At 50.3% G+C, this 118,373-nt stretch overlaps 4 protein-coding genes and 1 long non-coding RNA gene across 9 annotated transcripts; 3 read left to right on the top strand and 2 right to left on the bottom strand.

The window, feature by feature from the left end:
* Window positions 1-12,480: 12,480 nt before the first annotated feature.
* On the bottom strand, window positions 12,481-46,297 carry LOC112544609 (interferon-induced very large GTPase 1-like). Its single transcript, XM_075928623.1, has 4 exons — window positions 46,167-46,297; window positions 27,785-28,098; window positions 25,845-25,916; window positions 12,481-17,945 (listed from the first exon to the last, which is right to left on the bottom strand). The coding sequence occupies exons 2-4, from the start codon at window positions 28,077-28,079 to the stop codon at window positions 13,219-13,221; spliced, it is 5,094 nt and encodes a 1,697-aa protein (XP_075784738.1). The 5' UTR covers window positions 28,080-28,098; window positions 46,167-46,297; the 3' UTR covers window positions 12,481-13,218.
* Window positions 46,298-63,942: 17,645 nt separating this feature from the next.
* LOC102462462 (interferon-induced very large GTPase 1-like) lies at window positions 63,943-77,393 on the top strand. 2 transcript variants are annotated; one of them, XR_012903742.1, is made up of 4 exons: window positions 63,943-64,225; window positions 67,091-67,222; window positions 69,302-75,746; window positions 75,779-77,393. XR_012903742.1 is itself a non-coding variant. In XM_014569917.3 (3 exons), exons 1-3 carry the CDS (start codon window positions 63,943-63,945, stop codon window positions 74,002-74,004), a joined length of 5,118 nt encoding a protein of 1,705 aa, XP_014425403.3. In that variant the 3' UTR covers window positions 74,005-77,393. The 2 variants fall into 2 exon arrangements, 1 of the variants encoding a protein (XP_014425403.3); XM_014569917.3 differs by having other exon boundaries at window positions 69,302-77,393.
* LOC142829383 (uncharacterized) lies at window positions 64,129-101,292 on the bottom strand. Of its 2 annotated transcripts, none has more exons than XR_012903768.1 (3): window positions 101,225-101,292; window positions 91,670-91,841; window positions 64,129-64,257 (listed from the first exon to the last, which is right to left on the bottom strand). It is a non-coding gene; the product is annotated as an uncharacterized LOC142829383 (long non-coding RNA). The 2 variants fall into 2 exon arrangements; XR_012903769.1 differs by lacking the exon at window positions 101,225-101,292 and adding an exon at window positions 97,041-99,694.
* Window positions 82,772-89,592, top strand: LOC102461973 (sulfotransferase 1C2-like). Its single transcript, XM_006110705.4, has 8 exons — window positions 82,772-82,928; window positions 83,648-83,864; window positions 86,054-86,179; window positions 86,249-86,346; window positions 86,582-86,708; window positions 87,300-87,394; window positions 87,797-87,977; window positions 88,339-89,592. The coding sequence occupies exons 2-8, from the start codon at window positions 83,675-83,677 to the stop codon at window positions 88,449-88,451; spliced, it is 930 nt and encodes a 309-aa protein (XP_006110767.2). The 5' UTR covers window positions 82,772-82,928; window positions 83,648-83,674; the 3' UTR covers window positions 88,452-89,592.
* On the top strand, window positions 100,860-113,187 carry FUS (FUS RNA binding protein). Of its 3 annotated transcripts, none has more exons than XM_075929005.1 (15): window positions 100,860-100,987; window positions 101,856-101,880; window positions 102,609-102,763; window positions 103,446-103,587; window positions 104,735-104,931; window positions 105,320-105,515; window positions 107,089-107,123; window positions 108,585-108,617; window positions 108,874-108,983; window positions 109,546-109,675; window positions 111,036-111,137; window positions 111,984-112,119; window positions 112,213-112,301; window positions 112,418-112,574; window positions 112,979-113,187. In XM_075929005.1, exons 1-15 carry the CDS (start codon window positions 100,975-100,977, stop codon window positions 113,016-113,018), a joined length of 1,560 nt encoding a protein of 519 aa, XP_075785120.1. In that variant the 5' UTR covers window positions 100,860-100,974; the 3' UTR covers window positions 113,019-113,187. The 3 variants fall into 3 exon arrangements, with proteins under 3 accessions (XP_075785120.1, XP_075785119.1, XP_075785118.1); XM_075929004.1 differs by having other exon boundaries at window positions 112,415-112,574; XM_075929003.1 differs by having other exon boundaries at window positions 112,412-112,574.
* The last annotated feature ends 5,186 nt before the right edge of the window (window positions 113,188-118,373 follow it).

The raw sequence follows: 118,373 nt of genomic DNA, 5'->3' as shown, positions 1-118,373 counted from the left end.
GTATCCCCTGAAGGAAACATTTCCCCGTTTGTCTTGTACTCCTTTGTACTCTCTGAGGTCCTGTCTACACTGCAGGGTTATTTCAAAATAACAGAGGGCGCATCTACACAGGCATTGTTTCAAAGTTATTGCAAAATAACAGGCTCCTTATTCTGACTTCTGTAACCCTCATATCAGGTACGTCTAGATTACAAGCCTCTTTTGAAAGACATCATCTAGTCAGTCACAAGGCAATCTGAATGCTCTCTTTCGAAAAAGCCCTGTTTGCATTCAAGAATGACTTTTTTCGAAAGAGCTCTTTCAAAAACAGGCATTTTTCCTCTTAAATTCAGGTTTACCGGTGTTGAAAAAATCACCACGTTCTTTTGATTTAATTTTGAAAGAACACAACAGCAGTCGATATGCAGGTGAAGTTATTTCAAAAAAAGGCCACTTTTTTGGAAAAAAAACCTCTGTAATCTAGATATAGCCTTCATGAGGAATATGGGATGTCAAAGGAAAAGTGTTCTTAATTCAACTTTAGCCTTGCTGTGTAGCTATGCCCTGGCTGATTAAAAAAAACAACAGATGATCTGGTAGCACTTTATAGACGAACAAAACATGTAGATGGGATCATGAGCTTTCGTGGGCACAGCCCACTTCTTCAGATGACTGGACTGATGTTATTGTGGAGGTTTAGCAACATCATAGCAGTGGTGGCTGGAGTCTATTCTGCACTCAAAGCAGGAGTTCAATATCTGGTTTATAGTATGCAAAAAGACCCTGTGTATCTGCCCCAAATTTTCAGCACATTGGATCTGATTTTTAAAGGTATTTAGGCAGCTAGGATGGGAATCACGAAGATACCTCCGCTCCTCTGTGCCAATCTGCAGAACTCCCGCCTGGCTGCTTCCTAACCCTGAAGGCACCTAAACTTCTTGGCAACTAAACTTTCAGCAGAAAAGTTCCCTCAGTGCCTGTGTTTCTGCCCCAGGGTATGTGTGCTGCTGCATCTGTCTAGGCCAGTGGTTCTCGGCCCAGGGTACACAAAGGTGTTCCAGGAGATCCATCTCTTCTTCTAGATCAGTGGTTCCCAAACTTTTCAGCATCACGCCCCCCTTTCTGATTTTTGAAAAACCCTCATATACCCCCCCCAAAAAACTTGTTGAGCAAAAACAAGAAAAGGAACTGAGCAGGACTGCAACTTAATGGGAGGGAATTTCTTCACGCCCACCCCCAGGGGGGCATGCCCCCCAGTTTGGGAACCTATGTTCTAGATAGTTACTCATTTTACAACAGGCTACATAAAAAGCACTGTCAACGTCAAACCACACCAAACTGTCATATAGCAGTGGGAGCCCCGGGCCCTTTTAATTTACCAGGCCCCAGGGCAGGTAGTCCCTTTGCCCCCCATCAGCAGGACTGTCCCTCCACCCTCCCCCAGTTCGCCTTCCCTTCCTCTGCAGGGATCCTCTCTAGGACTGTGAAATATGGTAACCCTACCCCCATTGCACCTGAAACACATGCAGTGTAAGGGATTGAGCTACATGGAAGCTAGGAGGGGCTGATGCTGAACTTCCCTGTGTTCAGGTGGCTATGATGTGTCATTTCCCATAAGTATAAGAAAGGCTCAGGGCTGGGATCCCTTGAAGGCATTTTACTTTCCTTTCTCAATGTGCTATTTATAGAGCACGACAGACACTCCTCTGCTCGCTGTGGATTCTGCAAGGGAACAGGAGGTCGGTGGCTTTTCTTTTCCTGTAAAAAACACAAACGTTTCTTGGAACAAGGATCTCTGGCCAGTCCTGGAGAGTCTCTCCAGGAGACTGCCTTGGGGGTCAGTGGAGTAAACCACCCTCTCTCTCTTTCTGTAAATCCCTCCCATGTGGAATGCCCAGCAACTCTCTGCCTCATCAAGCCTTCCACTGTTTTAAGACCTTATCTGAAAGATCTAATTTCTCCCCATTTGTAACCTTTTTGATATCTATCGTCTCCTGTTTCTTTGCATTAGCTCCCTAGCTTTAATCCAGTATGCAAGCCAGTAATGCATTTGGGATATTCTTCCAAAAAAATACAAAATGGAGTAGTTACTTGTTGATAACAGAGTGGGATTAGCTACAGAATATAGTTATGCTGAGGCCTGTTGGCTTTTAAACCGAAAGCAGTTTGGATGTTGTAATATAAGACTTGAACACTAGATAGAGCAACCAGAACTGTTCAAAACACAGATGTTTGAAATGATCATGCTGCAGGATGGGAGAACATCATAAGGTTTTACCATTATCATTTTTTCATGAACCTTTTAGTTTTGCTTTATTCTACTTAATTTTTTTTTAAATGAAGAAACATAGGACAAAAGTGGAAGAAAAGTATAAGTTTATTTCCCCATGATTTCAAATAACCCATGAACAATCTCTGGAGAACCTAAAGGAAGCATTTACTTATTAAAAAAACACACAGGTAGTCTGCTTAAATGGGATACAGATGTGATCAGATAGGAAAATGAAAATTCCTGTCATTTAAAAATAAATGTAAAAAAAATTCAACTTCTAGCAAATATGTAATTTTGTCTGTGAAGCTACCAGGTACCTTTTGTAACTTCAGAATAAGAATCTATTTTTTTATATGTGATAGAATTCAGTTTTTGGTTTGTGAGTGCTAAAACTACAGTTGGGTGAGTAATTGCGGGGCAATGGTGACAGCCAATACCCAATTTATTCACTTCCAAAACAGGTCAACTCTCCAACTAATTCAAATACGAATGCCCTGATCCAAGCAGCTAATCTCAAAGTGCCACATACACAATTTCATGTTAGAGTGTTTCACCCAACAAAATCTGCGTTATTAGAGAACCTGGGCAGTGTCATTCCAGAGAAAGGATTATCTGCCTTTCTGGCCCAGTTATAACTGGGACAGCGCCCCATGATCATAAATCAGCAAATCCCATGCCACTGATGGTGCACTTATAGTGCTCCCTCTCCCCTTTACCTGTGCTGACTCCGCCCTTCACCTGCCGTCAGACTCCTCACCTCTGCTCGATTTTGCTTGTGCCAATTACTCATTTCTCCCACTCTGCCCTCCCTCCGCAGTCAGTCTACTCAACGCTGCTTCGCTTGGCTTTGGCCATCTACTCATTTCCCCCCATTACCATAGTCCCGATGACGAGGCACTTCTCAGTAGCGGGTGGATCACGCCATCTAGACAGTAACTGGTAGAGCAGCTGCGGGTTCCAATAATCTGGGGAGAGGAAGGAGGGTTCGAAAAGACGTCTAACAGGATGGGGCTCCCGGCACAGAGCAGCACCTCAGTCTCTCGCCCTTAGCTAACGGGAAATAGAGGGTCTTGATGGCTACAGACTAGGACAGGTGGGTTCTGTTCCTAGTTCTGAGATGGGAGTGGGGGTTAGGGGGCCAGATGTGCAGGAAATGTGATTCCTGGGCTCCATTTCTAGCTCTGCCACTGACCTGCTGTGTTACATTGGGTAATTTCTCTTAACCTCCTTATGCCTCAGTGCATCATGTGTTAAATAGGGGATAATGACTCTCACCCACCTCCCAGTAGATTATACTGCCTAGTTCAATAATATTCATAAAAAATAATGCTCAGACATGCTCTGATGGAGAATGTTCAAGAAGGACAAGCTATTGTGTTTATTCATTTGGTGAGAAGTGTGTAGGGGCAGGGCAGAAATGTGGCAAGCTGGTTACTACAAATATGAAGGGTTTTATTCTTCTTGTAACGCATTCCGGTTGATTAATCCAGGGGCCAGAGTGCTCTGAATACAGTAAGAAGCAGTTACTAATCTGATAGCTTTCTTTGATAGGATAACGAGCCTTGTGGATAAGGGAGAAGCGGTGGATGTCATATACCTAGACTTTAGTAAGGCATTCGATATGGTCTCGCATGATATTCTTATTGATAAACTACGCAAATATAACTTAGATAGGGCCACGATAAGGTGGGTGCATAATTGGCTGGATAACCGTAGTCAGAGAGTTGTTGTTAACGGTTCTAAATCCTGCTGGAAAGGGATAACAAGTGGAGTTCCTCAAGGGTCTGTTTTGGGACCCGTACTGTTCAATATCTTCATCAATGATGTAGATATTGGGATAGAGAGTACGCTTATTAAGTTTGCAGATGATACCAAACTGGGTGGGGTTGCAACTTCTTTGGAGGATAGGGACATAATTCAAAATGACCTTAGCAAGTTAGAGAAATGGTCAGAGGTAAACAGGATGAGGTTTAATAAAGAGAAATGCAAAGTGCTCCACTTAGGAAGGAACAATCAGTTCCATACATACAAGATGGGAAGCGACTGTCTAGGAAGGAGCATGGCGGAAAGGGATCTAGGGGTCATAGTGGACCACAAGTTGAATATGAGTCAACAGTGTGATGCTGTTGCAAAAAAAGCAAATATGATTCTAGGTTGTATCAACAGGTGTGTTGTAAGCAAAACTCGTGAAGTCATTCTGCCGCTCTACTCTGCACTAGTTAGGCCTCAGCTGGAGTACTGTGTCCAGTTCTGGGGGCCACATTTCAAGAAAGATGTGGAGAAATTGGAAAGGGTACAGAGAAGAGCGACAAGAATGATTAAAGGGTTAGAGAACATGACCTATGAAGCCAGGCTTCATGAACTGGGCTTGTTTAGTTTGGAAAAAAGAAGATTAAGGGGGGACATGATAGCGGTTTTCAAATATCTAAAAGGGTGTCACAAGGAGGAAGAAGAAAATTTGTTCCTCTTGGTTTCTGAGGACAGGACAAGGAGTAATGGGCTTAAAGTGCAGCAGGGGAGGTTTAGATTGGACATTAGGAAAAAATTCCTAACTGTCAGAGTGGTCAAATATTGGAATAAATTGCCAAGGGAGGTGGTGGAATCTCCCTCTCTGGAGATATTTAAGAACAGGTTAGATAGACATCTGTCAGGGATGGTGTAGACGGAGCTTGGTCCTGCCTTGAGAGCGGGGGGCTGGACTCGATGACCTCTTGAGGTCCCTTCCAGTCCTATTATTCTATGATTCTAATTTCTACTAGCAAATTAGCTTTGCATACTTCTTTAATGCTGTTGAAAATTCATCATTGCATAAGGGCAAAAAATACAAAAATCAAACTAAAATTAATGCAATTCTTTATTGTCAATGGAGGTTGATTCAATAAAAATATTCATTTGTGACTTTTTGCAGCAAAATTTTCCCAGGAGGAACAGTTCTTGCAGGTGGGGAAGAAGTTAAAGTGAAACAAGTGGATACAACTGTTAGTATAATGCAATCTTATTTCCCCCACCAAGAAGATGTTGACTCTTCATCTTTATTTAGCAAGTATTCAATCACTCACCTAATTCTATGTTCCTGATAATAGCTTACTAACCTGCTTCCTTCTTTGCTCTCCCAACAGCATTATAGCGGTTCAGTCCAGCTCATTAATTTTACTTGAGCCCCACACTGATCACTGCAATGTACTGTGAGGAAAGTTTTGTTTACCCCACCCCAACTTCACAAGGCAGAAGGCACTCAGATACCACAGAGGAGAGAGAACTATCAATGAGATCCCAAGAGCAGGGGAACGGACGTGTCTATACTCTGCAGTGCAGGGCCACAAGTATTTCTGATTCTTCTAAACTGTAACCATAAACCTGATTTTCCAACAGATGCACCAGGTTAGTGGGGCAATTTTTCCTCTAGTGATAGTACCCACAATTTGCACCTGCAATAGAATCACGAGGAAGCTTTGGTGGAAAAAATTGTGGGCCCAATTTATCGTGAATGCAAAATTTTACCTGTGAAACTGGAGGCTCAGTTTGAAAATCAACCCTATTGGACTACAAAATATTGTATTAAAAATCATGTAAATTCATTATTAATTCTCACAGTCCATACAGCAACATCCTATATTAAAAAGCATGTAAAATGCCATACAAGATTCACCATGGCCCAGTGTTTCCTAAACTTCTGAAAGCAGAGGCCCTGTTCAGAAAATGAAACCAAAGGCTGCCTCTCCCCACTCACCAATACTGCCATCTAGTGTTAAAAGTGATTTTCATAATACACATCCTCTTTTGTCTCACACGCATTGAGCAGCAATGCCGGTCCCAGCGCTGACTTTTCAAACACCATCTCTGGCATTTGAGTCAGTGCCCATTGGAATGAAGGGGACAGCTCCCACCTCTCCGACCTGTCACGTCAGGTCTCTGCAGACTCCGACACAGCACGGCATCAATTATCAGCAAGTCCATTTCGATGTGTTTCTCTGCAACCGTTAACAGCGAAACTCACTTTGCAAAAAATGAAAGTTAACACCAGGGAACAGCTGGATCTCTGCATGTGCCCCCAGGAGCAAAATTCATGTTCTGGGGCAGCACCACACAGCTGCCTCTTCTATGAGCATCTGGATGCCATCCCAGGAGGGGGGCTGGTGACCTCCCCCTCCATTACCATTTACTCTGACCAGGTTGCACCCAGCGTCAGCCTCCGTAAGTCAGGGGTTGTGGAAGAAGATGAGGAGCAGAAGGAGGAGCAGGCTAGCTAGGACACCATGGCCACCAGCCAGGAGATGATCCTCAGCCTGGAGCTGTTCCCGCCCCTCCCCCGTTTCCCAGGATGGTTCCCAGGGCTGGGACAATCCCAGGAGAGGCACTTAGGTAAGCTCCATCACTTTCCCTACACATACAGGGCAGGTGACGGGCAGCAAGGGGCTGTGAGCTCCTCACTTGGCCCTCTCAGCCTGGGGATCACACAACAAAGAGCCTGTGCACATGGGTGTACATGGGGCGCCAGTCCAGAGCACTCAGCTCCATGTTGCTCTCACACAGGAAACCCTCACTCCTCCTCATAAGGTTCCTGCACAGGCCTTACTCCCAACTCCATGGGGGGACACCTTCTACAACAAGCCACCACTGAGCAGCATGGGGTCATGGAACCACACAGCAGAGCAACATATGGCCCAGGCTCATGCCTGCACTCAGGCAGCATCCGCTCCTGGTCAAGTGCTGTGATGCAGAGGAGACGAGGGGACCCCAGTAGCATTCTCTCTTGAAAGCAACCTCTACCCCTAACACACACATTTCCCTCCAACATCCTCCCCACTCCTTCACTGGACCAGGATAGAAGTTATGGGACATCGCCACTGCTGGACCCAGTGTATGCGGGACCAGTTCCATGGTGTGCCGCCCAGGTATGGGGCATACTTTAGACCTCCCAGGCCTGGTCCCAAAGTAGAATGCCCTTGTCGTAGGGGACATACGGCCCACTGGCCCAGTCTGAAAGTACAATGCTCCTATCTTAGGGGAAATATGGCCCACTGGCCTAGTCTTTTCTACATAGGCTCTGCAGCCTAGTCCTTTAAATGATCCCCCTCTCGATGGGGGTCTGGGAAGAAGGAGTAGGGGGCCCCGGGCCCTCCTTCTCCAACCCGGGGCCCTATCAGCGGCGGGTGGCTCCCACCACTGGCTTGGCGGGGAGTTCTTCCCAAAACACTTCGAGCCCACCGGGGCTTTTCCAGCTCCCCGCCCTGGGTCACTTCGTACCCCCTGCCCCCGTCTTGCAGTGATCCCACCTGTAGGTGTGAGTCGGGCAGCAGTAGAGGTGTTTCCCAACCCGACATCTGGGGTAGCAGCAGCAGGTGCAGCGACTGTGTCCCGGGAGGCTGTACCATAGCTCTGGCGTTGGGGTCGAGTCCAGCCTGGGCCTGGCAGCAGTGGGGTCAGCCGGCCCGGCGCCTCTCTCTCTAGCTGCGGTGGCTGTGGCTCTGGAGGTTGTGCCCTAGCTCCTTCTCCTCCTGAGGTCAGCCCCAGCTGAGCAGTTTTGCAGCCCGTTATGCCTGGGCTGCACTAGAAGCATGCCCAGCAGGGCTGTGGGGGTGGGGCCATCTCAGCCACTTGGGCCAGGTGAATCCCCTGGGCTTGAGTGCGGGGCAGTGCCACCCTGTCACAGGGACACAGTAGGAAGCCAGCCTGCCCCATCCCTCCCTTCTGCCCACAGGATCCTGACCTGGCAGGCAGCTTCCCATGCCTGCTTGTTCCTGGGACATGAGGGTAGCGAGGCTCCCCTGGAACATCCGGGCCCCTGTAGGAAAGTGCCCACTGTCTAGGCAACACAAGGCCTCGCTAGAAGCACATTCCCATCGTCTGAACCGAGACCTTCAGTGTCAGCTCAGAGATCAGAGCTAGGCTTCATGCACAGGGTCTCTTGGGATGACTGCCCTTGTCACTCTTCTTCACTCTTCTTCACAGCCAGATCAGCTGGGAGTGTGGCACACCCACCACCAACTTCTTGACTCCACGAGATCAGCCAGAGGAAGCCCACCAGAGACCTGCTGTGGGACCTGCTGGCCTGCCTCCACTCCCTCATCTGGGGCTTTGATAAGGATCACCTGGAGCGGGCCACCGACTGCAAGATGTGCCGGGCTGACTGGGAGCAGAGGAAGGCCACGTGGAACCAGCAGTCACACCAGCTTAAGGCCATGTGCTCCTCAATAACATCAGTCATGGTGGTGTGGAGTGGACCACCAGCCACCTCCCCACCCCTGCCCCCGAACTCCCAACCCATCTCCCCACTCCTGCCCCCCAACTTCCTCCACTCACCCCTGCACCTACCCCCACTCTCTTGGCTTCTCCTTCTAGCCCCCCCTCCCCCGGGGCCACCAGGGGCCCCAAAAATATGGCAGTGGGATCTCCTAAGCAACTGAAGCCATTTGGGGTGCCCAAGTCAGGTGCCAGTCCCAGCCCCATTCCTCAGCCCCTTCCTCCCCTTTCCTCCATTCCAGGATCTTTCCCTCCCCTGTTGTACATCCCCCAAATACAAAATCATAGTTGTGTGTTCAAACAGAAAGGCTTCTTTCTTTGGTCTACAGGGGAGGTGTGAAGGGAGGGCAAGGGAAGGAGGGGTGGGAGAAGAAAGACTCACAGAGGCAATGCCTTTTTTGTGGAGACGTCCGGGGGAGACTTTCTTAGGTGGCTGTGGCTGAAACTCTCCCTCAAGGCCTGCCGATGTGCTCGTCAAATGGCACTGGTGTCTGGAGGCTCATAAGCCCTGTTCAGCCGATCAGCCTCAACCCCCACTCTGGCAGGCAAGTCTCCCCCTTGCTCTCACAGAGGTTGTGGAGCACACAACAGGCCACCACCACGTAGGGGATGTTTCAATCACTGTGGTCCAGGCTGGTGTCAAGTTCCATGCACAAGTTCCATGCACAGACGCCTCTTGCCACAGTGTAGCCTCCATTTATATTAGCAAAGTCTTGACCATCGCTGGCTAGGCCCCTGATACATGGGCTTGTGTTCCAGGCCCTCCTCTTACTACAGTGGGTGTGTATCATGTTTGTAGATCAAGTTAGGAACATTGAACTATATATCTATCATTGCAGATTTGCTGCTTTGGGGCAACGATGGTCCATTTGCAAGAGACAATGGAGTTTAACCTGATGTGTGGGTCAGACCATGAAGTACGGAGATAGAGGCCTTGAAGAGACATGTGACCATGTCACCTGCTACTGGAATCCATCTTGGCTGCTGTATTTTTCCACAAGAGCAGAGGGAAAGTTGGGATTGAACACAAAGGATTCCTGCCTTGTGCAAATCCGATTCAGGGGGAGATAATCCACATGGTCTGTTCTTCTCAAAAGTTCCACCCAGGATAATTGCTGGAAACATCCGAGAACTGAAAGGCCTGAACCCAGACTGGAAATCTGTTGAGTGTCTGAAAACATGATTGGAGCAACTTTCAGGGTGAGGTATTACATAGAATTATAGAATACTAAGACTGGAAGGGACCTCGAGAGGTCATCGAGTCCAGTCCCCTGCCCTCATGGCAGGACCAAATACTGTCTAGACCATCCCTGATAGACATTTATCTAACCTGCTCTTAAATATCTCCAGAGATGGAGATTCCACAACCTCCCTGGGCAATTTATTCCAGTGTTTGACCACCCTGACAGTTAGGAAGTTTTTCCTAATGTCCAACCTAAACCTCCCTTGCTGCAGTTTAAGCCCATTGCTTCTTGTCCTGTCCTCAGAGGCCAGGAAGAACAAGTTTTCTCCCTCCTCCTTGTGACACCCTTTAGATACTTGAAAACCTCTATCATGTCCCCTCTCAATCTTCTCTCTTCCAAACTAAAAAAGCTCAGTTCTTTCAGTCTTCCTTCATAGGTCATGTTCTCTAGACCTTTAATCATTCTTGTGGCTCTTCTCTTGACCTTCTCCAATTTCTCCACATCTTTCTTGAAATGTGGTGCCCATAACTAGACACAATACTCCAACTGAGGCTTAATCAGTGCAGAGTAGAGCAGAAGAATGATTTCTCATGTCTTGCTTACAACACACCTGTTAATGCATCTGTGACGGGGCTCTGCAGCCCCACACTGTAGCCCCCACCGCGAGCATCCTGCTGGCGGCGCAGGGGGCAAAGTACCGGCATTGCAACAGGTGTTCACAGGCCACTGAAAGCCTCCCGGGCCCCGGCATGGCAGCCATGACATGGCCTGTACGATGTGGTCAGGACGACATCATGTCAGGTGCTGAAGCAGCTGGGAGATTTAAACGCTGCTCGACACCACAGGGAGGGGGAAGGCGTGTGTGTGTGTGTGTGCTAGTGAGAGTGGGTGTGCAGAGGGGCAGGCGGGTGTCTGTGGGGTCCCCATTGAGCAACAGGAACCCAAGCCAAGGAAAAAGAGAAGCATCTGAGCTGCTGGAAGTGCAGGTAGGCCCCAGCTAGGGGTGACAGGGCAGCTGGGGAGAGAGGCAGCAGCCCAGGGCAGGGCATTATTGAAGCCCGTGGGCTGACGGGTTTCAGAGGAGACCCCCATCATCTAGATAGGACCCCAGGAGGTCCGCATTTTTAGGGCCCAGGGCTGGGGCCCGTGTGTGAGGGCGGGCCCGGGCCCCCCCTCTCCTCCCTCACCCTCAAAGGAGAGTGTACCCGACGATCCCGGATGGGAATAGTGCGCTACCCACTCTCTCCTTGCAGCGGAGAGAGCATGGTGCAGCCGAAGACATAAACAGGCTCGTTAGAAAAGCCATTCCAAAACCCAGCTAAGCGGGAGGTGGTGGGACATTTGGTACGTTCCGACAGGTCAAGTCAAAGCTAACGATAGTATGGAGACCGGACCTGGTCTGGTCACAGCATCCTAGAATCATATTTGCTTTTTTTGCAACAGCATCACACTGTAGACTCATATTTAGCTTGTGGTCCACTATGACCCCTAGATCCCTTTCTGCAGTACTCCTTCCTAGACAGTCGCTTCCCATTCTGTATGTGTGAAACTTATTATTTCCTCCTAACTGGAACACTTTGAATTTCTCATTATTAAACTTCATCCTGTTTACCTCAGACCATTTCTCCAATTTGTCCAGATCATTTTGAATGATGACCCTCTCCTCCAAAGCACTCGCAACCCCTCCCAGCTTGGTATCATCTGCACACTTAATAAGCGTACTCTGTATGCCAATATCTAAATCATTGATGAAGATATTGAACAGAACCGGTCCCAAAACAGACCCCTGAGGAACCCCACTTGTTACTCCTTTCCAGCAGGATTGTGAACCATTGATAACTACTCTCTGGAACTGTTATCCAGCCAGTTATGCACCCACCTTATAGTAGCCTCATCTAAGTTGTGTTTGCCTAGTTTATTAATAAGAAGGTCATGCCAGACCGTATCAAACGCTTTACTAAAGTCTAGGTATACCACATCCACCGCTTCTCCCTTATCCACAAGACGTGTTATCCTATCAAAGAAAGCGATCAGATTGGTTTGACATGATTTGTTCTTTACAAATCCATGTTGGCTGTTCCCTATCACCTTATAACTAGTTTCTTTAGTGTATTAAGCTTAGATTGTGTATTCTGGTTTATTTTGCTTGAAATCCTTTTCATACTTAATACAATCACTTTTGTTTATTAAGAAACCCAGTGTAAATAACTGTTACCTGCAGGGTGGAGGGCAAAGAGTCTGTGTATAGCTCTCTGCATCGAGAAAGAGGACCAATCTCACTGGTATGGAGATCTATACTATGTAAGGGGGGTTTATCTAGGGTGCATGGGGCTGGGTAGCTACGTGCAGGAGACAGGTATCTTGCTGTGTTGTTTTCAGTTAAGGTCTGCAGGTTCCGGGGTATGGCCCAGACCTTGATCTGTGTTGCAGGAGGCTAGTCTCTCTGGCTCAGTGATGTCTCAACACATTGGGTAACAGTCCCAAGCTGGTTTTGACCATCACACCCAGTGCAATGAATGTGTTTGGGGAAAAGAGAAGGTGATCCTGCCGTTAAAGGTTGATCATAAAGGCCCATGCACAAAGGAGCAAATCAAGACTAAGTGAATAAATAGGGAGCAGTAACTGGATACTAGGTGTCACTTTTGCTTCAGCAAAATACATGGATGAGGCCGCAAATAGGTAAATAGTATAAAAATTAGTTCATTAAAATAAAATTTCATAAACAGTTTGAGTGTTGCATGTGTTTCTAATTGTACCAAAAGAACATGTTGTGAAAAATGCCACAAATATACTGTTTTCGCATATTATTTTTTTATTTGCAGGAAATAAACATTTATTTGCTTCATCAAAATTCCCAGCTAAGTGAGCATTTATGCAAAGTCTGAAACTCCAGTACATGCAAACTCAGACTGTCAGTTATACTTGTCAAAACCATGACGTCCTAATCCCTTTAGCTCTGTGAGAAGGTGGATTTGTAATGAAAACTCAAAATGACACAGAGTCGCACACTGCAGGCTAATCACACATGGCAATGACTGCTCACACAGAAAGTAGATATGGAATGAGCAGTACTTTGGAGCGAGAGATAGGAGCAGCTAGACATAGTTGAGTGAACATTCCTCATCAGTAAATATGGAGAGCTTTAAATGTCCACTAGAAATAAGATTATTTATTGGTCAAATGCTCTGAATTACAACCAGTTACCATATTAAAGCCTGGGGATGTTTATATTTACAACCCTTGTACAAAGTGGCATAGGCATTGGAAAGGAAGACAGTTGCATCCAGAGATGTGTAAATGCTACACACTGTTTGCTAAAGGGTGGGTAAGTGTCAACTCAGAGTTACGTAGATCTCTGGTAATTTTTCTATTGGGAAGTTGATCTCGCAGAGAACCAATTACTGTATTAGGGTCTGTGTCTTTTTTGGAGGTTTGTCTTGTTTTCAATACACTTGGGGATTGTGCTCTGTCCTAGCGATATGTTAGTGAATCTCAAGCACTCAGACTTGCACCCCACTTAAACAGACTCTCACAAGCTCTTTATTTCATGTTAAAAACTTGCTTGATGCTCTCCAGTGCCTCCTCCTTAGTTATGGTGCCCCAGTCCTCTGGGAGATCGGCTGGTTTTGCGTTATACTGTTTAGCAAACTGGTGATTGAACTTGTGAAAAACAAACTTCCAGTAACTGGAAGCTTCTATGCTGGGATCTGGCTGAATGTTCCAGTCTGGGTAATAGTCACGGTACTCTTTGTAGGGATGGTATTTCCCTTCTGTGTCTGAATTCTGGAATGCACGATTGCCGACCACATCAGACGAGCATATGTCATAGTCAAGCTTTTTGGTATGTAAACTCCTGTATTCCCCTAATCCTTGAGGCCGATGCACTGATGCGAAGTGCTCCTTGTGACTCGGGGCGCCTGCCTCACAGGGGACCTTACAGAAGGGACACTGCTTCCCACAGCCGAACACTCGCTTGAACATTTCAGCCTCAGGCTTCACAGACAGATGGGAGAGTTTTGATTCAACGTCTGTACTTTTCAGCTCAGCTAAGATTTGTTCTTCCAAATCTCGAAGAAAAGGCTGTATACAATCAGAAAACTGCTCAGCACTGGCTGTATTTAAAAGTTGCATCCCCACTATATTATCCCTGGAAATCACTAGATCTTTCTGCAACCCTTTGCACACAGTGTCTACCAAGTCAGAGACTCTGGTGTTCTTTGCAACACGGATGCATTTAATAGCCTCCCTGACTTTCCCTATGATTAAGGACAGAATCTTCTTCTCCATGTCTCCCAAGGCTGCCGTCTTGCTGTAGCGCTCTAAAAGTTGTGTCCTTATCCAGGTTTTGACAAACTCTTCATATGTCCTAATGTATTCCACGTAGCTGTCAAAGTTCTCCTTCTCCAACAACTCCTTCAGCAGCTCAAACTGAAAAAAGCTGCGGCTGCTGTACGTAATGGATTGCTCGCTGCTGAGGACATCATCTACTATTTGCACCCCAAGCATCTTGTTCAAATAGTCTTCCAGGGCAGGTTTGAGACACTGATCACAGAAATCCCAGGCCATTGTTTGGCTCCCATCCTTTTCCAAGAAAATAGTTTTAAAAGTCTTGAAATACTGAGGTTTCAGCTTCTCCAGGCGTTGCACAGGTTCATTTTCTTTGATGAAATCTTCATGCATCTTCTGAAATGCATGAGCCGCTTCCCCCAAAATGTGAAGCTTTAGGTCAACTTCAAAACTAAGGGTAGTGTGAAGTTTCTGAACATCCTCCTGTTTTAACCTCTTATTAACCATACGCAGCAGCTCTCCACAGTAGGTTTCATCGTAATCTGTTTTGGATTTAACTTTTTCTTCAATGTACTTCTTGCATTCCTTCATTAAAGATACAGCAACCTCTTCAGTTTCCCTGTGATTACCCTGTGAGAAATATTCTACACATATTTGGAGAAATTTCAGGTCGAAGTATTCATTTTTAATTCTGAAAGATTCCATTTCATAAAACAGCAGGTCTTGTGCATGTCTTAACATCTGCTTGACAGCACTCCCTCGGTTCTCCAGATCCGTTCTCAGCTGGGCAGCCATATCTTGGACAACTGGACGTCTCTGTAAACGACTGGGCTTTAACTCAGACAAGGTTTCTTTCCACATCTTTTCAAATTCTGTTTTCAGTTTCTCATCATTTAGTTTGTGGTTTTGGTTCCGGCATTCAGCCAAGAGCCTGTCAACTTTTCCTTCAATTGTCTCTTTGTATCCAGACTGGATAACGCCTATCTTGTGCTGTCCCCTTCGGATTCGAATGGCTTCCTCACATTTACTGATTGAATAATGTTCAAGTTCTCTTTTGTGGCTATTTGCACCCTTTTTGAAATCTTCTCTGTACTTTTCTATTAGGTTCAAATTTGCAGCTTCACCTTTAAAATAGTTTTCTAAATTATCCAACAGCTGCTGTTCTTCCTGCTGTAGTTTCTCCTCTACCTCAATGGATAAGCTCTCTAAAAGATCACTTTCTAGTTTGTCTGGCTGCTGATTCTGGATGAAAGTTTCTTTTGCAGATATCCAGAGATGCATCTGCTTACGGAACCCCCATTCCCACTCAGAATACTTCATAGCCAGCTGGTTGTAGGCTTCAGCTACAAGGCTGTTTCTAAAGCTGAAGATGAAGTTTTCATGTTTCACTGAGTTCCACAGGCTCCTCACCCATTCAATAAAATCAGGAATACTCTTGGCAGCACTTTTAGGTGAATGGTTCTCTATGAATTCAAACAGGTATTTCTTTAGCTCACACACACTCTCACTGTATCCAGCGTTCACTGGGGCCATGGGCGGGACTCCATGCCATAGCCCAGGGATGTACCAGTTGTGTTTTTCTGGGTCGTACTCCATGATATCAGAAAACGTCATTTCCCTGCTTTGCTTTTCCATCCTGGCTGCAGCTTTGGTCATTTCATTCAGCTGCTCCAGGAGGTGTTTCCGGTCCCTCATGTTCTGCTCATGCGCAGACACATCACTGACGTTCTGATGCACAAACTGGCAATTTGGCTTTTGTCCGATTTCCTCCATCCTGAGGAAGGCATGGACCGCGATTTGCAGAACGTCCTTCATTTCGGTGGCGTTCTCCATGGCCATGTTAATGATGGTGATGTCGCTCAGTCCAATCACCAGAGTGGCCAGCTCATTGTCGTGTTGGTAACTGTCCTCCAAAGCTGTTAGTTCAGGGGCCTTCAGACCTTCGGTGTCGATCACCAGGATGAAATCGCAGCCACTTAGCTCCTGAACAGCTTCTGTAACTTTAATGAGCGTCATGAAGGCTCCTCGTGTACATCGGCCGCTGCTCACTGCAAACTGCAGGCCGAACATGGTGTTGAGGAGGGTGGATTTCCCCGTGCTCTGCACTCCCAGCACTGTTAGAACCAGCATTTTGGTTTTTCCGCCCAGTCTGCTATTGAGATGAGTCAGAACATCTCTTACCCAGTTCATGGGGATATTGGAAGCATCCCCATCAATCAGCTCCATAGGAAACCCTTCCAGCATCAGCTCAGCCATGATGCCTGGGAGGTGGATGAATTGTCTTTGGCTTTCTGCCTTTTTCCCTTCTTTTACCATGGAGCATTCTGCCTCATAGAACTGCCCCAGCTCACGCATGAAATGCTCCACCCCGAGGGAGCTTTCAGATATTAATTGATCTAATTCTTCCAGCTGTTTTCGGTCCCCGCCTGGAGTTTCACATTTCTTTTTATACTCCGCCCGCATCTTAGAAAGACTTTCCCTAGCAGTGTTATCCAGGCTAAATTTCATCCACTTCAGGAAGTAATGTTTCTCCACTGGAGACAACTGTCCTACTGCATTGAGAAACTTGATCAAACCACTTGTAAGGTCACACTGATTCTGCTGTCTGCGGATCTCTAGCCATTTCTGTTTCAGCTCAGATTTATAGTCTTCAGTGGCCTTGTCCCCTTGTCCTTGCATTCGGCACTGCTCTTTCTCCACTTTAGCCAAGTTTCTCCACGGGTCCCCTTGGAGTCTCAGCATTTCCCTTTTGTATTTTGCCACGTCTCTTATTTCTGCAGTGATTTCTCCAACATATTTCTTTGCACACTGACATTCCCGAGAGTCCTCATCCACCTGCATTCCTAGTTCACGAGCCATCACGGCCATGGCTTCCAAACTCACTGTATTGGGAGAGGATTTCACTAGGCTTCCTATGATGGACTGAACCTTTTTCACAAATCCTGCGCTATTAATGCTGCTGTCTCTCACCAGTAGTTGTGATTTGCTCAGCTTCAGCACAGGGGCCAGCTTATTAAGGAATCCAAGGGTTTCTCTGGGTTTTTCACTCTTGCAGTTGAGGATGAAGTAATATTTAGCAGTTGACTCTTTCAGAGATGATAACAAGGCGTATTCTCTCTCACTGATGCTCTCGGTAACTATGAACACTACTGAGGAGACCTTTGTTAAAAACCTGAACTGCTGCTTCTGCATCTCTATGTTTCCATGGAGGTTTGTAACCGCAATGGGTTCTGGGAAAAGATCTGAATTCTTCTTTCCAGCAGGGAAATACCAGGCAATCTCGACCAGTCCATCAGCAATTTCCCGCGGGATGTTCCCAGACTCCATGTCCCAGTGGACAAAAAAATTGTGGTGCTGCTGGGCGGGGCTGAGAACCTCGTTGAGGAGCTGGGACTTGGAGAAGCTACAGCTGCCCAGCCGCACAAAGGAGACGGTTGGCATTTGGGTGAGCACCAGGCTCTCCTCCTTGAACCCTCGGCTCTGTGCCAGGGAGTGCGGCCGCCAGCTCCTCACAATGTCCCGCATGGCCCACAGCAGCAAGGTGCACCCAGGGGAGTTAATAGTGGGAAGCAGCAGAGGCAGGGCAAACTGGCACATGGACATTTTGGACAGGATCTCCTGCTGTAGGAAACTGTCTGAGCAAAGCAACACAGCGCAGAGAACATCCAGGGGGTTCATAGAGATGTTAGTGTCAGTGTCACTAACAAAGAAAATTTGTTCACCAATACCTTGTTCCTCTTTATCCACCTTAGATCCTTGACCATCTGTTGCCCCACACCTAAGGCTTGTGTTTCTGGCTGTCACATTCAAAGCCATGACCTTTCTGAGGAAATGCCAGGGCAAATCTCTTAAAGTCTCAGGAGTCCAGTTTGTTAAACTTTCTGAGTTGATTTCCAGGACATCATTCAGCCTGAGCTTTCTGCTTCCGTACTTCTGTAACTCTAACTTGGCGAGAACTTCACTGACTGCTTTTCTTCTCTCTGTAGAAAGGTATTAAAATGTGAAAACATATTTCAGAGCAGAAAATATAAGGCCAGATTGTCTTATCTGCAAAGGCTAGTTGTGCTGCTTATGTGGTGGAAAATGGCCTTAGAATTAGTATGGAAACTCTCCATTGGTGGAAAGGAAACTCTCCATTGGAGGAAAGGAGACAAAGGCATTTCTGCTGCCTATTCCACCAGCTGACCATCCATTTCCTGGCATAGGGAGAGGTAAGTGACATAGGCTACATCTATACTGCATCCCTCTTGCACAAAAGCCTATGCAAATGAAGCATGGATTAGCATATTGCCACACTTCATTTGCATAATTAATTAGTGTCCGTTTTTGCACAAGAGGCTTTTGCGCAAAAAGGAGCTGTCTACACAGCTCCTTTTCATGCAAAAAGCCCCTCTTCTGCAAGAGACATTCTTCCTGAAAAAGTGAGGAAGAACATCTCTTTCGCGAAAACCTCTTGCACAAAAACAGCTCCTAATTAATTATGCAAATGAAGTGTGGCAATATGCTAATCTGCACTTCATTTGCATAGGCTTTTGCGGACAAGGGAAGCTGTGAAGATGTAGCCATAGTGGCGTGGAGTTGTATTACACTTGATCCTTTAGAAACCTTAGGTCTGCTGCAGACCTAATACTAGAGCTAGAAGCTAGAGTAAACCCCACTTGTTGTACCTTTCCAGCAGGATTGTGAACCGTTAATAACTACTCTCTGAAAACAGTTATCCATCCAGTTATGCACCCACCTTATAGTAGCCCCATCTAAGTTGTATTTTCCTAGTTTATTGATAAGAATATCATGCGAGACGGTATCAAAAGCCTTACTAAAGTCTAGGTATACCACATCCACCGCTTCTCCCTTATCCACAAGACTTGTTATCCTATCAAAGAAAGCTATCAAACTGATTTGACATGATTTGTTCTTTACAAATCCATTTTGGCTGTTCCCTATTGCCTTATTATCTTCCAGATACTTGCAGATGATTTCCTTAATTACTTTCTCCAGTATCTTTCCTGGCACAGAAGTTAAACTGACTGGTCTGTAGTTTCCTGGGTTGTTCTTATTTCCCTCTTTATAGATGGGAAGTTAAGCATTAGTATATATCAGTGGTCTCAAACCTTTTTAACCACAAGATCACGTTTTCAATGTAAGTGCAATGTAAGATCTACCTCAAATCCAACTACCTTTATCCCACTTCCTTCTCGCCCCTTCCTTGAGGTCCTACCCATCCTCCACCCCTTCTCCAAGGCCTCATCCTGCTCACTCCATCCCCCTTCATCCTCCATCCTCACTCATTTGCACCAGGCTAGAGTAGGGGGTTGGGGTGCAGGCTCTGGTCTTCAGCCAAGGAGTTTGGAGTGTGGGAGGGGCTCCAGGTTTAGACCAGGGTGGGGGTTTGGGGTCCAGGAGGGGTTTCAAGGTGCAAGCTCTAGGAAGGAGTTTGGGTGCAGGGGGACTCACATCTGGGGCAGGCGGTTGAGAGTAGGAGGAGGCTCAGGGCTGGGACGGGGTTCAGGATGCAGGCTCTGGCTGGGCACCGCTTAACTGAGATGGCTTCTGGGTGGTGGGGCAGTGGGTTTAAGGCAGCTTGCTCCTGCCCTGGCCCTACACCCCTCCTGAAAGCAGCTGGCATGTACAGCAATGGCTCCATGTGCTGCCCCTCATCTACAGGCCCTGAGCCCACATTCTACTGGCCACAGTTCCCCATCACTGATCAATGGGAGCTGCAGGAGCAGTGTCTGCAGGCAATGGCAGCATGTGAATACCCCCTGCTCTGCCTTTCTCAAGGGCTGCAGGGACATGCCAGCCACTTCCAGGAGCAGCAATTACCACTGAGATAATTACTCCAGCCACGACAGGTTAGACATTTGAGAACTCACTCCTCAAAGAATTACATTTAAGCGTAAGAGAGAAATAAAAATGATGAAATGCCCGGACCAGTCAAAAACCAAAAATAACCCACGTTGCAAGCAGTAAAATAAGTAACAACAACCCACGTATGTATTGGGTCAGGAGATGAGAGTAAAGGACAATGTGTGTTTGTGAGAGTGATAGATTTGCATTACCAAGCTCCCTCCATCCCCATCTCTCTGTGTGGAGATGGGGTACAGAAGTGGGAGGAGGGACACCCTGACATCAGCATCCCCCCTTCTCCCTCCCACACCCTGCACAGCAAGCAGGAAGTTTCTAGGGTTGCAGCTCCAAGGCAGAGGTCGGGAGCAGCATGACAGTGAGTGGATGGGTAACTGAAGTGACAGCGCTTGATAGCTTCCTGGCCAAACCAGTCAGGATCCCCTGTCAGAGGCGCCAAGGGCTACCAGTAGATCCCAATCTACTGGTTGGTGACCACTAGTATATATCTTATCTTTATTTTAATAACCATTTCTAACTTGCATGCCTGATTAATTGTACGTCTTAAAATCTCTCACTTTACAGTTAATATACTTCTTTTATTGCTGTATCTAATCCAGAGTGTTTAAGTTAAAGTATCTGAATAACTATTTGGGATAATATAATGGCAGGGTATTACCTTCAAGGAATAATGTATTTAAAATATTTGTACTGTCTAGGGTTTTGTCTTCACTGCCATTTGTTTTGGCAGAAGATATGCAAATCGTGCTCTCATTTGCATATCTTCTGCTGATCCTTTTTGAGGAAGAGTTTTGCCACTAAAAAGCTCTGTGTAGACAGGGCTATTTGTTGGAAAAAACCTTTTTCTCAAGATCCTGTAAACCTCATTTTTTTAGGAATAAGGGAGCTTGTGAAAAAGGGTTTTTCCCCGACAAATGCTTCTGATGTACAGCAGACTATTCAGAACCTGTCGTTTGATGGTCGTGTGTTTTTTCCAGGTAATGCTGATGAAACCTTGCACTTGTTTAATTATTTAATAGCTAACCTATGCTCTCTGGCAGTGTGGAGACACCATTTTGACAACTTGGAGCAGCATCAGCAGTACTTCTTGTAACATTCTTTGGGCAGCCTTTCTCTCTCCAAAGGCAGCAGGACTACCCTAGAAAGGATCATAGATCCAAGCAGCATAGACCCGTTTTTCCTGGGTTTGGCTTGTGGACTCATCCTGCCTCGGAGTCTATCAGGCACTCCTTTTCATTTGTTTGCCCTAGGAAGTGATCCATTTCAGACCTCTATATCCCTGGACTTACCCTTTTGGGGATAGGCTGTCTTATTTTCAAAATATCTGGAAGTGAACTGCCATATACTGCTAGGTCCTAAGCACCATCATGTTGGTCTGACGCAGTATGGCCATTCTGATGTTCTTATGGTACAGTTTGCCTGGTTGCCTCTTTTTCCCTCTCCAAGGGTGTGTCTAGACTACAGGGTTTTGTCGACAGAAGTTTTGTCGACCGATACTGTCGACAAAGCTTCTGTCGACAAAGAGCGTCTAGACGACATCCAGTTCTGTTGACAAAGCAAGCCGCTTTGTCGACATAAAGTGTGGACGCAAAGGACAGTGTAGATGCAATAATGCCTTCTATCGACAGAACTCTGTCGATAAAAGGTGTTATTCCTCGTAGAATAAGGTTTACATATGTTGACAAAACTGCTGAGTTTTGTTGACGTTATGTCAACATAACTCAAAGGCAGTGTGGACGCACGTATCGTTTTGTCGACAAAAGTCCACTTTTGTCGACAAAACCCTGTAGTCTAGACACACCCCAAATGTGGCCAAGGAGAGTTTATCATCCAACTACTAGAGGGGTAGCCGTGTTAGTCTGAATCTGCAAAAGCGACGAGGAGTCCTGTGGCACCTTATAGACTAACTGAAGTGTAGGAGCATAAGCTTTCGTGGGCAAAGACCCACTTCCAACAGAACACCACTGGCCATCACCTATAGTCCCCAGCTAAAACCTCTCCAACGCATCATTAGTGATCTTCAGCCCATCCTGGACAATGATCCCTCGCTCTCACAGGCCTTGGGAGGTAGGCCGGTCCTTGCCCACAGACAACCCGCCAACCTGAAGCATATTCTCACCAGCAACTACACACCGCACCATAATAACTCGAACTCGAACTAAGGAACCAATCCTTGCAACAAACCTCGGTGCCAACTCTGCCCACATATATACACCAGCAACACCATCACAGGACCTAACCAGATCAGCCATACTGTCACTGGTACATTCTCCTGTACATCCACCAACGTAATATATGCCATCATGTGCCAACAATGCCCCACTGCTATATACATCGGCCAAACAGGACAGTCCCTACGTAAAAGAATCAATGGACACAAATCTGATATTAGGAATGGCAACATACAAAAACCTGTAGGGGAACACTTCAATCTGCCTGGACACACAATTGCAGATCTAAAAGTAGCCATCCTGCAGCAAAAAAACTTCAGGACCAGACTTCAAAGAGAAACTGCTGAGCTACAGTTCATCTTTAAGTTCGACACAATCAACTCTGGATTAAACAAAGACTGTGAATGGCTTGCTAACTACAAAAGCAGCTTCTATTCTCTTGGAATTCACACCTCCAGATCAGCTGCTAGAAGTGGGCCTCATCCTCCTTGATTGGATCCACCTGGTCATCTCCAGCCTGATCCTGGCCTGCATATTTATTCCTGCCTCTGGAAATTTCCACTACATGCATCTGACGAAGTGGGTCTTTGCCCACGAAAGCTTATGCTCCTACACTTCAGTTAGTCTATAAGGTGCCACAGGACTCCTCGTCGCTTTCATCCAACTACTGTTTCAAAATATTGGCACAGTTCCTTATGCTATTTCTGGACTCCATATAGTGGTGGATAGTCCAGGGTAAAGTATGCTAAGGTGTTCTCTTCTCTTGCTCCTAACCAACCAGGACTATTGACAACAATGCTTCCTTGATAGGCTAAGGAGCACATCTGGGATTGCTGAGAGTTCAGGGTCTGTGGTCAGAACAGGGAACTTCACCTCATATCAATTTTCTGGAGTTTCTGGCCATTTATAACACACGTGATGCCTTTCCAGATTGCACCTGGAGCTCAGTGGTTCACATTCTTATGGACAATACCATTGCAATGTATTATGCAAACAAACAGGGAGAAGAACATTTGAGGTTGCTGAGTCCAGAAGAAATCAGGCTTTGGTGGTTTTGTATTGGATAGAACATTATTCCAGTGGCCAATCATTTACCCGGGGACATGAATTAACTCATGGATCACCTCAGCAGGAATTTTTCCCTGACTCACGAGTGGTTTCGGAAGCTCAAGGTCCTGAGATTCATCTCTGAAATTTGGGGCATTCCTATAATCAATCTGTTTGCTCTGCAAGACGTGCTGTCTGTTTTGCTCTTGAGGAGGCCTTGTGACCAATGCCTTTTACTTAGGCATGGAACTGGCACTCCTGTATGCTTTTCCAGTCATCCCACAAGTCATCCTCATTGGACCATACCACAGTCATCCTCATTGCTCCAGCATGGTTGAGGCAATGTTGGTTCTCTGACTGTCAAGGCATTATCAGTGGCGAGGAGTCCTGTGGCACCTTATAGACTAACTGAAGTGTAGGAGCATGCATCTGATGAAGTGGGTCTTTGCCCACGAAAGCTTATGCTCCTACACTTCAGTTAGTCTATAAGGTGCCACAGGACTCCTCGCCGCTTTTGCAGATTCAGACTAACATGGCTACCCCTCTGATACAAGGCATTATCAGTGTGGCTTCCAGATCTCTACATCTTCATTCCAACCTCACCAAGCCTCACGACCAGACCTTGCATCCCACATTCAACTTTACACTTCACTGCACCGCTGCTCCATGGTTAAATGCAGAGGAGAAGCAATGTTCAGATCCTGACGGGTTTGACTTAATAGTAGGAAATCTTTTCCCAAATTGACCTATTTGGGCAAATAGAAACACATTTTGGTGTGATCATTGACTTGTGGGGTTCAACCAACGTTGACTGAGATTCTGAGCCTCTTAAAATACTTGGTGGACCTCCAGGGTTCATATCTTGCATTTTGTTGCTTAAAGGTCTATCTGGCTGCAACCTGGGCCCTTTATCCACCCATTCAGGAGGGGACGGTATTTTCAAACACCATTATAACAAGGTTCTTGAAAGGAGCCCGTTTCGCCCTTGCCAGTAAGAGAACTAGTTCTTTGGTAGGATCTCAATATGGTTTTGGCATCTTCTTTCCCTCAGCTGTATGAAGCTGCTTTCCTGATGGCTACAATATCTGAGAGAACAGTGTGAGTTGCAATCTTTGTTGGCAAAGCCTCCTTGTACACAATTCCCTAAAGACAAAGAGACGTTTTAGCTAGACCCTAAATGTTTTATCTAAAGTGGGATCTCAATTTCATCTGAACCAGGCAGTGAATCTATCTGTATTCTGTCCTAAGCTGCATTCAACATTGGAGGAGAAGCAAGATGTCAGGCACTGCTTCACATTTTACCTGAACAGAACTAAACCCCTTTATATTTCACCTCATCTGTGCCATATGCAGACCCGATGAAGGGACAAACAGTCTCTTCACAAGTCATCTCCAGATGGATAACTTTTTGCATCAAGACTGCATATGAAGTAACATGAGCAACACCATCTCAAGCTTACTCTACAAGGGGGCAGAATACCTCAATAGTGCTTTTAAGTCACATTTCAGTATTGGATATATGCAGGACTACCACTTAGTCACCTGTGCATACACTTACCAATCCTTATACTACTACCATAGCATCAAGGGTGGATGTGAACTTGGTGTAACTTGTTTACATAGTACATCTAGAATACGTTATATTTTCGAAAGAGGATATGCAAATTCTGTGGGAATTTGCATATCTTCTTCCGATCGCTTTTTTGAAAGCAGGTCTTTCGAAAGTGAAAGTAGTCTGGACGTGGGTTTTTCGTGGGGAAAAAACCCTTTTTCAAAAAAATGCTCTTCCTTAAAAAAGGAGATTTATGTGGTTTTTCAAAAAAGGGGAGCGGGTTTCCAAAAAAAACCCCATCTCCAGACTACTTTCACTTTCCAAAGACTTACTTTCCAAAAAGCAATTGGAAGAAGATATGCAAATTCCCATGGGAATTTGCATATTCTCTTTCGAAAATAAAACAAAGTCTAGACATGCCCATAGACTCTGGGACCCACCTCCTGTGAGTACTACTTGTGAGTTATCTAAGTGGAATGCAGGGATGCATACACTCGAAGAAGAAACCACCCTCTTTCCCTTCTGCATCAGACACTTGACATTTGGTTTGAAGGAACGAAGATGTGTTGGAAAGGCACCATCTCATATATTGCCAGTGACAGATCTGTGACCATAAGGTATGAGCACTTGTCCACTGTGGTTACTGCTAGACAAAATTCTCTCCCTCTGCTATGCTGGGTGCACACATACCTACGTAGAACACACATCTGCCTCACATTTGGAAGAACCATAGTTATACTTAGCAACCATTAATTTGTTGCTGTTGTGAGCCAATAGAGTAGGAGGATCTTTTTAATCTTGCCCAAGTTTCCAACCTTTCTTCATTCTTCTCCCACAGAAATGGCTTATAGGAGCATACAGACAACTGCAGGCACAAATCCATGTCTGCCATGATATAATACCACTGACAAATCAGGCCCTTTCACAGTTTACTGTGGTATGCAACTGCCTTTGTGCCTTCTAATCTGACAATATGTACAGCGGGTTACTAACATACCTATCCTATCTAAGCATTTGTAAAGTACCCAGCTCAGTGGTATTTGAGGATTCACAGATCTGCTACATCATTCATTCTGGGTTTTTCAAGTGAAATTTTCTAAACTACCGAGGATTAATGTTTAGTGTGTTTGTATTGTGTTATGTTAGCTAAAGCATTCAAAGCTGTCATTAATCTAATAGCATTTGGAATGTATGTGATTCAATATTAACTACATGTGCATATAGAAAATATTTATGAGGGCTACCTTGCAGAAGGCCAATTTGCTCTGATTCTGAGACTTGCTCAATATCAACTTCTGGGTCCTGAAGTAAAAAACCTAGAAAGAAACCCAAAGGAAAAGATATTAACAACTTTTAGTTATTAAGTCTCTATAAAACACAGCTGAGAGCCCTGAGTGGAGTGGTTGTCAGTGTATCAAGGATAAGAAAATGAAATAAGAAATTTCAACAACTATCTAATACTGTACAAGGAAGTAATCTTATACTTATCAAACCTTCCTTAAGGGAAATATGGAAAGGATATCTGGGAACTCCTTCTTTTGTCAGACTTTTTGTTCATTTTTCATTTTACTTAAGTAATTTAGAAATGAGGTTGAAAGAAGCCTTTTCAAACTCTTCATTTTAATCTAACCATGTAGAATTTTTTGCTTTGATTGGATCCTGAGAATATAACTCCAAAATTTGGACTTAAAGATTTAGTGGATATAAGATCTATATCTAGCAGCAGTTCAAATAGCCTTTTCTAACACTGACCTAATACTTTTACATTCAATAGTACAGAAGCTGAAACATTGGAAACAGTCTTGTAGAATGTATAAAGAATTCTTGACTTAAAATCTGAACATATTGTGACAAAAGCATGCTGAGGGAAAAAAAGATGGAAATCTACTAACTTCTAAAAATTCTTATGTTACTTCTAGAAAAAAAGTATGATCTTAACAAACATTTTACTCATGCTATGATCCAATGAAATATGCAACCATTAGTTGGTATTGTTAGGATAATGCCCTTAGATTCTCTGTAAAGTATGATCCTGAACTGATAGAATCATAGCATTACAGTACTGCTAATAATTTCCTTTTGAGTCACTACTCGCTTGCAGTGCAAATGACCATTGAGAATTTAAAAGCTCCTGAGGTGTTTTCACTTTTTGAGGGGAACTATTGACCCTCCTTTTCCCCAAATTTAATATTGTGCTCTGGTAAGGCAAGAATGTCACAATTTAAAAACCCTACTATCTCTGAAAATTCTTCTACTTCTGCAGTGGCTGACAGCTTTCCACTAAGTAAATCAGATTAAAAAAACAGTATCACATAAAATCCTATTCAGATTCTTGAAGACTCTCAATATTCCTGTTTTCCTTCCCTTCAAAATACTGCCAGGCTGTTTGAAGACTACAGGGCTGTGTCTAGACTGGCAAGTTTTTCCTCATTTTGCAGAAAAACTTGCCAGCTGTCTACACTGGCCGCTTGAATTTCCGCAAAAGCACTGACGATCTCATGTAAGATCGTCAATGCTTTTCCGGAAATACTATGCTGCTCCTGTTTGGGCAAAAGTCTTTTTCCGAAATATTTTTGCGCAAAAGGGCCAGTTTAGACAGCACAGTAGTGTTTTCCGCAAAAAAGCCCCAATTGCGAAAATGGCGATTAGGGCTTTTTTGCAGAAAACTGCATCTAGATTGGCCATGGACGCTTTTCCACAAAAAGTGCTTTTGCGGAAAAGCATTCTGCCAATCTAGACGTGCTTTTCCGAAAATGCTTTTAACAGAAAAGTTTTCCGTTAAAAGCATTTTCAGAAAATCATGCCAGTGTAGACGTAGCCCAGAGGTTCAACCTGTAGGATTTATTAAAGCATTTAAAACATCTTATTTAACCTTAGTCATCTGGACTCTAAATCAAATTCTGCCTAGTCTACAGGTGAAAATGAATCTTACAATGGAGCAGTATGGATCAGATTACTAGAGGTTAGACAAACATATAGTAGGTGAATGATGGGTATGAAAGACAGTTTGGAAGATGACTTTCTCTTTTAAATTATACAGGATAGTTCAAAAAGCCTATAGAAAGATTTTTGTTCTGTATTAAATTCTAGAATATTTTTCCTTAAGAGGAGGTTCTTTCTTTAGAGATAATCTGAAATATTTTTTGATCTGAAAAATATATGCTAAAGAGAAAAGTTTACTCACCATCTTCTAAATACTCAGAAATTGGTTGTAAGCCTGGAAATGTGTGTTGCAGGTTTTCCATACAATCTAGAAATTGCTCATGGGCCAATTCTCCCTTTTGAAGCACTGTTTCAATCAGTGTCACAATTAGCTTCCGTGGATCATTTATTTGACTCAGTGCAAAGTATTCCCTTTGTGTAATGAGGAGATGGGAATCTAAAGCACTCAAGACGGCCTCTGGATCTCTTTGAAGAACAGCTGTTAGTTTTCTTTGGGCCTTTTGTATAATCTCTGAGGGCTTCTCCTTGGCAGCCATTACTTCCCCGTCACAAGAACTGGAATGAAACAACAATAACTACAAAAGTTAACTACAGAAGGAGCATTCTAAGACAGATCACATTCAGAAGTCAACCTTTACAACCATAAAGGGTAGAAAAATACTTTTTTAAATGGAAGCTTTCATTCTGAAGAGATTGTAAATAGCACAGAGCCATGGTTCTGAAGGTTTAGGTTTAATTTGCACTGGTGACTGTGGTGTGGTGTGGAACAACAACCCACTTAGAATGTGAATTCCTCTGGATGTCAGACCTCGGCATGAGCTTTACATTAGGCCTAGTTTACACTTAACATTTTGGTTGATATAGCTACGCTGCTCAGGGGTGTGAAAAATTTGCAAATTCACACCCCTAGGGTATGTCTACACTACCGCGTTATTTCAAAATAACTAATTTCAAAATAGTTATTTCAGAATATCTTATTTTAAAATAACACGTCTACACACAAAATGCATTTCGAAATAGCTTTTTGCTATTTCAAAATAGCACGTCCACACTGATTGGACGCTGAATCGCATTTAAGGCCAGCTGAAACTGGTTCCAGCAGGGCATCAGGTCAGAAGTTACCTTGTGGCCAGGGCAGCCAGCAGGACACCCTGGGAAGGGCTGGAGGCCCCCTATTTCGAAATAAGAGTCTACACAGCGCTTATTTCGAAATAGCAATTTCGAAATTGGCGCTATTCCGCATGGAATGAGGTTTACCAATTTCAAAATAAACCCTCCGCTATTTTGAATTAATTTTGAAATAGCAGTTGGCTTGTGTAGACACTAGGAAAGTTATTTCGAAATAATGGCTGTTATTTTGAAATAACTTTGCTGTGTAGACATACCCTAAGTAACTTAGCTCTTCTGACTAACCCATGGTATAGATAGAAGTGGGTGGAATAATGCTTCTATTGACCATGGCTCTAGGAGGTGGAAATCCAACAGCAAAGGAAAAATCCTTTCTATCTCTGTAGGCTGTCTCTACACTGTGGGGTTACTGCAGTATAGCTGTGATACCTACGCTATGCCTTTTTAGTCTCTGTAGTGTAGACATGGCCTACCATGGAGGAGTTGTATGTAAAATACCATCTAAGCACACTGTCTCTCACAACTGGCTTCAGTAATGCTAAGATTCTGTTAAGAGCTAATAGTTCATTACACTCAAAAAAGAGAGTGCTGAAAGTGCCAGATATGATTTTAGTTCATGAATTTTATTTCCGTGTGCATGTGGCCATGGGTCCATTATTCTAAGATGAACAAAACAGAGCCCGTGGATTCAAGTTTGTGTTCTGAAATAGGTGTCAGTAGGTATGAGAGAGCCTTGTGTGTAAGTGGTGCCAATGATTACAATAGGTATTTCCATTTCTCCCATTCTTATTTTCCTATCTGGGAATTAAGCGCCTTTGTGCATCTTTCTGAAGAGGCAAGAATTCCTAAAGATGTGCATATCATGCGTCTTTCCCAACCATCTCCCGTTGATGTCGGTGAAATAGCTCTTGTGATCCACCAGTGCCTGCAGCACCATGGAGAAGTACTGCTTGTGGTTGATGTACTCTGAGGCAAAGTGGTCAGGGACCAAGATGGGGAGGGAACCCCATCACAGCGAAGTCATCCACTATGGTATCCACGTTTCTCAGAATCAAAACCCTCCGTAGCAGAATGGTATTGATCGCCTTGGCTCCTTGTTTGAGAATAGTTCCCAGTGTAGATTTCCCCAGTCTGAACTGATTCCCCATTAACTGGTAGCTGTCTGAAATTGCAAGCTTCCATAGGGCAGTTGGGTCTACAGAGTGGGTCTCATTCGGGTATTCTGGTGCCTCAGTGCGGGGAAAAGCCATTCGCAATGTTTCAAGCATATGGCCTTGCGCATTCAGAAGTTCTGCAGCCATTGCTGATTGTCCCATCTCTGCATCACAATGCGGTCCCACCAGTCTGAGCTTGTCTCATGGCGCCAGAACTGGTATTGCACTGTGTCCATATAATTGACTGGTGGCTGTGCAAGGATCAACACCAAGCCATGCATGAACTGCTCGCCCATACCACACCACGCTTCATCCTCTTCCTGGCAGGGTGACATGCATGCATTCTCCAAGTACTGCGCCATTAGGTGCACCATGACACACATGAAGGTGACAATGGTTTCCTGCAAAACAGGCTCCATGCTCATGCTGCTCTGGCATCTGCACAGGTGACAAGGACCTCAAAAGGTGCGAACATACTGCCTCCCCTTTAACTCACATAAGGGGGAGGGACTAAATGAGTGCATTGTGGGATGCTGGGGACATGAGCCCCTAACCACACAGCTTGGGTCTCAGTGGCCACCAGGAGCATATCCCAGACTGCAATCTACCCATGGTGCCTCACTCTGAATCTATAGTAGGTTCCTTAAAGGTGACACTCTATTGTGGACAACATTTGATTCTTCCCCGTAGTGAGGGCATGGACCTTCAACTTCTCCAATTCAGGTGCCCCAAAATTGACCATATTAGAGTTGATCTTACCTTGTAATGTAGACGTGCCTGAATGTTTTTGTAGACAGAGACAGAGGCAGGACTGAGAATGCCTGTTCTACTCTCCTAACCCTGCTCTGCAGATATTTCCCACTTCGCTCACAAGTTGCACTATGTTTACATAACTTAAAGTAGTTGGCTGATCCAAAGGTAAGCGAAGTGAGTGGGAGTTCTCCATTCATAGCAGTCAGCTGTGGTTCAGGCCCTAAATCACAAATATCTCCTTTCAAATCGATGTAGCCACACTGGTGAAAAATCATTGTAAGAGCAAGATCAGGCCACCTGTCTCAAGTGTGGTAACTGGGACTTAGGGCTTTGGTTCAGTGGAAAAAGGTCTGTTCAACCACAGATAAGAATGATCCAGTGCTGGAGATTTCCATGGAAATAGCATCTAAATCTCGAGTCATGAAGAATAACAGGTAGACACGGTGGGCAAGGTGACACCTTTTATATCTACTGTGCATCCAGTGAAAGATATTACTTCACCCACCTTGCTTCTCCAAAATCCCGGGACTAGCACAGCTACAGCTACACTGCATACAATGACAGGTAGTTATTACCCATCACCACTGTTGCAAGCTGGTCCAGTCCTGCTCTCCGACTGGACATCAGTGTGTTGTGATGGGCTCCCACATGCTGCTAAGGTCTTTTGGTTTGGCGAGTGATTGATTGCTGTTCCTCCCCAGGTGCAGAACCTGTGCCTGACAGCCCTCTTGACAATGGGTCCCTACAGTCTGAATGTCTACACCCCAACACTAATGCCACAGCCCTCCCAAGCTCCCCAGTTTGCTTAGACACATTTCCTCCTCAGTCCCACTGGCTGTGTGAGCTCTGGTTTCCTAGCTGGACCCTTCAAAGGAAAATCAAATATATATATATAGGCTCAGCAAAGGAATTTCTGAAACACATACATTTGACCCATAAAATGGACAAAAGAGTTACATCTATGAAAAACAATAAACTCTTGGATGTAAGCCCTCTTCCTCCCACCAGCCAGACTGGTCTCACCACATCTGATGAAGTGGGTCTTTGCCCACGAAAGCTTATGCTCCTACACTTCAGTTAGTCTATAAGGTGCCACAGGACTCCTCGTCGCTTTTGCAGATTCAGACTAACACGGCTACCCCTCTGATACTTGTCACCTTCTTTTGTGAGTCTCAGGGTTTAGCCCAAGGTTTTAGCCAAGGGCCTCATGTCTCTTCCATCCCTCCTTTTAAGGCTAACGCTTCAACTCTTCACCTGGTCATTCCAGACCTTCCCAATACCCTCACTATGGAAGTACATGGAAAGTAGTGAAATCACTGTTAGGAAGGAACTGTATTATCAGCAGGGGCATTTCTGAATATTGCAAAAGATCACCTTTCTAGATTAAAATCTCTATTGATATTTTTTCGTATCCTATTGGGTTATAGAGATTTATCATAAGGGGACAAATTCTGAGTGCCTTTCTCAGTTTATACTCCATCTTCACTCAGGGAATCTCTCAGTTTCTAAATCAAGATTGGATGTTTTCCTAAAAGATATGCTCCAATTCAAACAGTTGCATAAATTATTGCAGGAAAATTTTATGGACTGTGCTATACTGGTCTAACTAGTGATCACAATGGTCCCCTTTGGTCTTACATTATTCGAATATCTGAATTAAATCAGTTAGGTAAAATCTGAAAAAGGATTTCAGGTTTTAGCCCACTTTATTTTGGTTAGAATAAATAAAACAAAGTTCCTACCTTCCACGCAGCCTTCGAATCAAGAGAGAAGTAAGGCGTCTGCTGCAAGTGAAGTTTCTGATTTGTTTTCTTTATGCCAAGAGAGGGAAGGTGGAGGAAACAAAACTGAAAGTAAATTCCTTTGAAAGCAGCCATGTGGACACCTTCCTGAAATTCTTGCCAGGTGACAAGAAAAGAATGTCCAACAAAAATAGACATGAAAATGTCAAAATGATCCTCCTCACAAATGAGACTGAAACCTGGTTTTCAATAGGACAGTACCTGTAAGAAATGTAAATTCCTTTCCCCCCCTCCCCTTGTGTACACTACAAAGATACCAACCTGCATCATAAAATATATCGGAGGGGATAATCTAGCACTAATAACCATAAGTGTTATTTACCAAACATCAAGAGGTTTGTAATGAAGTTGTGTGAGCATTTTTACTTTTAAAGCTTCAGCTTTAGGGGTCATGGGATTACAGGAGAATCTCATCTTTCAGTTTGTTTAAAAATACATTTCTAGCTCTCAGGTTTGTACAGAAAAGCACGAGAACTTCTGAAAGAAAGAAAGAAAGAAAGAAAGAAAGAAAGAAAGAAAGAAAGAAAGAAAGAAAGAAAGAAAGAAAGAAAGAAAGAAAGAAAGAAAGAAAGAAAGAAAGAAAGAAAGAAAGAAAGAAAGAAAGAAAGAAAGAAAGAAAGAAAGAAAGAAAGAAAAGCTCACATCAGATCAAATAGCAGAAGGAAATTAATATTATTTTAATTTTATAAATCACAGATTATTATTCCAATTTAATGATTTTGAGGGTCCGGGTTCATGTTCTGTAAGAGTTGGCTTTGGTAAGACTGTGGCAAGTTCCTCACCCAGAGCTGGGTTCAATATCTAGGGCCGTGTCCAGACTCAGGGGTTCTTTCGAAAAAAGTAGCCTTTTTTCGAAAGAACTTCCCCTGCGTCCAGACTCAAGCCGCGTTTTCGAAATTATTTCGAAAGAACGCAGCTTTTCTTTCGATGGCGGTAAACCTCATTTCACGAGGAAGAACGCCTTCTTTCGAAAGTTCCTCTTTCGAAAGAAGGCGTTCTTCAATGTAAATAGGGCTTCCTCGAAAGAGAGCATCCAGACTCGCTGGGTGCTCTCTTTCGAAAAAGCGGCTTGCTCTTTCGAAAGATCCGCCTGCAGTCTAGACGCGATCTTTCGAAAGAGGCTCTTTCGAAAGATGCTTTCGAAAGAGCCTCTTTCGAAAGAAGCCTGCAGTCTAGACATAGCCTAGGAGTACCTTTTCATCCATCCAACACAGCACTGGCTCAAGCCCCTACCCAGTAACCTGGGAAATTCACACAACACCCTTGGGTGCCTCTGAGTCAATGCTTCCCCATTCACAAGCACAGAGTCTGAGCATGGAAAAGAAACTTTTAATAAAAGGGGAGGGAAGTAACTTGGTATTAACTTGGGAAAACACCACAACCAAAGTTCATAACAAAACCACAAGTAAACGTCCCAGCTCAAGCAGGTTGGGTGGTGTCCTTTTCCTCTCAGGCTCTCATGACCAGCAATGTAAATGTCCCCAACTCCTGTCTGCACGCCACTTGGTCACTGCCCTTGTTCAGGGCAGACCAGAGTTCAGAGGTGCATCTGCAGCGTGCACCTCCCAATCTGAGTGGGGGGAGAGGAAAGGCAGGACGCACCTTATCGGAGCACTTGCCATCCACCCACTCGCTGCTGCCTGGCACCACTCTGCTGGGCATTCATCACCCCTTGCTGCTGCTGCTCTACTGACTGCTCCTCACGCCTGTCCATCAGCCACCCCTCACTGCCGCTGTTCTGCTACTCACGCCCCTCCCTCACCACCCTGCCTGCTCTCAGCCCAAAGCACAGTCCAGCCATAAGAGAGTCCAGCAGCCACTGGGGTTATTTATATACATAAGAGACTCCTTATGGAGCCTTTCTTTAGCTCTGTCATTGGGACCGTGGGGAGAAACGAGTTGAACCAGTCTTATGGCTCATGCCTGGAGGGCATGCAGCCTGCTGACTCACCTTCCTCCCCAGCTCAATCACAGGGCTCTGGAAGGCAAGTCTCTGGCCAACCAACTGACAGTTTCTCTCGTTTGAACTGAGTTAAACACAGACTGACTTTTCTTCATTCCCAATAACTGCAAGCAATGGTGGTCATATCTTACAATTCCTGCATTTAATGGTAATGTAGTTTGTGACCCCACAACAGCCCAACTGGTTACAATGGGCAAAACACCATTGTAACAGTTGAATATCTAGCAGGCCTAAACAAACTGAGTGAACTAATCACATGCAAGATTCCTTTCCCATTTGATCGGGCTATAATGGAAGCATTGATTCAGACCCTGCTTACATACTTTTTTAGCCATTACAACTGACTTTTAATTTGGAGGGATGTTGAACATTGTGGTTAACAAAGAATTGCCTGGTTTGATTCCAAAAGGAAAAATGCACCAACATTTGAAAATGAAGTGGCCACCTCACCATGCCGGGGCTAGTGCCTCAGCCAGGAGTGAAGAAGATAGCACCTCTCAGAGGAGTAAAAGAAAATGGAGGGAGCTATGTTTCCTCTGTTTAGGGACATCATACTGACAGGAATGGTGTCTTTAATCAAATGCAGAGTAAAAGCTTAGTAAGAGGGGACATGCTGTCTGGACTTGTCCCAGTACATGGCACACTGAAAGATTCACTGAAAGGAAGGTGTCAGTGTCTACAAGTAGGAGCCATCAAGGCAGTTCTGTGATTGTGGAGGAGTTGAGCTCAGAAGCAGATCGTCCCCAGATGAAAGGATGCAGGAGATGGTCCATTTCATGTGTTGTGGAAGTGAACAGACATATCGTCACCCTCATTCACAGAGGTTCTTAAACCTCATTGAACCATGACCCGCTTCTGACAACCAAAATTGCTTCACAACCCCAAGCCAGGGGACCGAAGTCTGAGCCAGCCTGAGACCTACCGCCTCAGATGGAGAAAGTCAAAGCATGAGCCCCCTCCCCCCCAGCTGTTTCAGAAGAGGTGTTATTCCTCTTGCAGTAAGGTTTACAGAATTCAGAATAAGCCGTCGGTTATTTTGAATGTATGTAGAAATAACAGAATTGCTGTGTAGCCTCTCACACTGTTAGTTCGGAATAACGCTTGTTATTCCAAAATAGCACCGCTGTGTAGACACACCCCAAGATATCATTTCCATTTGAAAGGCCACTTCTTTAACAGGAGTGTTGTGTGCAAGACCCGAGAAGTCATTCTTCCGCTCTATTCTGAGCTGGTTAGGCCTCAGTTGGAGTATTGTGTCCAGTTTTGGGCACCGCAGTTCAAGAAAGATGTGGAGAAATTGGAGAGGGTCCAGAGAAGAGCAACAAGAATGATTAAAGGTCTAGAGACCATGACCTATGAAGGAAGACTGAAGGAATTGGGTTTGTTTAGTTTAGAAAAGAGAAGATTGAGGGGTGACATGATAGCCGTTTTCAGGTATCTAAAAGGGTGTCATATGGAGGAGGGAGAAAACTTGTTCATCTTGGACTCTGAGGATAGAACAAGAAGCAATGGGCTTAAACTGCAGCAAGGGAGGTTTAGGTTGGACATTAGGAAAAAGTTCCTAACTGTCAGGGTGGTCAAACACTGGAATAAATTGCCCAGGGAGGTTGTGGAATCCCCATCTCTGGAGATATTTAAGAGCAGGTTAGATAAATGTCTATCAGGGATGGTCTAGACAGTACTTGGTCCTGCCATGGGGGCAGGGGACAGGACTCGATGACCTCTCGAGGTCCCTTCCAGTCCTAGCATTCTATGATTCTATGATTGCTCCTTTTGAAGTGCCAACTGCTTTCCCCTTCCTCTCTCAGAACAGCTTTTGTTTTGCCTCCCCAGTGACCCTGCTTCTTGTGCTTTCTTGTGTTTAATCGTAGTATCTCTTTTTTTTCTCTCGTTTTCCCATGCTAAAGTGCGTGCCCAGCCCCCCCATAGTACTATCACTGCATGTTTGTGTTTGCAAGTATTTTATGTCATGTCGAAGATACTGTAACCACAATGCATGCATGGGAAAAACCACCTGAAAAAAATAGCACAAGTGCTGAATCAATGTTCTGGCCAAGATGACTCCGACATGACTGTGTATATGATGTTGATCTAAAGTGTGTAGTGTATCTGTGTAACCTGCCGAGGAGTCAGCTGTGTTATTGGTTCTCTTTGCCAAGCTGCAGGGCCCCAGGAAGTTTCTGTGGCAGGTATGGCCCATGTTATTTATTAACAAATAAAATGTGCAGAATTTTGCAGAATGTTCAAGTATTGTGCATGGAATTGTAAATTTGATGCAGAATTCCCTCAGGAACATGGGAGTAGGAGGGGGGTGCTGGACAGTGAGGGGTGGTCTGAGGGCGGGGGGTGCTATGCAGTTGTGGTGGAAGGTCAGTGGAGGGGTCTCTAGGCAGCGGGTGCCGGGCATAGCAGGTATGGGGGAGTTGGATAGGGTCAGCGGAAAGTCTCAACGAGGGGATGCTGGGCATAAGGATCTGTGGGCGAGGGGGTGCTGAGCATAAGGGCAGGGCACTGGGAAGGGGTGCAGGTCACTCCCCAGGTTCAAGGGGCATGCTGGCAGCACAGGTCCAGGCAGGTCAGTGTGCAGCTGGCAGTTGCGTGTTTATAAACAGCACCCTTGTGCTGGCTGAGCGGTGCCACATCCGCTACTATGTGCCTCATTGCCCCCAGTGGACCTCTCTCACTGAGGACCACCTCCCCTGCCATGCCCTATTCCCTCAAAAGGGGCATTCAGACATGTTTGGTGCCAGGCCCACAAGAAGTTAAACCGGCCCTGCTATAATTTGTCAACGTGATCTTCTTTCACTATGAAAGAATTCATTTCATTGTTAGACAAGCTTTAAACTTCCGGAAGCTTTTAGTTGACCGAGCTCCTTTGTTTGCTCATAGCTTTTATTAGCTCATAGTGAATATCATAATTCATAGAATGTTTTCTCCCACAGTTCTTCAAACTTTTTCATGTTCCTTGTGGTCTAGTCTTTGGTTTCTATTTCTGCGTTCTTCCAAGAGTCTGTCAGCTTTCTTTTCTATTGTTTTCATGTCATCAGCCTTAATAAAGAAATTAAGGTTTCCTTTGTGATTTTAATTTGGCCTATGATGATACAGTTTTAAATGATGACACATACTATATTTTTCAAGGACCCCTACCTCACTGAGTGCACAGCATGGATTATGTGCATTGAACGGTTATCATTTGAACATAGTTTTTGTTCTTCTCATTCAGTAATTGACTTAATGCCTTGTTCACTGTACACTATCCAAATGGAGAACTGAATACAGAAATAATTTACTCCTGCTCTTTTTGATGGAGTCCATCAAAATATTGAGTGCTTCATAAAAAACATTAGTGATCATCCCTCTGAGGCGGGGAATTCATCTATACCCACATTTTACATCTGAGAGAAGAAGCACAATGCGTAAGGACAAAATGAGCAATTCTCCATTAATCTGGGGGGGGCCTAATTTGAGATTTCTATTACTATTAATTATTTGCATTACGTTTGCACTTAGAAACAAAAAGATGGTAACAATAGAGGTGGAGACCTGCTAGACACAATCCAGAAAGGTCACCTCTGGCTTGAGGACTTTACCTGAAATAAGAGCTAGGATGAAAAATAGGATTTGCAATAACTTTGTTTGGTATATTAGGCTTAGCTGTCGTGAACTTATTCATAAATGATCTGGAGAAAGAGGTAAGCAAAGAGGTGGTAAAGTTTGCAGATGATACCAAACTGTTTAGGATAGTCAAGACAGAAGCAGACGGTGAGGGACTCCAAGAAGATCTCACTAAACTGAGTGATAGGGCAACAAAATGGCAAATGAAATTTAATGTGGATAAGTGTAAAGTAATGCACATCGGGAAAAATAACCCCAACTATATGTATAGTATGATGGGGGCTAATTTGGCTACGACAAATCAGGAAAGAGATCTTGGAGTTATCATGGATAGTTCTCTGAAAACTTCCATGCAGTGTGCAGCAGAGGTCAAAAAGGCAAATAGGATGCTAGGAATTATTAGGAAAGGGATAGAAAATAAGACCCAGAATATCTTACTGCCCCTGTATAAAACTATGGTACGCCCACATCTTGAATACTGTGTACAGATGTGGTCTCCTCACCTCAAAAAAGATATTTTGGCCTTGGAAAGGGTTCAGAAAAGGGCAACTAAAATGATTAGGGGTTTGGAACGGGTCCCATATGAGGAGAGGTTAAAGCGACTGGGACTTTTCAGTTTAGAAAAGAGGAGACTGAGGGGGGATATGATAGAGGTCTATAAAATCATGAGTGGTGTGGAGAGGGCAGATAAAGAAAAGTTATTTATTAGTTCTCATAACAGAAGAACTAGAGGACACCAAATGAAATTAATGGGTAGCAGGTTTAAAACAAATAAAAGTTCTTCTTCACACTGCGTGTAGCCAACCTGTGGAACTCCTTGCCAGAGGAGGCTGTGAAGGCAAGGACTATAAGAGAGTTTAAAGAGAAGCTAGAAAGCCTTTTATGGACCTAACCTCCATGAAATTATTAGCCAGGGGGATAGAATTGGTTTGTCAGAGGCTGGAGAGAGATGGCAGGAGACAAATCGCTTGATCGTTGTCTTCGGTCCACCACCTCTGGGGTACCTGGTGCTGGCCACTGTCGGCAGACAGGCTACTGGGCTGGATGGACCTTTGGTCTGACCCAGTACGGCCGTTCTTATGTTCTTATGTTTTGTTTTATTAATAACTTACTTTGATCTATCAGCGATTGCTTGCAACCAATTAAGTCCTGCTTTTAATACTTAATAAAATCACTTTTGTTTATTAATAAAACCAGTGTAAATAATTGTTACCAGTGGGGAGAGCAAAGCTGTGCAAATCTCTATTTCATTGATAAAGGGAACAAACACATGATGATTTTGCTCTGTACAAATGTTATACAGAGCGAGATGGATTTATCTGGGGTGCTGCTCCTGGAAGCTGACAAGTCCCTATAGCTGACCCCTCCCAGACCTGAGCTGGTTCAGTGTCTGTGTTACTCAGTTGTGGACTGTCACCCAAATTTGTGCCTTTGCTGAGGCAGACGAGAGGTTCTGACCCAGTGGGACTGGGTGGTGGGGCACCCACAGGGCAGGTAGGCAGGCTCAGTGTTATGATCAGCCCAGGAGGTGACAGTCTCCAGGGGAACCCTGTGACCCAACTTGTCAGAGTGGCATCCTTAGAACGCCTGAGTGACCGGCGGCACCAGAGCGGAGCCAGCGGCTCGGGATCTTTCTGAAGAGAGCCCACCCCCAGAGCAGCTACAAAACAACCCGAGTCCGTGTTGGGAAAAGCTGTTTGGAAACACCCCAGCGAAGCAGCCCACAGAAGAACTGCTATAGAAGAAGAAGTGTCGGAGCTGAAGCTTTGCCACCCTGCCTGTTGTTATCAATATACAAATGGGAGGGATTTCTGGTTTATGATCCAATGAACTCTTTATGACAGATGGATAGTTGCAGTGTACTTCCATTCATGGCAGAACCCAGCACTCGAGTTCCCCAGGCTCCCACCGACACCACATGAAATTCAAATGGGTGCTGGGAAGGGAAAAGAAAACTTCAAGAAGCATCTGAACTTACTGCCAGACACTTGCACATTGCTGCAAAGATGGGCTGCGTACGAAAATCTGAGTTGAGGTAACCACAGGGGAACCGAACAAATGTATTTTTTGCCTCGTGGTCAGATAATCAATATGTTCTTTTATTTGCTTTGTCAAGATTTTTCCACCTGTGCAGGGCACAGCTAAGGATCCAGAAACCTGAGGAGCTGGGGAACTCTCATGCACCAGGGTGAGGAGGAAGTGAGTGGAAATAAAAGAGACACTAGTTAAAGCTAGCTTGTACCTGCACACTACTTTGTCCTGCAGCCCATGTGCCCTTTGGACATTTCTGAGACTGGGACCTTTATAACACAAGCAGCCAAATGTAGCCTGTGCAGTTTCCCTCCAGTTCATCGCAGTCCTTGCGCACAAGATGTGCAGAAGGACCAAGGAGAACAGAGGGACAGAGGACATTCAGAACCAGTGACCCAGGGCTAACAAAACTGCTTTGGGGGAAATGGACAGAGTTCAAGTACTTTGCATTGTTGTCTGTTTCATTTCTTCACATGGAACTGTGTAGACAAGCCATACAAGAGCTCTTGTACGCAGAAAATGTGACCTTAAATTCCTGCCTCCCATCTGACACAGCACACAAGGAAAGGATTTCCTATTAGTTATGCCTTTATCTCTGTGTAAATCTACACTGAAAGTCCTGTGTCCCTTCTCATCTTTTAACACCTGGCAATTAATACCTCACGCTGCTCTGAGAGTAAAGTTCAAAAGCTTTGGGGAATATTTAGAGCTTAATTCCTGTAAATCATTCAGACTGCAATTTCACTCCTCCCCCCGCCCCCCATTGTAAAGTGAAGGTTAGAATTTCCTTTGGGGTACGTCTCTCCTCCAGCCCGATACTGAGAGGACTTTGTCCACAGACCATGGGATCAAACCTCTCACATTAAACAACGCATGAAAAACATGTAAGAAAATCATTTCAGTGACTAAACAGCAGAAACATGGGAGATTTTCTCCCCTAGGATATGTCTAGACTGCATCCCTCTGTTGGCACAAACACACGTCATAGGTCGCATGCGGCCCATGGGCCACGTGTTGAATAGCCTTATGTTAGGACATCACTCAGCATTTGCTTCTTGTGTCTGTGCTGCTCCATCTCTAGATTGGACAGGTCTCTCCCAACTATTCTTATAAACTAGCAAAGTGCCCAGGAAACCACCTACATTCTGTGTTGTGAGGGGGTTGTAGGGAGGCCACTCTTGCTGCATCGCACTAGTGTGAGCCTGTCCCAGCCGGGGGAAGGGAAATGGCAATATGTGGAGTCATGCAGCTGATCTGTGCTCTCTCAGTCTCAGCCATGGCTGCCCTCCCTGCTCCCCCCATTTCAATTCCTGCGAAAACACTGGTCCCTGATCAGGGGAACTGCTGCCCTGTTGCCCTTAGTCCAAGGGGGGACCCCTGAGCATCCCAAGGGAGGCCAGAGCATTCCGGTGCCAGCCCCACAACCGCGGACGGGGGAGGGGGAAGAGCCCTGCACTGGAACCATAAGAGGCAGAGCCCATGTGCGAGATCTGAGGATTGGTTGGGGAGAGGTGGGAGGCCTGAAGGAGCAAGGTTAGGGCTGGTGTTGTTCAGTGCATCTACTACTGACTTGGGATGATGGAGGAAGAAATGAGAGGGGACCATGTGCTGATGCCTTTGAATGCTTTGCTTGGGGCGATCGTGAGGGACTCCAGAAAGGGCCTGAGAAGTTCTTGGGCAACACAACGGCAGGTGACATTCATTGTAAACTGCAATGTGCTGCATAGGGGAAAGGATGATGGAGCAATGGGTGACATGGGGAGATCGGCTACGTAGCTGCACTGACAAGGTTCGGCACCGGAGTGGCTTATCGCAATGAAGAGGAGAGATTCCCCCTGCGGGAACCTAGAAGGATCCATTGACCCATCCAGTCGTGCGCTCCGTCCCCCTGGAAAGAAAGGGCTCAGGGAGGGAGCGTTACAGGCTGGGGGCACTGCAGAGAATTTGTGCAGCAGATGCCATTAGGGGGGATTTCTGCCCCTGCGTATTTCAGTGTGTGGGCGAGTTTCCACTGTAACTGCGGCAAATTCCTATCTTGGGTTCAGGTTTTGCTGCTTCACTTAGGGTTGCTGCAGAAACTCCAGTCCTGCCCCTGCCTCTCCCTCCCCAGGGATACAGATTTGTGTCCTATTGGGTCTGCACGCCCCACCCCCACCCCCAGTGACAGCCCGTATGGCTCAGGGATCCATGAAATCTCATTGCGCCAGGCCCAGACCTGCTCTGAAACTAATTGGGACAGGACATCCCTCTGGAGTAGCTTTCTGGGAACAGCCCATCCCAAATCACTGACTTTGTTCTACCAGCTGCTCCATTAAACTGGGAGGAGAGTGCCCTGGCTCTGGGTGTTACAGTAGATTTGCAGGGATCTGGTTCACAGAGGGTACGTATTTCCCCCATCATTTCACACTGGTTCCTCCAAAGTCCTAGATCAGCAGGTGCAGGGCACTGCCGTGGAGAGGGGATTCGACCGCAGCAGGTAGGGATAACACTGTTTTATTGTGTGTGGCCAAAGGAAGGTTAGAAACTCTGGCATAGCTGCTGGTGGCCCCAACAAACTTCCCATTTAACTTTCCCCTCTCAGCAGACCAGGGGAAGTTGCTTATTGGGGAGGATGGGTGGTGAGCAGCTTTATTAGACAGGAGGGGTGCACTGGATGGCAGAGGCAACAGGATGCCCTATCCAGTTCCCAAAAGGTATTCCAGTGCCCTTGTACTGATCCAGCATAAGTCTTTCAGGAACTGACCTACCCTAAACCTATTTAGTTTCCTCTGGAACCCAAAATGAGTGTCCACACAAAGGAGTTGAATTGACAATAAAATCAGTTCCAAAACAGATTTAACTGGTACAATTTGCTGATGTAGACGAGCCCTTTGGGTCATTTTTCATGTGTTCAATGAGCTTGTTGGCATTTTTTAAAAAGCATTTGAATTGGCAACAGTCATGTGGGTCTGCAAAAGGGAAATCCAGGTCTGTCAGCCATTTGAGGACAAGTGGGTATTGCAGAGATTGGAGACTCACCACAGCATGGGCAGAGTGAAGGCAAGACTATCCTCTTTAAAATGTGCTGATGAACAAAGTAGGAAAAGTTTCATTTAGTTCTAACCTGTGATTGTCTGTACAGCACCTCGCGCAATGGGTCCCAGCCGGGCTGTGGCCATAAGGGTGTGTCTAGACTACATCTCTCTATCGACAGGGAGATGTAGATTAGGTACGTCGAAATTGCTAATGAAGCGGGGATTTAAACATCCCATGCTTCATTAGCATAAACACGGCTGTCTCTTTTTTTTAAGAACGGAGCTATTTAAAAAAAAGCAGCAGTCTAGAGGGGGATCTTTCGAAAAAGAAAGCCTTTTTCGAAAGATCCTTATGAAGGATAAGGGATCTTTCAAAACGATCCCCCTCTAGACTGCCACTTTTTTTCGAAAAAGCTCTGTTCCAAAAAAACCCAGTGCCATGTTTATGATAATGAAGCACAGGATATCTGAAATTGCTAATGAAGAGGGGATTTAATGTGACTAATCTACATCTCTCTGTCAGTAGAGAGATGTAGTCTAGACACACCCTTAGTCTCTATTGCAATACACTTGTTAAAAAATATCAACCAGCAAATGAAACCCATTAGTCATGAGTTTAGTCATTCTTATGGGTTGTAGAATAGCGCCAGGCCTCTTGGAAGGAGCCGACTCCCATGTTACATATCCCTGTATCAATCCAAGGCCAGATTCAGGCCCAAGTACTCTCTGTATTTTAAATGCTTAAACTGAATCTTTCCTGCCAGACCAGAATCATCTGAAGACAATTAAACTGCTGAATTCGGGTCATGCCGGTCAGTTTCTCTTAATTGTGCTATTAAGAGATTTGTATTCTTGCTTTGTGATCATGCGTAAGCAAAACATCTTTCTCATTTCAACAAAATAAAAATCTCAAATGGCTTCCTTGTTGGTGGCTTATTTCTGTTGGCATGTTTCCTTGGACCTTTTTATTTTATTTAACCCTGGGAGGTAGAATGGTGGGTGAGGTCATGATAACACTTTAGATAATTGCATCTCCTAAACTCCGAACCCATGATCCCAGGATGACAAAGCATTGGTGGGCAACCTGTGGCCCTTGGATCACACCTGGCCCATAGGTTCTGTGTGTGGCCCACAAGACACTTTGTTTACCGTTGCCCATGCAACAGTTGCCAGATTCTGCTGTTTTTTTCTGATATGGTTCTGTAGGTTTTTTCCCTACTGGTGTTACTAAAGTATCATGCATGTAAAACCAGCGCACGTGAGGTAAGCAAGTGCTGATTGCATAAAACACTGACTGAGAGAGCCATGTGCTCCCTTTGCATCCAATCAGAGCACAGCTATGGTTCATTTGGCACAACCCACATTTTCTAGGGATATAAGCACAGTTAGCAAAACTACCTGTCCTGGAAGACTATCTTGGTTATGACAATCTTGCAGTCCACCGAGATGAAATGGGGCCCCTTACACCACCCACTCACTAGCCTAGGCTGCCTGTTGCTGTGATACAGGGACATGTAACATGGGAGTCGGCTCCTTCCAAGAGGCCTGGCGTTATTCTACAACCCATAAGAATGACTAAACTCATGACTAATGGGTTTCATTTGCTGGTTGATATTTTTAACAAGTGTATTGCAATAGAGACTAAGGGTGTGTCTAGACTACATCTCTCTACGGATGGAGATGTAGATTAGGCACATTGAAATTGCTAATGAAGTGGGGATTTAAATATCCCGCGCTTCATTAGCAAAAACATGGCACCGGTTTTTTTTTTTTTGGAACAGAGCTTTTTTGAAAAAGAAGTGGCAGTCTAGAGGGGGATCTTTCGAAAAATGAAGCCTTTTTTGAAAGATCCCTTATTCCTCATAAGGATCTTTCGAAAAAGGCTTTCTTTTTCGAAAGATCCCCCTCTAGACAGCTGCTTTTTTTTTAAATAGCTCTGTTCTAAAAAAAAGCGGCAGCCATGTTTATGCTAATGAAGCATGGGATATTTAAATCCCCGCTTCATTAGCAATTTTGAAGTACCTAATCTACATCTCTCTGTCGACAGAGAGATGTAGTGTAGACACACCCTTAAGACCATATCCTGGCTGGGACCCATTGCACAAGGTGCTGTACAGACAATCACAAGTTAGAACTAAACGAAACTTTCCCTACTTTGTTCATCAGCACATTTTAAAGAGGATAGTCTTGCCTTCACTCTGCCCATGCCTCAGTAAGTCTCCAAACTCTGCAATACCCACTTGTCCTCAAATGGCTGACACACCTGGATTTCCCTTTTGCAGACCTATATGACTGGTGCCAATTCAAATGCTTTTTAAAAAATGCCAACAAGCTCATTGAACACATGAAAAATGACCCATTTTGACAATTCAGAAAGACTTGGTGACCCAAGGCAATTCAAAAATGGGGGAAGGTGAAGGGCAGAGCCACCTGGGGAAACACTTGGCCACCCTTATGAAATGTAATGGTGACCCATATTTGCTTTGAGACTCATAGGTTGGGAAACTCTGGCCTAGAGTGATTACGCAGGAAATGTGACAGCAGCAGAAACTCAGTGCTGCTGTAAGGCCCGTTGTGTAGACATAGCCTTGGTTTAACAAAGAAATTGTCTCAGAGGGGTAGCCGTGTTAGTCTGTGTCGGGGGGCTCGCCCCTGTCTTGGGGTTGCCACCCCCATCCGGGGCCTAACTCGGCCCGTCTGTGCCTAGCCCTCAAAGTACACTGCCCCTCTCGTAGGGGAAATACGGCCCACCGGCCTAGTCCCAAAGTACAATGCCCCTGTGCTAAGGGAAATACGGCCTCCCGGCCTAGTCCTCAGTTTGCAGGCCCGGAGGCCTAGTTCACAGTTTGCAGGCCCGGAGGCCTAGGCCACAGTTTGCAGGCCCGGAGGCCTAGGCCACAGTTTGCAGGCCCGGAGGCCTAGGCCACAGTTTGCAGTTTGTATCCCTGCTCCCACGTGTCAGGGTCTCCGGCAGCAGGGGTAGGGGGGTCCGAGCCCTCCCTCTCCACCGGACCCCGACCCAGGGCCCTAGTAGTTTCGGGTGGTTCCCACCACCGGCTCGGCGGGGGCTCCTCCCTGCAACGCCCCGAGCCCTCAGGGGCCTCTCTAGCTCCCTGCCCTGGGCCGCTTCCTACCCCTTGCTCGCAGCCTGCCGCGGTCCCACCTGTCGGCGCCGGTCGATGGGCTGTAGTGGTCCTCCCCCTGGCAGCTGCAGAGTTGGCGGGGTCCGTTCCAGCACTCGGGTCGCGGGTGGTCGGTCGGCGGCTCCGGCGTTGGGGCCGAGCCCGGCAGAGGCCCGGCAGCAGCACGCTCAGCTCCCCTGGCGACTCCCTCTCTGGCCAGTGGTCGCTAGCTCCTGCTCGGGTCGCAGTCTGCCCTTTCTGAGCAGGCCAGCAGCCTTTTATACCTTGGCTCCCTTTGGAGCATGCCCAGTAGGGCTGTGTGGGTGGGGCCCTCTCCGCCCCAGGCCCCAGGTGGTTTCCCTGGGCTTGAGTGCGGGGCGGGGCCGCCCCGTCACACACCCCCCCCCTTAAGTGGGTACCTATCCTCTCGCCCGTTCCCGTCTCTTCTTCCCCCCCTCTGGAAAGGAAATCAGCATTCGTGTGCGCCTTCCCTGGGCGATGGGTTATACTGAAATTGTACGGCTGTAAAGATAGATACCACCGCATTAAACGGGGGTTCGTCTCTTTCATGCTATTTAACCATTTCAGGGGGGCATGGTCTGTCACCACCTGAAACGTGTTGCCCAATAAATAATATCTTAGGGCGTCTACAGCCCACTTTATTGCCAGTGCCTCCTTTTCTATGGTAGCGTAGTTCTGTTCTCGTGGGAAGAGCTTGCGGCTCAAATATACTATCGGGTGCTCCCCTCCCTCTGCCTGTTGGGACAGCACTGCCCCCAAGCCTCTTTCTGATGCATCCGTTTGCAGTAGGAAGGGCTTTGAAAAATCTGGGTGGAACAGGACCGGGGCTTTAGTAAGCTGGTCCTTCAGTGTCCTGAAAGCCACCTCACAGTCCGCTGACCATTGTACCTTGTTCGGCTGGGTACTTTTCGTGAGGTCAGATAGAGGGGCTGCAATGTCCGCAAAACCGGGGATAAACCGGCGGTAGTACCCCGCAAGCCCCAAGAACTGGCGTACCTGCTTTTTGGTTGCGGGTGTCTTGCACTCCTGCACGGCTTTCACTTTGTCCACCAGCGGTCGTACTGTCCCTTGCCCGACCGTGTACCCCAAGTAGGTTACTTCCCGGCGTCCCAGCTGGCATTTTCGCGGGTTGGCTGTGAGGCCGGCCTCCTTCAGGGACTTCAATACGGCTTCTAAATGCTGCAGATGGGCCGTCCACGTTGGGCTATAGATCACCACGTCATCTATATATGCGGCTGCGTAGGCGTGATGGGGCTGTAACAATCGGTCCATTAATCGTTGGAACGTGGCCACTGCCCCATGCAGTCCGAATGGCATGGTCACGAATTGAAACAGGCCCCATGGTGTAGGGAAGGCCGTCTTCTCCTTAGAGGCTGGTGTCAGTGGGATCTGCCAATACCCTTTCGTCATGTCCAGGATGGAGAAGTATTCCGCTTGGCCGAGCCGTTCCAAGAGCTCCTCGGTTCGGGGCATCGGGTAGGCATCGAACCGCGAGATGGCATTCACTTTTCGAAAATCGATGCAAAATCGCGTCGTGCCGTCTGGCTTCGGGACTAGAACTATGGGACTCTTCCACTCACTATGAGATTCCTCCACCACTCCCATCTCTAGCATGGTCTGGAGTTCCCGCTGGACTGTTCCCCACATCTTCCTAGGGAGGGGCCTGTGTTGGTCTCGCACCTTATGGCCTGGCCGGGTAGCGATGTGGTGATGTGTGGTGCGGACGCGGCCGGGTCGAGTGGAGAAAAACGGCTCGAACCTCTGGGCCACTCGCTGTAATTCTCCCCGCTGTACTGGACTCAACTCGGGGCCCATCGTTACCTGAGCCTCCCCCTGGAGGTCCCCTACGGCTGGCCCGAGCTCTGGATCCGGGGGATATGGGGTGACCAGTAGTCCTTCGGCTGTCTTCCACTCCTTCAAGAGGTTGATGTGGTATAATCGTACCTCTCTCCTCCTCCCCGGCAGCCTCACTTCGTAGTCCACTGTCCCTATTCGCCGGACCACCTCGAACGGGCCTTGCCATCGGGCCAATAGCTTGGACTCTCGAGAGGGCAGCAGGACGAGGACGTGGTCCCCCGGTTCAAAGGAGCGGAGTTTGGCCCCTCGGTTGTAATAGCGGGCTTGGACCTCCTGCGCCTGTAGGAGGTTAGCCCTGGCAAATTCCCCTACCTTCCGCAGGCGTTCCCGCAGCTGTAAGATATAGGGTACTGTCCCTTGGACACGCGATTCTTGTTCTTCCCAACTTTCTCGTAAAAGGTCGAGTATTCCCCTCGGCTGTCGCCCATATAGGAGCTCGAATGGGGAGAAACCCGTTGGCGCCTGGGGGACCTCCCGAATGGCAAATAGCAAGGCTGGTAGGAGCTTGTCCCAGTGTCGAGGGTCCTCAGCCACGAACTTACGCAGCATCGTCTTTAGCGTTTGGTTAAAACGCTCCACCAGGCCGTCTGTCTGGGGATGGTAAACCGTCGTCCTCAGAGGGTGGATGTTCAGTAGCCGCGATAGTTCTGCCATCAGCCGGGACGACACATTGGTCCCCTGGTCGGTCAGGATCTCCTTCGGTATCCCTACTCGAGCAAACAGTTTAAAAAGTTCTTCGGCAAGAGTGCGGGCGGTGGTATTACGTAGGGGAACCGCTTCTGGGTAACGGGTGGCATAGTCCACCACCACCATGATGTATTGACAGCCTGAGCTGGCCTTTTCTAGGGGTCCCACCAGGTCCAACCCGATCCTTTCAAAGGGGACCCCTATCACGGGCAGGGCCATCAGGGGGGCTTTCGGCACCCCCTTTCTACTGGTGAGTTGGCACTCGGGGCAGGATTCACAGAAGGCCCTCACGGCGTGGTGTATGCCCGGCCAAAAAAACCTCATCCCTATCCGTTGCAGGGTCTTTTCTCGCCCGAGGTGGCCAGCCCAAGGCAGCCGGTGCGCCAGCCGGAGTACGGCGTTCCTAAACCTGTGGGGGACCAGGAGCTGCCAGATGTCTTCCCCCGTCTGGGGTTCCCGGACCACCCTATATAGCCGATCTGCCTTCACACAGATCCGAGGGCCTTGGGGCTTACGGGGATCTTGGCTGGTCCCCTCCCCTGGGTCCTGTACCTGCTCCCAAGCTCGACTCAGGGTCTGGTCTTCCCTTTGCTCTCTCATAAAGTCGCCCTCTACTTCTAGGGTTTCGACTTCCTCCTCCCAGGCGGGGTGGTCTCCCTGGTTCGGTGGCAAGCCCGCCGCTGTTCCTGGGTTCGGCCTCTCCTCCCCCCTTAGACTCTTGCCTTGGGCGGCTTCCTCCAGGTCGTGTGGGGAGGTGCCCCGCCCTGGCACTGACTGCTGGCCCCACTCCCGCAACACCCGGCCTAGGCCTCTCCAATCGCGGCCTAATATCACGGGGTAGGCGAGCGTCGGGACCAACCCCACGCTATAGACCCCCACCTCCTGGCCATCATCTAGCCGCACCCATGCTGTCGGGTACGCCCGTACGTCCCCGTGTACGCACAGCAACCGGATGGGGCCCCCGGCTGGCTCTGGCTCAGATATTAGGTCGGCCCTAACTAGGGTCTGGCTGCACCCTGAGTCCACCAGTGCCACCGTGGGGTTCCCTTCTACTCTAAGTCTCACCACCATTTTAGCAGGGTCCGTTGGCCCCCTACCAGGCTCGGCAATCGGCGCTTGCCCAAAGGGGCAGACCCCGGGGGGCACCGCCCTTCCCTGGGCCCCCAACTGGCTCGCGACCTCCCGCTCCCATCGGTCCTGTCGCTCTTGTAGGCCTGCCAACTGCCTCCGTAGTTCGGTCAGGTCCCCTTCATACCGCTGCCGCCCGGTCAGCAACCCCGGTTTCTGTCCCCGGGGTTCTCGCGGCCCGCATCTACCAATCCCCTTTGCCAGCCCCTCTGTCCAGGGGCGGGGTCGCGCGCCCACATTCTCCACCACGTGTCGGGGGGCTCGCCCCTGTCTTGGGGTTGCCACCCCCATCCAGGGCCTAACTCGGCCCGTCTGTGCCTAGCCCTCAAAGTACACTGCCCCTCTCGTAGGGGAAATGCAGGCCCGGCGGCCTAGGCCACAGTTTGCAGGCCCGGCGGCCTAGGCCACAGTTTGCAGGCCCGGCGGCCTAGGCCACAGTTTGCAGGCCCGGCGGCCTAGGCCACAGTTTGCAGGCCCGGCGGCCTAGGCCACAGTTTGCAGGCCCGGCGGCCTAGGCCACAGTTTGCAGGCCCGGCGGCCTAGGCCACAGTTTGCAGGCCCGGCGGCCTAGGCCACAGTTTGCAGGCCCGGCGGCCTAGGCCACAGTTTGCAGGCCCGGCGGCCTAGGCCACAGTTTGCAGGCCCGGCGGCCTAGGCCACAGTTTGCAGGCCCGGCGGCCTAGGCCACAGTTTGCAGGCCCGGCGGCCTAGGCCACAGTTTGCAGGCCCGGCGGCCTAGGCCACAGTTTGCAGGCCCGGCGGCCTAGGCCACAGTTTGCAGGCCCGGAGGCCTAGGCCACAGTTTGCAGGCCCGGAGGCCTAGTTCACAGTTTGCAGGCCCGGAGGCCTAGGCCACAGTTTGCAGGCCCGGCGGCCTAGGCCACAGTTTGCAGGCCCGGCGGCCTAGGCCACAGTTTGCAGGCCCGGCGGCCTAGTTCACAGTTTGCAGGCCCGGCGGCCTAGTTCACAGTTTGCAGGCCCGGAGGCCTAGTCCACAGTTTGCAGGCCCGGCGGCCTAGTCCTCAGTTTGCAGGCCCGGAGGCCTAGGCCACAGTTTGCAGTTTGTATCCCTGCTCCCACGTGTCAGGGTCTCCGGCAGCAGGGGTAGGGGGGTCCGGGCCCTCCCTCTCCACCGGACCCCGACCCAGGGCCCTAGTAGTTTCGGGTGGTTCCCACCACCGGCTCGGCGGGGGCTCCTCCCTGCAACGCCCCGAGCCCTCAGGGGCCTCTCTAGCTCCCTGCCCTGGGCCGCTTCCTACCCCTTGCTCGCAGCCTGCCGCGGTCCCACCTGTCGGCGCCGGTCGATGGGCTGTAGTGGTCCTCCCCCTGGCAGTTGCAGAGTTGGCGGGGTCCGTTCCAGCACTCGGGTCGCGGGTGGTCGGTCGGCGGCTCCGGCGTTGGGGCCGAGCCCGGCAGAGGCCCGGCAGCAGCACGCTCAGCTCCCCTGGCGACTCCCTCTCTGGCCAGTGGTCGCTAGCTCCTGCTCGGGTCGCAGTCTGCCCTTTCTGAGCAGGCCAGCAGCCTTTTATACCTTGGCTCCCTTTGGAGCATGCCCAGTAGGGCTGTGTGGGTGGGGCCCTCTCCGGGTGGTTTCCCTGGGCTTGAGTGCGGGGCGGGGCCGCCCCGTCACACCCCCCCCCCCCTTAAGTGGGTACCTATCCTCTCGCCCGTTCCCGTCTCTTCTTCCCCCCCTCTGGAAAGGAAATCAGCATTCGTGTGCGCCTTCCCTGGGCGATGGGTTATACTGAAATTGTACGGCTGTAAAGATAGATACCACCGCATTAAACGGGGGTTCGTCTCTTTCATGCTATTTAACAATTTCAGGGGGGCATGGTCTGTCACCACCTGAAACGTGTTGCCCAATAAATAATATCTTAGGGCGTCTACAGCCCACTTTATTGCCAGTGCCTCCTTTTCTATGGTAGCGTAGTTCTGTTCTCGTGGGAAGAGCTTGCGGCTCAAATATACTATCGGGTGCTCCCCTCCCTCTGCCTGTTGGGACAGCACTGCCCCCAAGCCTCTTTCTGATGCATCCGTTTGCAGTAGGAAGGGCTTTGAAAAATCTGGGTGGAACAGGACCGGGGCTTTAGTAAGCTGGTCCTTCAGTGTCCTGAAAGCCACCTCACAGTCCGCTGACCATTGTACCTTGTTCGGCTGGGTACTTTTCGTGAGGTCAGATAGAGGGGCTGCAATGTCCGCAAAACCGGGGATAAACCGGCGGTAGTACCCCGCAAGCCCCAAGAACTGGCGTACCTGCTTTTTGGTTGCGGGTGTCTTGCACTCCTGCACGGCTTTCACTTTGTCCACCAGCGGTCGTACTGTCCCTTGCCCGACCGTGTACCCCAAGTAGGTTACTTCCCGGCGTCCCAGCTGGCATTTTCGCGGGTTGGCTGTGAGGCCGGCCTCCTTCAGGGACTTCAATACGGCTTCTAAATGCTGCAGATGGGCCGTCCACGTTGGGCTATAGATCACCACGTCATCTATATATGCGGCTGCGTAGGCGTGATGGGGCTGTAACAATCGGTCCATTAATCGTTGGAACGTGGCCACTGCCCCATGCAGTCCGAATGGCATGGTCACGAATTGAAACAGGCCCCATGGTGTAGGGAAGGCCGTCTTCTCCTTAGAGGCTGGTGTCAGTGGGATCTGCCAATACCCTTTCGTCATGTCCAGGATGGAGAAGTATTCCGCTTGGCCGAGCCGTTCCAAGAGCTCCTCGGTTCGGGGCATCGGGTAGGCATCGAACCGCGAGATGGCATTCACTTTTCGAAAATCGATGCAAAATCGCGTCGTGCCGTCTGGCTTCGGGACTAGAACTATGGGACTCTTCCACTCACTATGAGATTCCTCCACCACTCCCATCTCTAGCATGGTCTGGAGTTCCCGCTGGACTGTTCCCCACATCTTCCTAGGGAGGGGCCTGTGTTGGTCTCGCACCTTATGGCCTGGCCGGGTAGCGATGTGGTGATGTGTGGTGCGGACGCGGCCGGGTCGAGTGGAGAAAAACGGCTCGAACCTCTGGGCCACTCGCTGTAATTCTCCCCGCTGTACTGGACTCAACTCGGGGCCCATCGTTACCTGAGCCTCCCCCTGGAGGTCCCCTACGGCTGGCCCGAGCTCTGGATCCGGGGGATATGGGGTGACCAGTAGTCCTTCGGCTGTCTTCCACTCCTTCAAGAGGTTGATGTGGTATAATCGTACCTCTCTCCTCCTCCCCGGCAGCCTCACTTCGTAGTCCACTGTCCCTATTCGCCGGACCACCTCGAACGGGCCTTGCCATCGGGCCAATAGCTTGGACTCTCGAGAGGGCAGCAGGACGAGGACGTGGTCCCCCGGTTCAAAGGAGCGGAGTTTGGCCCCTCGGTTGTAATAGCGGGCTTGGACCTCCTGCGCCTGTAGGAGGTTAGCCCTGGCAAATTCCCCTACCTTCCGCAGGCGTTCCCGCAGCTGTAAGATATAGGGTACTGTCCCTTGGACACGCGATTCTTGTTCTTCCCAACTTTCTCGTAAAAGGTCGAGTATTCCCCTCGGCTGTCGCCCATATAGGAGCTCGAATGGGGAGAAACCCGTTGGCGCCTGGGGGACCTCCCGAATGGCAAATAGCAAGGCTGGTAGGAGCTTGTCCCAGTGTCGAGGGTCCTCAGCCACGAACTTACGCAGCATCGTCTTTAGCGTTTGGTTAAAACGCTCCACCAGGCCGTCTGTCTGGGGATGGTAAACCGTCGTCCTCAGAGGGTGGATGTTCAGTAGCCGCGATAGTTCTGCCATCAGCCGGGACGACACATTGGTCCCCTGGTCGGTCAGGATCTCCTTCGGTATCCCTACTCGAGCAAACAGTTTAAAAAGTTCTTCGGCAAGAGTGCGGGCGGTGGTATTACGTAGGGGAACCGCTTCTGGGTAACGGGTGGCATAGTCCACCACCACCATGATGTATTGACAGCCTGAGCTGGCCTTTTCTAGGGGTCCCACCAGGTCCAACCCGATCCTTTCAAAGGGGACCCCTATCACGGGCAGGGCCATCAGGGGGGCTTTCGGCACCCCCTTTCTACTGGTGAGTTGGCACTCGGGGCAGGATTCACAGAAGGCCCTCACGGCGTGGTGTATGCCCGGCCAAAAAAACCTCATCCCTATCCGTTGCAGGGTCTTTTCTCGCCCGAGGTGGCCAGCCCAAGGCAGCCGGTGCGCCAGCCGGAGTACGGCGTTCCTAAACCTGTGGGGGACCAGGAGCTGCCAGATGTCTTCCCCCGTCTGGGGTTCCCGGACCACCCTATATAGCCGATCTGCCTTCACACAGATCCGAGGGCCTTGGGGCTTACGGGGATCTTGGCTGGTCCCCTCCCCTGGGTCCTGTACCTGCTCCCAAGCTCGACTCAGGGTCTGGTCTTCCCTTTGCTCTCTCATAAAGTCGCCCTCTACTTCTAGGGTTTCGACTTCCTCCTCCCAGGCGGGGTGGTCTCCCTGGTTCGGTGGCAAGCCCGCCGCTGTTCCTGGGTTCGGCCTCTCCTCCCCCCTTAGACTCTTGCCTTGGGCGGCTTCCTCCAGGTCGTGTGGGGAGGTGCCCCGCCCTGGCACTGACTGCTGGCCCCACTCCCGCAACACCCGGCCTAGGCCTCTCCAATCGCGGCCTAATATCACGGGGTAGGCGAGCGTCGGGACCAACCCCACGCTATAGACCCCCACCTCCTGGCCATCATCTAGCCGCACCCATGCTGTCGGGTACGCCCGTACGTCCCCGTGTACGCACAGCAACCGGATGGGGCCCCCGGCTGGCTCTGGCTCAGATATTAGGTCGGCCCTAACTAGGGTCTGGCTGCACCCTGAGTCCACCAGTGCCACCGTGGGGTTCCCTTCTACTCTAAGTCTCACCACCATTTTAGCAGGGTCCGTTGGCCCCCTACCAGGCTCGGCAATCGGCGCTTGCCCAAAGGGGCAGACCCCGGGGGGCACCGCCCTTCCCTGGGCCCCCAACTGGCTCGCGACCTCCCGCTCCCATCGGTCCTGTCGCTCTTGTAGGCCTGCCAACTGCCTCCGTAGTTCGGTCAGGTCCCCTTCATACCGCTGCCGCCCGGTCAGCAACCCCGGTTTCTGTCCCCGGGGTTCTCGCGGCCCGCATCTACCAATCCCCTTTGCCAGCCCCTCTGTCCAGGGGCGGGGTCGCGCGCCCACATTCTCCACCACGTGTCGGGGGGCTCGCCCCTGTCTTGGGGTTGCCACCCCCATCCAGGGCCTAACTCGGCCCGTCTGTGCCTAGCCCTCAAAGTACACTGCCCCTCTCGTAGGGGAAATGCAGGCCCGGAGGCCTAGGCCACAGTTTGCAGGCCCGGCGGCCTAGGCCACAGTTTGCAGGCCCGGCGGCCTAGGCCACAGTTTGCAGGCCCGGAGGCCTAGTTCACAGTTTGCAGGCCCGGCGGCCTAGGCCACAGTTTGCAGGCCCGGCGGCCTAGGCCACAGTTTGCAGGCCCGGCGGCCTAGGCCACAGTTTGCAGGCCCGGAGGCCTAGGCCACAGTTTGCAGGCCCGGCGGCCTAGGCCACAGTTTGCAGGCCCGGCGGCCTAGGCCACAGTTTGCAGGCCCGGCGGCCTAGGCCACAGTTTGCAGGCCCGGCGGCCTAGGCCACAGTTTGCAGGCCCGGCGGCCTAGGCCACAGTTTGCAGGCCCGGCGGCCTAGTCCACAGTTTGCAGGCCCGGAGGCCTAGTTCACAGTTTGCAGGCCCGGAGGCCTAGGCCACAGTTTGCAGGCCCGGCGGCCTAGGCCACAGTTTGCAGGCCCGGCGGCCTAGTTCACAGTTTGCAGGCCCGGCGGCCTAGTTCACAGTTTGCAGGCCCGGAGGCCTAGTCCACAGTTTGCAGGCCCGGCGGCCTAGTCCTCAGTTTGCAGGCCCGGAGGCCTAGGCCACAGTTTGCAGTTTGTATCCCTGCTCCCACGTGTCAGGGTCTCCGGCAGCAGGGGTAGGGGGGTCCGGGCCCTCCCTCTCCACCGGACCCCGACCCAGGGCCCTAGTAGTTTCGGGTGGTTCCCACCACCGGCTCGGCGGGGGCTCCTCCCTGCAACGCCCCGAGCCCTCAGGGGCCTCTCTAGCTCCCTGCCCTGGGCCGCTTCCTACCCCTTGCTCGCAGCCTGCCGCGGTCCCACCTGTCGGCGCCGGTCGATGGGCTGTAGTGGTCCTCCCCCTGGCAGTTGCAGAGTTGGCGGGGTCCGTTCCAGCACTCGGGTCGCGGGTGGTCGGTCGGCGGCTCCGGCGTTGGGGCCGAGCCCGGCAGAGGCCCGGCAGCAGCACGCTCAGCTCCCCTGGCGACTCCCTCTCTGGCCAGTGGTCGCTAGCTCCTGCTCGGGTCGCAGTCTGCCCTTTCTGAGCAGGCCAGCAGCCTTTTATACCTTGGCTCCCTTTGGAGCATGCCCAGTAGGGCTGTGTGGGTGGGGCCCTCTCCGGGTGGTTTCCCTGGGCTTGAGTGCGGGGCGGGGCCGCCCCGTCACACCCCCCCCCCCCTTAAGTGGGTACCTATCCTCTCGCCCGTTCCCGTCTCTTCTTCCCCCCCTCTGGAAAGGAAATCAGCATTCGTGTGCGCCTTCCCTGGGCGATGGGTTATACTGAAATTGTACGGCTGTAAAGATAGATACCACCGCATTAAACGGGGGTTCGTCTCTTTCATGCTATTTAACAATTTCAGGGGGGCATGGTCTGTCACCACCTGAAACGTGTTGCCCAATAAATAATATCTTAGGGCGTCTACAGCCCACTTTATTGCCAGTGCCTCCTTTTCTATGGTAGCGTAGTTCTGTTCTCGTGGGAAGAGCTTGCGGCTCAAATATACTATCGGGTGCTCCCCTCCCTCTGCCTGTTGGGACAGCACTGCCCCCAAGCCTCTTTCTGATGCATCCGTTTGCAGTAGGAAGGGCTTTGAAAAATCTGGGTGGAACAGGACCGGGGCTTTAGTAAGCTGGTCCTTCAGTGTCCTGAAAGCCACCTCACAGTCCGCTGACCATTGTACCTTGTTCGGCTGGGTACTTTTCGTGAGGTCAGATAGAGGGGCTGCAATGTCCGCAAAACCGGGGATAAACCGGCGGTAGTACCCCGCAAGCCCCAAGAACTGGCGTACCTGCTTTTTGGTTGCGGGTGTCTTGCACTCCTGCACGGCTTTCACTTTGTCCACCAGCGGTCGTACTGTCCCTTGCCCGACCGTGTACCCCAAGTAGGTTACTTCCCGGCGTCCCAGCTGGCATTTTCGCGGGTTGGCTGTGAGGCCGGCCTCCTTCAGGGACTTCAATACGGCTTCTAAATGCTGCAGATGGGCCGTCCACGTTGGGCTATAGATCACCACGTCATCTATATATGCGGCTGCGTAGGCGTGATGGGGCTGTAACAATCGGTCCATTAATCGTTGGAACGTGGCCACTGCCCCATGCAGTCCGAATGGCATGGTCACGAATTGAAACAGGCCCCATGGTGTAGGGAAGGCCGTCTTCTCCTTAGAGGCTGGTGTCAGTGGGATCTGCCAATACCCTTTCGTCATGTCCAGGATGGAGAAGTATTCCGCTTGGCCGAGCCGTTCCAAGAGCTCCTCGGTTCGGGGCATCGGGTAGGCATCGAACCGCGAGATGGCATTCACTTTTCGAAAATCGATGCAAAATCGCGTCGTGCCGTCTGGCTTCGGGACTAGAACTATGGGACTCTTCCACTCACTATGAGATTCCTCCACCACTCCCATCTCTAGCATGGTCTGGAGTTCCCGCTGGACTGTTCCCCACATCTTCCTAGGGAGGGGCCTGTGTTGGTCTCGCACCTTATGGCCTGGCCGGGTAGCGATGTGGTGATGTGTGGTGCGGACGCGGCCGGGTCGAGTGGAGAAAAACGGCTCGAACCTCTGGGCCACTCGCTGTAATTCTCCCCGCTGTACTGGACTCAACTCGGGGCCCATCGTTACCTGAGCCTCCCCCTGGAGGTCCCCTACGGCTGGCCCGAGCTCTGGATCCGGGGGATATGGGGTGACCAGTAGTCCTTCGGCTGTCTTCCACTCCTTCAAGAGGTTGATGTGGTATAATCGTACCTCTCTCCTCCTCCCCGGCAGCCTCACTTCGTAGTCCACTGTCCCTATTCGCCGGACCACCTCGAACGGGCCTTGCCATCGGGCCAATAGCTTGGACTCTCGAGAGGGCAGCAGGACGAGGACGTGGTCCCCCGGTTCAAAGGAGCGGAGTTTGGCCCCTCGGTTGTAATAGCGGGCTTGGACCTCCTGCGCCTGTAGGAGGTTAGCCCTGGCAAATTCCCCTACCTTCCGCAGGCGTTCCCGCAGCTGTAAGATATAGGGTACTGTCCCTTGGACACGCGATTCTTGTTCTTCCCAACTTTCTCGTAAAAGGTCGAGTATTCCCCTCGGCTGTCGCCCATATAGGAGCTCGAATGGGGAGAAACCCGTTGGCGCCTGGGGGACCTCCCGAATGGCAAATAGCAAGGCTGGTAGGAGCTTGTCCCAGTGTCGAGGGTCCTCAGCCACGAACTTACGCAGCATCGTCTTTAGCGTTTGGTTAAAACGCTCCACCAGGCCGTCTGTCTGGGGATGGTAAACCGTCGTCCTCAGAGGGTGGATGTTCAGTAGCCGCGATAGTTCTGCCATCAGCCGGGACGACACATTGGTCCCCTGGTCGGTCAGGATCTCCTTCGGTATCCCTACTCGAGCAAACAGTTTAAAAAGTTCTTCGGCAAGAGTGCGGGCGGTGGTATTACGTAGGGGAACCGCTTCTGGGTAACGGGTGGCATAGTCCACCACCACCATGATGTATTGACAGCCTGAGCTGGCCTTTTCTAGGGGTCCCACCAGGTCCAACCCGATCCTTTCAAAGGGGACCCCTATCACGGGCAGGGCCACCAGGGGGGCTTTCGGCACCCCCTTTCTACTGGTGAGTTGGCACTCGGGGCAGGATTCACAGAAGGCCCTCACGGCGTGGTGTATGCCCGGCCAAAAAAACCTCATCCCTATCCGTTGCAGGGTCTTTTCTCGCCCGAGGTGGCCAGCCCAAGGCAGCCGGTGCGCCAGCCGGAGTACGGCGTTCCTAAACCTGTGGGGGACCAGGAGCTGCCAGATGTCTTCCCCCGTCTGGGGTTCCCGGACCACCCTATATAGCCGATCTGCCTTCACACAGATCCGAGGGCCTTGGGGCTTACGGGGATCTTGGCTGGTCCCCTCCCCTGGGTCCTGTACCTGCTCCCAAGCTCGACTCAGGGTCTGGTCTTCCCTTTGCTCTCTCATAAAGTCGCCCTCTACTTCTAGGGTTTCGACTTCCTCCTCCCAGGCGGGGTGGTCTCCCTGGTTCGGTGGCAAGCCCGCCGCTGTTCCTGGGTTCGGCCTCTCCTCCCCCCTTAGACTCTTGCCTTGGGCGGCTTCCTCCAGGTCGTGTGGGGAGGTGCCCCGCCCTGGCACTGACTGCTGGCCCCACTCCCGCAACACCCGGCCTAGGCCTCTCCAATCGCGGCCTAATATCACGGGGTAGGCGAGCGTCGGGACCAACCCCACGCTATAGACCCCCACCTCCTGGCCATCATCTAGCCGCACCCATGCTGTCGGGTACGCCCGTACGTCCCCGTGTACGCACAGCAACCGGATGGGGCCCCCGGCTGGCTCTGGCTCAGATATTAGGTCGGCCCTAACTAGGGTCTGGCTGCACCCTGAGTCCACCAGTGCCACCGTGGGGTTCCCTTCTACTCTAAGTCTCACCACCATTTTAGCAGGGTCCGTTGGCCCCCTACCAGGCTCGGCAATCGGCGCTTGCCCAAAGGGGCAGACCCCGGGGGGCACCGCCCTTCCCTGGGCCCCCAACTGGCTCGCGACCTCCCGCTCCCATCGGTCCTGTCGCTCTTGTAGGCCTGCCAACTGCCTCCGTAGTTCGGTCAGGTCCCCTTCATACCGCTGCCGCCCGGTCAGCAACCCCGGTTTCTGTCCCCGGGGTTCTCGCGGCCCGCATCTACCAATCCCCTTTGCCAGCCCCTCTGTCCAGGGGCGGGGTCGCGCGCCCACATTCTCCACCACGTGTCGGGGGGCTCGCCCCTGTCTTGGGGTTGCCACCCCCATCCGGGGCCTAACTCGGCCCGTCTGTGCCTAGCCCTCAAAGTACACTGCCCCTCTCGTAGGGGAAATGCAGGCCCGGAGGCCTAGGCCACAGTTTGCAGGCCCGGAGGCCTAGGCCACAGTTTGCAGGCCCGGAGGCCTAGGCCACAGTTTGCAGGCCCGGCGGCCTAGGCCACAGTTTGCAGGCCCGGCGGCCTAGGCCACAGTTTGCAGGCCCGGCGGCCTAGTTCACAGTTTGCAGGCCCGGCGGCCTAGTTCACAGTTTGCAGGCCCGGAGGCCTAGTCCACAGTTTGCAGGCCCGGCGGCCTAGTCCTCAGTTTGCAGGCCCGGAGGCCTAGGCCACAGTTTGCAGTTTGTATCCCTGCTCCCACGTGTCAGGGTCTCCGGCAGCAGGGGTAGGGGGGTCCGAGCCCTCCCTCTCCACCGGACCCCGACCCAGGGCCCTAGTAGTTTCGGGTGGTTCCCACCACCGGCTCGGCGGGGGCTCCTCCCTGCAACGCCCCGAGCCCTCAGGGGCCTCTCTAGCTCCCTGCCCTGGGCCGCTTCCTACCCCTTGCTCGCAGCCTGCCGCGGTCCCACCTGTCGGCGCCGGTCGATGGGCTGTAGTGGTCCTCCCCCTGGCAGTTGCAGAGTTGGCGGGGTCCGTTCCAGCACTCGGGTCGCGGGTGGTCGGTCGGCGGCTCCGGCGTTGGGGCCGAGCCCGGCAGAGGCCCGGCAGCAGCACACTCAGCTCCCCTGGCGACTCCCTCTCTGGCCAGTGGTCGCTAGCTCCTGCTCGGGTCGCAGTCTGCCCTTTCTGAGCAGGCCAGCAGCCTTTTATACCTTGGCTCCCTTTGGAGCATGCCCAGTAGGGCTGTGTGGGTGGGGCCCTCTCCGGGTGGTTTCCCTGGGCTTGAGTGCGGGGCGGGGCCGCCCCGTCACACACCCCCCCCCCCTTAAGTGGGTACCTATCCTCTCGCCCGTTCCCGTCTCTTCTTCCCCCCCTCTGGAAAGGAAATCAGCATTCGTGTGCGCCTTCCCTGGGCGATGGGTTATACTGAAATTGTACGGCTGTAAAGATAGATACCACCGCATTAAACGGGGGTTCGTCTCTTTCATGCTATTTAACCATTTCAGGGGGGCATGGTCTGTCACCACCTGAAACGTGTTGCCCAATAAATAATATCTTAGGGCGTCTACAGCCCACAGTCTGGAGAAGTACGAATGAGCCCGGCTGCGGCTCCACCATGCGCTCAGGAGCAGGGACAGGGCTTCTCCTCCTCCCCAAGGCATCAGACACAGCCAGGGCTCCCAGCACCGATCGCTCCCTGCCTCCCAGCTACTCCCTCCGCCCCCGCCCCCGCCAGGCTTCCATCCGGCGCCCAGCCAGAAATCTAGGCAATACCGGACATTACGTGTGTTCGGTATTTTCTGAATTTTTTTACCGGACAGAGGACCCAAAAACCAGAATGTCCAGCAGAATACCAGACACCTGGCAATGCTAGGTTTACTTACGCCAGAAGGAGAGTTTTCTCCCCTCAGCATAGAGCAGCGGTTCCCAACCTTTTCCAGCTAGGGACCCATTTTGACAATTCAGGAAGACTTGGTGACCCAAGGCAATTCAAAAATGGGGGAAGGTGAAGGGCAGAGCCACCTGGGGAAACACTTGGCAACCCTTATGAAATGTAATGGCGACCCATATTTGGTTTGCGACCCATAGGTTGGGAAACTCTGGCATAGAGTGATTACGCAGGAAACGTGACAGCAGCAGAAACGCAGTGGTACCGCAGTGCTGCTGTAAGGCCCGTCGTGTAGACATAGCCTTGGTTTAACAAAGAAATTGTCTCAGAGGGGTAGCCGTGTTAGTCTGTCACTTTAAAAACATTTTTTAAGGTGGGTTTTGCCCACAAAAGCTCATGATACTACATATATTTTTGTTAGTCCTTGAGGTGCCACAGGAATACTCGTTTTTAAAAGAATTAAGGGGTGACTTGATTATAGCTTGTGAGTTTCTTTCTAGAGCAGTGGTCCCCAACCTTTTGAGGTTATCGGGCGCCAGGGGGCATGGCCATTTGCCCCCCCTTGCCGCTCGCGCCCCCAGCTGCGCGCCGGGAGTGGCCCCCCCAGCTGTGCGCCCGGGGGGCGGGGCCCCCCCATAGCCGCGCGCCCGGGGGCAGGGCCCTCTCCAAGGGCCGCGTGCCCGGGGCCGGTGCTCCCCCCGCCCCCCTGCCGAGTGCCGCGCGCCCGGCGCTCCCCCCCGCCCCCCTGCCGAGTGCCGCGCGCCCGGCGCTCCCCCCCGCCCCTTTGCCAAGTGCCGCGCGCCCGGCGCTCCCCCCCGCCCCCTTGCCGAGTGCCGCGCGCCCGGCGCTCCCCCCCGCCCCCCTGCCGAGTGCCGCGCGCCCGGCGCTCCCCCCCCGCCCCCCTGCCGAGTGCCACGCGCCCGGCGCTCCCCCCCACCCCCTTGCCGAGTGCCGCGTGCCCAGGGCCGGCACTCCCCCCCCGCCGAGTGCCACGCGCCCGGCGCTCCCCCCCTCCCGCCGAGTGCCGCGCGCCCAGCGCTCCCCCCCGCCCCCCCGCCGAGTGCCGCACGCCCGGGGCCAGCACTCCCCCCCTCCCACCAAGTGCCGCACGCCCAGCGCTCTCCCCCTCCCCTCCGCCGAGTGCCGCGTGCCCGGGGCCGGCACTCCCCCCCCCCCGCCGAGTGCCGCGCGCCCGGCGCTCCCCCCCTCCCGCCGAGTGCCGCGCGCCCAGTGCTCTCCCCCGCCCCCCCGCCGAGTGCCGCGCGCCCGGGGCCAGCACTCCCCCCCCCCCCGCCAAGTGCCGCACGCCCAGCGCTCTCCCCCTCCCCCCCACCGAGTGCCACGCGCCCGGGGTCGGCACTCCCCCCCTCCCGCCGAGTGCCGTGTGCCCGGCGCTCCCCCCGCCAAGCGTGCTTCCCCCGCAAGCGCCCATGCGCCATGTGCCCGGGGCCACGCCAGCCCCGAGCACCTGGCGGGAGCATTGAAATGCCCCCGCGGGCGCCATGTTGGGGACCACGGTTCTAGAGAATGCACATTTAGTCATTCTTCAGTCCAGCAGAGGAAGATCTAATGTGATCCAATGCCTGGAAGTTGAAGCAAGACAAATTCAGACTGGGAATCAGTGAGGGCAGTTAACTATTGGAACAATTTACCCAGCGTTGTTGTGGACTCTTTTGGCCTTGGATCTATGAATTGGAATGCAGGTGCCTAACTCCCATGGGACTAAGTAAGTAACGTGGCCAAGGACACACAGGCTACGTCTAGACTGGCATGATTTTCCGCAAATGCTTTTAATGGAAAAGTTTTTCCATTAAAAGCATTTGCGGAAAAGAGCGTCTAGATTGGCACGGACGCTTTTCCGCAAAAGCACTTTTTGCAGAAAAGCGTCCGTGCCAATCTAGACGCACTTTTGCGCAAAAAAGCCCCAATCGCCATTTTCGCAATCGGGGCTTTTTTGCGCAAAACAAATCTGAGCTGTCTACACTGGCCCTTTTGCACAAACGCTTTGCGCAAAAGGGACTTTTGCCCGAATGGGAGCAGCATAGTACTTATGCAAGAAGAACTGATTCTGTACATTACAAAGTCAGTGTTCTTGTGGAAATTCAAGCGGCCAGTGTAGACAGCTGGCAAGTTTTTCCACAAAAGCAGCTGCTTTTGCAGAAAATCTTGCCAGTCTAGACACAGCCACAATGCACTGAACACAGATTTCCCAGGTCCTAGATTACAGAATAGAATTTCCAGGCTCCCACCTAGGCCTTGCCTGGGAATAGTTAACTTTGGGGTGTGTCCCATTCACCAGCCTGCATTTCCTTCCTTAGACTGAGACGGGCAGAGCTATGTCGTGATTGCCTGGGGGATCGGGAGCTGGAATGGGAAGTGAGGTGCTTAACCCTGTGTAGTGTTCCTCAGGATGCTGTCACAGGAAGTGCAATGGGAGGGCTCTATTGTGCTCAGCAGAGCTTTAGTTTCAATTTTATGCTGCTGAACCGGAAGCTGCTTCCTGGTTTCTCTCTCCCCATGATGGCCCCGCCGTTTGCTTAGGGCTGTGTCTGTGGGGCTGGGATGGAGAAAACAGGTGACAGCAGCTCCTCCCTGCTGGAGACCCTGGACGAGCTGGGGGAGAAGGATCTCAAGAGATTCAAGCACAAGCTGAGAAGGATCCAGCTGAAGGAGGGCTATCAAGCCATCCCCTGGAGCCGGCTAGAGAAAGGGGACCAGGTGGATGTTACTGACCTGCTGATCAGGCACTGCGGGGAGCCCTACGGGGTGGAGGTGGCTGTGCAGGTGCTGAGAGACATCCATCACAGAGACCTGGCGGAGAAGCTCAGTGAGGCTGTTCCAGCCGGTAAGGCATAAAGCAGCGAGAGCAGATACAACCTGCAAGAGATTGAGGTGGGGAGAAACTTGCTGGACTAATAAATCTGTTCCCTCTCTCAGCGGCTGCTTCCTGTCGCCTCGGTGCCTGAGCCCAGCCAGAAACAGCCCCTGGCTGGAAGTTCTTGAACGGCCTGGATGGCTGACGCCTTTAGATATGTGGCCTTTGCTCCCTGCAATAATTCAGCTCTTCAGACAGCGGGGCAGGCTCGCTGACAGAGGGGGGCAAAGGGGCAATTGCCCCAGAGCCCAGAGATTCAAAGGGGCCCAGGGCTATAGTCGTCACAGTATCTGGGCTCTGTACGGCTCTGAGGGCGAGGGGGAAGGGGAGGGACACACCACAGTCAGGGCAGAGCTAAAGGCTGACTGCCCTCAGCCCTGCCCTATTCACCTGAGACCTTGGCCCTTTCAGGGTGTGGAACACCCTCCCTCCCCCCCTCCCCACACACACACATACATACACACACCTCTTACCCCACGGGCCCGCACTAGCTGTCGGCCCCTCTGCGGCGGGGAATCTGGATGTGTCACAGGAGGCTGCACTACCTGCCCTGTGTGGTGAGACACTAAAACACGCTTCTGCTGGGATCCGCTACCTGGCAGCCCCAGTCCCATGTCCAGAGTGTGAAAGGTGTGGCACTAAACCAGGTGAGTGTAGCTGTAGTCCCCTCGGTCCCAAGGCATCAGAGAGACAAGGCAGGTGAGGTAATAGCTGGAGAAGATCCCTGTGCAGCTCGAAAGCTTGTCTCTCTCACCAACAGACAATTCAATCAAAGATCTGTCCTCACCCGCCTTGTCTCTCCAAAACTGTCAGTGAAGCCGCAGCCTTTATGTATTTCACTAGGATCAAAAGTACGGCAGCCATAGATCGGGCAGTTAGCCACGCATGGCTACATCTTAGGTATCTTGTTCGTTTGCAGGCATCCCCCAAAATGGCTGATAAAGTCTTGCCACGGCTCCTCATTTTCTTGTTTGCATTTTGTTGACATTTTCCTGGGAATTTTCCGGTTTATGTAAAAACTGGTAAAAGCTGAACAGGCCAGGCCAGCAGGAGAGGGGAGGGAGGAAGGGAGCAGATCGCGATCTCAGGTGCGAAGCGGGGGGTGAAGGTAGGGTGGGTGTCTGAATACCTCCCAGCACAATAGGGTATGGGATGGAGTCTGAAACCATTTCTCACTCATGACTCAATTTCACAGCTGGTGGTTTCCTTTTAATACGTTTCACATAGTCACACACACACAGCTGTGTGCATAGTTACATGGATGATGGATGGTTACACAGAGCGTGCACACACTCACACTGAGCACCCACACACACACAAACACTGCAGCTAGAGATCATCGAGTCCAGTCTCCTGCCCTCAAGGCAGGACCAAGTACTGTCTAGACCATCCCTGATAGACATTTATCTAACCTACTCTTAAATATCTCCAGAGATGGAGACATTGTCTGCATGCATGCACACACACTGACTGAACATAGACACACAACATTGCATGTACATCCACTGATCACATGCACACACCAGCGTGCCGTGATCACATTTGCTCACCCACATACTGCACATGCGTGCGCGCACACAGACTAACTGCACATACACATGACTGTCCACACACAAGAATGTGCTGACTGCACGGAGACACATTGCACATACACATGCATGCACTGATAGAATGTACACACATACACATGCCCAGACTCTAACTTTACACCCACACACAGAGTGCATGCATACACATGGACCACACACACATAGAAATGGAAATTCGAAGTAAGGTCAAAATCTCCATTTCTCAGATCAAATAAAGAAACCATGCTATGTGCATGATTCTTTTTTTAAAGCCCCAAAAATGCCCTGTTTATTCTATGAAACACACCAAGGCTGTGTCTACACTGGCCACTTATTCTGGAAAATCAGCCGCTTTTCCGGAATAACTTGCCAGCTGTCTACACTGGCCCCTTGAATTTCCGGAAAAACACTGACGATCTAAAGTAAAATCATCAGTGCTTTTCCAGAAAAACTATGCTGCTCCCATTCGGGCAAAAGTCCTTTTCCGGAAAACTGTTCCGGAAAAGGGCCAGTGTAGACAGCAGAGATTTCTTTTCCGCAAAAAAGCCCCGATCGCGAAAATGGCAATCGGGGCTTTTTTGCGGAAAAGTGCGTCTAGATTGGCCACGGACGCTTTTCCGCAAAAGTGCTTTTCCAGAAAAGCATCCTGCCAATGTAGACGCGCGTTTTCCGAAAATGCTTATAGTGGAAAAGTTTTCCGTTATAAGCATTTCCGGAAAATCATGCCAGTGTAGACGTAGCCCAAGTGTTAGATAAGGCGGGGGGCTCTCAAACTTCATTGCACTGGGACCCCCTTCTGACAACCACTATTTCTCCACAACCCCAGGAGGGAGAACTGAAGCCTGAGCCCCACAACCCAAGCTGTGAGGGGGCAAAACCAAAGGGCTATAGCTCTACTTGGGGGGGCCTGTAACCTGAGCCCCAACATCCCTTGGGCTTGGCTTCAGACCCGGACAATGGAGCTCGGGCTTGGACTTGGAGCCCTGGGCCCCAGCAAGTTTAAAGCCAGCCCTGGTAACCCCATTAAAATCAGGTCACGACCCACTTTGGGGTCCCACAGTTTGGGGAGGGTTGGTGCAGATGGACTCACAACCGGCTCCTTTCCGACCGGCCCAGACTGAGCACCGTCACCAACCTCGCCTTGTGCATTCCTGTTTGCACCCTGAGGCCGGAGTTTGCGCAACACCCCAGGCCTTTGGGAAGGGGGCGGGAGTGGGTCAGTGACCGAGCGCCGCTCATTTGGACTCCCTCTCGTTTTCCCTGCTAGAGCTTTTCACCCAGAAGCAGAACTCAGACCAGCCACCGGCCCCGGAACGGGGGGAGGAAGTTGCTTTTACTCCAGAACAGGAATCAGAGACTCCGCGACATCCAGAACCGGAGGAGAGAGACGTGTCCCAAGGTAGTTGCTCTTTCAAGTTTGTCTCTACAAAGGATACAGCCCAGGAAAGACACACAACTGTGTCCCCTGTACTCCACGCCCGGGGGAGAGCCCCGTTCACTGCCAGGGGAAGGACACTCAGCCGTGCACTCCTGTGATGTGCACATGAACTGCAGTAGCCTCAGATTTAGCTGCATTATGAAGTAACCTGCTGGTACGGGCTGAGGGATCAGGGGTGTCTGAGACTGGTAGGGAGGGAGATGAGAAGAGAATCAGCCCGATCTGTGCATGGGTGTGGGGATTCTGAGGTAAACTGAGGTAGAGTGGGCTCGCCGGCCAATAATACAATGGTGATCAGGAGGAGGTGGGAGAGGATACATCCTTATGTGGAGGAGAAGAAGGCAAGGTCCTAACAGGGAACTGAAGAGGAAGTCTGGCTTCAGCTTATAACAAAAGAATGGCCATCCTGGGTTGGACCAACCTAGCTAGCTAGTATCTTATCTTCCAACATTAGCCAGTGCCAGGTGCTTCAGAGACAGGAACTTAATGGGTCTATCATAGAATTATAGAACTGGAAGGAACCTCTAGAGGTCATCAAGTCCAATCCTCTACACGCATGGCAGGACCAAGCACCATCTAGACCATCCCTACCAGGTGTGCATCTAACCTGCTCTTAAAAATCTCCAGGGACGGAGATTCCACAACCTCCCTAGGCAATTTATTCCAGTGTTTCAACACCCTGACAGGAAGTTTTTCCTCATGTCCAACCTAAACCTCCCTTGCTGCAGTTTAAGCCCATTTCTATTTGTCTTGTAATAATTTTTCTCACTCTTCCTTGTAACTTTTTAGGTACAGGCAGTCCCCAGTTTACATGGATCCGACTTGCATCGGATCCCTACTTACAAACGGGGTGAGGCAACCCCACACTAGCTGCGCCCCCCCCCCCCCCCCAGCAGACCGCCAAGACGCGCCGCGGTCCCGCCGCCCACGTCCTCCGCGGCGAGAAAAGCCGCTCCACGTCTCCCTGGTCTGCTGGCTCCCCCCCCCCCCCCAGCAGACCAGGGAGACGCGGAACGGCTTTTCTCAGCAGACACCTCAGCTTGAGAATAAAGGACTGAGGGAAGTGAGGTGTGGGAGAATAAAACTGAGCTCTGGAGAAATGTTTGGCTAGAGTTTCCCCTACAATATGTACCAGTTCCGACTTACATACAAATTCAACTTAAGAACAAACCTACAGTCCCTATCTTGTACGTAACCCAGGGACTGCCTGTACTTAAACTGTTATCATGCCCCCTCTCAAGTCTTCTCTTTTCCAGACTAAACAAACCCAGTTCTTTCAGTCTTCCATCATGTTTTCTAGATCTTCAATCATTGTTGTTGCTCTTCTCTGGATTTTCTCTAATTTGTCCACATCTTTCCTGAAGAGTAGCGCCCAGAACAGGACACAGTACCCTAGCAGAGGCCTAATCAGTACAGAGTAGAATGGGCGAATCACTTCCTGGGACTTGCTCACATCACTCCTGTTAATGCATCCCAGAATCATGTTTGTTTTGGGGTATTTTTGTTTATTTTTGGTTTCAAGTTGTGGTGGGAGAGGACTAGGTTGGATATTAGGAAAAACTATTTCCCTAGGAGGGTGATGAAGCACTGGAATGGGTTCCCTAGGGAAGTAGTGGAATCTCCATCCCTAGGGGTGTTTAAGTCTCAGCTTGACAAAGCCCTGGCTGGGTTGAATTAATTAGGATTGGTCCTGCCTTGGGCAAGGGGCTGGACTTAATGGCCTTCTAAGGTCTCTTCCAGCTCTATGGTTCTATGGTTATATCAAGGGAGCCAGAGGAGAAGAATTGTAATTTGACTTGTAATTGGGAGTAATTGGGGCATGGTGAAAGGGGGAACATTTAATATTAGGGGATGATAGACAGGGGTAACAGGGCAGAGTTAAGGTTAGAGGAGGGTGGAACGGGTAAGGGTCAGAGTTAAGGTCGGAAATGGTAGCGGCCGGTGTTAAACTTGCAGGGGCAGATATTTGGGAATTGTCACAGTAAAGGTTGGAGGAGGCTAGACGTGGATAAATGTCATGTTATTTTTTTTCTTCTGCAGAGAGAAAACAAGCCACGCAGCTGGTTCTGAAGAAGCTGAACTTGGAGAAACACAGAAGCGAGCAGCTTACACTGAGGGATCTCCAAAAGATTAGCCCAGAAAGCCTAGAGATCCTGGCTCCTATTACATTAGGGGATTTACCATGGCATTTCCTGAGGAAAATCATAGCTCTGAATGGGACCGCCAGAAACACAAGGCTTGTGCACGGGGCACCTGGTGATCAAGAACCCAGTGAGGAGCTGGAAGTACACGCTGATTGCAATAATGTTTCTCTGAGTCACATGGACAGCGCCAATTCTCTGCACCCCCTGGACGTTCTCTGCGCCGTGCTGCTTTGCTCTGACAGTTTCCTGCAGCAGGAGATCCTGTCCAGAATGTCCATGTGCCAGTTTGCCCTGCCTCTGCTGCTGCCCCCCCTCGACTCCCCCAGGCACACCCTGCTGCTGTGGGCCATGCGGGACATTGTGAGGAGGTGGCGGCCGCACTCCCTGGCACAGAGCCGAGGGTTCAGGGAGGAGAGCCTGGTGCTCACCCAAATGCCAACCGTCTCCTTTGTGCGGCTGGGCAGCTGCCGCTTCTCCAAGTCCCAGCTCCTCAACGAGGTTCTCAGCCCCGCCCAGCAGCACCACGACTTCTTTGTGCATCGGGACATGGAGTCTGGGAACGTCCGGCGGGAAATCGCCGACGGGCTGGTCGAGATTGCCTGGTACTTCCCTGCCGGGCAAGAGAATTTGGATCTTTTCCCCGAGCCCGTTGCGGTTACAAACCTGCGCGGGGACATTGAGTCGCACTGGCTGCAGTTCAGCTTTTTAACACAAGTTTCTTCAGCGGTGTTCATCATCACTGAGAGCGTCGGTGAGCGAGAATACGCCCTGTTGTCATCTCTGCAGGGATCTGCCATTCCGTACTACTTCATCTTTAACTGCAAGCTCGAGAACCCCGAGGAGACCCTGGGCTTCCTTTGTAAACTGGAGTCCGCGCTGAAACTAGACAAACCCCGTGTGCTGATGAGACAGAACTCCCTCAGCCTTGCGCAATTTGTGGAGAAGCTGCAATCCACCGTTGGAAACCTCCTGGAGTCCTCTCCCAGGAGAGCCTCGATAGCCGACATGGCGGCCACAGCACGAGAGCTGGGCATCCGGGTGGATGAGGATGGCGAGGGATGCCACAATGCGAGCCAATGGGCGGCAGGAATCACAGCGGAAATAGAGGACGTGGCAAAGTACAAGAGGGAATCCTTGAGACTTCCAGAGGGTATGGCCAAAGCAGAGGAAGAGCAAAGAGATCCTGCCCCTGAGCTCCGGGCATCTCAGCAAAGAGAGGAATGGCTGGACTGGGACACCCTGCAGGGTGAATGTGAACTCACCGAGGGGATGGTCAAGTTTACTGCTGGGCTGGGGAAACTCTCTCCGGTGGAAACTCACTACTTCCTGAAGTGGATGAAATACCGGCTGGGTCACGTCGCTCAGGGGACTCCCTCCAGACGGACTGACTATGCTGAGAACTCTCATGCTGGAAGAGATGATCCCCCACACAGAACAGAACGGCATGAACCAATGTCCTCCAGTTCCTTAGGGGTGGAGCATTTCCTGCGCGGGGTGGGGCGGTTCTATGAAGCTGAATGCGCAATGGTGAAGGGAGGAAAAAAGCTAAAAACCCAAAGAAAATACACCCATCTCCCAGGCATCGCTGCTGAGCTGATGCTGGAAGGGTTTCCCTTGGAGCTGATGGATGGAGATGCCGCCAACATCCCGCTGCAGTGGGTGACCGATGTTCTGACTGAGCTCCATGCCAAGCTGGGGGCAAGGTCCAGGATGCTGGTTCTATCAGTGCTGGGCGGGCAGGGCACTGGGAAATCCACCCTCCTCAACACCATGTTCGGCCTGCAGTTCGCAGTGAGCAGCGGCCGATGTACACGAGGAGCCTTCATGTCGCTCCTCCAAGTGGCAGAGACCTGTCAGCCGGTCCTGGGCTGTGACTGCCTCCTGGTGATCGACACAGAAGGCTTGAAAGCCCCCGAACTGGCCAAGCTGGAGGACAGTTACCAACACCACAACGAGCTGGCCATGCTGGTGGTTGGACTGAGCGACATCGTCATCGTTAACATGGCCATGGAGAACGCCACCGACATGCAGGACGTTCTGCAAATCGTGCTAGATACATTTCTGAAAATGGGGATCGTCAGGGAACATCCAAACTGCCAATTTGTCCATCAGAACGTCAGTGATGTGTCTGGGTGTGAACCCCACATGGGAGATTGGTATTCATTCCTGCAGCCGCCGGAGGAAATGACTCTAGCCGCAGCTTCTACAGAAAAAGGAATCAGAGAAATGAAATGTCCTGATATTATATATCATGATCCAGAGAAACATAGTTGGTACATCCCTGGTTTTTGGTGTGGAGTCCCTCCCATGGCTCCAGTGAATATCAGATACAGTCAGAGTGTGTTTGAGCTAAAGAAATACCTGATTGAATGCATGAGAAGATCCTCATCTAACAGACCCCTTAAGGACGTTCCCCAGTTGAATGAGTGGGTAAGGAGTTTGTGGAATGCTATCAAACATTCCAATTCTACCTTCAGCTTGAGAAATAACTTTGTGGCTCACACGTACAACCAGCTGACTACCAAGTATGCTGAATGGGAATGGGATTTCCGCAAGGAGATGCATCTTTGGGTGTCTGAGCAAGAAACTTTTATCCAGAATCAGCCTCGAGCTGAACTAGATCTTCTGCCTTTAAGTAGGTTCAAACATGAGGCTCAGCAGAAATTGCAGCACGAAGAACAGAGGCTCTTGGATGCTTTGCAAAAATACATTGACAGTGGAGCTGAGAATTTGCTCCTGACAGGGAAGTACCGGGAAGATTTCATCAGGAGCACCAATGGCCTCACAAAAGAACTCAAACGGTATTCATTCAGCAAGTGTAAAGAAGCGCTTGACTGCCAAAACACCCCAGAGATATTGGCCCACCAGATCCAAGCCATGAACATGCAGACAATGCAAAGGAACACAGACAGATTGTCGGCACACTGCAGGAAAAGAGAATGTGAAATAGATTGTAAGGCTTTCGAATTAGATGAAACTTTGGCTGAGTTCTTATTCAGTCATGTGCAGAAGATCCAAACCATGGTGTTCCAGCAAACCAATGACCTAAATAACGAAGGGGTTGCAGGCAATCCAAAGCTACAGCAAAGAGGAAGCCGGTTGAATTGTTGTGCTAGCACCGTCCGAATGAAAAAGGAGCATTTAGACTTTTTAATGTGGACCGAACACATGAGAGAAGTGTCCACCAACCATCACGGGCAGAAAGCAGAACTTGTAATGACCTCGCTGGACAATGGCAGGACTGGCAGAGATGAAGAAGTCGCATTCATGACTGACTACATTGAAATCTTCCAGAGAGAATTGCCAGGCATGATCAACGAGAGACTTCCACAGGCTGGAGAAACTGTTTCTAGCATGTATTTAGACACTGACCGTGAGGATCACATTTGGGAGGAGGGGACACGTGTGTTTCAGAAGAGTCATGAAGATACCATCAAAGGCAAAGGCCCTCCACAACAAAGCGAGAAGCAGAAGCCTCCGTATCTCTCCCCATTTAGAACGCCGTCATTGGAAAAGGATGCCTTTCAAAAGGAGATCCAGATGTTCTGTGAGGAGTGTCTGAGGCCAGCCCTCATGGATTATGTTCATAGGATGCTGGGTATAAACATAGTGGGCAATTTTCTCAACAGTGCACAGGCGACAGGCTACCGCAATCGGAGCATCTTCCAATTTTGGTTGCTGAGCAGACTCTTGGAGGAGATGAACTTTGATTGCTACGTGAAATACATTAATAACTATGAAGCGTTTGCCAAAACCTGGATATGGACACACCTGTTAGATCACTACAAAGAGACGAGAGGCTTGGTGGATCTGCAGAAAGAGCTTCTGTCCACGGTAATAAAGAAAATCAGGGATGCTCTGGAGAACTCCAAGACTCAGGTTGACATTTCAGGAAGCTTTTTCAAATCTTTGCAAAGAGATCTTGTAATATCTAGGGACAGTTTAGCCAGAATCCAGCTTATTAACCCAACAAATCCCAACCAATTTCCCACTGCTGTCCAAGCTTTCCTGTCCACATTTGAGCAAACAATCTTAGCCCAATTTGAAGACTTGGATGTTGAGTCTAAGCTCTCCATCCTGCCTCTGAAGCCCCAGGAAGAGATTTTTAAGCGTGTATTTGGCTGTGGGTACTGCTGCCCATTCTGTAAAGTCCCATGTGAAGCAGGAGGCATGGATCACAAAATGCATTTTGCATCAGTCCACCGGCCTCAGGGGCTCATAAAACCCAAGAGAGTCTTCTCACCCTGTTTGGAAAAGGAACCAAAAATTGATTCTTCTCCGTGCTCTTCTGGATGGCTTATCAAAGATTCCCATGTCCACAGAAGTCACTGTTTTTGTGAAGATGAAGTCTTGGGCTATCCTTCTCCAGCTGATCCGAGCTACAAAAATTCCAACTATTGGAAGTTTGTTTTCAAGGAGTTCAACCAACAGTTTGCTCGAGAGTACGGAACTAAACCTGCCGATCTGCCCAGGGACTGGGCTAACATAACCCAAGGGCAGGCACTGGAAAGCTTAGAGGAAGCTTTTAAAGGGGCAATCTCAGTGCCAGGTCAAAACTGGCTCCGGATTGTGCAAAAGAAACCCAAGGTGTTTCCATGATACGTGTTCAACACAGTTCTAATGGAAACAGTTTTCTTTTCGATACAGTACATCTTGTGCAGCTAACACTAAATCATTAGCTACCTCTAGTGATTGGAGCCATTGTAGACATCTGTGAATCTGCTCCTGCCTTTAAGTTGCATGGGACCGAATTTGATTCCCCAGTTTTCGTTTTCTTTTGGAATACTGATGTATTTAATTTTTGTTATTTATTTGCATTGCTGTAGCATTTAGACGCTTTAATCGCAGACCATGGACCTGAGGTGCACACAGAACAAGAAGGCAGTCCCTTGAACTCTTTAATTCACACACTGAGAAAATTCTCTCTTCAAATGGGTGTCAGAGTTAAAATCTGTGTGCTTAAGGGATGATTGGTGTGTAGTATCCACACACATCCTCCCTTTGGAGGCAGGCCGGGGTTGTGATACCACTGTGGTTACAGTCTAGAGGTGACTGTCTTTAGGCTGAAAGCATCATGGTCCACAGGCCAGAGTCAATATGACAGGCCTCGGGTACGGGGCTGTGCAACCTAATGGCCAGAGTCCATACAACTGTTGTGTTCAGGGGCGTGGTTTAACAACTAGTCCATATAACTGCCCTCAGGGTATCAGAGCTCTTCAGTCCAGTAACTGGAGTTAACACAACAGCCTTCAGGGTCAGGGCAGCATGGCCTAGTGGCCAGAGACAGAAAAGTGAGCCATCGTGCAGGGGTGGGAAGCAGCCAGGGTAGGGGGAACCCAGCCTCCCTTTCCACCAGTCCCAGCCCATGGCTCTATCAATGACAGGTGTAGTCACCACCCAGTCACCAAAGAATCCTACAGCAACATGCTTAGCTTGCTCGGATGGGAGACACCTCCCCGGGCCACTTCTTCCCATCTCTCCTGAGAGACGGGTCCCGACATGGCTGTGGTCTCTGGGTTCCCTGGCAGGGGTCACTCCGTGGAAGTCTGATTGCTGGCCGGTGGTTGACAGAAGGCAGCAGCTCTCCAGCTGGTCACTGGGTTCTCTGGTTCCCACAGTCAGTGGGTATAGAGGCTTCTGGCCTTGCACTGCCACCAAGTATCCGCTTTCCTTGGCAGTCAGCCTAGAACGAGATGAGCTGCTCCCTTTTATAATGAGAGTCTGAGGGGCGGGACATTGGTTGCCCATAATGTGGGGTTAACACTTTCTTGCCCAGGGCAGCGTATGCACATATCACAGTGATCCAGTTGTTAAGGTGCTAACTTGAGAGACTTGGGGGTCAATTCCCTGCTCTGACACAGGCTTCCTTGGGACAGTCACTTACCTTCTCTGTGCCTCGGTTTCCCTAACTGTGCAATGAAGAGAATAGCTCTGCCCCGCCTCACTGGAGGGGATATGAGAAAAGATACATAGGATCGTGGGGACTCAGATACTACAGTAAAGGGGATCTGTACACATGGCGTGTTCCTCATGACCACACCAGGGCAGCTGGAGAAGTAAGAATGATGCTCTGCTGCAGAAACTCAAAGATGAGGTGGATCTATATGGCTGGCCAAAGCTGACCAGCCCCCTCTCAAGGGACAGGAGGTTTTCTGTATCAGAAGGTCTCAAGATACTTTCACTGTGTAACAACTTGTTTCCCTTGTTTAATTTGAGGTGTGCCTGTTGAAAAGAGGCTTGATTGTGTTATGAGATGGGGTTGCCATTTTGTTTGGTTATGACAATGCGTCTGCCATGCTGGGCAGGGCTCTTACTCCTCCCAGAGGAGGAGAAGGTGGGAAGTTTAGACAGAGTGGGAAGGAGAAGGTGGGAGTGGCTAGGGGCTCTCATTCTCACTTCAGGCTCTCTAGATTGCTTCTTGGAGAGAGTGGGGCCGTGGCAGCCCCGCCCTGAGGCAAGCCGTCTTTCTCTCTCTCTCCGAAAGGGCACGGTAGCATCAGCCTGAGGCAACTGCTGAGGAGTGGGAGCGGGACAGCTTGGTGTTTGCTGTTTTACTGGGGAGTCCACATGGATTTATTCTGGTTAAGTCGAGCTCACCCGCACACAAAACAGCGCAAAAGGGGATCGGGTGGAGGCTAGTTAGGGAATCCGGATCCGCTTCTGTTCCAGTCAACTTCCATCATCATCATCTCAGGGGCGATCGCTGGCAACCCAGGCAAGCCACGAGGTAAGGTAGAAAGGTAGAAAGCTCCCAGGTCTCCATTGTACTTACCTGTGTGTTTAATCTGTGGTCGTTCTAGCCCTACATTTTCATCCTCCCTTCCCTTCTCCCCTCGGTTCCTTGTATTCATCCATCTCCTTCCCCTAGTAAACAGAGTTTGGTTCAGCGTCTGGAGTGGCTCATTTTATTTACTCAGTCAGCTCAGAGAGATGAGCTCAAAGAGGGAACCTTGGAAGGAGACCTGTGCAACTCCTCATGGGTACGTCTACGCTGCACTCTAAAATCGAAATAAGAGACGCAATTTGCACTATGTCTACACAGCACCAAATTTCAAAATAAAGCATTATTTCAAGGCATTCCTTATTCCTTGTGGAACGAGGTTTACAGGAATGTTGAAATAGCACGTCCGTTATTTAGAAAATTATTTCAAAATAGTGGACACGTTCGTTGGATGTGGGGTAGCTATTTCGGGATACCAGAACTACTGTCTAGATGTATCCTATCAGTCTTCCGGTCAGAACTTTGGCCTCCTCCTTTGCACCTGTGGTGACTCACTCTGTCCTTCAGGGTTGTGTTTATAGAGTCATGGACATTCAGCATCACCGGACTTTGGATCAAGCCTGGAGCACACAATCCAGTCAGTGCAGGAAGCAGGCCTCGCACCATAAGAACTAGTGACCAGTGATGGGGGTGGCTAGCATTGAATGCTGGGAATTATTATATCCACAGGCTGCAGCTCTCTGATTGGACCAGGGTTGAATCTGGTGAATGATGAAGTGGGAGCTGACATCGCGCTGAGCTGATGCGGCCGATTAGAGCACACGTAGAGGATCGATCACAGTCAGTGGGCTGTCTTGAGCTGTTCTCTATGTGGAGCATTTTTAATTGACGCTCCCTGGCTCTCCTAGAGCAGTTGGTTCTTTTCTGGTGATGGGGGCAGTTGTCTGAGACGTGATACTGCCCAAGGCTGTGGTCGCACTGGTCATGGCCATCGGAGATTGAAATGGCAAGTTTGCAGGGGACTGGACTAGGTGACCTGTCAAGGTGGGTCCCTTCTAGTCCTGTTTCCATGATTCTACAGGGAGTTTAACAGCATTACATTTTAGTATTTGTCAGTGCACCTCTTAAGTCCCACCTCTGCCCTCATTCACTCCACAGAACCAGCAGAACCATTCTATGACCGGAGGGATGCAATCAGATCACTCTTACCCCAGTGTAAATTTGGAGTAAAATCCAACGGGCTTAATCTAGGTTTAAGTATTGGCAGTCTGGATCCCGTGATGGCCTCTCTCAGGGTATGTCTACACTACCCTCCTATTTCGAAATAGGAGGGTAATGTAGGCATACCGCACTTGCAAGTGAAGCCCGGGATTTGAATTTCCCGGGCTTCATTTGCATAAGCGGGGAGATGCCATTTTTAAATCCCCGCTGGTTCGAACCCCGTGCAGCGCGGCTACACGCGGCACGAACTAGGTAGTTCGAACTAGGCTTCCTAGTTCAAACTACCGTTACTCCTCATTCCACGAGTAAATAAAATAATGGGTCCTCATTCCACGAGGAGTAACAGTAGTTCGAACTAGGAAGCTGGTTCGAACCAGCCGGGATTTAAAAATGGCGGCGCCCGGCTTATGCAAATGAAGCCTGGGAAATTCAAATCCCGGGCTTCATTTGCAAGTGCGGTATGCCTACATTACCCTCCTATTTCAAAATAGGAGGGTAGTGTAGACATACCCCCCGGGGTTGGTTGGGAAACATGACCAAGTGGCCAGGCCACAGCTCTGACCAGCACGAGGTTGTTAGTACAGGAGTCTGGGCCCTCCCACTCCACCAGACTCTGGCTTCAAACCATTTGGGGCTACCAGTGGTCTGGCAACCAAGAATACTGGACATTACCCTGCCTGGGCCACCTCTCCACCACCCCTAAGTCCAAGGTTATTCATGGCTAGGACAGAACAAAGCAAGACAATAAAAAGGGATTGCCAGTGTCCAGGGTCCCTATGAGGAGAAGGGAATACTGCCCTTTCTGATTGTTTCTGGGGTGGGTTCTCCCTTCCCTTTTGGGGCAGTAGTTAGAGATTCAGCCTTCCCTCTGCTCTGCGCAGGCTGCAGGTCTGCTCGCTGCCAGATCTGCCCGCAAAGGAGCCGTTTTCCTGTCTTAATCCCTCCACCAGATGGAGCCTTTGCTACAGGAATGGCAGGGCCCAAAATAATCCAAATTAACCCCTTCTTAGGAGGAGTCGGAAATACCTCGTCATCATCCCCAGTCTGCCTTGTCTGCAAGCAGACTCCATATCTTTCATTCCTTCCTTCCGACCCCTCTAAGGCACATTTTAGGGCACCCGTCACCACGAGATCTAGGTCCAGGAGCTCAGATCCTCAATGCTCGATGAAGTGATATCTTTGAGGTTTGGCATCCAGGGATACGTTCGGTGATGCACATTTATATAACACACTTGGGGTGTGTACACTGCGCACTAGGCCCAGGATCTGACTCAGGTTGAGCCCAAATCCACACACAAATCTGTCCGAGTCAGGTCAGCAAGAACTCAGGACACTGCAGGGAGTAGATGTAGGAGCCCAAGTCCTGCTGAGACTCAGGTCCAGGCCAGGTCAGTCTGCAGTGTGGACACTGGTCTAGCTGCAGACCCAACTCAGAAGATCGCACAGTGTGGATGCGTCGGAGGTGCTGTGAGACTTGGGTCCAGCACCCATAAACCCAGGTTTTCACTGCTGGGTGGATGCTCCAGGGCAGACTTGGAAACACTATTTGACCTCCCCACAGCTGGTCCAGGTCAGCCAACTTGGGTTCAGGCTGTGGGGCTTACGATGCAGCGTAGACATATCCTTATAGTGCAGCTGGCTCCTGAGAGGATAAGAACCTACTGCTACTACCAGCTGAAGGAGCTACTCCTCAAAATCCAACAGCTAAGCAGCACAGGAGGTGCCATGAACTTCCAGCTTGTGCCAAGGTAGGAATATAGGGGTGATGGAACTGCCAGGTATGGAAATTCAGACAGATTGGTGTTACAATTGTGAGTCTCTAAGGCTGTGTCTAAACTACACCCTTGTGTTGGCAGAGGGATGTAGATTAGGCACGGGTTTTTTGCACAAAATGGACCCGTCTACACTGCTTTTTTTGCGCAAAAACCTCTTCCGCAAAAAGCATCAGAAGAAAATGCAAATGAAGCATGAGAAGTTGCTAATTAGCACTTCATGTGCATTGCCTCTTCCACAAAAACGAAACAGTGTAGACGAGCCCTGAGGTCCCCATGACTGAGAGGAGAGCGCCCCCTGCTGAGCCCCCCATCCCTGCCGCACAGCACCTCCTAGCGCCGCCATGAGGCATGGGAGTCAGCCCTGACCGTGAGGTGAGAGTGCCCCCGGCTGAGGCCCTGCCCCGCTCCCTGCAGCGCAGCGCCCCCTAGTGCCGCCCTGGGGACTGCAATGCCTGCCATGGGAGAGCGCCCCCTATCACTGTGGGGGCATTGAGGACTGGATTAGGCGTGTAGGGGAACCGCCCCCACCCTGCTCCCTGCAACACAGCGCCCCCTAGTGCCTGATTCCAAGCAATTCCACTACCCGCTCCCTTTATGGCCTGACCCTGGCCTGCCCAGTCCTGCTCGGCTCAGGAGAATGGTGCTGAAAGAGCCGCATCAGCAGGCTCAGCCCAGCCAACCCTAGGGCGAGCTACTGGCACCCTGCTGAGTCGATTCCCACACCAGCATGCTGGGTCCGGAAGTGGGTGCGGGGTGGACGGTAGCCAGTTGGACTCAGGGGCCATCAATCACGCCAGCAGCTGGGTATTTGAACAGGAAGGAGCCCTCGATAAGGCCACTCCCTGCTGGATCGCGTGGTACAGCTCGACTGCCCTGCGGCTCTGTGTCCAGGTATGTAACGATGCCTCAGGGCCTTTTCCCTTTCTCTTGTACATGCCCTGGCAGCCCCGCCCTTATCTCAGTGCCCGGGTGGTGAGGCTTTGTCTGCCACCAGCCCCTGGGGTATCCATCACCAGCAGTCAGCACACTGCCTGGCAAGCTGTGCACTGTGCAATACAGGGGACAGCATGGCCGTCTACTATATAACCCTAAATGCAGCGCGGCTGGCTGGCTCAGGGGCAGGATAGGGAGCTTTCCTCCTCTAGGGGGCGCTGGCTCCAGTCCAGGTAGGGCCTGGCTAGTGTAGGGGACCAGGGAATGGGATACGGGGCCTTTCCTGTCTCAGGAACATCATCCCCAGGCCAGGGGGACTGGCTGGCTCAGGGGGAGGGAATGGGACACAGACGCTTTTTTTCTGAGTGTGGCAGGGCGGCTGCCCCACACTGGCTGGGGAGGGAGGTCAAAGCAGGCAGGAGGGGTCCTGCGCCAAGCCCTGGCCAATTAGTGAGAGGCTTTTAAGTAGCCTATCAGAAGGAAACTTGCTGGGGCAGCCCTGCATATAAGGAGCTGCTGGGCAGAGAGAGGCAGCTGCGTCCTGACGGGGAGGGTGCGGACTCCGTTCCTGGAGAAGCACGACACGGCACCTCCAGGGGAGCTGCAGTTTGATACCTGACATGCAGTAGCGGAGGCAAACAACCTGCCTGGTCTGAAGACGTAGATTGACCAACTCCTGGCTGGGATTATACCCCAGCCTTGCCTGGGAGAGCAGGGCCTGGACTGCATGACCCAGGGCGCCCCTTCCAGGCCTGTGTTCTTAGCTAGTGGTGCCATCTTGTCGTAAGCACTTCAGGCATGTCTATGCTGCATTGCAGAGCTGGATCCGTGGGAGCCAGGCCTGGGGACTCGGTGTTTCCAAGCACTCGAGTGTCCATGTACTTAAAAGTACTGCATGCAATCTTTTCCGGGGGGGGGGGGGGGGGAGGAGGCAAAACGTCACATTTACATATAGAGCAATCAACACTTATCATCTGCATGTGACATGCCCCACTCACACACACTCCGTCGTCTTGTTACCAATAGTTGCTCCCTGTAACAGCACTGGCCCCGTGAGTTAGATGGGGCAGGGGTGGAGCCTGGCTCCTGCTGATCTGGATCGATGCTCCCACATTGACAAGATGAAACCCCCGGGTCCCCTGCAAGATGCCTTAGATTGATAATAGTTCCACTATCATGCAGATCTACTCCAGTCAGTCCTCAATGCATATGCATCACCTGTGAGAGTCATTATATGCATGTGCAGTTTCCCCTCTGTGGCGCCCTCTTCCCTGTGGCGTCTCAATGCTGCCACATTCCCCTCCAAAGAGGGGCCTTCCAAAAGCAGCACTTGCTGCTGACTCCCAAGGCGTCCGTCCATAGGTCCAGACTTCTTTCCAGGAGCCCACTTTACAGGCCCCATTGTTCTTCTTTGTTCTTGGATCTGGTTTCCACCCCGCCCCAGCCATTGCAAATGCCCAGAGGTGTTTCTCTTCCACGCCTCATCCATTCACACCTCAGTCACTCCACAGGGCGATCAATTAAGCACAAAGGGGAAAGACATTCTCTTTCCCTTACTTATTTTCAGGGACTATTCTACAAGATACAAAGCCTCTCTGTAAAAAGACGTAATAGGATGCTATGTAAAAGGACTTCTAAAAGAACTTGATACAAAATTAAAAACGTCAATGAAAAAATAGTTAATACAAGTATCAGCGGGGTAGCCGGGTTAGTCTGAATCTGCATAAAAGAGGAGTCCTGTGGCTCCTTATGGACTAACAGATTTATTGGAGCATAATATTGGTCTTTTCCCACAAAAGCTTATGCTCCAATAAATTGGTTAATGCAAAATGCAGGACAATGTAGCACTTTAAAGACTAACAAGATGGTTTATTAGATGATGAGCTTTCGTGGGCCAGACCCACTTCCTCAGATCAAATAGTGGAAGAAAGTAGTCACAACCTACTACTTTCTTCCACTATTTGATCTGAGGAAGTGGGTCTGGCCCACGAAAGCTCATCATCTAATAAACCATCTTGTTAGTCTTTAAAGTGTTACATTGTCCTGCATTTTGCTTCAACTACCCCAGACTAACACGGCTACATTTCTATCACTTGGTTAATGCAGGGATTTATGATTAATACAGAGATGTGTCTATATCCACACTGCATAGTTAACTCAAGTTTATCATTGCTTGCCTCGGGTCTCACAGCCACATTAACACGTCCATACTGTGCTGTGCATACCCTCTGACGCAGGTCTGGCTCGGCCTGCATCCGCACTGCATGCTGGCAGAACCTGAACCCGAGTTACAGGGGAACTCTGGCTCTGACCCACTGTTCTAGCAGGGTCCTAGGATCTGGGTCCGGAGTGGCTGCTGACCTGAGTCACACTGATGTATGTATGTGTGTGAACGGAAAGGAGGGCCGGGGCTCGAAGCTGAGCCAGAGACCGGTCGTGGTGCGCCGTGTAGACAGAAATGCCCAGCACTTGATCCAGAACTGTTGTAGGTTATGATGAGATCATTAGGACTGGCTCCCGGCTTGGTTACAATGGCACAGGTTTGAGAGCGCCAAGTAAACTACCATTAGCACTTCCTGCGGGTGGAGGGACCCGGCCGTGGGGCTCAAAGAAAAGCTGCCGGACTCTGCAGCCGTTGGAGTGAGGAACAGAAACTGCTGAGTCCCGTGAAACTGACCAACTCTGATGAAATGACACCCACGAAGAGCAGCACCGTGGCTTTGCCTGCCTGACTGATCCAGAGGGAAACTTTGCTCCCCAGCAGAAGAAAGTTCAATATCCAGGCTGAGCAGCTTTATAGACCCTCCCTCCCCAACCTCCTCTGTTGCAGAAGGGACGTGGGAAGGAGGCTGGATCAAAACAACAGGCAGAAGGTAAAAAGCTGCAGGGCTGAAGGAGAGAGTCTTGGCTCGGATCCCCCAAACAGCCAGCAACAAAATCCTCACTTAAGTTTCTCTAACTTTATGGGGCCAGGTTATTGCAAGAAATGAGCTAATTTCTCCCAGATTGCGGGGAGAACCGAGTACAGATTGGGATTCTCTGGTTCCTACCATCCAGCTGGGACCCATCAAACAGGAAAAAGAAAAGACAGTTCAGGGCATGAGTGTAATGAAAGAAACGGGTGGCTAACATGGTCTGTTGGAATCAAGACCCTTGTGTTTTCTCCCCATTGGGCAAAATCCGTTTGCCAATTTCTCCCAGAGCTGAGAAACGGGGTTGGATGTCTCCAGGCCTTTTTGCCCTCATTTGTAAAACAGAGGCATATTCATTAAATTATGTTCCATAGCTACAGTGTTTCTAAGTCCTGATGATGGTATCTGAGCTCCTTGCGATCTTTAATGTATTTATCCTCACACACCCCCGTGAGGTGGGGCAGAGCTAGTATCCCCAGTGCACAGATGGGAAACTGAGGCAAGGAAGTATGGCTATCCTGCAAAACAAAAAGCCCCCGGCAGCAGGTCTAAGTCCGGACCTATATACCGGGGCTCATGCCACCGTGCTGAAAACAGCCACAGGGGTGTTCCCTCTCTGGCTCTGAGAACTCAGCCAGGACACCAAGTAGGTATTTAAGAGTAGCAATCTCTCTCCCCAGAAGTGGCTGCATTTCAGTGCTGGGTGAATGACTAGTCTGCAGGACGCTATGGCCAAAGAACAGAGTAACGCGCCTATGCTGGAAACAGAGGGACGTCCAGCACTGGGCGAAGTGGAGGGGGTTCTGCTCGCCCAGGCCACCTGCAATGAATGGCCGCGGATCCAGAGGTTCCAAGCCAGGCCTGACGACCTGCTCATCTGCACCTATCCCAAGGCAGGTGGGTGTTTGCTCAGGGGAAGACAGTGGGAAGAGGCAGGAGCACGGACAGTCACTGTGCCCCCACTCCTGGGGCTGGGAGCATTGTGAAGGGGCTCCTCCATGAAGTTCAACAGACCCACCTTGGAGGGGTGGGTGCTGGTCAGGTGTCATGCGAAGGCCTCTCAGGGAGGGCTAGTGCTTGGATGAGAGACATGGGGGAAATCCCAGGGTGCCGCAAGAAAGCATACTGGTGACTCAGTAGCAATCTAATGCCCCAGTGCGGCACTAGGGGGTGCTGTGCTGCAGGGAGCGGGGTGGGGCTATGGCAGCAGAGGTGGTGCCCAGCGCTCTGGGCCCTTTCCCTAGTGCGGCACTAGGGGGCGCTGTGCTGCAGGGAGCGGGGTGGGGCTATGGCAGCAGAGGTGGTGCCCAGAGCCCTGAGCCCTTTCCCTAGTGCGGCACTAGGGGGCGCTGTGCTGCAGGGAGCGGGGTGGGGCTATGGCAGCAGAGGTGGTGCCCAGAGCCCTGAGCCCTTTCCCTAGTGCGGCACTAGGGGGCGCTGTGCTGCAGGGAGCGGGGTGGGGCTATGGTAACAGAGGTGGTGCCCAGGGCCCTGGGCCCTTTCCCTAGTGCGGCACTAGGGGGCGCTGTGCTGCAGGGAGTGGGGTGGGGCTATGGCAGCAGAGGTGGTGCCCAGGGCCCTGGGCCCTTTCCCTAGTGCGGCACTAGGGGGCGCTGTGCTGCAGGGAGTGGGGTGGGGCTATGGCAGCACAGGTGGTGCCCAGGGCCCTGGGCCCTTTCCCTAGTGCGGCACTAGGGGGCGCTGTGCTGCAGGGAGTGGGGTGGGGCTATGGTAACAGAGGTGGTGCCCAGAGCCCTGAGCCCTTTCCCTAGTGCGGCACTAGGGGGCGCTGTGCTGCAGGGAGTGGGGTGGGGCTATGGCAGCACAGGTGCCACAGCTCTAAGGGCTGGGCGGGGCCAACACCTCTCCCCCTCCCCCTTTTCTCCCAAGGCTCCATCCCTTCCGGGACCACAGAGCCAGGCCCACATTGCCCAGGGATCCGGCATGGCAGTAGGGGCCGCTGTGCTACGGGGGGTGAGGTGACATACTCGGGAGCTAGGGGTGCTCCGGCCTTAATTCAGCCCTACAGCCACCTGACTAAGGATGTTAAGCATCGTGTAATTCACTAATTGACTAGTCGGTGCATTTTTGCATCGACTATTCGATTAGTCGATAGGGCCGTGCTGCATGGAGCTCTGGATCAGCTGTGCGGCGCTGCTGCTTTGAAGTACTCCACCTTCTCCCCCTTGCTGCCTCTATCTGATAGAGACAGCAAGGGGGAGGGGAAGCGACTAGTCGACTATCCAATGAGCATTTGCCGATCGGCTAGTCGACTAGTCCTTAACATCCCTAGACCTGACCAGCACGACGCTACAGGCCGCGGTGCTGCGGGAATTGATGGCCTGCAAAAACTACGTGGAGACGACGTCATTAGCCCTTTTGATCCCGGGGGGAGAGTGAATTTTTGGGGTTCTGCAGAATCGTTTTGTTACAAGGAAAAACTAACACTGGAATTGGTGTTTCTCTGGTGCAGTCCTGTTTATTGACAGGGACTGTAGAGCATCCTGTGCCCTGAACACAGAAAAGGACCATTTCTTTGTTCTCAGTTCCAAGCCTCTTTCCAGCCAACCCTCTGCCCAAAAGCTCTCTCTCTCTCTCTCTCTCTCTCTCTCTGGGTCATGTTACCAGGGCTTTTTTGGCTATCTCAGGTTTCTGGCGGCTGGCTTCTAGCAGACACACAGCTGCATCCAAGAGAGTTAATCCACAGCTTCCTGTATTTGCACTTTTGTTCTCTGTCCTTTGTCTCAAAGCCAAAAAGCATTTAATTGCTCCCTGGTTCAGGCTGAACCCAACATCCCGAGTTCTTATGCAGCATTTTCCATCAGCACCTCTCGGAACACTTCGCAAAAGAGGTTAGCCCGGTTGTTCTCCTCTAAAGATGGGGAAACTGAGGCACAACATGGGAACATGAGGACCACCAGCTGGTCGAGGGCAGAGCCAAGATTAGAACCCAGGTCTCCCAAGTCCAGTGCTTTAGCCAGCAGGCCTCAGTGTCGCAAGGCAGCCACTAAACAGTCTCCTCCATAACAATATGGGCACCGAGGGTCTGGCTGGGATAAAGACTCCCTTCCTTTCCTGGTGGGAAGGCACAACATGGATCCAGGAGATCGTAGACATGATCCAACAGGAGGGGGACCTGGAGAAGTGCCAGCGGGCGCCCGTCCACCGCCGGCACCCCTTCATCGAGTGGGCTCGCCCGCCCCAGCCCTCAGGTGGGTGCCGCTGGGATGGGCGGGGTGGGTTTTTCATGCACAACGTCTGAACTTCGCTCCCGCTCGCAGGGGTGGAGCAGGCCGAAGCCATGCCCCCGCCACGGACCCTGAAAACCCACCTCCCCGTCCAGCTGTTGCCTCCGTCCTTCTGGGAACAGCGGTGTAAGGTAATTCTGCCGAGCGCCGTGCCCCCAGAGCAGGGGGGTTACACAGCCACTCTGCCCCACCCCAGAGGTGGCTGCTTTTCCATGCTAGGTGAGTGATCCCTGCGCAGGGCCACCGTGCGAGTATTTAACAGCCATGAACAGGTGTAAGGTGGCTGGAGCTTCGCGACCCCCTGGCCCTGCTGCAGTGACCCACAGAAACCCCTCTCCCTCTCTCTCGTTCCTGCTCCCACCCCAGTTCCTGTACGTGGCTCGCAATGCCAAGGACTGCATGGTCTCCTACTACCACTTCCAGAGGATGAACAAGATGGTGCCCGACCCTGGCCCCTGGCCCGAGTATTTCGAGAAGTTCATGGCGGGCAAAGGTGAGTTCGGCCCAGCTCCTTGACTCGGCACCCGGGAATTCTCCTTCCTGTTGTCTGAGCCCTGCGGGGAGCCACCCCCATCCCCCCAGCCCTGGGGCCACCCTACAGTATCCCACCCTGGGGGCAGCACCCCCTACTGGGGAGACATCCCAGCCATGTACCCTCAGGCCTGAGGTCTCCCCTTGAAGCCCCCCCTCCCAAGGAAGGCACCCCCTGCTGGGGAGACACCATCCCTGCACCCTAGAGTCCTCCAGGGAGAGCGCCCCCTACTGGGGAGACACCATCCCTGCACCCTAGAGTGCTCCAGGGAGAGCGCCCCCTACTGGGGAGACACCCCTATGCCTTCAGTTATGGGGTCCCTCCTTGAGCCCTCAACTCCTGCTGGGAGACACCCCGATTCCACAGCCTCAGCCCTGGGGTCCCCCAGTGACCCCATTCCTGGGGAGACTGCCCCCTGCTGGGATGCCCCCAACCCCTGTGCTCACAGCTCTAGGGTCTCCCCTAGCGCCCCCTGCTGGGGAGCCCTCCCACTGCAGCACAGTCCCGCCTGGGCTCACCGGGCCGTCGGTCTCCCTGCTCTCTCTGCTGCAGTGGGCTGGGGCTCGTGGCACGCCCACGTGAAGGGCTGGTGGAAGGCGAAGGACACACATCGCCTGCTCTTCCTCTTCTACGAGGACATGAAGCAGGTGAGCGGCTCCGTGCGGGGAACTCAGAGGGGCTGCGGTGCGACCCGTACAGGAGCTGCAGCATCGGGGACTCCGTCGGGGAGGGGAGGAGAAATGAGCCCTTCCCAACGTGTGTCCTTAAAGGGAACAGGAGATGGGTTTCCAGTGCTGTGAGCTTCCCTGCAGCAGTGCCCTGCTGGGCACCTCAGTGCTATGAGCTTTCCTGCAGCAGTGTCCAAGGCTGTGAGCTTCCCCACAGCAGTGTCCTGGCCGGGATATATCTGTATAGCTCCCAGACAGTACCAGCATGGCAATGCACAGCAGGGCCTCTTGTGCTGTGAGCTTCCTCGCAGCAGTGCTTTGTCAGCGTCGAGCAGGGGCTGTCGTGCTGCGAGCTTCCTCAGAGCAGTGCCTTCCCCGCAGGACCCGAAGCGTGAGATCGAGAAGGTGGCCCAGTTTCTGGGAAAGAACCTGGACCAGGCGCTCCTGGAGAAGATCGTCTACCACACGTCATTCGACGTCATGAAGGACAATCCCATGGCGAACCGCACCGGTGTCCCCCTGTCCGTCATGGACCAGTCCATCTCCCCGTTCATGCGCAAAGGTAACGCAGTCCGTAGGCCTGCCCGTGATGGGCTGCAGGGCACCCCCTGCTGGTGAGGGGTGTGTGACACTCCCCTCCATAGCCAACTAATGCAGGCTGCTCCTGATTGGACGGAGTTAACCGAGCCTGGACTGGCCATTAAGGTTCAGAAGGGCGTGTAAAAGGGGGAAGCCCAGTCCATGGGGGTCAGGGGCCCTGCCCCACTCAGCTCACAGCAGTGCTCAGCAAGGCCTTGAGGGCTGTGAGCTTCCTCAGAGCAGTGCCTCGGCAGCTGGGTTAGGCCTGGTGCAGATGCTGGCTGTGGATGCAGGGTCTGCGGATGCAGGCCTCACACGGCGACTCCGCTCTCTGCTGTCTGCAGGGACCGTCGGGGACTGGAAGAATCACTTCACCGTGGCGCAGAACGAGCACTTTGATGAGGACTATGAGAAGAAGATGGCTGGGAGCAATCTGACCTTCTGCATGGAGCTCTGAGGATGCCGCCTGGGAGCCTGGCTGGCAGGATCCACTCCGGAATCGCAACCAGCCTCTTCCAAGGTGCCAGGCCTTCTCCCATGGATCGGTCCCTGGCTCAGCCTTTCCCCGGGGTTTTTCTGTGGAGCAGTGGGGAGGGTTCCTCCCCTGTCTATCCCACCCTCGCTGTCCCGTTTTCAGCTCTTCGTCTCCTCCCCTTCCCGCCGCCTGCCTCCCTTTGGCCAATCTGCAGCTGGCTGGGAAACGGGGACTTTTTTCCTCCCATGGAAAATGCTTCTTGTTGGGGGCCAAAAACTTGAATTCCACCAAATTTCAGAATTTTAGACTCCTTTTTTAGAACCGAGAGAATTTTTTATCTCCAGAATTCTTTATGATGATCAGGTGTTGAGATTATTTTGTTGATTTGATTTTGATTTGGCAGTTATAATGAATGTTAGTGTCTCTCCACCCGCCCGCCAAAAAAAAATCTCCAGGCAAGAGTTTTCCATCTGAAAATGGTCTCTTGATCCAAACTGAAAGGTTAGATTATCAGCTAACCTTTTGGCAGAAAAAAAACTCTCCGCACAATTCTGAATTAAAATGGAGCATTTCATTTTGATTTGCTGCTTTTGTATCCCCTTATATTGTGAATATTTCCTGTGGTACTATTTTGTAATAGTTCAGACTTCTCCAAACACTCCGAGTGTACTGTTAGCGGGGTTCTAAATCACAAATTTTGTTTTGAAGCTTCCATTCCATGAAAACGGCAACGGCTTATTTGGATTTGCAACACAGTCCAGTGTCAAAACATTGGGCTTTCCCATGGGAAATCCTCTCTTCCAGCCAGCTCCAGCTGTATTGCTTTTCTTTGCAATTTGATTTTACATTAGTACTGATAGCTTAGCTTTGGGAGAGGGGATTGAAGTGGCTTTAATCACATGTATAACGGGATACCAAGTCACCTTTCCTTCAATAATCCGTTTGGGTCCAGCAACCTTGAAGATCTGGGTGAATATCAGCTCATCAGCCTAAAACCCTGACCCTCTCTTCCCAGTTCGCCTCTAGTCTAGCCTCGCGGTAACAATAAGTGATCTGAGTGTAAGTGGTTAATTTTTTTGCTTTGAAATGTGAAACTAATAAAATATTAAGGCTCTTTGTTTAATCTCTAGTTCTGTTTATGCTCCTTATCGGCTATTTGACAAATCCTGTTCTCAGATTTACAGAACTTCCCTTTTCCTTATAAGTTGTTCTTGGAATCCTTCAGGGTCACCTTCACAGGCAGTATCGTAATGGCTCACTCAGCTGGTGTTGACAGTGAGGTGGGGCGGGCAGGTAAGAGCCACACAGAAACACAGCACAGAGATGGCTTCCCCCAGGCTGAGATGCAGCTACCTCTGGTGTGGGGCATCCCCACTCTTTAGGGATAAGATTTAGGAGCCCTGGCTTCCAGCCTCCCTTTCCTTAGGCTACAGAACTGCAGAGCTGCTGCATGCCTCTTATTGCACTGCCAGCCTGTTCATTGCTAAAGGCATTTGCATTCTTAGCATGTCCCCAGCCATACCCTTCCTCATGGCCCAGGCCATCTTTCTGTGGGTCACACTGACAGCATCGTCTCTGAGCTGGGAACAGATCCAGACATCCAGACTCCAAGCACCCTCACCCCACTAACCATTGGACCCCACTGCCCTTCCAGTGGCAGTGACAGGATCTAGACATCCTGATGCCTAGTTTTTGAGCTAACCACTTGCTACACGCTCCTGCCAGAGCTGATGCTAAATCCCCAGCATCCTGACTCCCATGCCTTGAGGGATGAGATGGTTAACTCTGGCTGGGCTGTTCAGGGCCCCTATTAGAGCTGACTTTAAGGTGAAAGGGCCCCGCTTGGGAATTTCCTGTGGGTGTGTTTCATACATTTTCACATACAAAGTCTTGCTACCGCCGTCCATTCCTTGCAAGCCTGGAGAGGACTCGCTGAGCCGGTGCTGCTGGGGGCTATGGCACTGAGAAACCTGGCTACTAAGTGACCCGGATAGAAACACAGGGCCAAATTCATAGTTTGTTGCCAGAAGGGACCAATAGATCGTCTTCCTGACCTCCTATGTGTCAGCCATGCGCTCCGCTTCCACCTTTCTCCACTAGCTAAAAGACACCTTTAATACCTGGGATTTTCTCCCCATGGAGCGCCGTGTGCACCAGGATCCAGGGCACTCCATCTTTCTGGAACCAGTCCGAGTCGCTCGCTCCCTGGCGTTTCTCCAGCCCACCAAGCATTGTTTCGGCTTTTCTCTGCACCCTCCACAGGGTTTCAACCTCCTTTGGAAAATGTGCCCAGCAGCGCCGGACACAGCCACTTATGCAGTGCAGAGAGGTGACACGGCCCGTCTGGTGAGGACCGGAAGAACTCCCCTGCTGTCAGCGGAGCCACGGTGACTGACGCCGGCCGACAGTCTGTCCACGTGGTGCTAAGTTAGCCCAGCCTGCGCTTCGTGGCCTGCACGCTCACAATTGCCACACCCTGCTTTGTTACCCTGGGGCGCCCGGTTCTTTTTCTTCTGGACACCCACAACGTCCACCGATCTGCTGCCTCAGTGGAGGCGAGTGTCACTGAAGTTTGGGGGGGTCACTGGGTCCTGCACCTACCTCCACAGCCAGATGTGACTGTCAGCCAGCAGGGAGAGCAGAAGGTTTATTAGTGAGAGAAGGGCCCAGAGCTTGGACCCTTCCTCTCCTCCTACCTCCTCATGCCAGCCCCCACTGATCCAGGCCCAGCCCCCAAGCCAGGCTCCTCCTCCCACCTCTGTCCAGCTTCCAGGGCAAAAGGTGTCACCTAGTCCCACCCACTTCCCAGGCTCAGGTTACAAAAAGCATCAGCCATTGTGTAGGTGCAGGGAGGCTGTCACCCTAGAATTCCCATCACCATCTTCCAAGTACTGGTGCAGGGAAACTGAGGCATGCACATGGGGTCAGTGTAGGGCAGCAGAACTCACAGGCAACATAGCAAGGCAAACACAATCCCCACTTTGTCACAATTGGGCACCCCCGTTTCGCCTAGTCCGACACCCTCCTTGGTGCGCAATGTGATTTCCACTCAAAACAAACTGGCCCGGTTTGACCGACCCTTGAATTCAAGATTCCGCTCTAAGCAAGTGAAAGGATTGGGAAACACGAGGTTAGCGGTAAAGGAAAAACACAAAATGCGATCTAGGTTACACCTTCCGGCCTAGTAAAGTATTTCTTACCTCTGCCAGTTCTTGCAGAATTTGTCCGGTTCAGAAAGATGGGGTCCCCCTTTCATGAGACATGCCTCTGCTAGCCGAATGTTTCCTCAGTAACAGGTAACCCCTTTGGGCCTCGGATACACAGACACCGGCTATTGTCTCTTGGGTTCCTTTGTTTTTGGGAATCTCCTGCCTGCATACAGGAAGAACAGCACAGGTCCCTAAATGCCCATTGTTCTCATGGTGACAGGATCTGCTCTCAGCCTTCCACTCCTCGGCTGAGAGGTTTCACTCCCAACAGCTTTGGGACACAACCACCTACACATTACGTAGCTCAAACTTGTTTCCCGCACAAACATCTTGCAGTAATCATGACAATCAGCCAACACTTAGCTTTCCACCTTCACACAAGCCCCCTTTGGTAGACCTGACTGGGCTTGTTTGGCCGTGTCTGTGTCACAATGACCCAGCGGGCAAGTCACGTCCCCGCTCCGTACCTCAGTTTTCCCATCTGTAAAATGGGACCGATACCTCTTTTGTAAAGCACTGTGAGATCCACTGATGAAAAGCACTCACTAAGAGCCAGGTATTACTATTATACCTGTTTTACTGTGGGGTAGCTCCCTAACCAGATTAGACCTCTCCTCTGGCATGACTACCAACATTTTGTACCACGAGCACATATGTTTAATAGTAACAGCTGTGGGAAATCAAGTTTCTGGGCTAAGCACGTACTTTCGCAGATGTAATAACAACAGTTCGTGGTCGGGGTGTGCCCGGATATGGTATTTTTCTAGTTTCAAGCTTTTGCCCTGGGATTTAAGCATTTTTAGGCAGCTAGCTCCACTTCCAGAATATTCCTCTGTTGCCAAGTGGCTGGCACCCCCCAGAAGAAAGCAAAGTTCACTGGAACAGGGGGAGGTATCTGAATCCTGGGCCCAGCTGTGGAGTTCTACCATCATCCAAAAAAGGGATAGAGAATAAGACCGAGACTATCTTACTGCCTCTATATAAATCCATGGGACACCCACATCTTGAATACTGCGTACAGATGTGGTTGCCTCATCTCAAAAAAGGAATATTAACATTTGAAAAGGTTCAGAAAAGGGCAACAAAAATGATTAAGGGGATGGAACAGATGCCATATGAAGAGAGATTAAAAAGATTGGGACTTTTCAGCTAAGAAAAGAGGAGACTAAGGAGGGATAGGATAGAGATCTATAAAATCATGACAGATGTGAAAAAAGTGAATAAGGAAAAGTTATTTACTTGTTCCCATAAGAACTAGGGCTGTCCAAATGAAATTAATAGGCAGCAGGTTTAAAACAAACAATAGTAAGTTTTCCTTTATTGCAGTGCACAGTCAACCTGTGGAACTCCTTGCCAGAGGATGGTGTAAAGACCAGAACTTTAACAGAGTTCAAAAAAGGACTAGATAAATTCATGGAGGTTAGAGCCATCAATACTTATTAGCCAGGCTGGGTAGGAATGCTGTCCCTAACCTGTTTGTCAGGGACTGGAAATGGGTGACAAGGGAGGGATCACTTGATGATTCCCTGTTTCTGTTCACTCCCTCTGGGGCATCTGGCATTGGCCACTATCGGAAGACAGGATACTGGGATAGATGGACCTTTGGAATGACCCAATACAGCTCCTCTTATGTTCTTATCTGGATTTGCTTCAAATCAGGACTGTGCTTCCTAGAAGGTCAATTGTCATCCCAAAAAAATCACATGATCTTGCTTGAAAATGTTTTACCATTGAGCGTTAGTGTGATGGGGTGGAAGCGCCCCGCACTCCAGTCCCGTGCGGCCGGCGCCTGCCTACCAGCAGTGCGCCAGCTCATAGACTCATAGACTTTAAGGTCAGAAGGGACCATTATGATCATCTAGTCTGACCCCCTGCACCCTGTTCCTGGGCGGCCCCGGCCGGGTGCCTGGGCGCCGTCATGAGCGGAGTGACGTCGGCGTTCAGCCCCACCGACAGACCGGAAGCGGGGGCACAACAGAAGAGGCGGGACCCTGCGGACCCGGAGCCGGCGCGGGGATTTAAACCCCAGAAGATGCCGGGGGAAGGAGGAAGGCGGAGAGAGCGGCTCCGCATTGGGGACCCGCAACGGATGGGACCCAAGGCGAGGAGGTGAGCCCAACGGCAAGGGCATGTTTGACCGCGGAGAGAGGAAGTAGCCCAGGGCGGGCAAAGGGAGTCTGCGAGTTGGCAAGTTACGGCGGACGCCCCACCAGCCGGACCGGACGACATAGGCATTCGTGTCCTTAGGGCCCTGGGCTGGGGTCCGTGAGAGGGGGCGGGCCCGGACCCCCCTCTCCCGACGGTCGGAAAGGGGATGGCCCCGCCTCGGGGGCCAGCGAAGCCCCAACCTAGGGGAGGGCCTACGAACCTCTGTTAAGACAGACTCGGACGCCAGAGGACGCTCAAAAAGGGGTAAAGGAAGCACGGGACCGGGGAGGGGTGGCGTGGTGCCAACGGGGCGCCCTATAGACCCGTTTACAGTTAGATTCACGGATCCAAAAGAGATCAGCTAAAATGAGTGGAGAGAAATACACTAGGGAATTGTGGCCGGGGCGGGGGGGGGACGGACTACTGAAGGCAAAGGGTGATGCTGGTCCAAGAACAAATAGGCAGGCACTGGCCCTAACTAAATTGAGATTGGACATTGAAAGGTTCCTAACCCTCAGAGAAGGCAGGCTCTGGAACTGTCGAAGCAGTGGGACACTCAGTTTAATTCGTTTGCATAGGAGATAGATACATTCATGAATGGATTGTGTGAGAGTGTTTTCTGGGAGAGCAGTGGCTGGATTTGCTAACCCAGGAGGTCCCTTCCAGACCTACATGTCTCTCCATAGTGTCCGTTTCTGTTCTTTATTGCATTTAACAAGTGCAGCATCAATTTAACAGTTGATTGTGTGACTCTTGCAAGTGACAAAAGGTTTTGTGTCTGCCCAGCACCTGGTGCCGTAGGGTTTTGGACTCTGCCTGGGGAATCCTCTGCCTTGACAAATAGATAATGATTATGAATGACTACTAATGATTAATAAAGAGGGAGATGGAAACACTGAGAGGGGGAATTTTGTTGTAAGTCAGGCTCCACACAAATTACGAAACTGCTTATGATTCAGGAGTTATTTTTAAGTAAATAACAAACGTCAGATTCTTTTCATTTGATTTCTAGTTTCGGTGTCTTTGGGGTCATGTTTTCAGGCTTTGCTCCCCAACCAGGAGGGCTAAACACTTTTTTATTTCAATTTTAAGGAGAGCTGAGATTTCCACAAAATCACAGTTGGGGCCTTGGAAGCTTGCTGTCTCCTGTTCTCTGTGTGGGGCACACGGCAGGTGATCTTTTGATGACTCGAGTGCTTTAGACTCACTAAAAAGTCTTTGGGCTCAGTATAGGGGCATTTGGGTGGAATTTAATGGTCTGTGCTGTCCAGGACATCAGATCGGATGCTCTAATGGACTCGTCTGGGTTTGAATTTTGTGCAACTGGGGCTTAAAGAAAAACACTATGAACACAGAGAGATTTATGCGGGGGGTGGACCTGAAACTGCTTTTCGTTGATTAGATTTCAAAGGGAGGCTGTTCCTTAAAAAAACAGCAAATGTGTGAAATGCAATGGACTCTTTGGCTGTGTCTAGACTCGCAAGTTTTTCCGCAAAATCATCTACTTTTGCAGAAAAACTTGCCAGCTGTCTACACTGGCAGATTGAATTTCCGCAAAAGCAGACGATCTCATGTAAGATTGTCAGTGCTTTTGCGGAAATACTATGTTGCTCCCGTTCAGGCAAAAGTCTTTTTCCGAAAACCTTTTGCGCAAAAGGGCCAGTGTAGACAGCAGAGATTTGTTTTCTGCAAAAAAGCCCCGATCGCGAAAATGGCGATCGGGGCTTTTTTGCGGAAAAGCGCATCTAGATTGGCCACGGATGCTTTTCCGCAAAAAGTGCTTTTGCGGAAAAGTGTCCTGCCAATCTAGACGCGCTTTTCCGAAAATGCTTTTAATGGAAAACTTTTCCATTAAAAGCATTTCCGGAAAATCATGCCAGTGTAGACGTAGCCTTTTAATTTAAAAAAGTAGGGATAAGATAGGGTTGCCCTTGGTGACAGCTCAAAAGCAAACAAGGTTTTCAATTGTCCAGTGTGTGTGTGTGTGTGAGAGAGACACCTTATGACCATGTTGGAGGGAAAGTATTTAGGGCTGGTCATTTTTGCAGGTCTGAAAGCCAAAGCACAGGAGCAGGGCTCAGGATTCCTGGGTTCTGTTCTGTCACTGGGTGCCCCTGGGCAACTCACTTCCCCTTCCCGTGCCTCAGTTTCCTTCCTTATACTTATTGTCTCTGTAATACTCTTTTGGGGTTGACAGATGAGAGGCTGTAGAGGAGAGCTAGATATTATTATTATGTAAGGGCCGTGTGAATTTGTGTGGGAGTGGATAGGGGTCTGTATGTGTGTGGGGCTAGAGGTTCTGGAGGGCCTGTGTGGGGCTCTACAGCTGTGCACACGCCTGCACTCTGCAGCAGGGATCCGTGTGAACCTGCACTTGTGTCATGCACTGAGCCAGTGACCTACTTTCCACGGTTGCCTTGCCAACGCCCAGCAAGGCCATTCATAAATGGCGCATGGGCCTCTGAGCCGGATTGAACCGGTTTCAGGGACACAGACAGGAAAGCCTTGGACTGGGGAAGAAACCATTTTGCAGAATAAGGGGGTTCCAGGGAGAGGAATCGTTTTTCTTCCTGAATCCCGATCCGAGACATGGACCAACCTTTTCTATTCTGTGTGGGTTCTTATACCACGTCACCACTGCAGAGTCAGAGCCCCCAGCGCAGATAGGCCCCAAGACAAAGAATCCAGGCCTCAATTTTGTTCATGGGCTTTTTTTCTTCCCCAAGTGCAATTTCTGCTCACCTCCCACGCTCATTTTTTCATCCATTGACTTAAACGTGCGTTCGTTTTCTTTTGTCATGAGGAAAACACACTGCGCCAGACACGAATTCTGTGCAGCTGAATGGACCCTGATCCTGAGGGGTTTTAAAAGAAATGCTGCTTAAAAAAGAAACCCACGGTGACAATTGTGAATTGGATACCCCAGTGATAAGTACAGAATCATTACGTTTATTTATCATACCACTTATGGGGCCTAGCAGGGCAGGCCCTACACTAAATGGCGTCACAAGCAAAGAGTGTTTCATGCCTCCCTCCACTTGTTCAGCTTTTTAACACCTTATTTTTAGCCCATTTCATGACTCTGATGCGTGATTTATCCCTGTTATATAAGAGATGATGTATTTGTTCATGCCATAGATAAGCAAATAAAAAAGGTGTTTCCTCTAAGCTTATAGAAACCTTTTAATTTTAAGAATAAGTGAAATGTACTAACCTCAGGAAACTGTCACCAAACGATGTATTAAGCATGGCAAAAGAAGTAACGGTATTGCTTTTATATTATCGTGTTGATAGGCGTTTGATTACTATCTCTGGCATCTAATTATGTCCTCTATGAATTGCTACTTACACTTTTCAAGTCATAAAACACAAGTACACATTCACAATGACACAATAAAACAAGGTTCAAAATATCACAGCTGGGGGCCTTTGTGCTAGGGGCTGCACAAACACACACCAAAGAGATGACTCGAACCCCAAACAGCTTCTGATCTAAACTCCCAATCCTTGCTGAGACATCCGGCCTGGGAACCTGAGGGAAAGATTTTTCATCTTCCTTTAAAAACCTGCTCAGGGGTGCAGACTGAAAAAGGGAAGGAAGGGCTGCTTCGATATAATGTGTCTTGAAATAGGGGGAAATCTGACTCCACCCTAGAACCTGCAGCTAATGGAATTACATTTTAGGCCTCGTTAAACTGGGATGTGAAGGATTCGGCCACCCTGCAAGCCATCTGTTGCTTGGGAGGACTTTGGAGTTACTGTATGTGGATCTAAATCACGTAAAGGATAATGTGTCAAAGTCTTGAGTGATCTCCTTGCAGCTGTGGGTAACCTTTCCCTCTCAGTTTCTCCTTGGAACAAGAGTAGCTAACGAGAATTCAGAACCTAAGTCTCTCATAGGAATGGCTTGTGGGACAGCTATCAAGTTTGAATTTCCCAGAAATTCTGCAACCAGCTTTTTAACCAAGATTTGGTCTGCTCCAGCAAAGATCCTGTGATTTTTTTTTCCGAAGAGGAAGGGTTTGCTCTTAGCTCAGCCAGCCAACAGTAGTGATATATGTGGGTTTGACTGCTAGGCTCCACCCCAGAGAAGGATGCACTGTGGCAAAGAACAGCATAACAAGAACCAGTGATTGGGAGACAGACAAATTCCAATGAGAAATAACAAGGCCCTGACTTTTAACAATGAGGGTAATTAGACTCTGGAACTAACTTCCCAAGAGAGCTGGTGGATTCTCTATATTTTGATAGCTTCAGATCAAGAATAGACAAGATGCTTTAGTCAAACACAAGTTACTTGGTTCAGTACAGAGGTATCTGAGTGAAACTCTCTTGGAAGTCAATTCCACTTATGGAATTACAGCAAGGTAGGACTGGATAAAGCCTCAAAAGACCATCTAATCTGATCACACTGCCCTGCACTGAGAGAGGATTAAATATGAACAGACCTGTGGCCTCTTCTGGTGTTAAAATCTATTAATCTACTCACCCTAACAGTGGCTGAACTTCAGTACAGTTCAGATCTGGTGTACAAAGGGAACATGGGGAGTGTCTTTCTCCTTCTCAGTCAGGGGCCACATCAGTGAGGGTTTGGTTTTTCTATTTTGCTTCTCACTTGTGTGTGCTCCCCGACTGATTTTTCTGTGGGGTCAGCATCCCCTGGACTCAAAAACGGTTCCCCACCCTTGCAGAGTAATCACTTTTTGTGACGTTCCTGCTCCAAAGAGCTTACAATCTAATTTAAAGTGCATTCTTTTAGAGACCGTTTTCATCCTTTCAAACATCCCACCCCAATATCAGCGCTGAAATCCAGCTGTCTGAGTTCTAGGTGATCCCTATATTGTATAATCTGAAATGGTTAAAATCTCAGACCCTGCCTTTGGAATTGTTCTGGCCTGATTCTACCATTAAAACTGACTCTTACTTTTATTACCATGAATTCTTTCCTACTTTGTTACTGGAGGATGGCTCACTAAGAAACGTCCCCACTGAAGGGAAACAAGAAGACCTTTTATAAATACATTAAAAGCAAGAGGAAGACCAAGGACAGGGTAGGCCCACTGCTTAGTCAGGAGGGAGAAGCAGTAACAGGGAACTTGGAAATGGCGGAGATGCTCAATGACTTCTTTGTTTCGGTCTTCACCGAGAAGTCTGGAGGTGTGCCTAACGTAGTGAATACAAGCAGAGAGAGGGTAAGTTTAGAAGATAGGATACACAAAGAACAAGTCAAAAATCACTTAGGAAAGTTAGATGTCAGCAAGTCACCAGGTCCTGATGAAATGCATCCCAGGATACTTCTTCTAGGGTTTGAGAAGAAGGTGTAGTAAACAGCTGAACTGTTATAAATATTCAGACGTGAACTTTGCAACAAGAGAACAAAGGTCAGTCAAGGATCTCACTAAGCTTTATTGAGCAATTTAACTGGCTCGCCTTCTTGAATCAAGAGCAAGACTGCAGACATGAACTCAGTTTATGCCAACAGTCAGGATTAATCCAGATTAAATCAGCTTTTGGAAATACCATCAACAAATGCACAGAGTGATTTAGACACTGGAGAAAAAAAATGGATCCCCACACATATCTAGACACAAATACGTACCTATCCATCTATATAAACCCATGTACTTGTCTCAGTCCCCTATACACACACACACACACCTTAGCACTTATCTAGTGTTCTTGGTCTGCTTCTAGGGCTACGTCTACACTATAAGCTTTTTGCGCAAAAACCTGCAGAGCATCCACAGCTCAAATGAGTTCTTGGGCAATTAAATGGGCAGTTAAACGGCAGAACAGAGGACTTTTTCCACCATAAGTAAACCTCCTTTTCTGAAGCATAACTGCTTTTAGCACTACAGCTATTGCACAAAAAGGCAAGTGTGGATGCTCCAGAGGGGTTTCTTGCGAAAGAAACTGCTATAGGAAAAAGCACAGGTGCTCTGATGGTCATTCTGTGAATGGCCATCAGAGCTTTCTTGCGCAAGAGCGCCCATGCAGTGTGGACACTCTCTTGCGCAAAAGCACAGCGCAAAAGTGATGTGCTTTTGCAATGTGATTTGAGGTGTGGACGTGCTCTTGCGCAATAAATTTTTGTGCAAAAGCTCTTACGCAAAAGGCTTCTTGCACAAGACGCATGTAGTGTAGACATAGCCTAAGAGTTCTGCAAAGGAGTTAATTCCAGTTTTACTAGTAAGGAAGATGAGGCATGCCAAGGGAAAGTGACTTGCCCATGATCACCGAAAAGGCCAGAGATCTAAGACCCTAGGTATTGGCCCATGGCTTTTACCATTACTCCACATTGCCCTCAGGAGACACTCCCCCAAAGAGACACTACTGGACAAACCCACCTCCTATCAATTCAATGATTTCTTGTTGGTATGACAAACTAAACAAGTGTTGCTTGCACATTTACCCGCAAAGATTTCTCTCTTTCTCTCTCTCTCTCTCCCTCTCTCACACACACACAGGTCTGCACACAGACCCACAAATATCTTAAACCCCTGCACACTGATGCACCACAGTCTCGTACACATGCACCTCTGTACACTTACCCCAAAAGATCTTTCTCTCACGCACACACACTCCTGCACACTGACCCACAACTCAGACTCCTGCTCACTGATGCACAAAGGTCTCCCACAAATGCACACCTATACACACACACACACACACACTCACACTGCCCTAAGCACAAACCCCTCCCTGCCTCCCTCCCACCCAGCCACACACACAAATACCCTCCCCCCCCGCAGAAAACCAAACTCCTTCTCCCCGCATCCTCCCCTCCCCCCCGCTTCCGCAGTCACTTTGGTTCCTTCCACCCAGCCCCATGACCTCATTCCTCCTCGCGCCCCCACCCCCGCAGCCTGCACCATTCCCCTCCCGGGGGGGGGTGGCCGGAAGGGCAGAACAGGGGCCTTGTGCACAGAGAAAAACCACCGCCCCCCCTGCACAGACAATACACCCGGCTGCGGGTCCGCCCCGAGTGGGGGGGGAGCGGGCAACAGCGGCTCTGAGAAGGGAGGGGCCAAGCAACCCCCCCAGCTGCCGAGGGAGTTGGTACGGTCCAGGAGCAAGGGGCGGGGGAGGGGAGGGTATAAATACTGCCGGGCGGGGGAGGGACGTTCACTCCAGCGGCGGCAGCAGCAATGGCGTCTAACGGTGAGGCGGCGCCGCTCTGCGGCAGGGCACGGGCTGGCGGGAGGGGGCTGCTCATGGGTTGTAGACCCGTCGGGGGGGGGGCGGGTCGCAGCCCCCCCCCCCGGGGACGAATGCCCCCCCCGTGGCGGGGGCGGGCTCCCGCGCTCAGCGCCGCCCGGTGCACGCGGGGCCGCAATTCCTACATAGCGCGGGGGGGCCGGTGCCTCGTGCGGGGGGGCGCCCTCCCCCCTTCAATACCTGCGACACTGAGGCCTTAGCCGCCATTTTGGGGGGGAAAGGAAACGGCTCTTTCCTCGCTGCGCGCGTGTAGCCCAACGGCGCCTGCGCGCCTGGGGAGGGAGGGGGCGCGAGGCGCGCGCGGAGAGGGAAGGGCGTGGCAGAGAAGAACGCACGCGCGCTGTGGCCCCTGACGCCGCCGCCGCCTCGAGCCGCAGAGGGCGGCGCATGCGCAGTAGAAATGGGCCGCCCGCCCTGCACCCGCGTGTGGGCGCATGCGTCGTGCGGATTTTTTTTTTTTGCCGCAGTCTTTCATCCGGGCTCTGCCACGCGCTGTGCAGGCGGCGCCAGAGCGGGTTGGTTGGAGCCTCCGCGCCCGACCAATCATCGCCTCTCCCGCCCACTGAGTGAAGCGTGGTCCATTCCCTCCCCCCCCACGCACACACGCTGCCACCCAGCCTGGGGGTAGATGCCCTGCACTGCCTGTGACCGCCCCATTGCGGGGGGGGGGAGCCACACACACACACCTGCGCACTGGGCCTCCCCCTCCCCTCTGTACGGTGCCCCCCCTTGCTCCCCCCGCCCGTCCTCTCCCGGGAGCTGGGCTTTGGTCTGGGACCTGACTCACTGCTTCCCTCTTTGTGTCTTGCAGATTACAGCCAGCCGGCCACCCAGAGGTAACCCTCCCCCGCCCGTGCGCGGCGCTGGCCGTCTGGGCTCTGCAAAAAGAAGACAACGCTGGCACATGGGGGAGGGGGGGGTTATCCCAGGAGTCTTTCCTTCATCGCTCTTCTATTAGTGCCTTAGATCAGTGGGCTCTTCCAGCCCACATTCCTGCCTTGGATTAGACCTGTGGGCCCATCTAGTCTGTTATCCCTCCTTGCTCCTAGAGACCTGGATCACATCAGTGCACCTATCTAGCCCAGCATCCTGTTTCCCAATAGCGGCCAGCATTCTCTGCTTTATAGAAACATCTAAATAAAACAACAGCAGGGAGTTAAATAATGACGTGATTCTAAAGGAAACTTCCTCCTAAACACCCTTGATTTCTAAGCTCTTTTGGGCAGGGACTCTGCCTCTATTTAGCACAATGCTCTTATCTGCCTATTGCCCTGTAATGCAACTGACACACTTGTTAGTCCATGCTGTTAAATCCATTGACTCGTTGCTTCCCTGGAGCAGTGCTAATGGTGTTCAGGGCTTCTGATACAATGTGGGTTATTCCCTCAAATCCCCCTCAACCCAAATTGCATGATACATGGTGTCACCATGTCATGGTAATTTTCAAATTAGTTTGCTTATGTGTGTGGGACTTCTGAAAAAAAATGTTTCTAAACTGCTGCAGCCTTAACTATGGAGTCACTGCTGGCCTCTGGAATATCTAACCTGTCTGATCCTCATTTAGCTATGGGGCTTACCCAGCACCACCAGGACAGGGATACTCTCAGCAAACGAGTCAGCCCTACAGCCAGCAGAGCTACAGCGGTTACGGCCAGTCTGCAGACACCTCAGCATATGGACAGAACAGTTACAGTTCTTCTTACGGCCAGAATCAAAGCAGTAAGTGTCACTCTCTTGGTCCAGCTAAAGTGAAGCTGTTTTTCACTGCCAGCAAGTCTCATCAGCACCATCCAAAAGTTACTTGAGTGACGTCAGAGTATTTTCCTATCGGTTCTCTCCAGATGGCCAATTCCATCAAAGGATCCATTAATTGGTGTGGCTATATTGCTGATTCAGTCCCTACTGCATCAAGTGTTTAAAAACCCAATAACACTCTTCAGCCCTTCTGAATAATACAAAATCCCTATCACCTTTCATTTTTGGGTGAGAGTGAATCTGCATCATCTAGTTCTAGCCTATATATGGGCTAGGGATTGCGTAAAATTTGCTTCCCTACTTGGTATCCTCCCCCAAGGTTTGCATTGTGTATCTAACTAGTTTCTGTATATCATCCCCAGAGGTGCCTGCAATTTAGGGCCGATGGGAGGGAAGTTTAGTATGATACATCTTACCAAGTGCCTTGAAACTATAGACATGTGGCAGAACTGAGGTTAGAATTTGTCTCCTGAGTTACTTTTATTCTTTACTAAGTAACACGGCCTTTCCAAAGGAGCTGTGGAGACATAAGCTGGTGCCTCTCTTCTATACTTCAGTTGCACTGAATCAGCTTGAGGTATAGAAGGGATTCATTGGGTCTGTTTAGCCTGGCCATGTTTTAAGAATGGATTGGGTTTTTTACCAGCTGGCTACAGCACTCAGTCAACACCTCCAGCTTATGGAACAACTGGATATGGCAGCAGTCAGACCTCTCAGACCTCTTACGGACAACCCTCATCGTATCCTAGCTATTCCCAGCCACCAGCAGCCAGCTCAACAACGGGAAGGTATGGCTAAACATTTCCCTTCTGAGCCCCTGTCTATATTCATTTTACAAATGGTGAGGGAAGGGGGCTTGCTCAGGCTCGCGGATTGAGTCAATGGCAGAGCAGTGTATGGAACCCAGGAGTTCCTACTCCCATCCCTGCTCCAACCTGCTAGACTCCTCCTTTCCTAAAGCTGAGGCTAGAACCCAAGGCTACGTCTACACTACAGGCTTTTTGCGCAAGAACAGCCATTCTTGCGCAAAAACTTAGAGCGTCTACACTGCATGCGTATTCTTGCGCAAGAAGATTTATAGTAAAATGTTGGAAAACAGGGTTTCTTGTGCAAGAATTTTTCCTTTCCCCATGAAAAATAAGCCCTCTTGCACAAGAATCCCCTATGGCTAAAATGGTCATCAGAGCTTTCTTGTGCAAGAGAGCGTCCACATTGCCATGGACGCTCCTGCGCAAAAGCACATCTCTTCCGCAAAAGCACGTGGCAGTGTGGACATGCTGTTGTGGAAGACGTTTTGCACAAGAAGTCTTGCATAAAACCGTTCTTGGGTAAGAAGCCTGCAGTGTAGACATAGCTCAAGAGTCACATAGCTCAAGAGTCAATCTGGTGCTCTTGCTGCTAAACCATGGGTGGGGAACTCATGCTCCCTGCATAATTTTCTGCATGCTGTCTTCAGTGGCCAGTGCTGCACCCCCACAGCTCCCATTGGCCAGGAACCACAGCCAATGGGAGCTTGGAGGTGGTGCCTGAAGGTGAGTGAAGCCAGCATCCTCAACCCCCTCCTATACCCTAGCCTTGAGCCCACTCCTGCAGTCCATAGCCATTGGCCTCAGCCCAGAGCCCCTCCCACACTCAATGTCTTATTCCCAGTTGCACCCCCAGTCAGAGCACACACTCCCTCCTGCATGCCAGCCTGGCCCCACACCAGAGCGTAGGGGAAGCTCTGAGCCTCCATTCATTCACCCCCCAGGCTGTGTGGCCAGTGCCTGATTTCTCTCCCCTCCCCTCCCCCCCAGGAGTCAGTGGTCTCCAAGTTCCCCCTTCCTGCACTAGACCATACTATTTCAATGATCACTGTCCTACAAACCAAATCCCTGGAGAATTGAAAAGAGCTTTGGCATGTATTTAAAGGACAATGGCCTTTTTAATCCATAGCTATGGAAGCAGCTCCCAAAGCACAAGCTATGGCCAGCCCCCAAGTAGCGGCTATGGCCAGCAATCCAGCTACAGTAGCCAGCAACCAAGCTCCTATGGGCAGCAGCCATCTTACAACCCTCCACAAAGCTACGGGCAGCAGAGCCAGTACAGTAGCGGCAGTAGCAGCAGCGGAGGAGGTGGAGGCAACAGTGGATGTGAGTTGATCTTAATTGTACTGGGGGGGATTGTGATGTGGGGGAATCCAAACTTGTGCAACCAGATGGTGAACAGTAGTCACTACAGCTCTCAAAAGTGGGCTGTTTCTTTACCTGGGTTTGACCTTTTAAGGGCCATTCATGCAGCTTTCACCCTCTGTTTATCCCAGGAGGCTGGGATATTGAGAGATTGCTTCAAGGTTGTACAATCTGTTACCTTGGTGACAGTCCTGGAAATCCAACTCAGGGATATGAACTTCCAGTACATCTCTAAATCACTAGACACATACACATCCCATGCAGAGCTTGGAATAAACCCAGGAGTTCTGATTCCAGTTCCACTGCTTTGGCCATTCACTTAACTTTGACATGTTATTCTACTCTCCAGCCAGCAGCTACGGCCAGGACCAGTCGTCCATGAGCGGCAGTAGTGGTGGTGGCGGCGGTGGTGGCTACGGTAGCCAGGATCAGAGCAGCTATGGAGGTGGCCAGCAAGACCGTGGTGGCAGGGGCAGGGGAGGATATGGCCGGGGCGGCTTTGACCGTGGTGGAAGAGGCGGCCGTGGTGGTCGTGGAGGCATGGGGTAAGTGTCTAGATGCTTGTGGTGGGAGAGGGAGTGGGTTTAATGTCACTGTCTTCATTATGTGAAGTGTACATGTTGGGGAGGGTGTTGTGTAGAAGCTCTGTCTGTGTGCATGGGTGGATTGCCATATCCTTGTACTGTGTGTGGTAAGGGAGCTGCAATGTTTTACATGGGGAGGAGACTGAATGGCAAGTGCTTTTCTTGTGCGAGTGGGGAAGACTCCCACTGTCTAATTTAAGAACCGCTGTAGGTTCATATCTACATTGGAGAATTTATGCATGGGGGTAAAGTACCCCGCTGGTGGTTACTATTGAAGTTATATGTCTGACCTCAAATGTCTTACCATGTTGAATGCACAACGTGAATTCCAAGCGTTTCTGATGGTACATGTTACCCTGTCTAGGTATCTACTGAAGGTTTATAAATACCGCTTTTCGAAGGGCGTATAAATCTACATCATGGGATTATTTGCAATTTATCTGGTGCTATAATTTGTTCACCAAAGCACCTGGGTCATGCTGGTAAGAAAAGAGGGCTGTAAGTCTCTCACTGAGAGAAGATGTCTTCCCAACCTGGTTGCTTTCAACCTGTGTAACATACTTGGTTAACTCTGTGGTCCATCCACACTGGATACATTCCATGGGTTAAAAGAAGTGTTTGGGCATTCATTTAGCAGCTTCAGCAGCTGTGCTTGCATTTTATATAGGACTTTCTTTTGGTTTATCTCATGACACACAGAAAAGCAGTGTCTTAAACTGCCTTGGTGTAACAATCCTCACTCAGCGGAGGTTTGCTTGGTGATTTATTAAAAATAAACTGTTAGGTTGAGAAACATGCTAAATAATGCTGATTGTGAACTCTGATCAGGAGAAATATTGAGTTTAAATTGTTTTTTTAGAAAGGTAAGTATTAGGTTGGGGGGAATCAAAGTATTGTTACTTGTTGTCTGCTGTTAACACTACATGTTATCTGTTAACAAACTCTGCATTTTATGTGCTACAGGTATGAAAGTCAATGAACTTTATCAATTCTCCACCTTCCACATGTTAGTTAAGGGTGAGGAAGGGAGAGAGAGCTTATGTCAGATCCAGGCTTAGCAGTCAATTAGTTTATTGTGCTATGTTAGAGAACTTGGGTTGGATTTTTTTATATGCTTTCAAAGCAAATATACTACGTACCTACATTTAGGTGGTATCAACACTGGGGGAATACAATATATTGGTACAGTGTGATATACGGTTCATGGATCGGTACCTACGCTAGGACTGCATCGAGGACTCAGCGTTATCTCAAGTGTACATCACGACGGCTGAAGTGATTAGGAGAAGGTTAGAAGCCAAAGTTGCACTTGTATTAGATTTATCCATTCAATTTTTGCAAGACAAAAGGATGTATTTTAAAAATAAAAAGCCTAAACATGGTGAGGGACAGAACAAGGTTGAAAGGAATGTTCTTTAGGTATTCAGGAAGAACTGGAAAAAAAAATTGTTGGTCAGGATTTTAAGATCTGGTAGTTTTAGTGAACCTTTTAGCCATGGAAAAAGCTTCATTATCTTCTAACTTATCTCCTCAGCGGTGGTGAGCGTGGTGGCTTCAATAAGTTTGGTGGTAAGTCCAAAGAGTTCAAAACTTGAACCAAAAAAGTATATATTTTTTCCAGAGACTTGTCTTTCATATGCAGAATCTTTATGCATTAGGAAAAGCCACCATTTATCAGATATAACCTATGGGAGCACCCTCTGCAGCCCTATACCAAATGAGTTCTTTAGATACATATGGTGTCATTTATTTCTGTATTCACTGGGCTTCTGCTTTGACCAAAGTTCTTGGTGCCAATACATCTTGGTTGAATGTTTTGCAACAAGACACACACAAAAAGTGTGCTTTGGGGAAAGAAAACAAAAGTGCTATTTCCTAGAAGTGTCTGGTTTGTGTGTGGTTCCTTTTTAAAAAACAAAACACACAAGAAGCTTTAAGTGCTGGTGATTTTTGGAGTTAAAACATGGTAACAATTGCATGCAATCCTGAGGATAACAATGCAAAGAGTTTGTGCACTTTTTTTATGGTTACTGGTAAAGAAAATGGGGGAAGTCCCCAAAAACTGGAATGAAATTTTGGTCTTGCGTAAACGTCCCTTTGACTACATTACATGGTTTTGTAAGCTTACACTTTAAGAAAGATGGTTTATATTTAAGCTTATATCTTAAGATGAAAAAAGGTATTTTTGCACTCAAATATACCAAACAAAATATCTAAACACTTCCAGGAGAGTTCCCATGGGTTTGCTGAAAAGGGTTTGGCATGAATGATCTCTTGACCAGGTCAATTTAATTTTAAGAGACCAGTGTTGGGCATATGCTTTTAGGTTCCTTGAGATAATTAATCTGATCTGGGTGTGATTAATGGTATAATGGATGAAATGTCTAAATATAGCAGAAATACTAATACATCAATGGTATGTATAGGTAAATAATGGTTTAAGTGAAGCAAAGCTATATTTATGCAAGGTTAGCTCACTGCTAAATGTGGCATGGGCTAATGCCACTATATCTCTGCATAAATCTTAGAGCTGTTAAGAGTGTGTTTATATACTGTGATCACTAACCAGGGTAGCAAGTGGTATGATGCTACAACCTGTTACTGAAGGATGTGAATGACAAAGATGTATATAAACCTGTGGACAAATCTCTTTGGGTAGCAGCTCCTTAAATTGTATACACAAAGGTCTCAATTTAAACAGACCTCTGAAGGTGATGCTAAGCAGGACTAAATGTGTGTTATGAGGGCTTTTGTAGTTGACCCTCTACATAGTGTTGGAAAGAGGCTTTTTCTGTGTACAGTATGACATCTGAAAACGGAGTTGTCACTGGTTTTGCAGTACTGTCTTCAAAGTATCTTAAGTTCTTTGACTTCATAGTAATTTTGCCTATGGCTAAAGTAAACGTAGGTTCAACCATCAGAGCACATGTACCAACACTGGCCTGCTGTCTTTAAAACGTTTAGTGTGTGTGGGAGAGGAGATTGTCCCCATCGACTAACTAGATCTCTCCTTATTTTCATGTGCAAAAGGGCCCCGGGACCAAGGACCACGCCATGACTCTGGTACGTGACTTTGTTCCCAAATAGGTTACCTCTGTGTGGAGGGGAGGGGGTTTGCTAAAAGATCTGAAGTTGATCTGAGGTAGCCCCCTAAGACATAAGCACTGTACTATTTCACAAGAAAGCTACTTAGAGCAGCCTGTCAAGAGTCGGCATGACATTGTGTAGCCCTAGTGCCCCCTAAGGCTTGTTAGACCCTGATAAGCAGCTCTTCCTGGAGCATTGGCAGTGTGGTATGACTGACTCTCTTACTTTGCAGCTTCTGAACAGGATAACTCTGACAACAACACCATTTTCGTCCAGGGACTCGGTGAAAATGTCACCATTGAGTCAGTCGCTGACTACTTCAAGCAAATAGGGATCATTAAGGTACCAGCATAGAGAACTCCATTCTGGAATTGCAAAAACAGTTATGGCTAATAAAGCACGTTCCTTGTCACCCTGTGCCCCCTGCCCTTAACGTACAATCCAAGCACACTTAACTGTGGAGAGCGTTTGGCCTGTAAGGCAGTCACTGTTGTGACCGTCTTGCAATCCTGATTATTTTGAGATCCTTCCATGCCTAGTTCTCAAATACTCTCTAGCCTAAACCAATAGAATATTTGTTTACATTTCACTGCCCACCCTGTAAGGCTAATCTCTAGAACGGGTGGGTAAAAGGGCTTCCGAGGGCCAAAGTCCAGCCCGCCAAGTAGGTTGGTCTTGCCTGTGGAGGTCCTGCCGCGAGGCCAATCAGGGCCTGAGGGTGGAGAGGGGAGTGTGAAGCCTCTCCCCACTCTGCCAGGGGCATGGGTGCCCACGAGGAAGGGGGACACAGAGGCTCACCCACCCCCAGACCAACTGTCTTTTTGAAGTAGCTCCTGGCTAAAAATTATTGCCCCACCCCAGCTCTAGAAGCTAAACTCTCATGTGCTTATTGTTTGTGTTCCAGACAAATAAGAAAACTGGACAACCCATGATTAACTTGTACACAGACCGTGAAACTGGGAAGCTAAAGGGGGAAGCCACTGTGTCTTTTGACGATCCTCCGTCTGCCAAGGCAGCCATTGATTGGTTTGATGGTAAGAGGCAGTATAATTGGTGGAGTTGGAAGCCCAGACTCCTGGGTTTTGTCCTTGGTTCTGGGGTGGGTGTGGGACCTACTGGGGAGGAAGAGTAAATTCTAGCAGTGATCTGTTCTTCAGTCACTTCCTTTCTGGACCTTTTTTCTCTTTGTGAAATGGAGGTCCTACGTCAGCGTCAGGTGCTGCAATCATTCAGATTGTGGGCAGGGCTTCACTTGAGCAGGATTCATTCTCTGTTGGAAGTGGGGAGTGAATTTTAGTAGTAGCTATTCCAGAATAGCTCCATGTGTGGACAAGCCGCTAACTATAGTGCTGTAACTTGATCCAGAGACCGGGGGGTTAAAGTGCGCAGCTGGTCAGGATTCCTGTCATGTTCTTACAGTTGAAAATAATTTCTTTGTAGTAAGGTTTTCTTTTTTCTCCCCTCCCCTTCCCTCCCTCCCCCCCCCCCCCCCCCCCCCCCCGTGGGAATATTTCAATTTGACTGGAATTTTGTTTTCAGTTAGGGTAAAATCAATTTTTCATTATCTTGACATTGATCTGCATCAGACACACACATGAATGAAGTCTGAGGGGTAGCCATGTTAGTCTGTAACTTTAAAAACAGTAGTCATGAGGCACCTTGGAGATCAACAAAAATATACAGTATGAGCTTTTGAGAGCAAAACCTACTTCAGAGTGTTGCCCACAAGCGCATGAGATTGTGTTTTATGTTCTCTTAGTCTCTAAGGGTTCGTCTAGGAGGCATACCTGGGAGGTCAACAAATGCCTTTGATGTCGATCGTGTAGCGTCCAGACTACCGCGCTGAGCCGATGAACAGCTGATTGGCTCAGCATGGCAGCCATTTACATTCAAATGAAACGGCGATTATTTAAATCGCCGCTTCATTTTCCTATGCCGGGTAGTCTAATCTACATGCTTCTGTCGCCAGAGGCACGTAGTCTAGACATACCCTAAGATGCCACAGGGCCACTTGTTAATCACATGAATGGTAGTTTCAGGTGCCTCATTCTTGGGCTGAGCTAGGTTTCTTCACTGGACTGCATTTCCCACAGTGCATTCTGATGTTCTCAGACCAAGAAAAACATCTGTAGAGTTGTACACTGGAGATGCAGCTCCAACAATTGGCATGTGGGTTCTAAGGCCAGGAAAGGGACCTATATGATGAGCTAATCCAAGGGTTGTCAAACTGCACTGCAACCCCCTTCTAACAAAAATGTCCTTATTCCTTGAGGGGGAGACTGAAGCCAACCAGCTGTGGGGTCAAGTGAAATGCAGACACCTTTAGAACCATTAGCAAAACCAATTGTAAAACTGGTGAAATTGACATGTTTGGTTTCTCTTTCCTCCAATCAGGGAAGGAATTTTCCGGCAATGCTATCAAAGTTTCCTTCGCTACCCGGAGGGCGGACTTCAACCGTGGTGGTGGAAATGGCCGGGGTGGTAGAGGCCGTGGAGGTAATTAGAAATGTGTACTACTTATGGGGAAGGGTGCCCAATCCCAAGCAGGAAAGCGGCCCTTGTTTTTCAGGCTTTGGACACAGCCAGCCTAGAAGTTATTGACAGACTGCTCTAAGGCCCAGCCGTATCTTTATACAGTTGATCGGGTCAAAAGACAACTATATTAGTAAGGTCTTCCCCCATCTGAAATGGAACCAATAGGGTATTCATGGTGTTCTCCCAGTTGACTACTCAGTCATTGCTCAGTATGCTCTTCCTTCGCTGGTATGTGATGGGTGCTGTTGCTGACACCTCAGATTTCCGGAGCTAGTAGCTGGGCCATAAGACTTTTATCTTCTGTGAGGATGCACAGAGGGACCCATCATATGTGCTTACCTGTTGTGTTGCAGATGTGCAATAGACATACGGGTCAGACATGATTTTTTTATCTGTATTTTCTGTGGTGTAATCTTGCCAGTGGCAGTGCATGCTGGGAAAATCTGCCTGGGCATGTGCACATATAGGGGCAATGCATTCTGGGATCCCTTGCTGCACAGAGTTGGCTGGCCAGTGGGTAAGCAGTTTTATGGGGAAAGGCAGAGTGAAATAAGTCGTCATCAGTGTGTAGGAAATGAAGCAGAAGCCGTTCTCCAGAGATGACAGCTGATGGTCTAGACGGTATGTGAGAGCAGGGGACTGGACTTGATGACTTTTCAAGGTCCCTTTCAATTTTGATCTAGGATTCTATGAATCCAGCTCTTCAGTGCTGTTGTGGTGAGGCAGGGAGCAGAAAGATCAACACTAGTAGCCATGTCCTTTCCAGGGAGGCTGATTCCTTTCATACCTCTCCTTGTCCTTTCGCAGGGCCCATGGGTCGTGTTGGATTTGGAGGTGGTGGAGGTGGCGGTGGCAACAGTGGCCCTGGTGGAGGTAACCGGGGTGGCTTCCCTAGCGGTGGAGGTGGCCAGCAGCGTGCAGGGGACTGGAAGTGTCCTAACCCGTAAGTAGGGGCTCTGATGGCAAGTGGAGAAAGAAGCAGGGTCTCCTGGGTTTCCCTGACATTAATGCATCATCTTAAAATTGCATCTTCCAGGGCCTGTGAGAACATGAATTTTTCATGGCGTAATGAGTGCAACCAGTGCAAAGCGCCAAAGCCAGAGGGACCTGGAGGACCACACATGGGTAACTTACATGACTGCTTGTCTCCTGCCCACCAGTGGAGCAGGGCAGCACTACTGCCAGGGAGGCATTCTTGGCACCACTCACTCCTGTGCTCATTTGTCCCTCTGCAGGAGGAGGAGGAGGAGGAGGATTTGGGGAAGAGCGCCGGGGAGGCCGAGGTGGCTACGACCGTGGCGGCTTCCGGGGAGGCCGAGGTGGTGATCGGGGTGGCTTCCGAGGAGGCCGAGGTGGAGATCGGGGCGGTGGATTTGGGCCAGGAAAGATGGATAACAGGTAAAGCAGACTGGCACGAAGTGACTTGAGGGCTAGAGGTAAATTCAGACTAGAGAAGGACACACGCTTGTTCTGTTTAAATTGTGAAAGTAACAACTGGTAAATGAGTCTCCATTTGGATCTTTTAACAAAGCCTGTGGGCCTCAAAGCTTTGCCACAAATCGCTGGCTGAGTGGTCAGACAAGAGAATCATAAACGGCCCTTTCTGAGCTTGCTGTAGATGAAAGGGGAAAGTCCCTTCCCTGCCTCAGTTTCCTGTTGGTAAAATAGGAAAAATGCTGCAGCATCTAAAACCATTCTGACTTGTTACAATCACTTGGCTGCTTGAGGGAAGCTTAAAATTTCCCCTTACTGTGCTGCACCTACTGGTTGCTTCTATTCCTAACACTTGTCTCTTTCCACAGGGGTGACCATAGACAAGACCGCCGTGACAGACCCTATTAAGATTGTACAAATTCCCAGACTGTGACTTTTTTATTTTGTATGTCAGACTTCGTACCGCAGCCCGTGTAAAACTTGTTCCATTTGTGTCAACTTTGTATTTCCCTCAATTTTACCTGTTTCTCCCCCTTGTATTGAAATAATCCCTTACATTAAAAACCCCCTTGTTTTAGTTGCCATGTGTAGCTTTCTTTGGGGCCAGGGCTTCAATAAAGGCAACTAGTGTATACCGGACAGCTTGGGCTGACTGTTCTGCAATGCCCCAACTTTAGCCATGAGAGTTAAATATACATAGATGTGTTCAGTTACGAACAGGATTAACATGTTATCAAGCAAATGAGTGCAGAAAGGTGATCTTGATCTGTGGTTTAAATGTAAAGCTCCTTAATTTACACTTATGTGCATTTACATTTGCGTGTTCTCATCTTTATTGCATGAAGCACCATCCTCCAACATAGGCGTGTTTAGCTTATAGAGACATTGTCCATGTATGACTTCTCGTATTGGTGTCTACATAGGAAGTTTTCTTGAAAGTATTTTTGGGAAGTGTGGCAGGGATGGATGGAAAAAGCTTGCTTGAGGGTTTTTGCTATGCCATTGGAAGCATGGTAGCTGCACAATGAAAAGCTGTATTCTATGAAAGGTCAAATAGTATGTAAATATTTATCATGCAACCTCCAGGGTTATGTACACATTTGCACAAGGTGCCAATTCTCCATGAAAGTGTTAAACACGTTCAACAGAAAGGTCTATTCATGCATAATTGAAATACAGAATTGCATTGGTGAAACTGACAAGTTTTGTTAGCTTGCAAAATTGTATACTGGGTCTTGAGGTACAAGAATTTTTTCTTTATTAGCAACTTGTTGCTCCAAATTCACCCTAATGCAGTGATCTGCTGCATACCTAGGAAAATAAACATTTTTGTTGAATAAATTCATAGCTAAACCCATGGAAGCAAAGAGGTGACCAGTAAGTACAGCTTGCTAGGGCTGTGCGTCAGTGATAGCATTATCTACCTGCATATAAATTGGCATGGAAAAAGGTGGACATGGATCTCTGCTGGGCTGGTAAATGTCTCAGGGGCAGTGCTGTTGAAGTGAGCAAGTAGACAAGTCAGTCCTACAGTTGGAGCTGCAGTGTGTATGAATGTAATGAAGTTTGACTTTTCAATGTGCTGAATAAAAAACCCCACAGGTTACGATCCCTGCTCAGCTGTGTTCCTTGATTTAGCAGTGTTGCAGTTAGAGCCTTATTCACAAAGTATCAATCTTATGCTCGGCCATGAGGATTCAAGGTGTAGGATATAATGAGCTGTGACACACAAAAAGCTTGGCTCTGCTGTGAAACAACTACACACAACCACGAGGCTGTGTAAAAAAGGCCTTGGCATGAACAGGTGGAAAAGTAGGGGTGTAGTCTTGAAGGGTGTGACCCTTTGGACAGGAGCTCTACACAGTTCATCTGTGCCATCTGCTTGTGTGGAGCCAGGAAGAGACGTCACAAGAATGGTTTGGGGCTGGTCCTGGTGCAAAAGCCCTGCAATCTGTTAATGAGGCTTGTTCTTACTGATGCTTTTTGGGACAGGACTGACATCCTCGTGTGCCTGGCCTCAGTGTACTGGGGTGCACCAGTTGGGGCTGTGGCATGTCATTGGGCAGCTTGGCAAGCCTGGGTCAATAAAGGTCTCTTTCCAGACATGCTATGGAGAGCGTGGCTTAGGTGTGTCTAGGCAGGGGACTGCACATAAGCTCCAGCTATTTACTTGAGCTACTTTTGGGTATGGGGAAGTATTTGCCTCCAGGCCTGCTGGCAAAGGGAGCAATTGCCCTGGGCTCCTTGGATCTCTGCTGTTGCAGGTAGATCTGAGAGCCTTCCTTGTACCTGTGCTGCTCTCCCAAAGGTTCTGGCCTTAGTCCTGCCCCTAAATGTTTTTAAAATCCCCTCTGGTGCATACAGCAAGTCACGCGGCCCAGCTGCCAGCCACAGGGACTCTGAAATTGCAGAATGATGAGCAGGTACGTGACCTGTGGCCTGATTCGGCTGCTACCCGCAGGCTGGGTTGCGAGGGGGCCCTTGTGTGGGGGTTTCCCAGTCCCTAAACCCCACTAGCAAGGGCCCTGCCGAGAAATCTCAAAACAGATCTTGTGATTGGGAGACCAGGGGCATTAGACCAGTTCCTATGTCTCAGGACCCTGCATCCCCTTTATTTTGGGGCTGCCTGCCCTGCTTCAGCCCAGTGGGGGGTCGGGGGGGGGGGGAAGCACCATGGCTGGTTGGACAGAAGGAGCTGAGAGCGTGCTGGGTTGGTTGGACCCTTTATCCCAGTGCTGCCAATGCCTGGCACCAGGGGGTGCCAGAGTTGACCTCAACAGGGAGCTTTTACTGAGGCCTCACCCATGCTATGCTTGAGAGATCTCTACCTGCCCCCACGCTGGGACAGGACAACGGGATGGGTCGCCCAAAATGAGCCGGTTCTGCTCATTCCCTTGCGAGCACTGGGCGCTGGCCAGGCACCGGGCTGGCTGGACCTTGGTCTGACCAGCGCAGCCCTTCTTGTGGATGATGGTTGCAAAGAACTGCAGGGTTGGGGCAGGTGAGGGGACCGGAGAGGGGGACGTGGCACAGGCCCTGTGAGCTAGTGAGAGGGCACTAGGGTCGAAGTGCTCTGGCAGCGACTGGTACCCCCAAGAGGGCCATTCCTTGAATTCGCCGATGAGGCCTGCGCCAACTCCTGCCAAGGGAAGTTGACTCCACAGCCACTACGCACCTAGAGCCCACTGGAGCCCCCATCCACGCTGGAGGCCTGCAAGGTGGCAAAGAATCTAATGCGCCTTACCACGCGGTTCTCCCCTCCTCGGCGAGAGATCTCCAACACTGGCAGTGCCTGCATGCCCACAGGTGCAAGCCAGGGGCCGACCTGCCATGATGCCCATCCCCCACAAAAGCCTGTGGCCCGACAGAACAGCCGTTTGCCAATCTCCCATCGCTCGGCACCCCATGGTGGTTAGAGTCCAAGACCCCAGGATCAGAGTCAGTCCTACCGATGCGCAGGAGCTTCACCAGGCGAGCATCATCTAGACGTGAGCACAGTCAGCCCCGATGCAGTGGCTCTGCTGGAGCCTCTGGCATTCCACAAGCCCACGTTGGGTTTCAGGGAGCTTGGGCCGTGGCAGGTGGAAACCTCAAATCCTTCTGCTGAGGTGTCTGGTGAGAGGTCACCATGGCCAAGTGCCTGCTACTCACCCCCTCCTCCCTATTGCCACCATTCTTCCCTGCCTGCACCCCCCCCCCACCATTAGGTTTCATATTTCCGCTCAAGTGCCCCTAGTACGCCCGGAACACACCTCTCCACACGCACACACGACCCGCCTACCCTGTCCCTGCACCCACCCGCCTCAGAGCGGCAGCTCTGGTGGGTTTCAGGCTGCAGCAGTTGTGAGCAAAAACCCTGGAGCTGGATTGGATTTTAGGAAGCACGGCTTGGGGCCTTGTTCTCTGCCCTTGCTCGCAAGGAGCAGCTGACAGCTGGTGGAGGGAAGTGTCATTCGGCTTGAGACTTTAAAGTTCATCCTTCATTTTCAGCGTTAACTTTGCTATTCAGATGAGCGGGGTCACTTCCGGTGGAGTAATTGGCTCAGGCTCGCTGCAGACTCAGGCAGCTGCTGCAACAATGGTGACACTGACCTGTTTGAAGCACAAATGAAGAATGTCAGCGACCTGCTTTCGGTGATCAATGAACGGGGAGGCCAGGAGAGTGGGGGGGAGGGTGCCGTGTGCTTTCTGTGCTCATAGACTTGCTGGCCAAAAGGGACCATCATGCTTGTCTCGTCTGACTTCCTGCATCTTGCAGGCCACCAAACCTCCCCCACTCCACTCCTGTGAGAGACCCAGAACCCCCCACTGAGTTACTGAAGCCCTCAAGTCGTGGCTTAAAACGGGTGGGCAATAATTTTTGATGGGGCTGGCACGCCAAGATTTTGGAAAGAGGGTCAGGGATGGAGGTTGTGACCTAGGGCAGGGGACTGGGGTGTAGGGTTGAGGGGGGGTATGGGTGCAGGAGAGGATTCTTGCCTGGGGGAGGGAAGTAGGAGGAGGTGCAGGATCTGGGAGGGAGTTGTGACCTGGGGGAGAGGAGGTGCAGAGGGTGGTGGCCTGGGAGTGGGAGGGGCTGGGATGCCAGAGGCAGGCTTTGCCAGGAAGTACTTACCTAGGTGGCTCCCAGCCAGCAGCCCTGCAGGATCCCAAGGCAGGCTCCTTGCCTGCCCAGCTCCAGTCTGCTCAAAATGACTGGCTGCTCCCTTAGAGGGAGTTTGCGCCCTGCCCCTGCCCCCCGCACAATCTCTCAGCCAATAGGTTCCCAGCCAATAGGAGCTGAGAGATGGTGCTGGGGGAGGGGCAGAGTGCAAAGCCTTTTCCCCCCCCCTCCCGCTCAGCGCTGGGAACAGAAAGCGGCAGGGAGCAGCCAGCCCCTTAAAGCAGCGCTCTGTGCCTGAGGGTGCTGGCAAGTCGGCCCTAGGGCCAGGGCCAGCAGCTTGGCGGGCCGGATCCAGCCCGTGGGCCATATCTTGCCTGTGCTTGGCTTCACATTGCAGAGACCACCATTTGCACAAGCTCAAACCTGCAAGCGACCGGAGCCCCCTGCTGCAAAATCCCCCAGGGTCTCTGCCAGTCCAAGCTGGGAGGGAATAAACTGGGTGTGTAGCTTGATAGCCCAAGGCCCTGGAGCAGGCGGCTTTCCCCACCAGGGGGCGATGGCTCCATTCCGGCTCTGGGGGGAGGGGAGGGACTGTCTGGCCGCGGGGAGGGCGAATGAAAAATGGGGCCTCGTCCAGCCAAGCTACTAATTTTGAGGAGACGCCGTATTTCAAACCTGCTTCCACCTGCCACCGGCTGCCTCCGAGCCAGGCAAGTCATCCCCATGAGGCAGGGCTGCCTGCTGGCCCCAGCTATCTCACCCTGGAGGCAACTGCTTAAGCCGCCAGCCTTGTTCACCCTTCAATTACAAGCCCCAGGGACGTGCTGCCGTGGGGTAATCGCACACTTCCTGCTGTGGGGAATCCACACCCCGTCACCGAGGACTCACCCGGATCTAGCCCGGCTATTTATGCAAACCACAAAGAGAGGCAGGTGCCTCGTTAGCTGCCTGCACGTTAACCCTGGCAACCAGGCCACTTGCTCATCCCTCAGCTGTCCCCTAGTGACTAAGGGACAAGTCACGGGGCATTGACGCAGGGCAGGTGACTGGGGTGGATGGGTCGTGAGGGCTGGGAGATGTGGGCTTGGCCAGCCCCAGAGCTGGCTGCTTCGGAGCGCCCGGTGGACCCTCCCTGTGTGGTGCTGCTGTGCAGCTGTTAC

Source organism: Pelodiscus sinensis, chromosome 4 (assembly GCF_049634645.1).
Source record: "Pelodiscus sinensis isolate JC-2024 chromosome 4, ASM4963464v1, whole genome shotgun sequence".
Classification (NCBI taxonomy): Eukaryota; Metazoa; Chordata; order Testudines; family Trionychidae; genus Pelodiscus; species Pelodiscus sinensis.
The sequence above is the reverse complement of the archived record's forward strand: the minus strand, read 5'-3'. Positions and strand labels throughout refer to the sequence as shown.

Bases quoted from the DNA above. Each gene is read 5' to 3' on its own strand.
- LOC112544609 (XM_075928623.1), bottom strand. From the start codon at position 28,079: ATGGCTGCCAAGGAGAAGCCCTCAGAGATTATACAAAAGGCCCAAAGA. The intron at 25,917-27,784 runs GTGAGTAAACTT...GTTTCTTTCTAG, and splicing joins TTCTGAGTATTTAGAAGATG to GTTTTTTACTTCAGGACCCA. The intron at 17,946-25,844 runs GTAGCCCTCATA...ACCTTTCTACAG, and splicing joins GCAAATTGGCCTTCTGCAAG to AGAGAAGAAAAGCAGTCAGT.
- LOC102461973 (XM_006110705.4), top strand. From the start codon at position 83,675: ATGACTAGTCTGCAGGACGCTATGGCCAAAGAACAGAGTAACGCGCCT. The intron at 86,347-86,581 runs GTAATTCTGCCG...CTCCCACCCCAG, and splicing joins TCTGGGAACAGCGGTGTAAG to TTCCTGTACGTGGCTCGCAA. The intron at 87,978-88,338 runs GTAACGCAGTCC...TGCTGTCTGCAG, and splicing joins CTCCCCGTTCATGCGCAAAG to GGACCGTCGGGGACTGGAAG.
- FUS (XM_075929003.1), top strand. The intron at 101,881-102,608 runs GTAACCCTCCCC...ATCCTCATTTAG, and splicing joins AGCCAGCCGGCCACCCAGAG to CTATGGGGCTTACCCAGCAC. The intron at 112,120-112,212 runs GTAAGTAGGGGC...TGCATCTTCCAG, and splicing joins GACTGGAAGTGTCCTAACCC to GGCCTGTGAGAACATGAATT.
- LOC102462462 (XM_014569917.3), top strand. From the start codon at position 63,943: ATGGAGAAAACAGGTGACAGCAGCTCCTCCCTGCTGGAGACCCTGGAC. The intron at 64,226-67,090 runs GTAAGGCATAAA...TTTCCCTGCTAG, and splicing joins CAGTGAGGCTGTTCCAGCCG to AGCTTTTCACCCAGAAGCAG. The intron at 67,223-69,301 runs GTAGTTGCTCTT...TTTCTTCTGCAG, and splicing joins GGAGAGAGACGTGTCCCAAG to AGAGAAAACAAGCCACGCAG.